Source organism: Hesperophylax consimilis, chromosome 1 (genome assembly GCF_061612785.1).
Source record: "Hesperophylax consimilis isolate HC1 chromosome 1, BYU_Hcon_1.0, whole genome shotgun sequence".
NCBI lineage: Eukaryota > Metazoa > Arthropoda > Insecta > Trichoptera > Limnephilidae > Hesperophylax > Hesperophylax consimilis.
Genome location: NC_142836.1, coordinates 45,811,994 through 45,956,172, shown reverse-complemented (window position 1 = coordinate 45,956,172; position 144,179 = coordinate 45,811,994). Strand labels below are relative to the sequence as shown.

Here is a 144,179-nt window from a genome sequence, read left to right as displayed (position 1 = left end):
ATTTTTAGTTAGCGATGTATTTTACGGAGTTTGAATTTTCCTCAGAGATCGGTCGTGTTTTTAGCTGCTTATTTCGTTTTTACTATATATATTGTTTTCACATTTTCGTGTATGTATGCATGCATCATTTTATTAAAGCTGATTTTTTTTTAAACACTTTTTATAAAAAAACCCTAGCATTAAGTGGTTAAAGTCTCGAAACCAGAGATGGTCGGTACCTGAAATAGGTTGTCACTGCGGTTCCATTTATGGGAGACCGATGTGGAACTGGTTCTTTACCCATTCACTTTTGGAACTGGTCTTTCAAAAATAATTAAATCATGGGGTTGTGTAATTCTGAGTAAAATCCTCAAAATTTAAAAATAATTTGTTGTTTTTTATTACAATTTTTATTTTTTATAAGGAACCCAAAGATAATAGAAGAACGAGATGTGCTATGAGCAGTTCATACGGTGTGGAATTGTTTTGCCCAGTGTCGCCGGTTTTGTTCACCAATACTAATGCACACCTTCGCTTACGCTAAGGTATCCGCACTAATACATAGAACAGATTTCTGTGCGTACACGTCCCGATAGTATTCAAAGTACCCTAATTAGGTAGTACTCCGCCTACGGTCCGGCGGCCAACATAGCATATCTCGTTCTTCTAGTATCTTTGAAGGAACCGATTCCAAAAATAACTGGTTTCTCGAAGAAATAATATCTAGGGTTCCAGTTACAGCAAAGGAAACGGTTTCCATTTAACCCGGAAAGGAATATCGACCATCTCTACCCGAAACAAAATCACTTGACAGTCGGCCATTATCTATATGTGTAACGCGCCTGATAATTCTCTGATTGTTTCCGATTATTTTCTACATGAATGTGCTGTTTATTATTATACAATTATTCTCAACACTTTCCCCGTCATATCTCGGCTGTGGTAGTTTGTTAAGTTAAATGAGATTATTTGTCAGACAACCTATCCTTATTGATATATTCATCAATGTACAAGGCAATAATAAACTCGAATCTACATCAATGTTGAAGTAACACAAATATTCCAGGGATTTTTCCCTTTCATTTCGAATACAAGTTTTAATAAATAATAATTTATAGATTAATTACCAACGTACCATAGATAAATCATTTATAAATGCATTCAGAGTGGCTTGACACCACTAATTGTTGATGATTTTTAAAAATGCCACTAAGTTTTATATTCAACCTATCTTTAGATACTGGTGTATTTCCTGATTCTGGAAGTCTCAAAAATTTGTCCCATTTTCAAAAGTGGATCAAAGACATCTGTCGAAAATTTCAGGCCAGTGGCAATACTTTCCGCCCCGGCTAAGTTATTCGAATCGATAATTCATAAACATGTGCTGTTTCAAGTAGAGCCTTTCTTAATATCGGAACAGCATGGGTTTAGAAAAGGTCGATCAACAGATACTAACCTACTGGTACTCACAGATTATGTTTCCAAATCTTTAGATAAGGGCTACCAAGTAGATTGCTCATATAATGATTTCTCGAAGGCATTTGATACCGTAAACCATGACATATTATTGAATAAATTGTCAACTATAGGTTTTTCTTTACGGTTTCTCATATTCTTTGCAAGCTATTTTACTGGAAGAAAGCAATTTGTATCTCATGGAATATTCATGTCAAAATTATTCCTTGTACTCTCAGGCGTTCCACAGGGCTCTAATTTAGGACCGCTCCTCTTTCTAATTTTTATTGACGATATTACAGAAAATATTCTGCATTCCAGGTCATTTCTTTTTGCTGATGACCTAAAACTATTCTTGGAAATTAAAACTTTAGAAGACTGCATTCGACTCCAATCGGACATTAATAGAATTGTTGACTGGAGTAAACGGAATCGGATCGAATTCAATGTTTCTAAATGTTTCATTCTTTCTTTCACAAGGGCACGTCATACTTGGTTTTACCGGTATACCATGAATGCCCGAAGTTTAAAACGTGTCTCCACTATGAAAGATCTTGGCATCATGTTTGATAGTAGGCTGACATTTCATACTCATATCGAAATGACGTGTAGTGCTTCACTGAAAATGCTGGGCTTCGTCCTACGCACTACGATGAATTTTAGAGACACCCGGGTTCTCCAAGTGCTATACATTGCGTTGGTTAGGAGTAGGCTTGAGAGTGGGTCGGTGGTTTGGAGCCCACATCAGGTGAAGTATTCCCTCATGTTGGAGAGAGTGCAGAAGAAATTTCTGAGATTCCTCTACCTGAGGGAGTATGGCTACTACCCGTGGCTCTATCCTACTGACTTTCTCTTGGGCATGCTCGGTATGAACCATCTACGGGTCAGAAGAGATGTGCATATTGTATCACACTTCTTCAAACTGATTCGTGGATGGTTAGTAAATCCGACTATCATGGAGAGTATTAGTCTCTATGTTCCTGATGGTTATCTCCGTCACCGACAGCATAGACTGTTTTATCTCCCGGCCTGCAGGACCAACTTGCCAATGGTCATGCCGGTGGGGAGAGCAGTCTTGCTGTTGAACAGAATTAATTCGGATATCGACATATTTAGCATCGGTGAAGCTGCCTTTAAAAGGCAAGCTCTATTGATGCTGGTATAGTTTATACACCACTTATTATGTAATACCATTTTACAAATGTACTTAAAAACGAAATAAAATGTAATTTTGTAATGTTTTTAAAGGAATAAACTAATTGAATTGAATTGAATTGAATTGACACGTATTGCCGTAAATTCAAATCTCCAGGTCGAAAATAAACTTCAAGCTATGTCAAGACTTTCTAACCAATCACTGCTCTACCCCCTCGATGAGCAAACCTTGTAAAGTATATATTTTCCACGAACCTTGATTATCGGGTACAAAAATCTTAATTTACCTACTTACATAAAAGTACCTACTAAAATCTTTTAATTTCTTCAAATGTATGTTTAAAAATAGAACACTTCGGTAGTGGTGGGTATATTTATCTAAAGCACCGTATCCACCACAAACAAAACGAGCTAAGATAAGCTAGTATGTGTATCCACCGAAAACGAAATACTATGAATTCTTCCATGACAAACGACCAATCTCTACAAGTTATGTAACAACACTACTGTTTGAACAATGAGTATGCGTTTCGAGGGGAATGCGGGAGGCAGTGTAGCTGTAATTGATGGGTTAGCTCGCAACGCCTAGCACTATACGCTCGTGGTGCAAACTAAAGTATGAAAAAGACTCGTTACGACGCGAGCTAAGCTAAACTAAGTTAGTACTAGCTTAACTTTGTTCGCTGTGGATATTGCACTTTAAGGTACCCACTTACATAGTCCAACCTATCTACTCAAATAATTTCATTTTCTGTAACAGTTAGGTTACTTTTCCCTATAATATGAAATAAACATAGACAATAATAACAATTACCTCTGCATCGTGCGCCTTAACACTAGTTGTAGGCCTGACAGTATTGCCCGTACTCCATATCTTCATGTAACCATCTCCAGAAACAGATGCGAATGTATTGGGGATGTGTGGAGAGAACATTGCATTATAAACAAGTTGGGAGTGGCCTAAATATGTGTTTAATGAGTTTTGTCGGTTCGGATCCCACTGAAAGATAACAATAATTTTATTAATACAGATGAAAATATAAAAAAAACAGAAAGCAATGACGTTACAATACATAAAGACTTGTTATAGTCTCACAAAATTAAGACAAAATATGGCATGTAAGAAACACTCTTTTTTTGTGGTAAATTTTCTCTCTCAGTTCTTGTATGACAAAGATAGGGTTTCAAAGAATAAGTGCGTAGGAACGAAATAAATGATAGGACCAGGTGGCGCTTTTGTATTCAAAAGTTGCATTAAATACTACATTCAACATCACGAATGTGATTGAGATGGCAAAATACGCATACACTAAGACAAATACTGTACAACGACATCCTTTGTTTTAAGTGCAACCGCACAAGACTCTGAACTGCTCCCAAACGTCTGGAGCCAGCGAGACTATGGCATCCTCAATTGGGGTAAGTTGTGAGGCTGAAGGTAATGGAGAGGTGAAGGAGACGGGAAAGAGATTATATTATATCTATTCAGATCTGGTGACCAAACAAGGTCAGAGCCGTTTCAAGCAACATTTCTTGTCTTACACCAGAGCGATACTGAGAGTATCTTTCACTCTTGGACGGTGCCGCGGATGTACTATATATTATTTTAAATGAGTAAATTGTGAAATAATACAAATTACGACCTCCGGCTTGCTAGTCGAGAGCTTTACCCCTCGACCAGAGGCCATCACCTCTGCTGCTAGTAGGCCAAATATTATTATTAGGTTGTCCTTATACTTAGGTGTTGCCATGTTTAGTACTTAAACTACGAAAAAAAACACAACCACTGTTTGCCACTTTGGGAGCTCTACAACATGTCTACATGTATTGTAAGGTCATTGGCTGAAAGTAAAGAAGTTAACTCTGTGAAGATAGATTACTGCACAATCCTATAATGATATGCAATGCTCTTTGGTTCAACTTAGTTTTCAATGTTATTACATAATACGATAAAATGAACTTATTGAAGACGAAGCGATGATGCATTCAAAAACATGGATATACTCGGTTTTGCTATGTTTTAGCTGTTCATTGTGTGAGCCCGATAGTTTGTTCTAAGAAAAAGGTAGCATTTTGTCTTTTATATTTGTTCGGTATATATAATTGTATTTTGGCGAGAATTTCAGAGTTGTCAATACCATCATTAATAATTTTACAATAGAACAAAGTTAGAGAAAATCTGCCAATCATTTTGACAGAGTAATCAAATTTAGTTGTTTCATCAGAATGATATAATTAATATTTTGAAATGAAATATTCAGCTGAAAATAAACAAAATCTAAGGACTTTGTGCTGTACAATGTAAAATGGGGATCAAATGGGCGAATTATTATAATCTACCTGACTAAAACTGCTTACTAAAGAACAGTGTACAATGTTTTCATGTTATTATCCATGCAATTAAATACATTTACAAAAGTCCACAAACTTTGTGCAATTCTGTATCCCTTTGCAACCGACTTGATGAGCCACACTAGTAAAGTTCTTATGTAGTTATGATCCTATAGGTTGAACGACTTACCGATTGAAACATGTGCGCGTGAAGGTACCATAAATAAACAGCTCCCGCTCGGCACCGTCACCAGTTCCGTTCCCAAAAACAGATATATTTTCTGTCAGGAAATTATCGAAGATAAACTCACGCTCATATGAAGCCGGTTGTAAAGGGATAAGTAATACTTTACGCAATGTGCCGTAGGGAAATAATAATATATTATAAAGTTGAAGCAGGCGAGCGTACCAGCTTCACACTGCAATCCCACGAGGCACTGAGAATGTGTTGTTCCTGGCGTGTTCTGGTCCAGTCCACGGAGTACACCTCCTTCTTGTGTTCCCTCAAGGACAGCGGCGCCACAGAGGGGCGAGACACGTCCCACACCTGCAGCCCCCCATCTCCGGACGCCGACACCACCACGTTACTATCCGTCTCCGACCATACCTACAACAAACAATCATATGTCGTCATAAGTTAATGCTGTTAGACATGCATCAAAATAAGTCATCTGACCTTTGTAAAATAGATTTAAGAAACCTTAAAACAACACTAGAATCGTCATACTGCATCCGATCAATAAACTTCATCATCAGGAAAGCTAATCTTCTCACATTGACTTACAAATAATAATATTTTGTTTACCTTGTTAATAATTTAGAAGAAAACAATACAATGAAAAGACATACCACGTCGAAAAGGCCATCGCTCCACTGGAATGTGTTGATCTCCGTAACGCTCGTGCCGTCAGGAGACAACTCCAGAAGGAAGAGGGTTCCTCCTCCTGCTAGCCCGAAATACTGACTGGTAGCCACCACCAGCCTGTCGGGGTGGAAAGGTGAGAACCTAACACTGTATCCGTGACGGTTTGGTGTTAAAAACGTAGGCATTGTGAGTATCGAGCTGAAAAATCATAATGACAACTGTCATGAGACAAATCTGACAGATCAAAATAAATGAAGAGAAATGCATGAAAACATGGGCTAAACTGTGCAATTTAATGTACCTTTGACACTACGAAATGTTTGTAATTGTTCGCATTATGATAAACTGTACATTTCATCAATACCTCTAGAAAATGACGTATAAAAAGACATGTTAGTCGAAGTACACCAACACGAGACCAGCCATATTTGATTACTTGTCATTCTGTCGAGTTCCAAAGTGTGTACATACACACGTATGAGTTCCCCACACATGTATGAAGTTACCCACACACGGGCATACATACAAAAATGATACGTTTACGAATGAATGTACGGCTTCGCTCGCAAATCAATATCTGATGTTTATGTTCGCAGGGCGACACGTCACATAATCTTATTCTAACGCCCCCACCGAAAATGCAATCCTATTACATGTGTGACGATCGATTCAAATGAATCCGTACAAATATTTCTTCCCTAGGTATATAAGCAAAATTTATTTCCACAATTATCACTTCTGGTGGACTTCAGCGATAAGTACAACACCCCAGGAATAAATAACATCGTTTTTCCACAAAGTTCAATCACTCAAAAGTAAAAATCTAGCAAGATGCTCGCTTTCTTGAGTTTGGTTTTTATCGTCGCGGTGAAGGTGTTCAAGAAAACTACTCCCAATGGAAAAGTGACTGTTTATCTCGGTAAACGAGATTTCGTCGATCATCTGGACTTCTGTGACCCCGTCGATGGAATCATCGTCGTCGACACTGACTACTTGAAGGGAAGAAAAATCTACAGCCAGGTATAAAGTTGTTCCATCTACACAAAAACATAAATTATAAACACGACCTCCGTGCCTGATCAATTTGTTTTTTGTCTGCAGCTTATCACCACGTACAGGTATGGTCGCGAAGAAGATGAGGTCATGGGAGTCAAGTTCTCTAAGGAGATGGTACTCTGCCACGACCAGGTGGTCCCGATGATTAACAGCAAGATGGAAATGACCCCCATTCAGGAAAAACTTTTGAAAAAGTTGGGACCCAACGCGTTTCCGTTCACTTTCACCTTCCCGGAAATGTCTCCTACCTCGGTAAATACTACTTTCATTATTTGTTCATATGAAATACATCATAAAACCAAGTGAGATCTTACTACTTTTATCGTTTGGATAATACATTTTATGGGATAGTTAACAATTTAATGCCCTGAATAGATTGCATAACTCGTAATAAAATATGTTTTCTTCATCTGGACTTTCAGAAAAGTTTCAATATTTATTGGCGTTTATAATATATATCTATAACAATCTTTATCCATAAAATAATTATATGACTTACATAGGTCACCCTGCAACCCGGAGAAGACGATCAGGGAAAGCCCCTAGGAGTGGAGTACAGCGTCAGGACTTACGTGGCCGAGGGAGAAGAAGATAAGGGACACAAGCGTAGTTCAGTCACCCTGACTATTAAGAAGGTACAACAAAACAAACCAAATACGTTATTGATAATATATCATTTCATGAATATACAACACTAAATAGGTAAATCAATTAATAGAAGATGACAACAAAAACAAACAGCAATGCTCATGGATGCAACTTTGCAATAATTCTTCTTAATTTGAGATGGAACTTATAAAACTATGTAATAGTACCTACCTAAAAAAAAACGGCCAACTTTAAACTTAAGTTTTTTCACGTTTTCAGTTATTTTAGTTGATTTGAACCGATGATGTTCAAAATATAAAGTTTTTCTGATTTCTGATGTAGGTAATGCTGTAGTCTTTGTACATTTTTATAATCCTATACGTATGTATCTTGATGAGAAATGGTCCCCTTTAGTTGCAATACGCCCCGGCCACCCGAGGCCGCCGTCTGCCCAGCTCTCTGGTGAGCAAGGGCTTCACCTTCAGCAATGGCAAAATCAACCTGGAGGTTACCCTGGACCGCGAGACTTACTACCACGGGGAGAAGCTTGCTGCCAACGTCATCGTGTCCAACAACTCGAGGAAGTCGGTGCGAGGCATCAAGTGCTACGTCATCCAGCACTGCGAGATCACCATGATTAACTCGCAGTTCAGCAGGCACGTCGCCTCCATGGAGAGCCGCGAGGGTTGCCCCATCACGCCCGGGGCCAGCCTCTCCAAGACCTTCTACCTGGTGCCCCTCGCCCGCACCAACAGGGACAGTCGCGGTAGGTTTACCCACTGTGGTCCTGCCACTGAGAGCTCCGCTGTAACCTTTCTTTCACATAAACATACGTTTTATTAGTATTGTTAAGAAACTGAAAAAGGCTGCAACCCGGCTACCAGCGGTACCTGTGCCTGTACAATTTACTATACCTACTTATCTTAACTTCTTCCTCATCTACGGAGTACCTATGACCTATGTCATATGCAATTAATCCGATTGCAAGATGGGTTTCTGATCTAATAAATTAGATCTCAGTACAATGCAAATACATTTATAAATGTCGTGTATCGCTCAGAGAGAGAAATTGGATCTAATATCTTAGTACCTAGATATTTTATTAAGTATAGATACCCACCCCTACTCGTGTCTCGTGTGCACTAATTTGATTCTGAATTAGTTATTTAACTATCATTGAGTGCAATAAGTTGATGGTGATATTCTGTGCAGGTATCGCTCTGGACGGTCACCTGAAGGAGGATGACGTCAACCTAGCCAGCTCCACCCTGGTGGCCGAGGGCAAGTGCCCCACGGAGGCCATTGGTATCGTCATCTCCTATTCCCTGAGGGTCAAGCTGAACTGCGGAACCCTCGGAGGAGAGCTGGTCACCGATGTGCCCTTCAAGCTACTGCACCCAGCTCCCGGTAAGAAAGCCTCAAATATTACATTACTCTACCTAAAATTTTGCGATGTAAAATAAAATTATCAAACTAATACACCAATTTGGTACGCAACATCTTGCATGAAATATTGAATTTTTAACCAAATCAAACAAACGAAAATTTCACTTTCAATCTACAGTCAAATCAATCACAATTTTATGCCACATTACTCTTACTCTTAGTTTGGTATGGTCTGTTGAATTCAATGCCATTAGTTTATGAACATGTTCTGCTTCGTCATCCCTATAATCTATTTTCATAAATGGGAAGTGATTTGTATAAATAATATAATGTATTTTCCTATTCAGGCACCGTAGAACGTCAGCGTGTCAATGCCATGAAGAAGATGCAGTCCATTGAACGTCACCGCTACGAAAACTCGCTTTACACCAATGAAGATGAGGACAACATTGTCTTCGAAGACTTTGCAAGGCTCCGTCTGAACGAGCCGGAATAAGTACCAACAACAACATATCTACAAGACGACAGGTTTAAACACCTCGCAGATGGCCATTAGTAACAGAATGCTACATAAGTGGGAGATATTGTCGTCCTCGTAGATATAGCAAGGAACCAAAACAAAACCAAAAAAAGAGAAAAAGAGAACTAAAAAAATTTAAAAAAATGAGGACGAAAAAAAACAAGAAACAAGTGCAACAAAAGCAAGTTTAAAACAAGTTTAAGAAAATAATGATCACCAGAAGTGTCATTAATTTCTATTATCATTTAAAAAAATATTTTTTCCAAATATTTATTATTTTATCTATCAGCAATACATCTAATAATTTGATTAATTTGATTGATTTTATTCTTCTAGTATCAGAAACCAAATAATATCATGTATTTATTTCTAAATTCACTCATGAAGGTGTAAACACACTTTCATTTTAAATTGCATCTCTTACTATCGTCATATCTATCTGCAATAATGAAATACGTAGCGATTCGAAAATGGACTTTAATATCTTCATATGATTTGTATGAAAGTTATTGTATACTTCAGAACATGTGTTAATTTCAATAAACTATCGAAAGCAATGTATTTACCTGTTTTAAATGCCCTCCTTTTCCTGGTGAACTGTGTCAATAATGAAAATGTTAAAACACGTAAAAGAAAGCAAATACGTGTTTGCTACTCTTGTATATTTTTTTATAACAAAACAACACAAATTCTTTATTTGGTACTAAGAATATTTCCTTAGATCGATGGTAACTGATCGTCACAGGATCGTAAATGGAACTACTAAAAGCTCCTTCCGGTCTCTGAAGGAAAACACTCCCCTCTCCCTTTTTGCCAAAATATCGTTGTAATTTTGTCTAGTCCTTCCAACGTATAAAACCCAATAAAGTATTTACTTCACACGTAAGTCCGCGGTCCGTTATACAAAACCCTAAAAATAAAAGTAATTATTCATAAAGAAAACACATTCATAAAGGGGCTTAAACGACACATTGCGAGGCCATATCTTTCGTATCAAAAACATTCAGGGTTCATAGGTCTTGTTGATGGTGATCTTGGGTCCACAATAATGACTGTCAATTCAAGAAAGGTCAGTGATTCGTGGTCCCAAAGTAACCACCCGAAATATCATACGACCAGATACAAATCTGTTTACCCACTTCCAGCCAACCATCATAATACGATGGTTACCCTTTAGTTCAAATCACACTTTCCCATCGGTAGAAAACTGGACAGACCACTTTTGGCTATTCCTATTCCAAAAATTCACAATCCTTCCGTGGATGCAAATCTAGTCCTACCGCTAGGCACTGTAAGAACCAAATTTATTTTTTTAACGGAACGTGTCCACCAAGGGATACTTCCTCCCAAAAAAACCAGGTTGACCGGTTTTACTCACAAGGCAATGCGCAGCAGTAATATTGTTCATCCAGTGCATCCCCTTGTACGGCGCGAGGGGAAAATGCAGTTATTACTAGGGGTTGGTCTCGATGTCCTATTCATTATGTAATCCACCCCTTTCGCATTTGACCATTTATTTTGGCAGGAATGAAAACCTGTTTCCGGCTACCTGTTGAACCAATAAGGGTTAGAAGGACGAACTATTGTACTATTGCATTCCTCATTTGCATATGTCCAAATCGCGGCTTCTTTCAACGGTAGGGGCATATTCTAAGCACCTTTAACACTAGTGCGATCATATGTAAAACGATGAATGTTCAACTGTGGGGCTAGAGGCCATATTATTATTCTCGAACCATTGTGTACAATTATATCTAATAATAATAGCATCTTCTATCTCGACGGTTATTTAGAAGGTTTTCATTGTACCAGTTTTTAACAAATTAATTTATTTTAAGATTATTTTATGTTCTTTCTTGCCATTTGCTCGGAGCTGATGTAGGATGTAGGCACTCATGATCAGAGGCAGGGCCGGCCCTGAACCAAATGAGCTAGTGAAAACCTCAAGAGCGCTGTGTTATGTGTTAGGTATTACCAGCGCCTTGGGTCCTTGGCGCCTTTCCAAGTCGGCGCACGGAGCGGATAACTCACATTGCGCTCGCACAGGGCCACCCCTGATCAGAGGAGTGATTCGAAAATATTTGTTGGGACCTTATATTAGTCGTACTACTGTGTTAACAGGATTTAAAATGTCACTACAGTCAACTGTGAAAACTATAATAGTTTTAAATAGAGTCTACGCGGAGTCAGTTGGGAGACACCTCCTTATGGATTGAATTTTTCTGATATACAAAATATCTAGGAACAGTTTCGAGAGCTGAAACTGTAATATGCAGTTTAGTCATTCAATTAGTCTATTAAAGGCCTTTGCAGTAGAGGGATTGGATCAAATAAATTCATGTTTATATCAAGAACGGTTACCATATTATTTAGAACAAATTCATACAAACACAAATATAAATAATATACAATATCAAAAAGATGCACTATTCAGCGTGTTCACTATTCAACGTCATGCCACCTATTTGAAAATGTGTAGAATATTCAAAGTAAATTGTAACTTTGGCTTTTCAAACAATATGAAGAACATTTTCCATCATCCATCGAAACATTCACAAAACGTGAAAGCTAGCCACTTTGGCTATCTTTACCCGCGATAGTTATCATTTTTATTTTTATTCAATTCAATAGCAACATTATATTTAGATTTATTTGGCATTAACATTTTCGTTGTTTTTTTAGTCGTTTCAGTAGATGGGTTGCAGGATGTATTTGCGTCCTGTTGCCTGGTCTACGACCTGTCCGGTGGCTTCGTCCATGTACAGGGCCTGTGCGTATTGCTCCCTTTTCGCCCTGCTCGGCTCTTCCTCTTGGTACTGTTCGTAGTCAGCTACTGCATCACTTCCTTCGTCATTGCTGTCTCCGTGCTTTCCACCATGTCCGCCATGGTTGTAGTCCCAGTAGTGTTCTCCGTGTCCTCCGTGCTTATCTCCCCAACGAACCTACACAATTATTATAACATTAGCATGTCTTAATCAAACTGTATTAATGTGTCAACTCTTATTCAATTAACTTTGTTTTGGATTTTAATATTTGAACCGATAGTACCAAAAATTCAGAAAAGCTATAAAGTACCTATTTAATATCTTAACAGTTAATTATTTTGATTCTGATTGTAAAAAATGTCAAGAAATCAGAATATCCAGTGATTTTTCACAGGTCACACACTACATTGCTTATAAACTTTAGATAAAAGTAACGCGCCCAATCAATGCTACTCAAACAAATTCCCAAAACCGGAAAATTTAACCACGATAATAAAGTAAAACATGTTAAAATCACCAGATGCAATTCACACAACTCCAAAACCGGACAATAACCACTATAAGTCAGGAATTCTTAGATGAATCAATCAAGATTGTTTCCGTACGAAACAACAAATATAGGAATCTCACTAGAAAACGTTTCCGTTTTATCACAACCGCTTCCTGTTCCCGTGCAATGTATAATTGATATCTTGCAATTAAATTTTCAGATTTTTAATTTGATATCAATGTAAAGAAAAGAAAACAAATGTCCTACTTTAGTTTTGAATTGTCCGGCGTGAGGATGGGCCTTCTCGTGTCTTTCGATGAAGTGGTGGTGATTTCCCTTCTTGTGTCCATGTTCGTAGTGGTCCTTATGCGGCACATGGGCGTACCTTCATGGGTTGTGACCAATTTTCGATTTCCAAAACACAATTTTGGTCAAAATGTTACGTTCGTGTTAGTTCCGCAGGATAGAGAGAGAATTAATCGGTTAAAGTCAGAAGAGATCCCAGCAGAAGAATGTGAAGAGGACATATAAAGAAGAAGATAAAACACCCAGTTAAAAATGCTATTAGTTACAAAAGCCAAGCGCGAAAGGATAATCAGTTTACTTAGCACCTTGGTTAGGGACATAAATACATTGGTCAGGATCGTTGTTAGACTGTTATGGATTACTATTGTCCAGAAACACTTGAACCATGAGCAAAGCGTGATGTAAAATCTGGAGATGATTTACTTTTCCTTGATATCTGTTGTCTTTGAAATCTTTCCTTTCGTATCTCTCCTCCCAGTCGTCTGGGTCCTCACACACGTGACCAAACTCTATCTTGTAAGGAGCCAGCTGCGCTGTGAAAAAATCCCTATAAAAAATATTTAAGTATACATATTTAAATATTTTAGAGTGAAATCTGTTTTTTCTCAACGTTTTGAAGTGCGTGGGAACATGGTTAAAAGCTTTACCCTTCAAAGCAAAAGTACTTCACCTAACGATAACACAGGTTGTTGGAGACACAATACAAAAATATCAAACAACTATATCAGTGCAATCAGACACACACTCGCATCTTCTCATTCATTTTTCAACAACTTAACTGAGATAGATTAGTATTAAAGATTACGCACTGGAAGTATTTGGAGTGACCCTGTACTCCTGCGGCGGCTCCGTGGAAGCCAGTGCCCTCGGCCACTGCGTCCTCGCTATAGTCCACCAGGCCCTGGGAGGGCCCCGCCTGCCGCTTTTGGTTTCTGTCAACGCCGATGGCCCCCGTCATCACCACCACGACCAGCACGCCTAACCCCAACTGTCAGATCAGAAAATCATCCACAATTGAAAATCAGAAACAAAACCACCAGTAAGAAAACCAACATCGCCCTATGATGCAGAGCTTTTGGAAACCTTTTACATAACTGAAACATTGATTTAATTCCCTCAACAAATTTAGTCTTATATCTTAATAATAATGAATGCACAAATGAAAATTCTTAATGGAACACTCAATAGTTTCTTTACGGAAAAATAACAAAATCACGGATTTGTTTGGTTTGGCGGACCAATGTGTGTATGGTATGAGACGGAGTTATCATTTATAGTTAATGGAACAAATATATAATACATTTTCACATTAGCAAACACTTTGTGGATGTACATAATTATAATAATTAGAAAAATAATAAAGTGGTATTAAGAACTAAGCTATTTTATTCTAATCATTATAAATATATAATACATAAAATTATAAGAATTTTAAAAAAATCAAATAAGCGCACTTCATAATATTAAATTGACGTAAGAAAACAGAAATATAAATGTGAATGCAAAGTAATGTATTGACCAACGACTTATTTTTTCAGCCAACACGCGTCTACGGCGTAACTTAGAATTTTTCATTCTTTAAAAATACTTCACTGTTGTAAAACGCTATTCACGCAACACACTTATTAGAAACAATTGATTAGAAAGGTTGGTTAAGGTATTCGTAGATAATCAAATAAACCGTCTGACCTGAAGGCACGATATTTGGTTAATCTTCATGTTTGCACTGGAACTACTCAACAACTATTGTATTAGGTAAAGTGAGACCAAACTATTTATACGACAATTTCATTTAATTTCCTAAAATAGCCCACTCCCAGCTTCACTGCCTCGAGATAGTGGAGAGAGATGGAAAAGTTTTTTTTTCCCTTTGCTAAACCTACTTCCGTTCATGCTGGCTGCAGATCAATACGAAATTCTTCAATCAAAAAGTTATCGAGAATGCAAAAAGCGTGAAAACGCAACAGGGAACTGGATATGAAATAAACCGAGCATTACCGTACCTACCAAGTTGGCCGAAATGAACACCTGGTCAATAAAAATATTACGAGAACATGAAATAATTCGGTCACAGGCGACAAACTTACAGTTAAAACCAAATATTGGGGGATTTCAATCAACCTTTTGATAAAAAAACTTCAAATATTTACTTTTATCACTATAAAAAGCTGAAATTCCAATAAAAAGTTTATAAACCCAAAAAAAGAATGGGTACAAAATAACTGTTAGTAGTAACGTTAAATAATTGTAGTAAATGTCACCTAAAAATGTTGTACAAATGGATTTTTATTATAAGAAAATTAATCATAATGTTATTAGATATACCTTAATTCATTATTAAGCATCATAAATAACTAAAATTATGTTCTGAAACTGAGCCTAAAAATGATGTTCTGAAAATGTTCATTGTAAGCGTAGGAAGGGACTACTATTTTACTTGCGTGCAGTCATGAAAGTCATTAGTCGAATAACATACTTATAAATAACTGCTCAGTTAGTACATTCCTTTAACTTTTTAGAAAGATAATACCTTTTGTAATAAAACCCTAAGTAAGTCGCAATAAACCCTTTATCCTTAACCCTTTAAATGCAAGTCTATTGTGTTATACTTACCACCCTACATTTTATTAAGAATCTACTTCACTTAACAAAATAGTGTACGTTGAGCAGAAAAAAATCAATTGTACTGTAATAATATATTAACGATTTACATATTACATTATGTTTATAATAAAACAACTCGTCATATATTCCAAAACGACTAAAGAAATGCAAGTGTCACGACGACTTTCTGACTCGACGTCTGATATATATCTGTTATCGTCATAGTCAATCGTACAAGTAATCGATTCCTAACTATTATAATATTAAAGGGAACAAAAAACCTATTGAATATGATGCCGCATGCCATCAGTAGCATTTTTAACAAACTCAATAGAAATTGTTAGAATTGCTAGTCGCGAATTAATGATCAAAACATTGGACAAAAGTGAAATTGCAAGCCGTTACCCTCACAGACCAGCCGCAGTCAACCGTTTCGATTTGGCTGACGAAGATGGAAAAAACGTACGCTTTATTTGTCCATTTCTCAACGGAACTTAGGACTTTTTGTTGTTTGTTCATTTCCGTTTCCATATTGATCTCAATCGAGAATTTTCTGCTATAAAATGATTTAGCACAGAAATAGTCTACCAGTAACATTATATTTGGATCATTGAAAAGTTGTGCTCAAAGCAGAAAACATTAACAATGGCTTCTTTTGGGATCGTATGTTTAATTCATTTTATTTTTATTTGATTTCTTTTTATGACGAATTTTAATATTGTTATGATATCGTGAGGCTGCAATCATTGCGGTGGACCTACTTAATATCTCGTGTTGAAATGCTTTAGTTCAATTGACCATATTTTGTTAGATTGAATGAATTACAATGCTTTTTAATTTTATTTGCAGTACTCTATTCTCGTGTTGGTATTGATGGCTGTGGTTTCTGAAACGTATGCCGCTGTTTACGCTTTTGATGGTGGTAAGTGTAACAATATGTTTTTTAGGTATTGCATTTATTCTTAACCATACTATACTCCGGAGAGTGTAAACTAACTGGTTGAACTAATATGTTCTAATCTTCTTTCCTCGATCCTTTTTGAGTCCTTATATTTGCTACGTCAATTCATAAATTTTCAAAACCGGCTTAGGTCGTGGATGAATTTTCGATGCAGGAGTGCTGTTACGCTGGGTATTTTATGTTGTACTTTATCTTCGTTTATCTATACCGAGGATTCGTAGTTTCCAGTTATATAATTTTCACTAATACAATAGGTTTCACTTCCCTTTCTCTGCGATTCGAGAACCCATTGAAAAGACTATAATAAAAGCGCAGCTAGCTCATCTGAATACCTTTTTTAGAAATCTACCTCAATGATTTTTTTCAGTTAACTAATGGTTTTTGTCCTTGCAGAAGACGGTATAATGGTAGCCGACAGACTCTTCAGGAGCAGGAGGTCCCCCCACCACACTCCAGGAGTCACCGGACCCGTCCACACCTTCGTCAAGACCGACAAGCACGCCAACTTCAAGTGGGGCGTGCGACACCATGTGGGCAAGAAGTACGCCGGACACTAAACCATCTTCAACTAAACAACTGTTTTACATCTAGTTGAAACGCTGCCCCAGAACTCTTTTCCACACCTTTTCAATATTCACATACAGATGAATCAAATCAAATGTATACAATAGTTCGGAGTGGAATACGAAAAATGATGATTTTCAAACAAAGAAGAACCTTTGCGATATTCTTGAATTTCTATGCCGATCGCATGTTTCCAAAATGTAACAAATCCGATTAATTTACGGTTTTTGTCTGTTATGTTTTATGCTGTGATTAAAATTACTTTTATATTTGAAATACATCCGAAAGTGTTTTGATTTTAAATATGGTGTTTTAATATCACTCTACAACCGGTGACGTAACAAGAAAAAAAAAAATTCCAAAATTAAATTTGTTGGCTTATGCTTATAGAATATATAGGTAGTTTTCATACTAATAATAATTCAGAGTTATTTTTTTTAAATTATGCAGTTGGTTTTAATAAAATGTGTTTTGATGAACAAATGCTAAAGTTTTCATTTCAGGGCTATCGTATCAAAATTATGCCACTTGTTGAATAACATTTTTTAATGAACAAACATGTTCCAATTTAAATTTTCTTTACATAATAGATATTAATAATTCAAATGTACGGCCTTCGGATAACATGAGATATTATGTAAGTATATATTTCCTCCAAGATTATGACCCTCGTACAAATATAATAATTCGAATGAAAGTATGTGACCAGAGGCGGACTAAATACCATGTACTTATTATACAGATAAGATTCAAGCTTTTCAATTCACTATTCAAATTTAATAATGTTAATTTATTAAAAATTTTGTGAAATTATTCGTTTTCTTTTTTTTTAAATGGGCCTATAACCAATAATTTAGATAATTTCATAACAAACTACCAGTAAAGCATGGATATGTTATGAGTTATAAGGAAGTCGGAACACGTGTTCTTCTAAATATTAATAGTTTCACATCTCGTCCATTACATTTATTGGGACGAGGGCACCTTCGTGAACACGCCTTCAGATATATTCTGAATGACTATTATTTAATTGGGAAATGATCATGCAGTCACATTTTAACAGGATTTTGATAAAAAAGCAGTACTCATTTTTCTCCGTGAATATGCAGACGCAATTTAGTACATGTACTCGTAAAATAGGATTTAATAATGGTGTTTGATAAATGACAAAATTCGAGGGGGGGGGAATAAAAAAAAAAAGTTTAATAAAAATAGTTTTTTTACAAAAAAAACTGTCTTACCTCTCCATAGATGGATACTACCGGCTTAGGCCAAGTCTTATTCGAATCAGTAAGAATGAACACATAATAAACGATACCCCACTTGACCTAGTTCGTAAACATGTCCCTCCCCCCTTGCTATGTGGTTCAATTTTATTCGGAGTAGTCCTTTTATCTCTGAAACGCATTGGTATTAGGTATACCTGTATTATTGACTGAGTCCTGTTTAAACTCGACCGTTTAGCGTTTTATATGTCTGAAAATTTATTTTTCATTCCATTTCCGATTTCAAAAATCTGCTGCTTCCACTTTTATTCAAACAAGCCTAGATAGCAAGGATATTCAAGCAAGGCTAGCTAGATATTTTTAGATATTATAAAATATTATATGTTTTATTTCTCAGGCGAAATTACGTAATGATATTTTATGGACATACGTAATAGGTACTACAACTATGTAATAACTAAAAATATCTAATTGTACTGTGTATGTCTTAACAAATAAATAAATAAAATAAAAAATAATAAATGAAGTAAGTAGGTATTTAGTTAGCAACTTATAAATCTTATGAGGAAATTTAGGTTATGATTTATTACATAAGAGAAAATTAGAACACTACACAGAACTAGGTTTATACTAGATATAAAAATGTAAAAAATATTTAAATAAAAACATACAAAAAAAGAATTATCTACTAGTAATATACTATATACCTACTTTATCTTCAAAATCATTTAAAAAAAAATAATATGTCGGTATGTTATTTATTATTTCTCGGGCCCTATTCACTAGTTAGTCCGCCCCTGTATATATAAAATTTAATATAATATCTAAAATAATTGGCTGTCCTTCCCCTTGCTCTACGTAGAAACGAGGATATTAGAAAAGAATGCAAGGTCAAGAAGCATAGTAGATAATATATAGGAAAGGACGATTTTTTTTTATATTACTTCACAGGGACTTCGCCAGCCTCCAAGCTAGGGGGAAAGCTTATTTTTTATAGAGCTTACAGGGAAGAAACAAAGAAGTAGTCAGAACAAACTAGAAATATTTACATACAAGCTTACGTGTACCAGGCGTTGCACGGGGTTATGAACAGGGTTTTAAGCCCTGAAGGGGCTCAAAATATTATTTTGCATTAAAACGGTCAAATTTATTTTTTTATGTCTAGATTACATATTAAGATATTTAAACGACTTATGAATAACGCACATTAGTCTCAATTCGTCCCATTTTTTTCCATGGTTTCTAAAAGAAATTAATAGTGTGTACCCCATTAACTGATAATTATTTTGACCATAAACAGATACAGGGTTGTGCAGTGATATTTAATAAAATCTTCAGAAAAATACAATTTATATATTTACAATCATCAAAATAAAACTTTGTTGTTTTTACCAGTACAGTATTGGAGATTTGAAATACTAGTACCATTTCATAAAATTATTTTGAAAACTGTTTTTTTTCATTTAAAATTTAATTTAATTTCATTCGTTAATTTGGGGGGCGGGTATGGGCGCAGCCACCCGGGGGTGTCATAGGTTACCCCAAGTCCTTCCCTATGTTTGGTAACCTTGCAGGGGTGCCCAGGTTCATAGGGTTAGGTGTATCCAGGTCTTGATGGCGGATGCATCTGCCCACCAGCAGCGTAGAGGACTGGATCGGGAGAGGTCGCTTGAGGGAGACCCTTTGAGCTCTCCAGCCGAACTCTCGCCTACCACCACAGTGGGAGGGATGGATTCATACATTACTGCTGAACAAACCGACTAGCAGATTCCGACCCACCCCTCATACTAAAGTAAGGAATAAGTTCCTTCCCAGAACTTCCCCTCCTTCCTTTACTTAGAAAGACCCTCCATACAAAGGTGGGGATGAAGGGTGAAGGGTGGTGGGTTGAAGGTGCAGTGGTCCACAGTGTCTCTGGGATGCGGTGTTGATTGAAATAATAATATTTCGGACGGGTCCCTCACCTCGCTTATAATAACATGACATACTATTCTACCCCGCATTGCTTCGCTATTGCTATAATATCTTTCTCGGGCATAATAATAAATAATAATAATATTTGGACAATTTGTATAGCGCCGCTTTTGTGAGATATCACCTCAGGGGCACTTGTTCTTCCACCATTCACCACTCTATACCAAAATTTTTCTGTTAACCTTTTTGTTTTACCATATGTATATATATATTTTTTTAAATTTTATGTTTTTACTCCATTTTATTTTTTAAACTGACAAGTCATTTTCAAACTGTCAGTTTTTCAAACTGACAAGACAAGACAAGACAACTGACAACTGAAAGCCGAAACAGCTGTAACAATAACAAAAACCAAAAATACTTGCAGAACTTAATAATTATATCATTAAATTTGATTTTAATAAAATAAAATAAACTTTTTGTTATAATTTTACATTACATCGACTATAATTCGACTCGGCAGGTACCTCATTCCAGTGCGGATGGTTCCATGATAACTCAACACAGTGACAATTCAACACACTTTTAAAAAGTGATATAAAATCATTGGGAACGATAAATATATTTTTTAACCTAACCTAACCTAACCTACTTAACCCAGTTAATAAAGTTTTTGTTTCATCACTTTCCATGACTTTATATAACTTTTTAAAGATGTGATGAATTATCATTGTGATGATCCGGTTTCCATATGTTTTTCACATCTTGTCAACGGGAAAAACATATATTACGTATATTAATAATATACATTGATTCGAATGTGTTATATTATAATAAATTTTATCTAATTACTCTACAATATAAACAAGAATAGCAACAAAAAGATTAGTTAATATGACTCACAAGATGTTTAAAAATATCAATTTTTGTATTAAACTGAATTATTACAAATAAACATTAATATATTATGTACACACACAATAATCATAGAGCAACACGCTTAATTGTATAATTGAGTTATAAAGAGTTGATGTTAGCACAATGCATTTTTATAATAACATGCAAATTGTTTTCTCCGTTATTCAGTGTTGGGAACGCGATTGCACAAATAAATAAAAAAATAACAATCGAGTTGGGAGGTTTGCTTTTAGCAGTTTTGTATCGTTCGTGCATCGTTAGGCAATAATTGATATGTTAATTGGCGTATAATTGATTAGATCACCGATCTGCATTCAGAATATTGAATAAAGAAAGAAAATAGATTTATTAACACCTAAGCATACCATTACCTGTGCAATTTGCATAGTAGAGATATCTGAATAGAGATTTTAATTCGTTTGATTGAATTGGTTGGTGCGATTTGTAGGAATAATCGATTTTTTATGAGTTTTTGAGATATTGACAAATTTTAAGAACTGGACGACGATTTGGATCGTTTTTGTTCGTCGTCAAATCGTCACATCAGTTGGACAGGGTTCTAACATCACAACATTAACTTGTTCTGAGATATCTGGTGTCAAAGTTTGCAAAGACGATTTCTCATTATCTTTTTACGATTTTTGATTTTAAGTATTTTGGTTTAACAAATTTTAAAGGAAAATAATTAATGTGACTTAAACCATTTTAGAAAATAAACGGAGAAAAATGAGTACTGCTAGTTTATTAAGAAACTCTTCAAATTATTCGAAAAATAACGAATGAATTAATAGGATTCCTAGTTAAATTTTAGTAAATGACGAATATATGTATTATCACAATATCGGAGCACGTGTTCATAAAAATCATAATATTTTCGCATTTCGACAATATCAGGACAAATGCACCTGCACGAACACGTGTTCCGATATATTAGGAATTTACTAAAAAAATATCAGGAAACGGCCTGCAATCCCGTTTATAATCGGATTACCTGAAGATTAATTTGAAGAGATTCGCAATACCTAATACCTACTCGTTTTTATCCGGGTACCTAAACATGCTGATAGAACCGTATTCAACCAGCTGGGGCAAAATAATTCATTGCATAAGGTTTTAAGTAAATTTCCCTAACGCCATTCAAATATAGGGCCACGTCCTATTTAAATATTTTTCTTTAAAATACGTTAAATTAAAAAAATGTATACAAGATTGAACTTCAAAATCAGAAATTGTTAAATAGATTATGAGAATTCATCAACTTTGACACCTCAGAACACAGTAAGGCGAAGTTAGAACCCTATCAAACCAAAGTAACGACCCACACTGCACTTTGTAACAACGATCAACTGTCAGATACAAACAAAATAACGATTACAAAAAGTTCAAAGTTATGTAAGAACCTTGTGAAAAAATGGATTCTTTAAAAGCTTCATGTTAGAACTTCGTCATCAAGTATCTATGGAAATAAAACGTCATACAAAGGTAATTTTTGAAAATAAAATCAGAAATTATGCTCCGTCTATAAATACTAGATGTCAACGCATTTTTTCGCTTTATCGCAGCATACACAATTAGCATGTGTCCCTCCCAAATATCAAGGTCATTTCAGAAACTGGTTTTGTTTTGATTATACACGGCAAATTCAGAACATTAGAATTGTGTTTTTTTTTATATAAGTAGGTACTTCTTCAGGTAAGCTCGAAACTTTTTTTTAAAATCACAGTTGGCTAAAATGATAAGTGAGTCCCCGTGAAATGGGGTTGAAGTGTTTGTGGTTCGAAATTGATAACATGTTATTATTAAAAATACTAATTTCGGTTCTGCCTTCATCTGTAACTCGGGTTCAACGAACTTTAGAACTTTTGCGTTGAATTAAATAATTTTCAAAATTGGAAGTTTTGGTTTAGAGAATTTAATAAAGTACCTACCTCTGTTATAATATTGTTAAAAGAAAATTAGTTTAGTTTCCATTTTCTAGCTTTTTTACCTCCAACGAGTGCGATTTGACCTCCACTATCGAATCCGGTCCCCGCAAACTGCTACCCGCTTAACAATAGTGTAACATGTTTCCAAGAGATATATTATCCAATAGCGCCTCCACGACTTTCCCGTGATTTTTCAACCCACAAAAAATTTACTTTCCAGTGTCAGTGTTTTAAGCTCGTCAGTTTTCACTTATTATATGTAATTGCTGAAGTCTCCGGCCACGCCCGGGTTTTATATAGAGCTTTTCGAAATCATATTATGTAGACGGTGACCTTTTTTTGTTTTGATAGTCAAGTGTGTAAAATTTCAACAATCACGGAATAAAACTGTAGATTTGTGTAAAATCAAATCCAACCCTCCCGCTTATACTTTTATTTATAAATATATTTTATTCCCACCACAGCACAGCGGCAAAGCATTTTATGCGATATCCCCCAATCAATCGCCCATACCACGTACCGTACCACGAATTACGGGAAAGCAACAAATCAACTGCTTCGTTTCTTTCCCATAAGTTGAGGTTCAGTTTGGCAGTTCGGCTCGCGGATGTATACGTACCATTATGTACTAGTGAATCCCCCACAATACTTCGATATTGCTAATGTCTTTCTCGGGCATCTTCGAATTCTTTCACCATTCACTACTGTGTACCACAATGTTACTGTTAACAAATATAACAGATTAGAAAACAGTTAGAATTTTACTCAACCATTTGGAATGCATTTTATAATATAAGACGTTGGATATATATATATATAATAAGATGAGAAAAATAAAAAATAAACTTCGTTGAAAAATTTTTTTTACAGCTGTTCCACCAATCGGGTCCAAAATGATCCTATATTTAAGCTGGAACCAAAGATATTAGAAGAACGAGATATGCTATGTTGGCCGCCGGACCGTAGCCGGAGTACTACCTAATTAGGGTACTTTGAACGGTATCGGGACGTGTACGCACAGAAATCTGTTCTATGTATTTATTTATTTATTTATTTATTTATTTATTTAGACGCCGTAAAAGGCTTTTACAATATACATGAGTTATGTTTACAGTGGTTCACAGGAGCGAAACAGTATTATGTTAAACAGAATAATTACTGAGAAATTATGTTGAAAATTAAACAAGAATAACTTCTGGTATACATAGGTACAATAGCATTTTTATTTTCAATCCGTACAGTAGTTTAGTATTGAGGTTATTGTTACCTTCAATATTGGATTTGGTTGAATTTGCTGAGAACTAAGAGTTAGCTCTATTGAAACAGGGCTGTCAGTAAGACATCTCATAACAATTTTGGGAAAAATTATAGTTTTGATTAAGTATATAAAATTATTAGATAACACTCTTCTGTCTGATATCTGATGTAAGTGCATAGTTTAGGTTCTGTGATAACTTATGAATAGAATGGTATTATGCCTAATAACTTTGATAATTACGACAGAGGTATGTTATTATAGCCTTCTTATAACTATATTCCGTGCAGTTGAACACATCTACTACTTCTGAGAAAGCATTGCCAACTGCATGCAATCTAGGTATAAGCGAGTTTCTAAATGACTCAGTCCTGATATTGTTATTGAAATTAAAAAGAATTTTGGATCGAGTGGTTCTAGTGGGTATATGGAAGGTAATTAGGCTTAATATATCAGGGCTGTCTATAATACCATTGACAATTTTAAAAATAAAAGTCAAATCGGAAATAAGTCTTCTATCTGAGAGTTTAAGTAAGTTTAATTCTTTCATCAAGTGATTGTAATTTATTGATTCTATAGGTAGACCGAGTTTATAATTAATGTATCTTAGGAATTTATGCTGAATTTTTTCAATAGAGTCGGAGTGGATTTTAAAGTAAGGACACCAAATAGGAGAATTATATTCGATTTGACTTCGAACAAGTGAGGAATATAAGATTTTTAGTGTTGAAATATTTTTAAAGTCTCTGCCATTTCGGAGAATGAAGCCGAGCATTTTTAGTCCTTTGTTGGTGACTGTTTCTACATGTACATTAGTGCGGATACCTTAGCGCAAGTGAAGGTGTGCAGTAGTATTGGTGAACAAAACCGGCGACACTCGGCAAAACAATTCCACTCAGTACGAACTGCTCATAGCACATCTCGTTCTTCTAATATCTTTGGCTGGAACTAACCATACACATTCACAAATTTAATTGAAATCGGTCGGGCGGTTTTGGAAATTAGCGTGTACGAACCTAGTGACACGTGATTTTTTATATATTAAGATAATTCTACGTATAAACAGGACCAAATTTCCGCGAGCCGAGCCGCGAACAATGGGAAATTTTGTTCTGTTTATACACACTCTAATGCTGCGTATACATTTGCGAGACAAACCTCTCATTATGGGAAAGAAGAGAAGCAACCGCAAACGGCGTTTCGCGCCAGAAATTTGCTGTTGCTTCGTTCCTTTCCCATATTCGCGCCATAATACGAGACTGAGTTGCGCCGGAATCGGACCTCTCGACGTTACAACGGAGTTCGTCTAAATGTTGCACCTTGAATTTCCAATGTAATGCTAATGAAGTTACGTGGCACCGACACAGACAACACAATGCACATCTGCGCACGTGTGTATTAATCAAGACGGCGTACTTTACAATTAGCCCAATTAAAATCATGTTGTCTTGTCACAAACTGTGAGGTAACATTAACTCTATCACACTTATTAAACTAAGTAGGTGTTCATGTAATATTCCAGTAGTAAAAGTCAAAACGCATTAATTTGGTTTAATAAGCGTTTGTTCTGCATGCGTGAAAAATCTAGATTAATTAAATGCAATAATTAAATTAATAACTAACTAATCGTCACGCCGTTTCCCCGAAGGGGTAGGCAGAGAGGAAGGACTGCCAAATAACTCTGTCTTAGCACACACCCCTAAGACAGATTATTATATTACTTGACATGGCCCGACTCAAATATTTGGTTCACTTGATCATGCCGTGGGCATCTTCCTCGACTTCTTCTAACATACACATTAGCGTCATATATTCGCCTTACATCCCTTTCACGTTCATTCGCTCTAAACGCACAATCTTAATAAATTAATTATTAAACTATAGGTAATAAAATAATTATACACGGTGTTCATTAGTAGTACATTAAAACTCACAGTACAAGAGGAAAACTCGTGAATTTACATCGCATTTGGAGTCTATTTTGTGTTAAAACATTTTTTGAATTCAGCTTTCGTTTTAGAGTAAATCCAGTCCGAAGGTGGAATTTTTTAGGTCAAACTTTAAAAAAAATTGGTTGCTAGGGGCTGGGTTTCAACTGTTTAATATATTTAAAATGCAACGAAGTATGGGTAGACCCACTCCAAAAGTTTTTTAAAACCCTTTAGTTGCGAAAAAAATTGAAAAAAAAAAAGAAATGTTCAGATGGATAAAATATTTTTTTTGTGTTAGAATTAAATAAATTATTTTCCATTGATGCCAATCAGTATAAACCCATAAATAACAGTTATTTTCAATTTTTATAAATTATCAAATTACTGTTGACTAAGTAGAATAGCTACTTATTTGTTGTCAGAATAACTAGAATTATATGGTTGAAAGAAATGACAAAAAATTGTAGTGAATAAATTTTAAGTAAATCAATTATCTGTTAAATGAGAACTTTAGTAAGAAATAATATAAATAATAAATAAATCGGTGAAAATACCCGGATCAAAACCAAGATATAAAAAAGACTTCACAAACATCGTCATATAAAAACTATGTCTAAATATGAAGTTTCTCACATTTTACAATCTCGAAATCATTTTGTTTTGTGCATCAATAATTCTTACTTAAAAAAACCCTAAAGCTTTAACGACAATAATATGTCGAAAACCCTTGTGTTTTCATTCTAAGGCCGGGTATATCGGTTGATTTAAGGCTAGGCTTAGTTGGAGTTTCGAGCTTAGCGCGTCTTGGAACATTATCCGTATATAGGTCGGAATCCTAGATATCAGTAATATAACACGTGTTGTCTTTGACTTTGATAGAGGAATGTGATAATTTTTAATGTAAAACCAAATTACTGTGTACGTGAGTGGTACATCTGTGCTCTCTATTGTCATCAGGAGATTGAAAGCTTTCAAATTTCAAATGTTTTCGGCGGGATTAATTAAAGTTTCCTACTTCAATCAGCATGTGAAAACACTGTCAGAATGTTGAAAAATCCCTCTTATAATATCTAGACTATTTCTCTATTTTAGATTGATTATCAATTAATAACATCAACATTCCTCATCGCTCGATGAATATAATAGTCCATACTGATAAAATCAGACATTTTACATGTAATTCGGTGACATGGAAGTACGTAATTAATCACGTGAAAGTCTTATTTGACATTTGTTACTGTTAGCGCCTAAAATAAACGTCTAAAATAAGAACTATTCTGCGGCTTACCAAGGCTTTAGTGGCCAATTTAGCCCCTTTAAATTTGAGTGAGGAATGTGACACATAGCAAGGATATAAACCGATTGACATACCGGGCATAACCCCCCGACTATGCTAGTAGTTAACCTCTTTCACCAACTGAACCACCGTTCAATTAAAAGTTGTCTTCAATGCACAAATATTTTTTTATGGATTAAATCTCTTAAGTTTTTTACTGATCGAGTGCACTAACGGAGAAATAAAAATCGAAATTATATTTACATAAATATACAATAAAAGTAGGTCCTACAGAGAGTAAAGTTAATGAAGGTAAAAATTACTTTTTAGGTTACCTACTAACTTACTCATTTTTTCCTTTATTATGAGACGAAAATGTTGTGTTCTGAAATGGAAATGATTAGTAATTATTCATTTTAAGGTTTTCCAATTAAATAAACCATTATACTTTAGCTCAGTTTTGTTTAGTGAAAGCGACCTTAAACGCCTTAAAGCATGTAGGTATATGTATTATTTCCTGTATACAATTACTGAAACATGTGATATGACATAATAAGTAGGTAGTAACGACAAAGTGTGTATAACCTTGCGAGTTTCCGCTACATTTTTTCAAGTGCCCGTGGTGTCTTGACCTGCCAAGATATTTTATCATAATCAGCAGTGTCTTTAGTAGATTATATATAAACTATAATGTCTGTTATATCATCTGACTGAGAGAAAGAAAAGGAACATGTGTCGCTGATTTCAACAAAGCTGCATGACGTGATAGGTACCGCCAAATTACGCAAATATTTCCCAATGAATTCGAATTCCGCGCATGTACGAATATCTACGTACGAAAACCTCGTATGTGCCTGCGTCTTACAGACCTGCACCACTTAATTAAAATTCTCGGGTGTTTCCTCTTTGTTTTCAGGTAACAATTAACAGTTAGTAGTTTAATATCACGACTGATGTGATCTGACTGACTGTAATTACAGTTCATAAATTGATTGTATGAACAAAATAAAACACTAAATGATCTATATTTTCTTCTTGAGCCGGATCCAGAACAAATGATTGCCTAATAATTAGCAAACAGTATTGCGGATATGCGAACAGACCATTTGAACAATGAGAGAACAGATCTGATAACCTGGATATAATGATCTTTCGCGTTTGTGATTCATGCTTTTGTACGAAATATGGAAGATAAATGCAGTGCCGCATTTAGCGTTGATTGGTTTAAAGTACAGATGTTGTTCTATGATCTGTCGGTGGAAGCTTTGAACATACTCGTATATGGTCAAAAGTCTGCTGTGAAAAGTAGAGGTGTTTTAATTTTTGATCCTCTGATCTGAAAATTACCACACAAGATCGAAGGGATAATCCAAACATGGAACACCACGTAAAATAATCAGCCTCAGACATGAAGACCAGCATTCAGACGATGTTTACTTTTATGGTAGGGAGTCGAATGGAATATGGTTCAAGTAATCATCATAACACTACTTAACTACACGGAGAAAAATGAGTACGACTTTTTAGAAATCAAAATACTGTTAAAATTGTGACTGCGTGACAATTTCATAATAAAATATCAGTCACTCAGAATATATCAACACGTGTTTAAGCAGGTTGCCTTGTCCAAATAAATATAATGGACGATTTTTAAAAATATTATAAATTTTCAGATCACGTGTTTCGACTTCCTCATAACTCATAACATATTAGTGCTTTATTGGTAGTTAACAGGAAAAAAAATTTGACAAGATTTCTAATAATTTGACAATATTTCATATCAGTAAGTTTTCTCCGTGCACGATTAGAATCACTCGCGAAAATACAGGATCAGATCTCAAGGAAAAGGATTTTGATGGAGTAATGTTACGGATATACTGTAGATTATAACACATTGCATAACAATAACGTGAGGTATTTTAGAATTACAGCCATATTTTGGGATAATTACAATGTGGGGTCAATAAGAAACAAAATATGGATAGTGCTTTCACGCAAACGATGTATCGAAAACCATAATTCAAATTGCATAATTATACGAAGCGCATAGTTAATACAAGTACACAAGTAGGTGCACCAACCGCTGCAGGCTAAAATTAGTGAGTGCAAAAGGTTTTGTTGAACATTTTCCATGACAATCTTCCGTCGAAAGCTTGTAAAAATCTCAGAGATTATTACTCTCAACATATCATTGTACCGTGGTAGAATTAAATTATAGTCCTGTGAATAAGGTCAACGAATCACGTAACAATATTTCACCACGCTGATAAATACCAAATCAAAGTTCCGCTCCGGGATCTGTGGCTATACTATAATATTGTTGTTGTTGTTGTTGTTATACGCCCATAGGGGCTTTTACATAGATTATAAATAAGTTTTACATAAGTTATCGAGTTAGAATTTATACTAAGAGTTATAAAAGTGAAGAATTTTAAAAAAATATACAAGTAGTTTTTGAAGAATATGGCGTAAAGAAACATTTTAAACAACATAATATTTAACAATAACAAAGAACAAAATATAATATAAAACATTACAATAACATATCTAATCGTTAAATCTATTACAATAATTTGTATGATTCCACAAAGTGTTGGTTTAATTTGAATTTAAGATTATAAAGGGAATCATGGAATATATCTATAATACCACCAAACTTGTTGCCCAAATCATGCATCCTATTGGTAAGTGAGTTTGACTGATAGTTGGTTTTATATGTGTCGCAAAAGAATGTTGTATTTTGTCTAGTATTTCTTGTCGGTACATAGAGTTTAATAGCAGCAACGATGGCAGGGCTGTCAATAAGGTTGTTCATGACTCTGTATAATAAAATTAGGTCTGAAATGGTTCTTCTGTCAGACAGCGTAATTAAATTAAGTCCATTCATCAAATTTACATAATTAATGTTTTCTATTGGAATTTTAAGCTTGAAATTTAAGTACCTAAGAAATTTGTGTTGAAACCGTTCTAATTTGTTAGAGTGTACTTTATAGAAAGGAGACCAAATAGGTGAATTATATTCCACTTGGCTTCTAACTAGTGAAATGTAGAGTGTTTTCATGCAATCCAATGACTTAAAATCAGTTAGGGTTCTACAAAGGAAGCCAAGAATCTTTAAAGCCTTATTAGTTATATCATCTATATGCGCTGTGAATGTTAAGTTTGATTCGAATATAACTCCCAAGTCACGAATTTGTGATACTGGTGTTAATTTAACATTATTTAAATTATATTCATGTAAGATATGAGAATGAGTTCTGGAAAATCGTATTACTTGACATTTCTCAATGTTCAAAAATAACATATTTTGTTCGCACCATTTAAAAAATTTATCTAAATTAGCTTGTAAAATTAGGCAATCATATATATTTCGTATTCTTTTAAACAATTTTAGATCATCTGCAAAAAGTAGGACTTGTACATCTTTAAATATGTTTACAATGTCATTAATGAATATTAAGAATAATATTGGGCCAAGGTGGGACCCTTGCGGGACACCACTTGTGGCCTCGAATACATAGGATTCTATAAAATTAATCCTGACACAAAGAACTCTATTACTGAGGTAACTAATAATCCATGTCAATAAACTACCTTTGATGCCTAACAGTCGGAGTTTGGATATAAGAATATGATGTCGAACCTTATCAAATGCTTTACTGAAATCGGTGTATATAGAATCCACTTGTTGTTTCAGACTGAGCGATTCAGATATGTAATTATTGTAGATAGTTAAATTACTTAAGGTAGATCGACCTCTGATAAAGCCATGTTGGTTAGGAACAATAATATTGTTGATAGGTTTTACAATGGTATCTAATACTAATGACTCGAAAAGTTTGGGTAAAGCAGACATAATACAAATAGGTCTGTAGTTAGATATATCGCTTTTGTCGCCTTTTTTATGAATGGGCGTTAAATAACTCTTTTTCCACAGAGCCGGAAAACAGCCAGACGCTAAGGATTTGTTAAAAAGTTTATGTAAGGGATATATCAAACTATCAATGCAAGTTATTAAAAATATGGGAGGAATACCATCCGGTCCAGCAGATTTATTACTATCTAGTGCTTTTATGCTTCTTTCTATGGAATCTAATTTTATGAAACATTGACTTAGGTTTAATGACTCTTCCACTGACGTACTGGAGACTGCTTTGATGGGAATATCTTTGTCGTAGACACTTTTAAATGAGTCAGCAAAAAGATTAACTATACCCTCAATACTGTCGGCACATTTTTCTTTAAAGAACATGCTATTAGGATATCCACAGTTGTCTTTTCGTTGAGATTTAGTAAAATTCCAGAATTTTTTCACATTGTGATGATGTACCTCATTTTCAATTACGTTAACATAGTCACTATAGCACTTTATTGATAATTCTTTACATTGTTTTCGTAGTTTAGTAAATGCTATATAATCGTTAGAATTTCTGGTATGTTTATATTTTCTGTGGATACATTTTTTTTTATTAATTAAATTAGTTAGTTCCCTTGTAAACCATTTCGGATAATTAGATGATGTAAAGCTAACCTTGGGAACAAATTGTTCTATAGAGGTATTTAAAATCGAGTAAAAGTATTCTAATTGATCATTTATATTATTTTCCTCATCTAAAAAGGACCAATCTGTTTGGGCAAGGTACTCCGTAATATGATGGTATTCAGCTTTGGAAAAGTTATACGATGGGACACTTGTTTTTTTTGAAGATGTTAAAGGCCTATTTGTTATGATAATGTCCAACGGTGGGTGGTGTTGATCTAATGGTAATAATAATTCGTCGGATAGCTCAACCACTATTTTCGAATCACTTGAAAACACTAAATCCAACATTCGATTGTTAAAGTTGAAAATCTTGTTTGATTGAGTTAGTCCCAAAAATAAAGACATATCACGAATTTCACTACATTTAGCACACTGTAAATCGGCTTGGTTTGTAGCAGGTCCGTTGTCATCTTGGCTGGTCCAGTTAGGAAGGTTATAATCACCAGCAATAATGAATTTTGCTTTAGGATATTTGAATTTGAGTACTTCTATGTCCTCATTGTGATTTTTATACGTTTGCAAATCCGATGCAGGTGGGATATAGACACAGCCAATAATAATTTTTCCATTAGGTATATTGAGCAATACAAAAATTTGTTCAACACTTTTGTGTTTTACCGGTAATTTAGTAGATGATATATTCTTGGATACGCACAGCATCACACCTCCTCCGTTAGACTTTTTGCTCGTAATAGAATTTCGATCAGAACGATATGTGGTATATTGATGTAGGCCTAATTCTGACGAGCTGATATCAGCATTTAACCATGTTTCAGTTAAAAACAGAATATCGTGTGAGAAGATTGGGGAGTTAGTTTTAAGTTGGTGCAATTTTGTACGCATTCCCCGTACATTTTGATAATATCCTGTAAGTCTAGAAAATCTGTTCTGTTTGTTTTTTAGTTTTTTGCTTGGGTTTTGATGATTTTGGGAATTCCGTTGAAATGTTTGATTCGTAAATCGACTTCGCCCTTTTCTTTCCTCTCTTCTAATTCCTTCCAGAGGTCAGTTAAGTGATTTCTTTGTTGTAGTGTCCTGTCAGGTTTGATTATAATTCCATTGGACAGAGTAGTTTTGTTAAAGAGTATTAGTTTCGCCTGTTTGACTTCATCAAATTCTAATTTAATTGGCCTGGTTTTGTTTGGAATTTTACTTCCGAGCCTGTAAATTTTCACATCTTCTAGATTGAACTCGCTATTAATTTCACTAATAGCTGCTAATACCTTTTTTCCATCCTCCAAGACGCTCACTGTAGTTGAGTTCGAATTACACTCGGGGACGTTGAGTAAAATTATGTTCTTCGAGCGGGTCTTGCGTTCCTCTATCTCAGCGAGCATCTCACAAATTGGCGTTGTTTCCTGTGGTAATACTTTCTTTTCAATGATTTTTTCGAATGTCATAACTTTTCCTTCAAGAACTCCAACAGTTACTCCTAGGTCTTGCATAGTTCCAGATAGATTAGAAAGTTTACTGAGTATTTTTGCCATTTGGTCTTTTGTTATTTTTAAGACAGGATCGGTAATGGCATTGTGGATGCTATTAATCTCCTCCTTAGCTTTGTTTAGGAAAGCAATTGCTTCATTATTATTCATTTCGAAAGTTAAATTTAAATTTTTTTTTTTTATAAGAAAATAATATGAGTGACAACCCTGCTCGCAATGTACAGGTAATTAACTCAAGTAGGTAGCGGGAGCGTCCACAAGTGTTATCCAGTAAGTGCGAGGGAGAGAATACCTTATCCTGTTACTTGTTAGAGCGAGACGTAGGGAACACTGTGCACAATTGATTATTAAACAAATTGATTTATAAATTTTATAATAATGGTGAATATTTACGATGATTTCGAAATGATTATTAATAAATAAACGTAGTGCACTAAATTATGTTGCAGTATACTGAAACTTGTTTAAAAACACTGTTTTTTTTTGTTCTATTTATAAGTTTCTAGTAAGACACAGAAAAAACTCGACAGCTGTCAGTGATATTTATTGTTGTATATTATTATATTTGCACATCAGCAGTGGTTGGCCTAGTGGTTCTGCGTCTGTTTGGCGTGACTGTCGGTTTTATCTAAAACAATATCTTAATATATTATATTGCATAAGTGTACGGCATTTGTCAAGTTTCCGGTTTCACTTTGACATAAAGTCATGTTTTTTTTGTCAATTCAGTATCAATCTACATAATAATCAATACCTTTAAGTTTGTTCATTATTGTCTCCATGGCGTTTCTTCAATGCCATCAGCAAGGTGCTACTAAAGCTAATACACACTATGTCAGGAAAAACTCATAGAACAAGCTGGAGACTGATGAATAGCTGATCAAAAAAAAATTGATCTAAGCATTTCAATTTTTTTACTTTTTTTCTATTTTTCGGCATTTAAAGTGTTAAAAAAAACTTTTTAAAATGGAACTAAGCTTCTATCAATCTAAAAGACATTAAAAAGCTGAAATTAACCATCTATCTATCTAAATTCCACTTCTCGATTTGCTCTAAAACTATAGCTTGTCTGATGAAAAGGCAGTCATCATTACGGAAGATAGAGATAAAGTTTCTTCGGCTATAAAAGCTATCGACCCGTCATTAGATCTAATCAACGTCAAAGTATTCCGACTGGGTGCCAAGAAAATTGCCAACAAAAATCGTCCAATAAAATTGGAATTTACAAACAATATCGCACCGAGAACTCTCCTACGTAATAGCACCAAATTTAAAGACGGAATCAAAGCAAGTAATGACTTAACCATCCTCCAAAGGAATCAATTGGTGGAGCTTAGAAAGCAGTTATTGTTCCGTCAAGAGAATGGTGAACCAAACCTTACCATAAAGTACATAAACTCCAAACCAACTATTGTTACAACCCTTCCAAAAAACGACACAATGTAAACAAACTGAAGTGCTATTACCAAAATGTCAGAGGCATGAAAACTAAACTTAAGGACTTTAAAATACATGCCCCAACACTGCCACATGACATCCTCATTCTTACGGAAACCTGGCTGGAACCATCCATCAACTCTGCTGAGCTTGGTCTACCCCACCATCATATTTACCGGTCTGACAGAAGTCAACAAACCAGCGCTAAATCTAGAGGCGGTGGCGTCATGATAGCTGTCAACAAGATACATCCTTCAAAACTTCTGAAAACCAAAAATTCTAATGTGGAACAAGTTTACATTTTACTAAACGGCAAAAATCAAAAAAATATCATAGGCAGTGTTTATATTCCGCCATCATCAGATATAAGTGTATACAAAAGTCATTTCGAGGATATTGAACAACTGTCGTTTAAATTTCCAAATAGTAAAATCACTATCATCGGTGATTACAATTTACCAAAAATCAACTGGGGTACCCGCGACAATTCTACATTATCTCAAAACTCTAGCTTAACTGACACAGAAAAAGAAATAGTTGAATTATGTGATTTCCTTAACCTAGTTCAATTAAACAATGTAAAAAATGACAATAATAGATTACTAGATCTTGTTCTTTGTACCGACTTGTCAACTGCGGTTGGAAAGTCACTCGATTCAGTTCTTCCCCCTGATTCTCATCACCCACCTTTAGATATTACTGTATTGTGTAACCCTATAAAATGCCAAATTAAAAACCAGACACAATATCCTAACTTTAATAAAGCCAATTATGTTGCAATACGCGATTATCTATATAACACTGACTGGTCTATACTAGAAGGAGGTAATCTCGATGAGAATATTAAAGCCTTTTACGATCATCTATATAAAACCATAGAAAACTTTGTCCCAATTAGTTATAAACTATCTTCAAATTTCCCTCGCTGGTTTAGCAAGGACCTCATTAACATAGTAATTGAGAAGAAAAAAGCGCATAAAATTTACAAAGAAACAACAAATCTTTCTGATTTTATAATTTTCAGCAAGCTGCGAAAAGATTGTAATAAATTATCAAACATTTGTTATAATAATTACATTAAGAATGTGGAATTTTCGATTGGTAACAATGTAAAATATTTTTTCAACTATTGTAAAGCTCAAAATAACAACAACCTTGGCATACCTGAAACTATGCACTATAAACTGAAAACTTCCTGTAAAATCAAAGATATTGTCAATTTGTTTGCAGATTTTTTCAAGGATGTATATGAAACAGATATCCCTGATGAAGACATTCCAAACTTTGAGTCCGATATAAATTTACAACTATCTCAGATACATATTGAGATTAAAGAAATTGCAGCATGTATCAAACTACTGGAACCTAAATCGTGCTCAGGGCCAGATAAAATTCCCCCCGTATTTCTAAAAAACTGTGGGAGTAGTGTCTCTTACCCTCTGTACCTACTATTTAATCAATCACTTTTAACAGGCAAGTTCCCACAAATATGGAAAAATAGCTTTCTCACTCCTATATTCAAAAGCGGAGACAAGTCTTTAGTTGAAAATTACAGACCAATATGCATACAATCGTCAATACCAAAAATTTTTGAAAAGTTAATTCTCCAAAAAATATGTTCTTGCATAAAATTTAATATCTCATCATTTCAACATGGTTTTATCTCTGGACGATCTACCTTAACTAACCTTACACTGTATGAACATTTTATCTCTGGTGCTCTTGCTAATAGAGAACAAGTTGATTCAATTTACACGGATTTTAGTAAAGCCTTTGATAAGGTTTGCATTAAAATTCTTATAAATAAATTGTCTAAATTAGGAATAAGTGGTAATTTATTATGTTGGATTAAGAATTATTTATCAAAACGTGTACTAACTGTCTGTATTAAAGAACACTTATCTTACGAATTTGAAGCCACTAGTGGTGTGCCTCAGGGTTCGCACCTTGGTCCAATATTGTTTATACTATTCATAAACGATGTCACTTCCATATTCACTGATGTTAACATATTATTATTTGCCGATGACATGAAAATATATAAAATCATAAAAAATATATACGACTGCTTGTCCCTCCAATCCAATTTTATAAAATTCGTAGAATGGTGTACCATTAACAAACTTACACTTAATATAAAAAAATGTCAAATCATGAGTTTCTTTAGAATTAAAAACCCTATCAAATATAGTTACTCTTTTAACAATCACAGTTTATTGTCAGTACCTGTAATAAGGGACCTTGGAATAACCTTCGACTCTAAACTACTATTTACCAATCACATTGATATAATAACGGGTAAAGCAATGAAAATTCTGGGCTTCATTGTAAGAATTTGTAAAGATTTTAAAAATATCCAAACATTTAAAATACTATATACAACTCTGGTTAGGAGTCATTTAGAATACAATTCCCCCATATGGAACCCTTTCTACAAAAGCCATGAAAACTCCATTGAAAGAATCCAACGCAAATTTCTCAGATCAATTAATTTCAAATTAGGTATTCCTGCGGTTGACATAAACTATGAATCTTTATTACAAAAAATGAGACTCTTATCGTTAAAAGATAGAAGAATACTCAATGATCTTATTTTCTTATTTAAAATAAACAATAACTGGTTTGACTCCCCTGAATTGGTCTCATTAATAAATTACCATGTACCTAGTAGACCGACTCGACTCAAAACACCTTTTCACTGTGACAATACTATGACGAACGCAGAACAAAACTCAACCATCAATCGCTTGCATATTTTAGGCAATGAATATGCTAATATTGATCACGCTGCCGGTAATCTGTCTTCATACAAAAGATGCGTTAAACTAAATTTGTTTGCTAGTACCACGTAAATACATCATGTAAACATAATATGCCTACCAGTACTTCTAAAACTATTAATGCACTTGAAATCATAAGTACTTGTAAAATTTATCATATCGGTTAACATAATCCAGGATTTATTACTTTTATATTTAAATCATTGTCGGTACCTTGAGATAGGTATCTTATTGGTACATTTTATTGTTTTATTTCAATCTTTAAATTTTTATTTTTATTTATACTTTTTCCTAATAAATTATGGTTTGTACTTTAATACTTTATATTTTAAACTATTCACTTTACAATTTACTTTTATACATTATAGTTTTTATACACTACTTATTACCTTACTTTTTACCTATTTTCTTAAATTTTACTAACATTATACTGTTATTCTTCATGTTGTTGTACTATTATAAGTATGTCAATTATGTTAATGGCACGTGTTGTGCCGTATATGTGTAAATAAATAAATAAATAAATACCTCAAATCAAAAAAAGTTGTGCTACAAAATTTACTCCAAATGTGATATGGATTCACCAGTTTCCGGCTTGTGCTACGAATTTCGGCACACCTTGTATTTACACATATACTGCAAAACGCAGATATGTGCTCTTCCACCAGGAACAAATTCCATGTTCGCGCGATAATAAAGGGATATTATTCTCCTAAAACCACTTCCTGCTACACACACAATATTTAGTTTACAAATTTGCAAATTCTCTAGAATCTAGTAACTTGATTCGATCAATAGTATTACTTTACCTAGGCATTATTATATAAGTCAAAGTCTGCTCCCATATCATTTCCTAATCATAATCACTCTCCCCAGCTGCTGGTCATTACATATCGATGCTGACATCGGTCGCCGATATAACTTTGGAAAACTTCGCGTCTGACCTTATTTTTTTTCATTCGTGCGAAATGATTTATTTATATCATAATGAATTTTCTAACAGCCGACACGAAACAAATACATATACGAACATATTTCACTGGGTGACTCAGTGATTCGTCTATCACGAAATACAAAATAAATTAAAATATTGTGACAAATTTTGTAATAGTCTTGCAAACACAATAGAATCTTTCTATGCAGTCAGCTGTGTGTTAGGTATATATTTTTTATGTTTTTATCCGTAAGTATAGCGATCAGAATGTTTTGACATCTCTGTGACCATTTGCACGTAGACATAAACTCGTTTTTTTGGTATAGGCGGTGTGCGGTGCCTGGCTTTATTTTAATAGGAAAATGTACTTATTTGCTAGCTCTATAATCACCCGTACTCATTCCACTGCAGGATGAAGGTCATACCCCGGGATTCTTTCACCTCCCCTGCGTGGCGAGCGTGGGCGTAAGACTCCACACTACCTACGATCATTAATCCTTTCGTATTAATGTTTAAAAAATACAATTTTACACAATAAAATCTCAGCAAAAAATATTTATACATTCGGTCAGAATTTAACCCGAAAGCACCGCACAAAGCCAAGGATCTTTCTCTTTGCTTTGGCATTATACTGTTTTTTTATATTTAGGACGCAATTATACGCATACAACGTCCGAACCTCATGTTCGAAATTATTTCTGTGGCTTTCTTTTAAAAGGGCCCATGCATAGAGATACAATTAGAGGCGCTATTATTCTGCTATCGTGTAGACCGGATTCGATAGTTTTAGTTACAGCAGCGTTGGGAGAGTTGTAGGTCAGTTGAAGCTAAAAAAGCGGAACCTATTTATCGCTTCATGTCTCATCTAAATATAATACATCAACGGGCCTATGTTAGTTTTTAATACAGTCATACAAAATTGGGATCTGAATCGTAAAGCCGATGTTAAACTAGAAAATCGCGTTTCTGAAAATTTTTCATAAAAAAAAGATTACGTATACGTCTCGTAAAATTACTAAACTGAAATTGCCCCCTTAGCATATTACAATCAACTTCAGGTGATGTAAATTGATAACATATATACTGACCCGAGGAATTAAGGAAGCTTTGGCCGACATATTTTAGCAGCAAATGAATATTATTACTGATTCAATCACTTTGAATACTATCATCAATCACATAAATTAGAATTCTTCAAGTTTTATACCTTTGAAATGAACATACATGTGCCCACATTTTACAACTTTTTACTCATTAATTATAACTTAACCTTAACTTAAACTAAGTAACTAACCATCACGACATTTCCGCGGGGTCATACGAAGAAAACCTTTCTGATATAAAATATTGCCAATTTATTAATAATCTGTTCATCATTCATAATCCGGTTAAAACGGGACTGCAGACCCTTAACTAATGAATTGTGGGGTTGACGTCGGAAGGTGCATGAAGATATATTATGAATGTACTAAAAGTTTAACAGAAAACGGCCTGCAATCCCGTTTTTAATAAATCATTACGAAAATTTTTAAAAGATTTTTGATAAATCAGAAATACTATTTTTTCTTCGTTTAGGCAGAGGGGACGAACCGCCAAACAAATCTGTCTCGGCACACAACTCTTGCTTCATTCTTATTCTCATACCGTATCATACATACCCTTATGTTATTCTGACTTGGCATTAACACACACATTCTCTAACTGCTTATTAAATCTTGATCCTTAATAGCGGGTGAACCTTAAATAATGTCAACTTATCTATTATTACAGATTTACATTTGATAGCGAATTCTGAATACCTCTCAGCAACATTATGATTATTAGTAATTAATAAATCTACTTTGGATATTATGATATAGTAAGAAAGTCTGCAGAGTTGATTGGAATGCGGAATGTAGGTAGTGTCAACTAGGCCTAATGGCGACATGAATTCAGATCAATAAGATCAAGTAACAACACTTTAAAATAAACATGCAAATCTCTTTCACCGGCTCTCAACTAGCAATCAGAAGGTCGCAGGTTCAAATCTCGGCGTGCGCAAGTAAGTTTTATTTATTTAATTATTGAAGACAATATTAGCGATTCTTAAACGAAAATTTAATAAACAGAAAAATCAGAGATCTATGATCCTCGCATTGCCTATGTTTTCCTTGTTTCAGATTTTCGTGAATCGCTAATATTGTCTTCAATAAGTAAATATTACAATTTAAGGTTTTTACTCGTTAAGTTATTCAGAAAATAAATAATTTTTATTTGTTTAAATTGTGTTATTTCGCAACTTATTCGTTTAAAATAATATGTAATATTTTTGCGGCGTGTTCCAGAATGGAAGATACTTTCAGTATCGCTCTGGTGTGTAAGACCACCATTCAGTATTGAAACGCTTCTTGAAATGGCTTTAGCCGTGTTTGGTGACCAGATCTGGATAGCCAGCTACTTCCCCACCTTCCTCTTCTCCATCTCACTCTCCAATCCACCACCTTCAGCCCCACAACAAACCCAATTGTGGATGAGTATCACTGGCTCCAGACTCTTGTGCGGTTTTCACATTAATTTATTTTCAAATATATAAATATAATTCAATTAAATATTATTGATTACAATAAAATAATTATTTGAATTAAGAAGTTTTGTACGAAACGCCCACTAAAGACTGATAAATTATTGTATTACAAAACGGACGAACACGTCAATATTATGAGCGATATTGTTGGAAAATAATGTCATCCTGGAATTTTGTGTATTCTTCTTATTTACATCTGAAAAATTAGGAAAATATTATATTATGAGGTTAGATAATACCCTTTTTATAAAAGATTTGTACACATTTCGTTATCCATATGTAAGTTTTTTTTTCTCAAACAAGAGATATAATATTTGTGAATTTAGGTTAATTGAAACATTATAAACATTTGAACTCCTCTAACAAATATAAGCACAATCAAATAGCGAATTTGTATGATATAATTTACTACTCAATAAACACTGATTCCTGAAACATTTTCTTCACATGATGTTTATACGACAAAAAGGGTTATACAGTACATGAAAGATAACACTAATAAACTTAACTTTTGCCATGTTCTAATTACGAGTAACATAATTATTGTCAGGTTCTAATCAACTGAAATATTTCCACGTTCTAATAAACTTAATTTTTTTCATGTTGTAATGAATTAATTATTGTCATGTTCTAATTAACTAAATTATTGTCATTTTCTAATGAACTTAATTATTGCCATGTTCTAATGAGCTAAATTATTGTCATGTTCTAACTAACTAAAATATTGTCATGTTCTAATGAACTTAACTGTTGTTATGTTCTAATGAACTTAATTTTTGCCATGTTCTAATGAACTTATCTGTCGTCATGTTTTAATGAACTTAATTATTGCCTGTTCTAAGTAACTTAATTATTGCCATGTTTTAACGAATTTTAATATTGTCATGCTGTAATGAACTTGTTCTAACCGTTCTAAAGATCCATGTTCTAACTATTTCGAAGTATAAACTAAATTCATTCATTAAACTTTTTACCAATAATTTGATTACGTTGCAGTCTGAATACAATGGCTATTAATTTATTAATTAACCTGGTTCATACCTGAATCATATTTAAAAAAACACGTAAGAAATCATAATATGTATATTACATAATTCTGCTGTTATCACCTACAATGATCACTACCCATGATTGATCTAAATAAGACCCAGATTACCCAGCATTAAAAATGACATTTCGCTTTAAAACTGACATTTTTTCGTCATATAGCCTGAGAACCGTATATCGCGAAACCAGAATTCTGGCATTAAATGAGGCAGTTTTATTTCCTTAGGCGTCCCACCATATGTGCAGAGCACGATCGACGATCGCCCGAACGAAAGTGGACTACTCCGCCTAGTGGGGGTGCTTCTATATAAAACATATGCAAGAAAATACATGGATCAAAGCTCAATCAACGGCCAACTAATCTGTACCTTAGTCCATTCCAAGTGATAGTTAAATACTTCAGAATGAAGGGTGCATTTGTCAGTGTGTTTTTCGTGGCGGGTTTGTCAGCGGTTTTCGCACTCCCCTATCCCCAGCAGGTATAAAACATTACTTTATAAACCGACAGTGATTGTTGAATAGTTAAGGGTTGAAAGTTTAACAAATGCATGGGGTGGAATCAAATGTTAACTGGTGTGTGTGATTCGTTATATATAGTGAAATAAGTGTAAGCGTTTATGGAATAATATTTTAATGCATTGTTTAGCATTAAAGTCAAGGATAAATAATTACACTTGGCATTAAGTTTAAGGATAAATATTCATATTAAGCATTAAATTCAAGAATAAAAAAATCACATTTAGCATTAAATTCAAGGATAAATAATCACATTTAGCATTAAATTCAAGGATAAATAATCACATTTAGCTTCAACCAGAATAACTTTTCAGATGGACGAATTTAAAATAAGATATTATTTGGTAATTTTCAAAAATATGTAACTGCATACGAACATGAATATTGAACAATGAATATAATATGTTAATTGAATTTCATTTATATTGTTTTTTCATGCTTACCGCAATGTTTGAAGCAAACATATTTGTTTTAGCAAAACAGTGTGCCTCAAAATGTTCAAAGCCAAGGTTATTGTGAATAACTCTGCGTTTTTTTATGTAAATACAAATTTTCCTTGTGAAATTAGTAAAAGTTAGCCATCAGAAGGACTTAGTGATCTATTTCAATATAAATATGTATGTGGCGGTCAGGAATCGAGCTCACAACCTCCCGATTCAAAATCAATTGCCTTCACGATAGTATGAAATGTAGTATGAAATATGTAGTATGAAAAATGTATTATCAAAAATTCTTTAAGAAGCATAAAGTCAGAAAATTAATATTTACTGGCAGCAATAATTGGTATCTTTTCGAGGTGATTAACTGCTAAATTTATTGATTTATGTGAATTTATTAATCTAAAAAACATAGATGCCTATGTAAATGGCTCTTATCGAAATCTAAATATCCTTGTATTTCCGTATTTTTGGTTTCTCTGCGTTACTCTTTGGTTGCGTTTTTTTTATTGAATTTAGCAATAATAATGACTGTTTGTTTAGCCCGTGGCCCTCCCCCCACACCTGCTGAGGCAGTATCTCGCACAGAACCAGCAGCAGGACGCGCGAGCGAGACAGGAAGCAACCCCTATCTACGAACAAGATAGCCGCAATAATGCTCAGCCTCAATATGTAGAGGTAATTACTTTTTCGTTATGTAACACCAGACAAGAGCGCCCCTGTCTTTACAATGTAAAGGCATGGGAACTATGTTGGGCAGCGTAGTGAAGAGGGATAAGGTAGGGGCTGTAGTAGGGTTTTTTTAATGCATAGGAAAGTTTGCGTACATAGATATATTTTTTAAAGAAAAAAAAATTCTCAAGTCACAACTAACAATATCTGAATTCCTTCCATTCGCATCATTATTAGCAAAAAGGGTTGTTTGTGCAATTATGCATTTAGCTACCATCTGCGCTTATGACCACTCTACCAATTAAGAAAAATTAGTACTTATGGAGTAAATTCCACAATTTATTATTTTTTAAATATGTGATAGCACTAATAACCGATAACAGCTTCTTTATAGGTAGTTTGCTTTACGTGATATATTTTTTTAAAAGATTTCTGAAAAAAATCTCTTGTTATTTATGATTAGACCATTATCACATGTTTAGAAAACATTATAATTTTTTTTTTAAAATATGTATATGTATACTATTGAACTCAAATATCGATGACGATGACATTGGATGTCACGATGATTGATGAAATTTTGAACATTTTTAAATGCAAATTATCAACTATTTCAAAATAGATATATTGCGATTGTGCCCATCAAGAATTCTAACCGCAAACTTACAAACAACCACTAGCTATAATGAGGGCCGGTGAAATCATGTCAATCAGAAGTGTATAATCTTCTTTGTTTGAACAGAACATTGCACATTTTGAATAAAAATAAATGATTTGCAAAAAGTACCTACCTACCTGAAAAATAAAAAAATTCTGTTTATTTTCAACTTCTTCAAAAAATAAGTAATACATTTTTGAGGCCGCCATCGCGTGTTACGTGAATCATTATTCCCGTTACAATTTAATGAATATTATTAGGTACCTACTATCTTTACTACCCGTCTTCGACCGAGATATCATCACTTTTTCTCGAAATATATTTTTCTAACCGAACAATATGGAACAAAAACATATTGTCAATTTTTGGACAGTGAAATGGATTTCCAAAATAAACCAAAATGCGTTCCAAAAATCAATTAAAAAGAGTGCACTAATTTCATGATGCCAGCGCTAACCGTTAGAGAGATTTTTCTGCGAAAAATCTTTTCGTCTTCCTTGTATAAGATGCGTGTGTAAGAGAGGTAACAACGAAGCTCTCGGTGGCACAAATATGGAACCCGCCCCTCCCTCCCACCCACTATATATTAAGACTATAGTTACACACGTGGTATAATGTTGTATGCTGTTTGTTTGGTATGTTAGAGGGCCCAGTCCCAGCAGCCCCCGCAGTACTCGCAGCAATTCCTGACGCAGCCCCAGAACATCGCCCTGTCGCAGCCCGGGTACAATCCCCGCTCGCAGACCCCTCGCCCTCCAGTGCGCCCCCAGCCCCCCCAGGCCCAATCCGCCCTCGGGGAGTATGTGGACCCCCTCGATGAAGTGAGTTTTTATTATTAACTCAAAGTCATGGGATTGTAAATAAATTGTAATAAAACAAATACTCACAACAAACTGTAATTTACTAATAAGTAGTAGTGATGCAACGATTACGATTTGAATCATCTTTACGATAATCGTGAAATTTACAAAAATAATCTTTACGATAATCGTGAACAATACTTTATATTCTTTAAAACCTTTTAAGTAGAATTCAAATATTAATAAATTAATCAAATTCAAATGTAAATTGTAAACCTCGGTACAATTCTTATTCCTAGTGAGGTTGACTGTTACGTAAAAAAATGCTTTATTTTATGTGAGAAACAATAAATAAATAAGTAAATTAATATATTCATTGTCGAATTTCAGTGATTTTTATTGAATTTAAAGTTTTCAATTAATCATTCTAATCCAAAAAATGTTTTGACCAACTCAGGTGATGATTGGAACCATAGACATATGAATATTAGTAGACCTGCCCTAAGTGATTAAAAGCGTATTATCCCCACTCCCCATACCGGTTCCATTGAGCCGGCTGGGCTCGCGTACGGCCTCAAGTGATATTTGAAAACCTGACGTCATCATTCTTGTGCGAACTATGGTCGAGGCATCATCGGTTCATTTTACGAAATAACACGGCAAAATGTTTACTTGTACTATGAAAACTGGTAAAAATAGATGCGAAAAAAGAGAATAAACCCAATTGTCGTATTACATTCCATATATAAGCATTATTTTATTTTATTTTAAGCATATTCACATCGTATAATATGAATCAGTTGTTACTATCACATCGAGAAACGTCTGGACGCGAAACACAAAGCTGGTTGGTTGCTGGGAAGTAAATTATGAACATTTATAAAAGTGTCTTAACTAAATACTCTGAAACTAACTACGACTCTGAATATAGAAGCTGCCTTACTTTGCCGAATTTGGACTTCGCAAATTTGTTCATAACGTGGCGAGTAATTTGCGCTCCCATGTAAAAATGTCTATTCATTCAAAGCAGATTTTACTTTTAAGAAGTAAATGGTGATATTATAATGCGAGATGCCTATTTACTGTCAGATTGATTTATTGACGAATCACAGTCATCTTCACTCCCTTCGTTCTTCAACAGTTGATTTTACCCCTCGCCTTTATCTTCTCGTCTATTAATTCCTATGTCTGTGATTGGAACCTATTTTTATCCGATGTTGGAAAACTTGAAAAATAGAGCAATAAAATTGTTTTTTTCATTTTTAGCGTTATTTCACAATTTTCGACAGTTTTTTTTTATGTTTGAATCGTTGCGTCTTTAGTTCTTATCATAATAACTGTTGTATATTTTTGAAATTCTTGTCAATATTATAATAATAACCAATAATTATTTGTCCCGTAAGTTTAAAAGTATATCTTTATTCGGTCTCTCTTATTACTGTCTGAAATAACATGAAGTAATAAGTATCAATTGAAACTTTTATTATAAAAATCTGTGAAAAAACATAGCCCACCAATATATTTATAAAAACCAAGCGCAAAGAATATGATAAAATTCAAGTATTTATCTAATATTCTGTTGATAACCATTGCACGTTTTTTTGAAAATTTTAAAATCAAATTGAAATAGTTGTTTCGAGATTTTCACGGCGTAAAGTATTTATAGTGATTTATTTTTTTATGCCGTGTTGTGCTATCACTTTCTTTAGCCAACGCTTTTGACGGCACCACAAATCTACCCTGATGATGGACACTGTGATGGTGTCCGAAAAGTTGTCAAAATAAGAAGGTAGCGCAACACGGCATAATACCCCAACAATAAATCACAATAAAACTAAAACAGTGTTCGTTACCAAAATGATTTGTTCCTTCAATAAATCCTAGCTTCTGGTTTCTAGTGTCCGGCCATTTCCTTGCCGAAATATGTTTATGTGTTGCTAAGCAAAAACTATTCTGACAAGGAAGCTAACGAAAAATTTTTTTGTGATGTTTGATTTAGGCCTAGTAACAAGTTTATTTTTTGTCAAATAATTGAAGGTGGAGGTCGTTGTAGAAAAAGTAAAAAACACTGTACATTGTAGAGCCTAATTTTTATTAACACAAAGCGATTAGTTCGCCAATTGAAACTTGTCCAAAATGAAATCAGTTCCGCAATCTGCGCATAGAAAAACAACACAACATTCTATATTGCACCTAATTACGCCCTCCAATTTACTTGTGTACCTAATTATGCAATTAGACTACAAAATAAACCATTCAACGAACTCGACATCAAGATAGAAATTCAATAATTTATCTCGTTATACCAATTGGTGCAGTGATACGTTGTTGATAGGTACCTACTTTCCTACTAATTATCTGGGCATCTTCCAAGGGAAAACAAAATTTGTGCAATAGTTGATCGCAGTTTCGATTCCAATGTAAGCTTGCTGCTAACTTTATGATTTAACCTAAAACATAAAAAAATAAATAAAAATCACACGTTCAATAATTTTCTCAGATATTCGTAGCTATTGGAAAACAACATTACATTTGTATGGGTTTGTAATGAGTAGTTGTCCACTTATCTGCTTACTATTTATTGCTAGGAAGTGATGTCCTATGCTTAGACCAGTGGTCGGCAAAGTGCGGCTCCGGAGCCGCACGCGGCTCTTTGCCTCCTTGAGTGCGGCTCTGACCCAAATATCCACGGGCCCGTGCAAGTAATTCGCGCCGAACATGCTACTTCGGAGCGACGGTATCACGCGCCACTTCTGGTCGCCGCGCAGAAAAGTCTCTGGAATCATGCCTAAAATTAAAAACAACTACATACAAACCCGACTTACTAAAACTTTCCAAGGAGATGCAAGGAGATTGCTCGCATTAAGTGTTTGTCAGTAATTATCATGATTTAAATTTATGGATACCTTACTTTCATAATATTGTTTATCAATGAATAAATCTTTATTAAGTTTGAAATCAAGTTTTATTCAGTGTACCCGCAATTTAATGAAGGTCTAAAATTATAATAAAGGTTTACTAAATTAAAAATACAGATTTGGCTCTCAGTATTTTTTTGAAACCTTCTAATGTACATATTTGGCTCTTTGGCCAATAAGTTTGCCGACCACTGGCTTAGACTGTAAGCAGATCATGTAAATTAATGGAAAATACGGACATGCGTAGATATTGTATAAGTTACCGCAGATAAAATACATAATTAAACTGATATATTTATCTCTAGCAGGTTGCGTGGGTACCTCAACACTAGGTAGTATAAAACAGGGTTGCCAAAAATAATTACATATTTTCTTCAGTCATAAAATCTTTACTCACATTTGATTAACTTGCAAAAAAATAGTACTTACTCTTTGCTGCTGGGAAAACAAAGATAATATTTGTTTTATCATTAAAACTAAATAATAAATAAATATATGTACACATATTTTTTATGTGACTCCTCACAAGAGCGCCACTGATTGTACAGTGTAAAGGCAGTGGAACTATGTCGCCACCCGGTTGGGCAGCTTTGTGAGACGGGTTAAGATAAGGGCGGATCAAAACGTAGGGAGGGATGTATTAATACGAGTCTTGAAGAGGCCCGGATTATATTAAGTAGGATAAACAGATGCCTGTGACTCGTTTCATATACGACCCGTAGATATAAAAAACACACTCACCTCTTTGTAAACGCACATTAGATATTTATAATTATTATACATCAAATAAACAATCTCTTTAATATATTAACAGGTGAGTGATTGGTGTTGTATTGTATTACCTAATATTGTCAATATTTATTTTTCCTTGGTATTCCGAACCCTGAAATGCCTTCCCACTCTTTATTATTCTTAGTATTTATTTTTCCTTTATTTCTTTGGTCTGGTTTGAGTAAATCTATTGTATTATTATTAACTATTCAAACACTAAGGACGGGTTGTTTCGGAGAATTTGAACAATTCATCAAATTTCAAAGTTGATTTTCAAGTTCTTTGAAGGTTCTATTCAAGTTCGGTTATTTCTTACGTTTCGTGAAACAAATGGTCAATAATTATATAATAACAGAAATTGAATAGAAACATCACAGAACTTTGAAACATTGAAATTTGATTAATTGTTCAAATTCTATGAAATAACCCATCCTAAGTTATTTTAATCATTGAGGAATATAATAATAATAAATCTAAACGAAAATTGAACCAGGACAAACCACAGAAAATAAAAAGGGTAATCGAACTCAGATTTTTGTCGATCTCAAATTTCAAATTCAGTTGCGACCGTTACCTTTTTTGTATTTTCTGTGTCTTGTTCTGTTTCATGTTTCTTTTAGATTTATTGTTATTATCTCCTTCTTCAATTATTAATATCACATTGATGGGTATAACCTTCAAAGTTGTTAAAAAGTTATTCAAATAAAATTATATACCTATATCTGTTTATACGTTGTACCTACTGTAGAAAAATTTGAATTTAACAATAAACAATGGTGTTTTGTTTTTGGTGGAAAAACAAGTTTATACTGCGTATTTCCTTTCCCGTGTTCAATAGAAGGCAGTTTTCTGTCTTGAAACAAGCCCGAATTTGTTACGCTAATTCTTTTTCGACGTGTGCTTCCAATTGAACGAGTTTAGAAAGAGAATTGTGCGAAATTAGCGTGACAAACCCGTGCGTGTTTCGAGGCAGTACTGCCTCCTATTAAACACGGTAAAGGAAATAAGCTACCCGTCGTTCCATTGGCTTAGTAACGGTAAGGAATCGAATCGAGAAAACGGAGACACAGAAAATTTCCACAGTGGCTGCCCTGCAAACCGTAATGAACTTCACTTTTCTGTACAAGGTCTTCGGTGTTTGTCCTTGTCCTTATCCTTACCGAGTCAGTGGGACGACCGGCTTACTTTTATACCTAAGCAATACAGTAGGTCAGTATTTTATTTTCAGTACTTATATATTTGTAATTCTATTGTTATTTTTATAGTCTACTAAAAATACTTCCTATTTTCAACTTCACACTACCTTTAGCTCATTTTCTTCATCCTTATAAAGTACCAGCCCTTACACAGATTCTCGGGCGATGGGCCCGGAAAGTTACCTTTTGTTATACATCATGAAATGCATGTAAATATCCAAAAATCAAATAAAAAATAAATAAAATCTCCAAAAAATAAAAATAAATTGTAAACACAACACATCATTTACGCACTTACCTTAGGTACTCCCCGTATTATCGTAATTTTTTGAATGATTGGATTTATAATAATTGACCCAACGTAAATTACGCAATCAGCAATCTTTTACGTTAAACTAGCAAAATTAAATAAATAACTGCTAATTTTCATACAAATGATTATGATATTTCGCAAGGCCCTGACTGCCGGACACAAGCTTGACCGTTAAAACAGCTTTGTATGCTACTCGTACTTTCTCCGTGACTTGATTTGCGTTCAATGAAACTTAAACTCTACATAATATTACATATTATTACACAACTGCCTTTCTTCGATCTAGACTCTAGACCATGCCTGACTCGTTTGCGTAATTTTCAATAAATTATTCAATCATCGTGCGGCTCGCATTACAAAGTTACCAAACTCTACACCGCGAAAATTGGAACACAAACCTGCCCGCCTCTCATCTCAAATTGGGCATATTGATTGTAACTGCCTTTTGCACATTACTTACGTACCAACGATTTTTTGCCCGAGTTCGCGTTTACATGGATTGCGATTATATGAGAAGTTATCGCACTAGTAGGTATATATCACCTATAACATAAATGTAAGACACTTAATTATGAGGTTAACAAAGGTTACAATCCAGAAATAATACTATTAATAAACTTGAAATAATAATAATTTGTCATCGAATTTCAGAATTTTTCCAAGGTATTTAAAATGTTCTATATTTTTCTTCATTTTGAAGATGTTGTAAAAACAAATACCATTTTAAAAACTAAATAAAATTACTTGTTATATTTTAGTTGGAATATGCTTTCATATTTAAAAAGTGCATTATTTTAATTTCAAACGTGAAAAAGTTGGAAAAAATTGTTATCACAAACGTTTTTGATCAAAATGTCGAAAAATTTCATAGAATTGAAATTCAAAATACACAGTCTTATTATTTAAAGAAAATTGTCACTTCACTTTTTATCTCATTCAAGCAATCAAAAATTACAATAATTCCCATAGGATAACCAAAAGAATCAAACATTTTAGCGATATAAAAGATGATTTTTGAAAATTACATTTATAAAGACATTTTTTATTTGTAATAATCCGAATTAGAAATTGTACAATCTTTGTACAAGGTGTAAAAAAAATTGTGAAGTATTTTTTTATTAGTACCTAAGGCTGTTAGTAGTTGACGTGTATATTTTTAATAACGTAATTAATTATTTTATTTTATTTCTATTAAAGCGAAACTGTACGAAAAGCTTCAATTTATCCATAACATCATTTGTGGTATTCATAACGTAATTTGTAGTAAAGATTCATCGAATATAATAATTTCGCTGATAGCTTCGCCGATGCTCAAGAATATGATTTTTTAATGATTTTATACTTTCTTTATGATCGGAAAGCATAAAAATTTATGGGCTTATTTTCTTGCTACATTCCTGGCCGAGATCCAACAGATTTCTTCCAGTTTTATAAAATTCCACCACCATGAATGAGTGAACTCTCAATAAAACATGACAAAGACACTGAAATATAAAAATATAACGGTCACAACTGGGACTTGGACCCAGATCCTCTAATTTTATGCTACGTATACCCATACGCAAGACGAACTGCCGAGCTGAACCTCAACTTATAGGAAAGGAGCGAAGCAACCGCAAATGGCGCGAAACGCCGCTTGCAGTTGATTCGTTCCTTTCCCGCAATTCGTGGCTCGGTTTGCGTTTCGGTTCTCAATTGTACCATTACAGCGGCCAAAGACTAGAGCAGAGACTCCCAACATTTTTTCCCAATCCTCCCCTACATTATAATATATTACATAAACATAATTTTGTCGCGTTTTCCTAGAAAACGGAACCCTTCAAAATTTCAAAGATTACGCGTACAAAGACAGCCAAGCAAGCGAAATTTTTGACAGGCTCAAGGACAAACGAAAAGTCAGATTCCCCGAGATTTTTTTTCACGAAATCTATCAAATTTGATGAATAGGAAACCTTTAAATTGTATCAAACGTAGAACTCAACAAAAAGCGCTGAATTATACAATTTTTATAATAAAGAAAGTGCAAAAAGTATGACTATCGCTCAAAATCATATATAATCTCTCCCAAAGCAATTGAACCCCTAATCTGCGTAACGCGTAAAATAATGTAACATCAATTAATTTTTAAAATTGTATAAATCACATCAGACACAAGATTAAGTAGGTACCAAAGTTATTTTAATAATTAATAGTTCTTTATTTGAAATGCATGTTTGAGCGATCAATATCTAAATAATTGATAATTTAAAAAGTTTACCAACGGTGTTCATTTGAAAGGCAATTCTCGTCGTTTCTCTGATTATTTGTCAACAACAAAATATATAATTATATTACCAAGAAAATTAGGAATTTTGGTTTTTGATAGGAAATGATCTTAATGCAAGTATTTCATAAATACTTTCAGCTTCACAAATCCTACAATAATTAGGTATAACATCCCGGGATTTTTCACGGATTCGCTCTAGTTTCAAATAAATAGAATCCAAGGACGTAGAAAAATTGACACTATATTTCTATTTTTTATTTCGTACATTGAAAAAGATTTTTGAACAATTTTCCTATTGTGAATTTAATCCTTTTTATAAACATTCACGAGCGGCGAGTATTTATTACAGCGGCGAGTAGCAGGCGTCCCCGGTGCGGGCCAAAACTGTTGGTAAATTTTGCCAACATTCGCGGCCTGCACACAAATTTAAATTCCGTCCATCACCATCTTTTGTCCCAACGTCCCAACCTTCTTTTCCTATCCGAAACTCAGATAGCCGAGCCGCCAGACTCCTCCTATCTGGACTGCCCGGGCTTTACCCTCGCAAGCAAATTCCGACTCAAAGGAGGAGTCTGCCTCCATAGTCGAGCTGACGTTAACTGTGTGCGACTATTGAGTCTGGAAAACTCCAGATTTGACGTAATGTGGGTGCGCGTCAATCTTGCCAGTACGGCAAGATTCTACGCATGTCTATACCGCTCACCGAACCATAGCGAATCAGACACTTCCGAGCTCTTCAAACATTTGAGCGATACTATTGATGATCTCTTGCCCCGCTACCCTTCGGCCGAGTTTGTTGTTCTGGGGGACTTCAACGTTCATAACGAACCATGGTTGAAGTTCTCAGGCCCAACGGACTCGGCTGGCCGACAGGCGGAATCCTTTGCCATTTGCTACGGATTAGAGCAATTGGTTCAGGAGCCTACAAGGGTTCCTGATGTCCAGACTCACCGCTCCAATCTGTTAGACCTATTCTTAACTACTGTGCCACACGGTTATAAGATTGACGTCACAGCGCCTCTGGGATCATCTGACCACTGCCTAGTGACGACATCAATCCCCGTTGGCCTCAGACCAACCAATGAGAGGCTGAGGAGAAAAGTGTGGCACTATAGGTCAGCAGATTGGTTCGGTATGCGGGCCCATTTCAACGCTTTTCCGTGGTCAGCTGTTTGTTTTCGGACTTCGGACCCTTCAAGATGTGCCCAGGAGATTGGTGAAGTCATCAAATCGGCGATGGATGGCTTCATACAATCGACTACTAAAGAAACTGGTGTGGGCTCAAAGCCGTGGTTCAGTCGACAATGCTCCGAAGCAGTCCGACGAAAAAACGCGGCTTACCGAGCCTACAACACATCTCGAACGCCCGAAAGCAGATCAGCATACAACAAATCGGCAAAGGAATGCAAGAGAATCATCAATAGGTCAAAATTCGAACACGACCTGCAGATCAGCAAAAAGCTGGCTGCCTGCCCGCATGGCAGCAGAGCATTCTGGTCGCTTGCGGGCTCAATAGGTCGAAATTTTTGCAAACCCAGTTTGCCACCTCTTACCAGACCTGACGGCTCACTAGCAAACACCGCCACCGAAAAGGCTAACTTATTAGGGAAAATGTTTGCGGAAAACTCGACCCTCGACGACGGGGGTGCTGTTCCGCCGTCGGTTCCTCACTGCGGCTTCTATATGAAAAAGCTGAGGATCCGGCATCGGGATGTACTCCACGTCATACGGGGGCTCGATGTTAACAAAGCTAGTGGACCTGATGGAATACCTGCCCTGGTATTGCAGAGGTGTGCTGCGGAAATAGTTCCAGTTTTGACAAAGCTCTTCAAAATGTCCCTGAAGTGTGGCACTGTGCCCTCTGGTTGGAAAAAAGCGGTAATTCACCCTATTCCCAAGAAAGGTGACCGCTCCAACCCGGCCAACTACCGCCCCATAGCGATCACATCAGTTCTGTCCAAAGTGATGGAACGTGTGATCAACGACAAACTGCTCACATACCTCGAGAAGAACAAAATTATCAACGACCGTCAATACGGATTCCGGCGGAACCGCTCGTGCGGTGATCTTCTCGCGTATATGACGCATGTTTGGGGGCGGTGCCTGGAACGTCACGGTGAGACCCAAACGGTCGCACTAGACATATCCAAGGCCTTTGACCGGGTCTGGCACCGAGGACTTGTCAACAAATTGCATTCTTACGGACTTCCCGCATCCCTGTGTACGTGGATTGCTGACTTTTTAAGGGATAGGTCGATTCAGGCGGTTGCTGACGGTTTCACCTCTTCCTCGCACTCCATAAATGCTGGCGTCCCACAGGGATCGGTTCTGTCTCCGACTTTGTTTTTGTTGCACATCAATGACCTTTTGACATGTGCACCGATTCATTGTTACGCGGATGACAGTACAGTTCATGATAGCTTTTTGTTTGACAAGCCCCCAAAGGGCACACAAACTCCAACGGCTCGGAGGGCTTTGAAGCAGAGAATGGACGGTTATCTCGAGAGTATTTCCTCCTGGGGTAAAAATAATCTCGTCGAATTTAATGTTTCAAAGACCCAATCCTGTCTGATTACGTCTAAAAGGGATCCAAATGATAATCTAGTCTCCTTCAACGGAAGCAATCTTCCGAATAGGCCTTCCATTGATATGCTTGGTGTAACTATAAGTGACCAGCTCAGGTACGGGGGCTCCATCGAAGCCAGAGTAAAGTTGGCCTCTCAGAAGCTGGGCGTACTGTACAGGGCCCGCAGATACTTTAATAGTACACAACTGCTCACCCTGTACAAATCGCAAGTGCGCCCTACTGTCGAATTTGGCAGCCATCTCTGGTCTGGAGCCCCAAAATACCTGAAAAAAACCCTTGACTCTGTGCAGAAACGGGCGGTCCGTTTGATAGATTCCCCAATCTTAACAAACGGACTGCAATCTTTAGAGCACAGGCGTCAGGTAGGTATGCTGTCCTTGTTCTATCGGTATTACAATGGAAGATGCTCTGAGGAACTAGCGTCATTGATCCCTTCGGCACCGGTGCGTAGTCGGGATACACGCCAAACGCGCGCCCAACATTTGTACACAGTTGACACTTGTCACATGAGAACGGGTCGCTTCTACGATTCGTTCTTAAGTTCAACAGCTCGGCTGTGGAACGAACTGCCGGCCTCTGTGTTTCCTCCCTCCTACAACATGGGACTCTTCAAGACCCATGTTCACTCCTTCCTCTCCAAAAAAAGACCCTCCACACAGCATCCCCAAAGATGACATAGGCCCCGAGGGAAATTATTTTCTTCTGGGCCTCCTGTGTGGAGTAAATATAAAAAAAAAAAAAAAAAAAAAAATTCAAATCTTGGAAGCTTAAATTAACCCACTTCTCCACATCCGATGGAGCTGAAACTCAGCAGATGATTTCGTTGTCGATGACAATGCATTCTATCTATTTTTGGTGGTAATCACGTACACTCACGCGAATATGTACGCATTTTTCTGAAATTATGGCATTGCAGCAGTTACTTTACGAAATAGAGAATAGGCGAAGTTGGTAGAGTAGTTGACTTCAGTTCCTGGGTATGAAGGTTCAATCCTCAGTCAAACCAAAATACATTTTAACATATAGAAGTAAAAAAAAAAAATGTTTTTTACAGGTGGATTTTCACTATTTTTTGTGCCCCTTATTTTGGGACTAAAGGAAAAGTTACGTAGTTAAAATATAGTTGCGCCATATCAATTCAGATGCAGGTAAACTCGTATCATATTCTTGTATGCATCCGGTAATGAAAGTTAAGCGATTGCATAACAAACAGTGATCTTGTAGAAGATCAGCCACGATCAAGTTTAGACACAGATGAACTGGTCTGTCGCCAGTAGAAATGTGGTTCCTAACTCATTAGCTTTCCCTCGTACCAACCTGGCTTCCTGTATTCTTCAAGTAGTACCTACTAATGATGACCACGTCGGTTGCGATTAATTCATGTTATCTCACAATTTATTCATTAAAAATAATGTACCTAGTATATTTGCGGCACTTTCCAGATGGGTTGATACTTTCAATAACGCCCTGGTGAAAAACCACCATCCCCTCACTACTACCTTCAGCCTCCCAACATACCCCTATTAGAAATGCTATAGACTCCTTGTTCCAGACGGTTGGGAGCATTTGAGAATCTTTTGCGATACTTGACTTACATTGAAAAGAATAATAAATTATATTATTTTTATCGATTGATCAGAACCAGATTTAGCAAACTGAACTGCCACATTTACTTTTTATACTTCTTATAACGACATCACTTTCTAAAACTACGCACTGATGGACACCATTATGAAATTAGTTGACAGTATGAAATATGATTGAGAAGTCGGCAGATAATAGCAAAATGGTCATTAATTTTAATCTTCGAATAACAATAGCAAACAAAAGGTCACATATTATGCAATAATGTAATTCTTACAACAGAAAACGGCACTTGTATTCTTGTGAAGTTAATTTTCTACCTATAGTTATAAAATAAATCAGTTGTGACACATAAAATGGTTTTAAACCACTTTGTGTTGTAAAAGTTAAGTTCGCTGAAAAATAATTGGTAAATTCTACTACTTATAAACATTGATTTCCTTGTATCAAATTTGCCTACAAAGAAAGAATTTGGACACACGTTTTATAATTGTTTTTTCTGCATTTCATCTAAAGGAAATACTTAACTTGTTCAGTAAATATATTTGAGTCTACTAATCATTTGTCCCGGAACCGGCAGGATTGAGAAGTTTCAGTGGAAAGCCGGATATCGCGGACACCGGACACCGGCCACTGTACAGAAAATAATGATTTCCTGGTTAACCGATCCAGGGCCAGCCCTATGCGGCCGCAATTGGAGCAGTCTCATCGATCCCTCGACCAGTAGAACTGGTCAAATGGCTGGACATGATTACGACAGTAAATTTTCCGAAGAACGAAACCTCATTTTAAGTCAAGTACCAAGTTGGAAAATGCCTATCTATGATAACATTTTGATAATAACGAAGTAGGAAAAGGATCTAGTAAGATAGGGAAAAGTTAATACATAGGAAATCACCGCTAGGTAGCATTATGGCACATACTAATTTCGGTTTTCGGTACATGATTGCGTGATTTGAAATGGTATTCCTGCGCAATGCAAAAATTATTCAAGCTCAATAAGATTTTTAATTTTCAAAATTGGAACTGATTTAATAAATAAGGTAGGTAGGTACAAAAAATTTTTTATCAATTAATAATTCTTTATTTGAAATTTATTTTGTTTAAATTTTAGATAGATGTCGCAATTCCTTTCCTTAAAAAGACCCTCCACACAGCATCCACAAAGATTACACAGGCCCTGAAAGAAATTATTTAAACAAAATAAATTTCAAATAAAGAATTATTAATTGATAAAATTATTTTTTACATTAAAAAGACCCTCCACACAGCATCCACAAAGATTACATAGGCCCGAAAGAAATTATTTTACTCAGGGCCTCCTGTGTGGGGTTAATGTGAAAAATAAAAAGGTGGGTTCTTACCCAGGGCCGGTTTCATACAGCCACAATTGGAGCAGTTCGCTCCGGGTACGAAGGTACCAAGGTACCAAGGTGCCAAGGTACCAAGGAACCAAGGAGCCAAGGAGCCAAAGCGCTGATAATACCCAACGAATAAACAGCGCCCATCATGATTTAAGATTTTCACGGCCCAAAATATTTTAGTTATTTGTTTTTGGGGTGTTATGCCGTGTTGCGCTAACTCCTTCTTTAGCCAACGTTTCGGACAGCATTGCAGTGTCCATCATCAGGGCAGATGTGTTATTTGAGGTTGTATTAGAATGTGATCTTATGTATGAGGTTGTGATACCGTGTTGCCAGCTCCAACCCTCTGAGCTAACATTAACGTATCATTTTTATTTTTTTATTTAACCACTCACAGAAGAAAGCCACTTCAAATATTCGTTAATGAAAATTATTATACTTACCAGTAATACCAATAACGTGAAACTACTGAATTACGAGTATATTCAATACGAACTCAACGTTTGAAACATGCAGTGTTGTGGTATAACTATTAATTTAAACAATCCATCAGAGAATATCTGATAATCTCTGGATAAACAGAATCTGACTATACTCTTTTCCCTCTAGCCCGCAAACAACTACCAGTTCGGTTTTGACGTGAACGACGACCAGTTCACCAACTACCAGAACAGGAAAGAAGAGAGCCAGGACGGCGTCATCAAGGGCAGCTACTCTGTTGTGGACAGCGACGGCTTCATCAGGACAGTCACCTACACTGCAGACCCCAAGGAGGGCTTCAAGGCCGAGGTAAGCCTGATGAAATCATGAAATGTTACTCGTAGATATGGTGGACAGCGACGGCTTCACCAGGACTGTCACCTACACCACAGATCTCCCAAGCTTCAGATCTCTTAAGCCTGATGAAACCATGAGATGTTAGATAGACTGCTCCTTAATAGTGACAGTGACGACTTCATCTTAACCTACACCGCAGAACCCTGAGTGAAGGAGTACCTCACTCAGAGTTTCACTACCGAAGACCCTTTTCATAACCAATATCTTAAATTATAAAGCTGTATTTTGAGATGTCTTACTCCACCTGATCTTCCACCGATAAACCTCAATTTATAATCTTGTATTTGGTGCACTCGTGATATTTTGTTGTTATCAAAAGCCTAAAATGTCGTAAATATTTTGTCCGAGTCTGATTGACATTTTGAAAGCTTCCATGATCGTGAAAGTATATCAACACCTATTAACTTTGAAGGTTTGGCGTGTAGAAAAATATAGGAGACGATGCATAACAATGAACTACTCTAATCATACTATAAAGATGAACTCTTGACAAACATGATGATTTAAAAAAAAATCGGTGGTAAATACTCTCAGCATCGCCCTTGTAAAATAACACCATTCAGACTCAAAATGTTGATCAAAATGACTTTAGTCGTGTTTAGAGACCAGGTCTGATTAGCCAGGTACTTCTCCACCTTCCTCTTCCCCATTTCCTTCCGCTCCCCACTTCCTTCAACCTCACAACACACCCCAATTAGGGACGCTACTGTCCCACAGGTTCTGAGCAGTTCAAAGCCTTGTGTGGTGTTCACATCATTTTGAAAAGGTTAGGTACTGAACTGAGATAAATTTTGAAATGATTTTGCAGGTTGTCCGCAAGCCCACCGACATCGTTGTAAAGGTACCCACCCCCGCCCCAGCTACCGGTAAGGCCCCCTTGCAGCGCCCCCAACAGCCCCAACAGTACGCAGAAGAGCAACAAGCCCCCTCCAGAGGGCAGCAGCAACAATATTATAACAGCAGATACCAATAAATTAATCATTCTTAGCCAAACATAATTTAATATTACAAACCAGCAAAACAAAATCAGTTGCATTTATAAGAAGTGAATGGTGTGCTTTGAGTATTTGAGACAAACCAAAATTGTAATAATTTACTAATTTTCTTTGTTTGTTTTGATGTAATTTTATTTATTATTTATTGTTTAGTAAATGTCTTATTCAATCTGATTAGTGTGTGTTCCGTCTGACTGGTGTTTCGTTTTGTTGATAAATGTTTTAATTTTAATAAATAAATTGTTTTTATTGAATAACTATGTTTTCTTTTTCCTATTCACAAACCCGTACACGCATTTAGCATGATGCACAACCTATGCATCAAGAGCTTGTAAATTTCACTTGTAAAACTTATGTTCCTTTTTTCAAGTCCAACCCTTGACAAAATAATTCCAAGCCGAGTGAAGCATCTAATAAAGATTTGCTCTGGTTTAAGATTTTGCCGTCTGTTTTATCTGTAATACTTAGGACGGGTTGTTTCACAGAATTTGAACAATTCATAAAATTTTATAGCGAATATTCAAGATCTGTAAAAGTCTTAATCAAGTTCTGTTATTATGCAAGTATCTACTGTGAAACAACCGGCCCACGATGAAATAATAACAGAACTTGAATTTAAACTGTGAAATTTGATGAATTGTTCAAACCTGTAAAAAACCTTTCCATAATACATATAGAGCGGAGACGGTATACATAAAGTTCCCGTGAGCACTTAGGCCGTAGGTTCATTATGCTGTTTTCCATAATAAGTATTTTAGTTAGCATACCTTATTCACACAATTTATTGCAAATAGTAGAATTTTTATTGGTCTTTTATTGGAATTTTAACTGTGAAATTTTATGAATTGTTCAAATCTCTGAAACATCTTTTCCATAGTAAGTATTTTAGTTAGCATACTTTATTCGCACAATTGATTGCAAATAAGAGAAATTTTTTATTGCTTTAAATTTATGTATTTTGAGAGCACAATACTCGTTTTTTTCTTAACTGCTCATCACTTTTAATCCTACGTCCAGATATTCTCTGACGTGTTCTTGAGACATTTTAATTGATATTAATATTAAACTTATGTAAAAAAAACTTATGCCATTATATAGTAACGATGGCTGGCATGATATCCAACTATACCAGCGGCAACTGTTGATTCAACCGTTTCAAATTATGTATATGCCATTTTAACCCAATACTTCACAGATAAAAAAATTTGAGATGGTAAAACAAACCACAAATAAATAATATCGCTTTATGTATTTCAATATAATTTATTGTACAAAAATTATTAAGACGGTTGATATTTATAATTTATGTAGATACAAATAATTATCTTATTTATGTATTATAAAATACATCATAACTATGCAATAAAATTTCACATAAACTTCATACCCATACCTTCGTCCAATAATAAATAAAAATTACAAACATTTTCTAATAAATCATAATGGAATGTTAGAGTTTGTTTTTAATTTTTCTTCATAAGGACGATAATTCCCAATAAAAAATATTCAGTCCAATTCATTCGATGTTTACAGATAAAAATAAAATTTATTCATAATTTTGTTCTTAGGACCTATGTAGATAGAGAAGGAAATATATACTAGATTAGTATAATTTTATATTACTGGCTTTTGTTTCTGCTCTAATTTTGTATTGACAAATATTTTATTTTATTTATAAAAACATACATAAATATAAGCAAATGGATAATATTATTCTATTTGTAAGTAAGTACATAACTTAATAAATTTAAATAGTGTAATTTTAACGAGAGAATAGCATTCATAAAGCAATCATACACTTTGAACCATAAATAATGTGACTAAAATAAAAATAAATAAAACATTCATAGAAAATATTCAAACATCTTATTAAATATAACTTACTTGGTCTACACAAATAAATGCAAGAGAGATGAATAAATGAATTATATGAATCAATACATGAAGATTAAAAGTGGATATGAATTCATAATAGTATTATGAATTAATTTTAAAAACAACATGGCTCTCAAATAAATATGGCGATAATTTTGTAGTGCTCCTAATTTTTTTTTCAAATGCTTTTAGGGAGATTAGAATGTGAGACAAGACATAATTTTTCTATAATATTATAATTAACATAATCAGGGAATTGCCGATATGGCGTTTGCTTCCGGTGAGTATTTTGAAGAATATTTTGGTTTACAAACGCATCCTGACTCCACAAGAACATAATCCTGTCCTGTGAGGGTCACGGGACCCAGTGGGATGACCAGAAATAAGTAAGGCACGTAGGTCTGTGTGCAAGACCCCCGAACCACATCACACTCTGAGGACCTAAAACAAGTTTCAAACGTATAAAGCAATGACCAAACCATACATCGAAAATAAAAATAAATCATGCTTAGCGACAACGTTCCATAAGATCTGTACTTATATTTGATCAGATTTTATAAAAGTGATTTAACCAGTTTTACATAGACGTTACAAAAGTTTGTTGTCTTGCGTATCAATAAAAAAAGTGCTGAGAACAGGGGCACCTAGCATTGAAACACCATGCGTTTAAAGCTTTAAAATCTTCAAATAATGCATAGGATAACTTTTCTACCAATGGACAAGTAACACTTTGCTGTGCAAATTTAAACATTAAATTCATGCCATTATAGAAGTGCTTAGTAATAATTTACACTATTCCATTTCTGAAAAGTTATAATAAATAATGATATATATAGAAGAGTTTCCAGTTAAGAAAGTATATTTAATAAGGCAACCTGTATACATATCTAAGTGGAAACCCGAATTTGCAAAATGTTGCGTTTTAAACATAGTATGTACTTGACTGGTAGACATGATTCCATCAAATACCATATTTTCATAGATGAGACTCGTGACGAAAAAGTGGTTCCACTCAGTTGGATGTACTGAACATTCACCACTTTAGTCGACCTACAGTCACTGACTGCGGTTCCACAAGAAAGTGTTATTCATCCCAACCGAAGATTGTGACCTGTTTTTGGGCAACGTTTTGTCTACTATTTTTGTGATAGCTCTTTTTAAGCAGTGTGTAATCACAGTTTGAACTATCAAGTACCTAGATAATATTATGTATTTTTACTTACTCGCAAACTTCAAACACGACCTGCTGCAGCAAATCAGGAAACTTCTGTACTATGGTGACAGGCTGTCCAGAGGTCAGGGAAACTCCGTACATTGGGGCCGTTGTGTTGTACCGAGTGCGGCACATTCGAGCTGGTGCCCCAGAGTCCCGGCACTGCGTGCTGTCAGAATCTGCTGCTCTACCTAAAATATATAACACATAATAAAATCTTAATTATGTATATAATATTTAGACAAAGTTGTGGACTATAGTTTTAAAGTTATCAAAGAAAATCATATGATTCCAAAAAACATGCTAAAAACTGTCAAAAAAATTGCCAAAATTATTATTGTAACACAGTTAAAAACTTTCTATAACTTTATAATAAAACTAAATAGTGATTCAATGTTCAAACTTTTATTGTTTGAACTATTTAGTTTGGTGCCGAATTTTGAATCAGTTGCATAGAAGAAACAGAATCAAGATTGATAGGTATTCTCATATGCTATAAACGTCACATTTTTAGAAAACAAAACAAACAGTAGTTATTCTATTTATATTTAATTTTTTTTCATTAATTTTAATGAATAATAAAACTATCATTCATTTTCAGTCAAAAACAAGATATTTAAAAAAAAATGAAATGTTGATTGGAGCAATAAAATTAAAAAATTAAATAGTGTCATGGTCCATATTTTTTTCTTAAATTAAAAATATCTGTGAAGCTTTCGGACCGTTCTAAAAAAATTACAGTCAGACAAAATGAATACGGTCAAGTTAAAACAGAACTCCGCTATGCTCAGTCAATTAATAAATACGAAAGGACCTAAAATAACCGCGAAAAAAGTTATGGATAGAAAAAAAAGTATAAGGAATGGATAGGAATCTGGGGGTCAGTGTGTTCAGGAGCGACGAGCGTATAAATCCATCCTAGGGTGAAAGGCCGTCGCCCGGACCATACTGGTTGAGAGAGACCTTTCCAACAGGAACCTCTTTCACGGAAGATATTCCGTGAGAGAGGGTAAAAGGAGGAGAGATCAAAAGATTTCCCTCAACTAGTCTCCCAATCCCGCTTGCCACGAAGTTGGTGGGCAGACCCGCCGTCAAGACCCGAACAAATCTTACCCCATTAACCCAGGCACCCCTGCTAAATTACCAAACGTAGCGAACCACTTGAGGTGACGTACGTCATCCATTCAATGGTTTTCGGGGCGTTGGTACCCATACCCGCCTTCCAAATTATAAATGGTTTTATATTTTATTAGTAAGTGTGGGGGAATCTCTTCAGAATAAATCAAAAAAGTATAATATCAGTCCAGATGAGTGGAAATTTTACAAAATACTCGGTGACAGGTATTTAAAGTTTTGACATTAGTTTCATTCAGTATTTTATGACATTCTTCAGCAACGGTCTATGAAAATTTATCATTCGATGGCTTTATGTACTTTAATTTTTAATTACTATTTTAAAAAATACGAAAAAGTATTAAGGATCCATTTCTTTTACTAGTAAGGTGTTTTTTAACATAATAGCAATTATATTTGTAGAAATACTTTCACCGACAACTTAAAATTGTTGTATTATGTAAGTAATATCTAATAATACTCATTGCTATTTAGATAGGTACCTTCTTAAAATTGTTTTCCGAAACCAAAAAAGTGTAAACCGAGTGTAGAGGTTTGACACATGTTAGCCTCTAGCAGCATAACGTAGATGAACGGAAGTTTATCTACACATTCTGACATTGGCCGCATTGGCGCATCAGGGGCACATATATCCGCCATTTTACTTACGAACAATACTTTGCGATCCATGATTGGCCAGTTTATTGTGATTTGAAAAAAATTCTTCATTATTTAGATTTCTCTTCTGACATTCTATTGAGCTCGCAGAAGCATATTAATTTAACCTTCTCGTTGTTTTGACGTTTCTTCCACTGTCAAAACACAATTTTGTTTAAAAATACCATTTTTATTATTTACTTATTAACAAAACAGGTTAATTAACTTCTTTTCAAAGACATGGCGCAAGCCTACGATGAATGTCACATTTTCATAAGAGAAGTTCGACTTCGTCCGTGTTTGTGGGACAGAAATGACCCCGATTATAATAATCGCGAAAAATGTGAAACTGCAGTTGAGGATCTTAGCAAGAAATTTGGAGTTCCAGGTTAGTTTGATTAATCATACATTAAAAAAAAATCAACACTTGATTTCAACTTAAATATCTAATGAAGACAACTATGAATGTCGGGGGTTTAAGTGACAAGCAATAAATAGGTTTTTAGATTGTTAGTTTGGGTTATTTTAATAATTTATGCGTAATTCCTAACCTTCAAACTTAACTTTGATTGAGAAAAAATTGAACTTTAAATGCATTTGTGATAAACTTGTCGAATTCCGCTGCACGCTTAATACGCAAAAAATATATAAATAGCACACGGTTTCAACTTAATTACTACAAAAATAATTATTTATTTGGTGAGAGATGGTAAAAGATGCATTAAAGTTCCATTTTTACCTAAAGTTCAAGTTTGAAGGTTAGGAAATACGCAAACATTATTAAAATAGCCCAAACTAAACCCTAAAAACCTATTTTATGCACATTATGCAAACCCCCGACTTAAATAGTTGTCCCCATTCGATATTTAAGTTAAAATAAAGTGTTGTTTTTTTAAAGAGCCTTTGCACGCAGCGGAATTCAACAAGTTTACCGCATCTTTTACCATCCCCTCGACCTAAATACTTATTTAGTGTATTAATTAAGTTGAAACCAAGTGTTATTTATAATTTTTTGCATATTAAGCGTGAGGCGGATTTCGACAAGTTTATCAAGTATTCAACATACCTCCGCACGGTGACTGAATAAGTCATTCATCCCAAAATAATTATGTAAACGTTGTAAAATTGAAATGTTTTGTTTATATTCTCAAATTAATTATCTGTCTTTGTTTGCAGTTGAAAATGTGAGAAAAAAGTGGTCAACCCTCCGCACTCAATTTCGCAGAGAATTAAAGAAGCAGATAGCGTTGCGCCAGGCTAACCCCATCGCAGTAAATGCCCCAACGCCGTGGAAATATTTCGTCCCCTTGCTGTTCCTGCGCGGTCAGATCCTCAAAAAGAAAACTGTTCTAACAAGCGAGATTTACGACGACCAAGACAACATGGATTTCGAGCTAGAAGATTCACCATACAATGAATACTTGACGGAATTAGATATTTTAGAAACGGCTTATCAAGAGCCGATGGATGCTGAAGTCTCAATGTCAGCTCCATTTCTAATGAACGCAAGCCACATGCAATTTTCCACAGACATATTGTTAGACGCACAACAATCAGATCCTAACAAATCTACCTCCCTCACAGAACTTTTAGAGAACTTTCAAAAGGAAATCATCTCGTTAGAAAGAGACAAAATGAATACTGTTGATCTATCCAAGACTGATGATGACATTTTATTCTTGCACAGCCTTTTACCGTACTTTAAGTCATTAGATAAGGTTAAAAAGTTTGTTTTAAGAACAAGAATACAACAGCTCGTTTGTGATTTCATAGCAAACGAGAAATCAAATTTATCAGACCATTCATATTCAGTTAGAAAATAACCCTAGCATGTATTTTAAGATTCGCAAACATTGTCATTGATAATAACAACAAACCAAATAATTCGATGCATATAACTTTAAATTGAATACATGCTTTTCAACCAGTCTGCAATTATTAGTAAAGTGGCAATGAGTGAACTATAAATAAAGTATTATACCAAGATGTTATATTTGCTTTGTCCGATTGACTGAGGAGGCGAATGAATTGTTGATTCATGCGAGACTTAAACAATGATAGCAAGCTTAAAATATAACTTCAAAGTATTAGAAATAGGAGATTGCTGAAGATATTGTGGATAACACGAAGGAACTAAGGGAGTTATTTATGGAAAGCGAAATAAAGAAAAGTATACAGGAAAAGTTTCTTGAATACTGCTTTTGATCTGAAAATCTGAGATATAAAAGACTTTTGTAGCTTAGAAACATTATCAGTGGATAGGTGTTTGGTGGGGACTGTATTGTCCGAGGACCAGGAGAGAAACAATATTTGAAGAATAGAGTTTCCCCTAGCGAGGAGAAGAACTTATTATATTAGTGTTGCCGTTGCCATAAAATAAAGCCAAGACTTACGTTTTCTGTGTGATTCATCCTCATCTGCATTATTGACCCTGTAGGACTCTAGCAGGGCTCGCTGTGTGAGGGCGGGGTCCATGGTCTTCAGACCGGACCGACCAGTTCTGGACGTCATTCCCCAAGCGCCTCTGAATGTGCGTGCCACTGCTCCTCTGAAAATATAATTATTAATGATAATTAATATTTAAACAGAAAGTGATATGTAAAAATGTATTTTTTCTGGAACTCTGAGAATGTATATTTTGTCAAAATGGCTGTGATGATCAGTTAATAAATATGTTGTTAAAATAATTACAAATACTATTTAATTATTGAGTGCATTAGATTTGTTCTGCCTCCCCATTCTGCCTCACTTTTTGACTTTTTACAAAAAGAAAGTTAACAAGTCCCCGAACTTTTAAAATTTCAAAACTAGGCATAGGTATGTTTCATTGATGTAAGTATTATATTTAGATGAGACATGAATTGAAAAAACAGGTTTCGCTTTTTGACCTCCAACTCTCCCAACGCTCTAACGAAAACTATTGATTCCGGTCTACGCGTACCGCTTATCACGATCTAAGAGAGGAACAAGTTTCATCGAGATATTAGTATGCAGTAGCACCTCTAATTATAGATTTTGTTTTGTAGATACTTAAGTTATTGCTATTACCGCCATGTGGTTGGTTTATGTATGACTGCAATTATTATTGTTGTATTTTATATTATTTAATTTTTTTCTTTTATTTGGTTATTTCGTATTATCTTTTTATTAAATTGTAAAATGGGGGCCTCAGCACGACCAAAGTACCCAGTGAGGCCCACATCATCACACAATGTTTGAAAATAAACAACATTATTGTATCAATAAATAAAAGCCCTGATTACGGACACTGTAATGCTGTTCGAAACGTTGGCTAAAGAAGGAGGTAGCACAACAGGGCATATAACCCAAAAATAAATAGCTATTATATCTACTTTTGGCCGTGAAAATCTCAAATCATATCAAATTCAATGCACAATAATTTCATACCCGAACTTACTTACACACAGCCCATCTTCGGTCAGAGAGCATTGCACACCACAGAGTGTAACAGATTTGATCCAAGTTATCTGGGTTTCCATTGTAGGGTGAAAATTGGTCTGATGTTAGCAGACCTCCAATAAGAGAGGGGCACCAGGACTTTTATAATACCTAAATATCTACTCTAATATGCAGTGGCTGTCCGTGAGCTAGAGTCAAGAATTGAAAAATATCACATTTTGTAGTAGCTGATGTGATGATTTTTGACAGAATCGATTCCTTGTTTGATGGCATTTCAAAACGATTGTCTCGGACTGTGTGATGATTTTTGACAGAATCGATTCCTTGTTTGATGACGTTTCAAAACGAATGTCTCGGACTGTGAAATGATTTTTGACAGAATCGATTTGTCCATTACAATGAATAGAAATATTTCGATAGTTAAAACGATTTGATTAAATCATCGATGATTAATCGATTGTGCCAATCGCTACAACAACATCACTAATGTCGTATTTTTCAATCGTACCACACTAGCTCACGGGCCGCCACTGCTAATTCAATCAATATATAGGTTAGGTACCTACCTAGGTAATTAAATTTTATTTGTATTTATTTTTAAAATAAATAGGTTCCCATTAACTTGGTTTGGTGGGTCTATAGGTATTATTCAACCCACATATTCAGGCTGGAATATATTTTTTTGTTATAATTTACAAAAAAATATGTGAAATAATTTTTTAGAATAGGTACTAATGAAATCATTCCACGTACAATACCGTCTTCACCATAAGGGCACACGGGGCCCGTGCCCAGGGCCCCCATTCTCAGGGGGCCCCGAAGGACTGACAATTTCTCTCGCGAAACGCGATAATGCGGGCGGTGTGTGCGCATGCGCGCGGAAAAATTTTTGAATGCGATTTTGACCCTTCTGTGTACAGAATTTGTGTAAATAACAAGGTCAGAATCGCTTGCGTCAACATCATTGATGATATAGCCCCTAGTTTATTTCACCTGGCAACACCAGAATATTTTTAAATAATTTATCTTTGGAATCAAAATGTCAAATTTGCCGCGATGCAAATCTGATGCGTGATACTTGACGAAAACATCGTAAAACCAATCAATTTATCAAATTAATGTTGTCTTGGTACATATTTTATTGTTCTAGGAATGTGTTTCGGTCAATAAAATATATGATAGCTCAAAATTAATCCACAAAACATTCAATTTAAAATTCAAAGTGGTGCTTTGTTAGGGAAAGGGAAGGGAAGGGGGCCCCATCAGGCCCGACCCATGACAGGTTAAACTTTCAGTCTGATAGGAGTGAGTGGCGTTATTTTATTTCGAAAAAATGGTATTATAATTTGCTTTTTTACTTTCCAAAAGGGCCCCAAATTCTTGTGTGCCCAAGGGCCCCAGCCTAGTTTAAGACGGCACTGTCCACGTAGAATCAATTTTGGTAATTTTAGATAAGCCGGTATATCAGTTTATTTTTAAGACTTGTCTTGGAAGATATTTACGTTCGTAGAGTTGCTAAGCTATCGGTAAGGTTTCTTGACAAGCGCTCGGAAAAGCAACTGAAAGACCGGACGGAATAATTTTGAATTAAATTGAATTCACTGTTATTTTTCTTTCTAAATATTTTGCATGACAGTTTGGTAATGCCGTGAGTGGTTTATTAATGATAATGCCTTTGAAAAACGCAACAGCGGTCAGAGTGATAATAATTAATAAATTTAAAAAAAAAACAGTTTAAACTATTATCATGATTAGAAAGTAGGTACAAATACTTACACGGTACACAGCCATTATTGCTAGCAACAGATGCACCACGGTGGGCTTTATATTTTTTTAAATCACTCAATATCCAATAAATACATACATAGAAATAAAGTTGCGGTTATGCACTAATTTCTGCGAAATGTGACAGTTTGATCGGTGAAAGTAAATTTTTAAGTACTTGCATTAAAATCCTACCAGTAAATGTTTCTAGTTTGCCCAACTATTAATTACCTATGCTATTATCTTTCAATAGGTAAATATTAAATTAGAATAATTACCTCGGATAAGGCAAGCCATTGGGTCCTATGCAATCTGGGGGGTCTGTGAGAGCGTTCCCCCAGAGGTTCTTGAGGTCATGGTTGCCCCCTCGGCAGCGCGGGCCCCCCTGCGCCAGGGCCACGGACAGCCACGCCGCGCACGCTACTGCCGTCAGCACCGAGCACCCCGATAACTGGAAACAAAAACATTTTGGTTAGGTTATTTTCACCAGTTACAACTTACAACCTGTGTTGATGGTCACCCAGGGCCCGTTATATTTTTAGTAGGTACCAAAGACGATTGATACGAAAATTACTTATATTTTACCTTTTCAATGAATTTTTATAATATAATAGCTGTACCCCGCCAAGCGTTGATGTGGCTCAGTCTGCCTGTGCAGATAAAGAAACAATAGCACGTGTTGCTTTTACGTCCAACAGATGGCGCTGTTTAAAAATAAAAATAAAAACATGATTTTACATGTCACATGTGACATCTATATTATAATATATATATATGTTATGGTTAAGGTTTTCACGGGTGTAAGATGTAGAATAATGTTCTCGGTTTACCCGCGTAAAGTAGTCCTTAAAAGGACTTTTTAATTTCTGACGTTTCGGACAGATCTCACTGTCCATCTTCAGAGGCCTTATGCCCTGAATTTTGTCTCAAACTGAACGCTTTCGCGTGTCTGTTCGGTCCAGAAGTCAAGATACAAGTGGGTGCTTATCAATTCTTATGTCTAGGACGAAGTATGCGTGTTGATAGTGATTTGACGGTAGAGGGGGTGGGGGCGGGGTTGGCAATATCAAGCAGTATGCGTGTAGCGACCTGATTGGGTTGCTTTGAACTTGTTGGAAGTGTTTCTGAGAATTTTGGAAATGCCGGTTTTGGGTTATTTTGGTCAATTATAACTTTCCAGGTGTTGGGAATTCTAATTGAGTCATTTCTGGTATTCATATTATTTTTATGTTTATGAATTTCAATTGCTTCGCGGTAAATTCTTTTTGGCTCATTGTATATGCTAGCTATTGTTGTGGTACTATTAAAGTCCATTTTATGACCTTCATTAAGGACATGTTGCACTATGGATGAAGTTAAGCGTTTATTAGTGACATCCACCTTGTGTTCTGCAATTCTACATGATATTTTTCTGTTACACCGTCCAATATACACCTTTTCACATGCCCCACGAGGTATTTTATAAATAACATGAGACTCAAGTGGAATGTGGTCTTTCGGACTTCTTAATAGAGATGAGATTTTATTTTCCGATTTATAAATTGTTTTGATTTTATTGCTTTTGAGGATACGACTAATTTTATCTGTTGAGCCTTTGATGTATGGGAGAATCGCTATAGAAAGGGGGGGTTCTTCTTCCGTTTCAGGATCAGTTTTTTTGCGTCTATTTATGGATTTGTCAATTAAATATTTGGAGAAGCCATTTGCTTGAAGAGCGCTACTAAGAAGATCTAGTTCTTCGTGAATATGATCTTTGTCCGCTAGTCGTTGTGATTCCAAAATTCTCAGAAACACTTCCAACAAGTTCAAAGCAACCCAATCAGGTCGCTACACGCATACTGCTTGATATTGCCAACCCCGCCCCCACCCCCTCTACCGTCAAATCACTATCAACACGCATACTTTTTTTTTTTTTTTTTTTTTTTTTTTTTTAATTGTACAACATAACATTCGTTCCTATTTTTACTTCGTCCTAGACATAAGAATTGATAAGCACCCACTTGTATCTTGACTTCTGGACCGAACAGACACGCGAAAGCGTTCAGTTTGAGACAAAATTCAGGGCATAAGGCCTCTGAAGATGGACAGTGAGATCTGTCCGAAACGTCAGAAATTAAAAAGTCCTTTTAAGGACTACTTTGCGCAGGTAAACCGAGAACATTATTCTACATATATATATATATATGTATATATACACTACTCTTCCAGCCACAAGCGAATGCTTCTATGGAAGAGGGGTCTTGAAATATTTGATCATATATTGTAACAAATAAACAAAAATGTACTTATATAATAATAAATATATAAATGTATGTACTAGAAATGATATACTCGCGCCAGGCGCTGTTTGGCTCAGGGCTGGCCTTGGTAATAGTCAATAATCCCGCAAATACCGCGGGATTGCTAATTTCTATCCAGAATCCCGCGGGATTTTGCTAACCATAGGCACAACCAGTTTGGGACACCAAACCAAATACCTAATTAAAAATGATTAATTATTTTATTCAAATCTTCTGGGAGGTTTGGCAGTATTACGTGACTTGTCGCGCTATTTGCTATCGACACCCGACATATTATTGTATTTTTTTATACACAGGTCCATTTCTAAATTAAGAATAATCCAATAATATTTCAATTAACCTACTCCCGAAAAGCAGAAAATTTTCTTGAGCCTTGTACAACGATTGAGGACTTTGCCTGCAGAGATTGAAACCGCAAAGCCTGGGTGCAGACACTGCAGACCCGACTGCTTGAAGCCGAGCAAGCAAGCACGCAAGCCGATAATGCGTCAATGTCGTGTTATTTTTAATAATTAGACACAACGCTAATTTTGCTTGAAAATGGCATAATTGTTAAACTTAAAACTAATCAGTTTCCTTTTTCAAATTTGTCTGAAGAAAGGATTTGACAGAAAACCAGGCTGGACTGAAAATGAATATTTTTAGGAACCTAAACCTACTGACACCATTACATAGTGTGAAGTTCGTGAAGTTAGTGAGTTAGGAGGATATAAGATATCATAACGTTACTTGAGAGTTGGGAGGAAGTGGTTGGTTTGCCTACATGCCCAAGAATAGGCACAGGCAGTCAGGTGTCAGGTTCCGCAGCCCTGCGCCGTGTGCCAGTTATCCATTACTTTCATCGTTATGCCACATTGTCGTCTGCAGAGACGTGACTTTAATTAATGTAACTAATATGTAGGTATCGTGTGACGTGCACAGTGATTCATTTTCAATTTAATTAGTTCTAATAATGAAAGATAATGAAAATTTAACTCATTTGAATGAATCTCGTACCTTTCGCGATTTTTGTGTAAAATGACAGTGGTTTTCAGAGCGTTTTTACTCGGATATCTACGAGTATGACTCACCTTTACATTGTTACTAGCTCTTGCACGGGCTTTACGCAAGGTTTTTCTAAATCTCATATAGACGATGACCTTCCTTGTATTTTGAGGTCAAGTGTGCAAAATTTCATCAATAATCTGTAGATATGTATAAAAATCAAAATCACACCGCCCGCCCGCCCGCCACAGACACTCTCCGTTATATTATAAATAGATAGATATAAGATAATATCGCACCTCCGGTGCTAAACTGTCACTTATGCAAATAATGTAATTTTTCAGGAGAAGCGTTTGAAAATTCGACATCCTATTATGATGTATAGTTCTTCTTGTCTAAAAAATGAACTGGTAATTATTTAAACTACAACTTTAAACTTCATATCAAAGTAAAAGCAAACGTCTCACAACTTTGTAATAAAAAAATAAAAACATTTTAAATTTACAACCCTCCCAGAAGTGACGTTATGGCACTAGAAAACAATTTATCAGGCAATTGTGTCATAACAATCAAAACACGATATCATACTTTTATAAAGTTTTATTAATTAAAAAATCAAAGCAGTATAACAAACTTTCTTAATTCTACATATAGAACTTTACTATTAATCAGACTTTTTAATCTCAGTCTTCTTACCATTTTACGAACGGTTTTCAGCGACGTTTCATATTAAATCAGTCATTGGTCACGTATTGTACCTATTTAAATACTATAATTACGGAATAATTTCTTTTACTTATTATTATTATTTTAATTAGCATTAATTTTGTACTAATTGGGTACTCTTAAAAAATCAAAAACCTTTAATTTATTGTTACATTCCCAAGAAAATCAGGGAGTCTTTAACACTGCGGTTTCAATAAACTTGTTTTCCTTGCAAGTGGAAATGTGACTTTATAGAATGTTAGAAGTACAAAAAATGAAATGAGATCATTGTAGAAACTTTCATAGTATCTTGGTATGATATTTGCCTCCACTAATTGCAATAAATCACGCTTTTTGCGTTCTCTAATTGGTATTTTTGAAGTATATGCTTGCTTGAAGGGAATTTCATCTATTTTTTGGGCGTTGCCTCTACTTCCGCGTAAATTTTTTCCTCTTGGTTGAATTATAGCTTTTGCTTCCTCCCAGTTTTCAGTTTTGTAAGTTGTTCGATATTGGTAATTTTCACAATTCTTTGTGAATTTAATGCATTTAATATCACCAGTTTTGATTACATCTCCGTTTAAATTTTTTGCTATATTGAACTTCATGTTTTCCTCAAGTGACTTCAAATCAAAGAAATCATCGTAATTCATTTCTTTTACCACAAATGGTTTACCAGTCTTCTTCGCCCCACGAATCAGTAACATGTATTGGTCGGGTAAATTAATAGATCCAGCATTTTTTGCTCTTGTTACAGCTTTTTCAATAACCGAATGCGCTACGTCGCCTTCGTTTTGCGTATGACCTCGAATCAAAAAGTTATGTTGAATGGAATTAATGTCAAACTTACTGACTGCATAATAGTACATCGCAAACACAACCCTGTTCTTTTGTTGGCCACAGCAATTGTCCGAGTAAATAATTATATCGCAGCCATGACTTTCAAGTGCAATCTGCTCCGGGTATACACACACGATCCTATTTCTATGGCTCCTCTATTGCCCAAGCCTTCGTGCCAAAAATAACAGGTTGTTTCTTTCTTTTTTGCATTAGACATTGTTAAATTATAACAATTTAGTCTCGATTTGTAGTAAAAAGAGCTTGATTTGCCAACAGGACAGGGTAACACTGCTTGTAAGTCATAGATGAAAACAATTGTGTTGGTGTCAGGTTCATGACACTTTTCATATCCCTGTCTTTTTCAAGTCTACGTAAATTTTTTTCTTCCTGATGTAACTTGAACCTGTCATGTAACATTGTCACAATTGTTAATCGAACGAAAACTTTATACCATAAAACATAAGGATTAGGGAAACAATGTCACTACGTACACAAGTATCTTTATTATTTCAAGAAAAAAATGTCATAACAAACTTAAGTGTTGTTATTGCTCCAAAATCATAAAAATGAATTGTCACAATTACCTTTGTGGTGTTGTAGCTCCAGGAGACTGCTATTCGTGCGGGGTGCCGCGCGCAACTAACCAATCAAACGTTGTTTCTCCCAGTGGAGGTTAGATTTGCACCAAAACCATAACGACATAACTCCCCTCACGCGGAAATTATACGCACTATACAAGCGACGATGACACACCAAGTAAAGAGGTACATTAGTTATTTTTTCTCATACTCAGATCAATTTTGACAAAATTTGCATAAGTGACAGTTTAGCACCGGAGGTGCGATATGTGGCGAAAATTAGCGTCGTCCGTGTGACTCCAAGTCCATAACTAACCATTTAACTACTTATCTTTATTATTTATTACCAATCCTTTTTCTAAAATTTGTCAGTTCGAAAGAAGAGATAATAAAGAATAGTTAATAAACTACCCAATACTTAGCATTTCCCGGAAGAGACCATTATTTTATTGCCAAGTTAGTTTTTTGTTGTTTTGGATGTTTGCTTAGATGTAGGTACCTATACAAAATTTTCTCACACAACTAGTAGGAAAGAATGTATTTAAAAATACAGATATAAAGGTAATTAAAATAGTTTATTATAGTTCCTCTTTTCTGATAAGGTATACATGACCAATAATGACCTCCAATATAATATTCTGTAAAAATGTATAAGAATAAAATGTAACCATTATTCATTAAATTACAATAAAAAGATAATTTTAAATTACAATAAAAAGATAATTTTAAATTAAAATAATATTCTCGGTAAGTAGGTACGTTTACAAATCGTATTTTTTCACGTATTCGGCACATATCCGACGAAAAGTGCCAATACTTGTGACTTCTGGCTATTTAATTAAATAGTTTTGTCCTCCACGTGCTGCTTTGTGTTTTGGGAAGCCTAAAATATCGACAACTTCTCGTAGGATAATTTTGAACACTTTAATTTCGTCAACATACCCAATATATATTATGTACTTTATCATGTTTGGTACCTTAACTAACTGAACAGTCTCTTCCCACATTTGCTCTCTGTATTTCTCTCTTTCCCCATTTCCCCAGCCAGTGTTTTTGTGTGGTGCAATTAAAAATAATGAAACTTCTATTACCTAGGTAACTAACTCATCACTTTGCCAATTCCAGTAGTCACACACCTGGCAAACTAATGTATTTTTAACGGTCACCATTAATTTACTATGATTATTTTTTTTCTGCTTATATTTCTGACCATTAGAACACAGAATTCAATCCACAGGTCAATGAACCACGATTACCACCGCAGTCGACCGTTATTACCTGTTAGTAACTTGGAGGGAATTACATATAACGACATGTTGCAGCAACACAGGCTAGAAATTTGATACGAACCCAACATTTTCCAATGTGAACGCAAAATATAAGTGTTACCTGTACTTTGTAGGTATGTATTATATTATATTGCATCATTTTTACCAAGACATTCCAGCGAGTTTTGAAGTAGGTACCGAGTAGCCTACTTAAGATTTATGGAAAAAATAATGAGTCGTTTGTAACTGATTAATTTTACAAGACTGATACTTTAAAACGTCCTATACACGAACCGTCATCCGTTTTCTCCAGAAAATCAACTGCATCGACATCCATATGCCAGATGGAATATAGTCATTATCTCTAAATGAATTTACTTACATCGATAATGCGGATCAAGAAAAGAAAAGATATTTTGTAAGTTTTTTTTCATAAAAATTATGATTTTTTGTATCACAACCGCTCTACAATATTTAAATGAAATAAATAATAAATATAAATTATTGTAAGATAAAAAATGCCATTTTCAGTTATTCAATGTGAGATGTGAGTACAACCCGAACTTGAAAACTACACAAGGTCTACCTTTGTTTATAGATCAATACACCCCACTGGCTAGTAAACTATTAGATGTTGAGTATTTAAAGATACTATTTCACTTTGGCTAGACACTATTTTAAGAATTTGAAAATGTTAATGACCATTAGCTGAGGTACCCGGCCTCATTCAGGGAACGTTCCAGACTATTGCCGAACATTCCACAACATTCCAAAATGTTCCGGGATATTCTGGAATGTTGTGGAATGCTCTCGAATGTTCTTCCAGAATGAAAATGAATTAAACTTCCTGCCCCTTTATCTTCAAAAGCACGCCCTTCAGGTAAACACGGGAACCTTCTTCATGGATGGGGGATAGAGGGCTACCACCAAGGGCGGATCCAGCTTTGGCGCCAGGGGGGGGTCACGTAGTCGTGGTCAAGTTTTTTTTTTTTTTTTTTTAAGAAAGACAAACATTCCCGGGTTACGAATAACCCAACAATAACTCCTACCACCACCACAGAAAGCCGAAAATGCTTGCTTGTGTTGTGATGGAGGACTTAGGTCCGGTCAGTTACAGTTACAAGAAGTTATAATTTAATTTTGATAATAATATATACAAGTAAAAAGTAGGTATTGTTGGATATGGTAACACTAGGTATATCATTAAGATTGTCTTTTGCTCCGCAAGCCCGGGCGGCGTAGGCTCGTGTAATGTCAATTGTCAACCAATACAGTACAGATTACAATTATTAATCGTGTTCTTATTTCACCACAATATAACATGGTGTCAGGTGTGTCTTCAACATAGTATTGTGTGTAGGAATCTTGCAACTTTTTGAATTTCCTTTTCCTCGTTGTAGTTATTCGCCATCATATATAAAAGAAATGATTGCTTAAAACGTTTCCACTCGCCAACCATATCCGTAGCATTCTGCATTTGCAGAATTTGACTCGACATTATTATTGTAACACTTTGCTTGTCACGACAAAATAGACAAATAATAATATTAATTAAACAATTATCTATGCGCTTTTGTTCCGTCAAAGGCGACAATTAATTTCGTTTTATCCGAATGACAGCTACCTACCTGACATCTGCTGACGGCAACCGGCTTCGTATTCAAAATTTCAAATACGTAAATGTTAAAAACAGAAACATTAGGATTAGAAAGGATTGGACCGATAATAGGCCACATGCATCACATTTAAAAAAAATCCGGTTTAGGCAAATATTCTAAGACGTTCCGTATTTTTTTTAATCGTATTTTTGAAACCCTGGTGATTTTTTTAAAATTTCAACTCGAAAAATCAGACCATTTTTTATAAACCGGAAAGACGGGACATAATTTTATATGTGCAAAAAAACGGTAATTAACTAGCCGAAAGTCATTTAAAAAAGAACGTTTTCCACACGAATGTCACAAAAATGGCATGAAATTGTACGGAGTTCTGTTCATAACATCTGTCAAAACACCGCCATCTTTAGCAAAAAGCATAAATATACCAAACCACCTACTCATGCAAAAAGTTAAATCAAAGGTTAAGTGGTTAAGTTCGCAGAGAACAAACAATAAATCTAGTGAACGTTAAACGTCAAATTCAAAAATTCGCCGGATATCAAAGTGTTGCCGTATAAAAAAAATAATCAGTGTGGAATTTTACAAAATTAAGGGAACATAATCGGAGACGGAACATTTTCATGTAAATCATTCAAAATCCATCATTAAAAATAATACTATGCATTTCTAAAAAAAATTACTAACGTTTTCGTAATCTTAGTAAAAAAATCTATCCACACTTTTAGCCTTCATTTTAATTGATTCTGAAGAATTTGTTACAAATATTAAAAATGTGTCCACTTCCGAAGTTATTAATTCATCATCTAGAAAAATAAAATCTGGTACTTACCGCTAAGTCCGCTAACTTTATAGTTATACACGGGTTATAAAGTTTTAAAATCGTTGAACGTAAAATATATTAATTGTAAGGTATTGTTTTATTAATCTAAAATATAAATAACTTGCATCCCTCGTGCGGCATAATTTTATTTTTTTTAAATTCAATTATAATTTCGCCGAAATAAATTAAAATGTTAGCCTTGGGCAAAACCTCGATGAACGAGGTTGTGTCTCGCCTTAAGAATTGCTTTAGGAAGTATAGGAAGGCTGGTAATTCGCGCGGGCGCGTTAGACCTGTCCAGACCTGTCAAAAAACTTCCGAAAGAATAAGTTCTGTAACTTACTAAAATTACGTTAAGTGACTTTTGGTGTCGTTTACATTGGGAATTTGGCCAAACTCGCCTTCAAGAGCGATTTACAGGAAAAAAACTTACGAGTCTAACCCCAGCCTTAGAACATTAACAAATAACATTTGAGTTTAAACACACATACACTGGCATAATGAAGAAACTGATTAGATTACTTACCATTTCTTGTAATGAATTGAATTTGCAGCAACAATTTTTAAGAACACTATTACTTATATTGGAACTTATTTTTTTTAACTTAGTAAACAAATAAAAGTAAACACTTTATTAATAAAGTTCAGTCGTTCCGATTGAGGTTAGGTTTTGCTAGACGCTAGACGTTAGTCGAAACAGAGCGCGGGCAAGCGTCACACGTGGTTACACGAAATGTGTCATAATAATATGAAAGGTGGCGGCCGAAGCGCGCGCCGGTGGCGGTGCGCGGTGACGCGGTAACATTCGAATTTTCGATGCGTTCGTTCCCGAATAATGCGTTTGCCGTCAAACAAAGTATTATATTAAATTAATTAAATATTGAAAGTACTTAAATAAAATTTATATTGTGACAAAAAATATAAAAAAACATTATGTTTAACAATTTTAATTAGTGGTCCACCTAGGTCCTGGATGGGCCCAGGACCTAGGTAGTCATGACCCCCCCTGGGCTGGGGCCCAGGGGGGGTCATGACCACCGTGACCCCCCCCCCTGGATCCGCCACTGGCTACCACACCATATAACTACCTTGATCGTACCGGAACTCACGTCTGAGTTTTAGCGGCACGCACATTGCACACTTAATTTTATAATATATATTGATTAGATACCATTTTTGATTGGAAATGTTCTCATTGAATTGTGCAATTGAAATGTCACTAATTTTAATATGCCTACACTTTTAATTCCCACGCCTTTCTGTCCTCAGTGTAGAAAATAAAAGCATCATAATTATTTGTTCAAGGACAATCCAAATTGATGCCTTTTATCGCTCGATACAAAATATAGATAACTCATCTAATTATCGAATGCACCTATTTCTACTCCCCTGCAAGTATCACAAGTGACTAGTAGAACAATTGTGACGGTTGAAGATATTTGCCGAGATATGACCAGAGATGTGCAAAATGGGTACCCAAAACCATTTCAAATGCAAAATGGAAATGGGTCAAAACTTTTCCATTTGAAAATGCAAAATGCAAAATGGTTTTTAGAAAAGCATTTCAAATGCAAAATACCTATTTTCAAAATGCATTGAAAATGCAAAATGGTTTCTCAGGTCAAACAATCAAAATAATTATAGAATTTTTAAACAATTTTGTCATTTAATAATGGACATCAATGTAGAACAAACATATTACATGATGGTAAATCCAAAAACACCACGACTACAGATTATGAAACCACAAAAAAATTTCGCGGGACTAATGTTGCCAACGTAAAAACATAGAAACTGCTATCTAACATTTAAAATTACAGCGTCATGGCCCCATGTTCAGTGTTTGAATCAGTATTTTTTGTAATGGTATCTCTCAATTGCCAGGGCTCCTACCAGGGAGCAACTTGACAAATGTAAATTATCTTATGGCTTATGAAAAAAAGATGAGAGGAGATAGTAGGAAGAATGTTGCAAAAAAGCATTTAAAATGGAAAATGCATTGAGAAAAGCATTTAAAATGCAAAATGCATAATGGTGTTTAGAAAAGCATTTAAAATGCAAAATGGAAAATACCCATTTTGCATTTTGCATTTCCATTTGAAATGGATTTATTTGAAATAAAGCACATCTCTGGATATGACTATAGTCAAGTCGTTTGAAAAGCAGCGCAAATAAAGTACACAGGTAGGTTAGGTACTAATTAATAATAATTATTAACACTGCAAGTTGGAAAACAGGTAGCAGTACATGGGTATTCTGAGAAGTATTACACCTTCTGTCTTCTATCAATACAGGTGCACTCGTTATCTACCTGCAGGTAATGCAGTGTTATCTGCTTGAGCCATCTATTAATAACAGAAGCGTACAGAGAGACAGACCTACTAAATAATGTTAGTTGAGAATCATTTCAATTCCATCGTAGGCTGGTTACTGGAATAAACCGGACAAATTATAATACGCAGGAGTGAACTGGCAGATGTGTTCGGTAACTATCTCTTCTTCGAACCTGAGACAATTGGCCCAGAGTCGCATTGGCCGTTTGTGGCGTTGAAAAAAAAAATGCAAAACTGCGTCAAACTATAATAATAATGCGCAAACATGGTCAAGTTGATTACCAGATACAGACACAATATAGACCCCGTCAACTGAAAATTCGCCGTAATAAATTAAACAAACAATAGTCTTTACTCCGTATGCACTGCCGCATACATGAGAAAATGAAACAAATCTTTGTCACTAGATCTAATTGTAAATTATCAATTCTACTTCGGAAGAGTTCGTTATTTGAGGCGCGCCTCAAACTAAACAACGCGCGACCACGTCAGCTTTCGTTCCATATGACTTCCCCACCCTCTTCCTCTTACATGAAATCAGCAGCTCTCGGAGGCGGGTCCTATCACTGCCTCACTGGAGTATTATTGTGCTGCGTTATGTAGTAGTGGGCAATTTTTAAAATGAAGTAACTTAAAGGCTTAGGTATGTATATAATATATAAATTGAAGTTATATTATATTTTGGATGTAAGGATGGATACGTAAACGTGTATCTTTTTCCCACTTTCTCCACTATTTTTTAGGGAGGCACGTTGTACGAACCTCCACTGCAGAGTTTATAACCAAGGCCGTGTTTAGACATCGAGAGTCATCATGCAGTTAAATTTTATCTAAACGCGGATAAAGGAGAAATCTTGTCAACGAAAGCATGCACGCTACGCTAATCTTTCCGTATTTCCCATATAATTTGTTTTCTGCATCCCCATAGAGTGATAGGTAAATTATATGTTTAAATTATTTTTCGTAATAGTACAAGTTTAACTTCTTTCAATCACCATATTTAGATAAGTAGGCACATCCGGAAAATTAATTTGTGGCAGGTTAGAGGAAAGTGGAACAAAAATACTGACCTCATCAAATGAGTCGAATCATGGCAAATGGCTAGCTATATAATTGGAACATAATACATCATTATACCATCTGAAAAAACATTAACTTTCATTGTTACCTTTTTATGCACGAATTCAGGCTAATGAGGCTACCATACCAAGAGGTTGATATCAAAAATATAATCTATGCGTTCGTATTAATTATTTTATGAAAATACACTTTTTTTCAATGACGCTAATTCCTCGGAGCACCTTCCATTGAAATAACAGTAGAACAATGACAGCATTTCCACCGGATTCCTGTGCTCTAAAGATTGCAATCCGTTTGTGTAAGGAGATTCAAAAAAAAATACTTCGCGTCTTCATTTTTAGGCTGATTCAGGTTTAACATAATAACAATCAATTTTTAATTTTGTTTATGTGACACCTCACAAGAGTGCCCCTGTCTATACAATGTAAAGACTGAGGAACTGTGTCACCACCCGGTTGGGCAACTTTGTGAGGCGGGTTAAGGTAGGGGCTGTAGGAAGGGATTTATTAATGCAGGCCTTGAAGAGGTCCGGATTATATGACCGGGAAAAACAGATGCTGAGCCGAATTATACAAAACGAGTAGAAGAAACGACCCGTTCTCATCAAGCCAAGATCAACTGTGAACGGGTGTTCCGCTCCTGTCCGTTGAGTTTCACCGGTGCACCGTGATCAATGCTGCTGGCTCCTTAGATCAGGGTCCATTAAAATACCCGTAGAACATACTCAGAATGCCTACATTGTGTCTGTGCATTAGATATGGCAATCAGTCCTTTAACAACGGATTGTCACTCAGTCGGACCGCCCACTTTTGGGTTATTCATTAAATTAATCATTATACCCCTAGGGACACAGGTTGAACCGATTGTTAAACTCAAAAAAAAGACGTAAACACACTTTGCGTTAAAAAAAATATTCCGAAATCCCTTCGAAACCCGTTCGATGACAGAACTGTGAACAGGGCAAAGGGTTTCAGTTCATAAAAACATTTTAGTCGTGTCACTAACACATCACAAATAGTCTAAGCTCTAAGCAATCAATGGGATTCGTTATATTATTATTGGGGATAGGTTCTTATTATTGGTTCTAATCCAATACCCAGTAAGTAAAGATCGATTAATGAATATAAAAATAAAAATAAAACAAACAAGAATGCGGTGTTGCATGAAATTAATTTTCCACTCTCCCGACAAACGCGTCGTAAAATACCGTTCAGTAAGAGTTATATGTGCTAATTTATTGCGATATCGAGACTAAAGAGAGTTGTCACACTGCGATCTAGATGGTTAGGCACGAGTTTGAGAGTTTTGCCATAAAAGAAAAATAAAAATGAGATTTCATCGAGCACACCTCGGCACACCGCGGTATTAATTAAAATAGCATATACCTACAATAAATTACGCTCATTTTTAAGTTATTGACATTTTGGTACTGCCAAATAAATAAATAAATCATCGAAAAAGATTATACAAACAAACCTAAACGAAACATGAAAGAAAGCAAGAAACATATATATTAAAAATAACGGTCACAACTAGGAATCGAACCCAGGATTTTTTGTCTTACTGGGATAGCGTCTTAAATCAGATTTGTTTGTGCTTCTCCACCTTCAATGATAAATTACATTGATGGGTAAAACCTTTAAAAAGTTGTTCCAATAAAAATTGAATATTCATTTAGACTTTTACAAAAAGTCAATAGGTATCCCATATAAATAAAAATCGGATATGTTTATCCAAGACACTATCTAGGTTATAAACCAATTCATTAAAAAGGTGTGATCATTTATAAAGGCAGCTGCCAAAAATATGGGAAAAAATTAGTTGCAAGAACATATTGTTAATTCTGAATTTGAAATAAGAGATCGACAAATATGACATTAAAAAACTAGGTCCCAACGGTAGAATGGTTAATACGCTAACCCGGTAAGAAAAGAGATCCTGGGTTCGATTCCGAGTTGTGACCGTTTTTTAAAATTTATTTTAGGTGTCTTGTTCTGTTTCATGTTTCATTTAGATTTGTTAGTATTATCTTCAATGATATATAAAATTAAATAAATAAATAAATGCCCAGTACCTACTCTATTGATGGTATTGTATCTACATCAATGACCTACTCAAGAATATTTCAGGAGACCCTGAGGAAAATAATTTCCCTCAGGGCCTATTTCATTATTGGGGATGCTGAATGGAGGATTTTTAGGGAAATAAAATGATTTTTTTTTAATATTAACTCCACACAGGAGGCCCTGAAGAAAATAATTTCCCTCAGGGCCTATGTCATCTTTGGGGATGCTGTGTGGAGGGTTTTTTTGTGGAGAGGAAGGAGTGAACACGGGTCTTGAAGAGTCCCATGTTGTAGGAGGGAGGAAACACAGAGGCCGGCAGTTCGTTCCACAGCCGAGCTGTTGAACTTAAGAACGAATCGTAGAAGCGACCCGTTCTCATGTGATAAATGTCAACCGTGTACAAATGTTGGGCGCGCGTTTGGCGTGTATCCCGACTACGCACCGGATTGGTCGGTTTGAATGTCCATGAGTAACGAACTTATGAATCCATCTCTACGACAGCGGTGCAAGGCGATGGGTCGAGAGAGAGTCCGGCTGGAGAGGTCAAAGGGCTGACGCATCCGTCGCCAAGACCTAGACAAAACTCACCCCATCCTCGCCCTATGAACCCGGGCACCAAAGTAGCGAATTCCTCTTGTAGATAGTTGATTTATGCCCACTTAGAGTGAGCATGTCAGAAGTGTCGGTTGTCCAACGAATGGTTCCCGCGGCGGCGTTATCCATACCCCAATACCCGCCTCCCAAATTGTATAAAATTGGTAAGTACTGAAGACTAAGTTACTTGCTAACCACATGATTCCAATTTACTTTAATTCAATATCCAATAGGCAATAGGCTTTATTGTAACCTGGGGTTCCAGAAATATATCCAACCCAATTTACAAAAACCTCGCCAACAATAATTGTTATTTTGTATAAATTTGTGTATTTAAACTGTGTGTTTTTTTTTTAATTATTATTATGGAGCTATATTTTTTGTTCCGAAAGTGATTACGTTGACAAAAAAGGGGTAACATGTAAACTATGTAGTTGGTAAGGTAGGTACCAACCAAGATATCATATATTATATTGTTGAATTAATTGAAATAGCGTCCCTGCCCCTGACCGGAACTGTGTCTGCATACCAACCTGACGTAAAAGGAGGTACCTACTTACACACTTCTCACTTTAGAACATTGTCAAACGATTCATGTCCTAGTTTGACCCAGTTTTAACATGGCTGTAAAATGGCCACCGCGACCAGCCATAAACATGTTTTTACTGTTGGAAGTTGGAAGCCAAATAAACACGCCGGTATTATATGAATCACCCGTTGACCCCTACAATGCTGTCTACAAAGCGTTTTTTTGACTTCTTAATATTTTTTTAACCAGGAAGAAAGAAAGAGACAATGCATTCGCTTCATCGCTTTGCCCCTCCAAAATTCTGCCTTTGACCTTGTTTGACCCTGGTGAACGATGAACTTGAATATTATTTAAATTATATTAACATTCGAGAGAAATTCGGTTTTTTATACCATGTACCGTAAAATTACTAAGGCAAACATATTTTTTTATGTTCTAAGGATTTTACAGTAGGAATAACGCAGGTTAAATGGTATCATATAGCTGTAGGTATCAGAATATGATTAAAAATTAGTAGGTAGGTACTTAATCTTTTGATCATTATTCTAACAGTAAAATATCATGATTTGTATTGCCTACAACAATTTATTATAAGTTAGTAAATTAATTCGTTTTCAGGGGAAATTAGTAGTTGTTGTCTTCAGTACAATATAGAAGTTTCCTTTCAATTTTTTCCACAATGTATTATTATGCAATGTCGAGATAATAGGATCAGATAGGATGACAGGATGCTGGATGACGGGATGAGAATCCTGTTCATTTGCATACCATTCATTTTATAAACATTTGTTTGGTTTAGTTAGTGATTATTGCTGTTGATAGTTTAGTGAGGATAATTTGTTTTTTTTTGCATATATACTATAATTTATTTGGATTCTAATATCTTATTTTATTATCTATTTAATATTTACAATTTTGAAACTTTGTAAATATTTTAGCCCACAGGTAATTGACTGGACCCTTAGTTTTTCGTTATAATTAAATATTTATGTGAAAATCTGTCATTATATTTTATTTGTATTGTTAATAATAATTATAATAATTAGCTGTCCATAATATTATAATAATGGTAAAAAATATTCGGTAACTTTTTGAGTAAAGAATAAAATTTGATTTGCTCAGTACCAAAATGTTGTTTAAAAATTTGTTCACGAATATAGCGTTAGCTCAAAAGATTTTAATAACATTTAAAATGAGGTTAGTTCACGTTGACGTATAGACAGACGGATGGCCATACTATCGTAAATAGCACCCTAAATATTATAATACTATTTATAGCCCAATGACACTTTTAACTTCTAACAGTTCTTAGGTAACGAAGGATGAGTGGGCGATGATAAGTTCGACTTTCGAAAATAAAGCGGGAAGTGGGCATTCTGCAAAACTGACACATCGCCTTCCGGATATCCGTACGAGAAAGTGGTTTTTAGCGCGTCATTCAAATAAAGAACAGTTTCATATTTTTTCACTCTGCCCGTTATTCATCAACACAGTAGTGTAGTAACTATTCAAAAGCTGGTAATATGTGTTAGTACTATAATACGAAATACCAAGGAATTTCTCATGAATCCGTGGGAATGGATCCTGAGTGGAATTGATGTCTAGCGGCTCACGTCTCTTCATTAAACGGGAAAATATTTCAGTAGGTACCTGGTACCTATTGTCGAGTAACTGTACCTGGCAAGGCGGTCATTTAACCCAGCCATGGGCCATTTGATACTCGGATAATTTCTGAACTCAGCGCTGCGACTTCTTAGCGAAGCCTCTTCAAAAAGGAATGTTATTGAAAATTTGCGCGTCCGGAATGTCCGGACAACCGTCATTTTTTTTAAACAACGGGATTTTTTACAATGCGATTACCCATTATAAATGCACGGTGACCTCTTTTAATGATGTACGTGGTAATATGCGTAAGACTTAAACGCACATATTACCTATAATAATGATATTCCTCCATAATATTTTTATAACAATTATTTGGAACACCATGTTATTTTATTTTTAACAAAAATGCTGATTACATTTTTAAAAACAGCTTTCGTAAATGCAAAAGCTCGATTTAACAGAAAATATGCAATAAAAAATATTTTATTAATATTATGATGAACTTACCCGTGATAATTGCATTAAATTATAGTTTAATTTCATAGCACAATAAACAGTTATTTATTTATTTTTGGCAAAAGCTGAATTGAACACACTGCAAACACAACTAACTAATAATTGATAGAATAATATTCATTGTCTATTTAAGTTTATTTTCACTTAATTACACCCGCGGCTTTCAGAAAGAAGATGACTTCACTTCGAGACGATATTTTGAATAACTCGGCGACTCGGATTTAGTAAACCTCTTGATAACGGGACATGCGCGATACGCGTTCCGTAGGTAGGTACCAGGTGCAGGTACCTACTTCACACATGACATTCGTCACCGCCGCCAGCGCCATCTACCAACAAGCTATAGTACCAACCAACAGGATTGAAGTTAGAGCAAACATGGCCGCATGGCCGAGTAAAAAGTCAGAGGATTCTACCCAAAAAATCCAAAATAATAGCAATTTATTTTATGTTCCACAATATTTACAAGACTGTATCGAAGATAGTTTAGACCTTTCGGAGTTCCAGAAAGCTTTCGATGAAATTCCCGTTGCCTGTACTTCTGGAGAAAATAGTCTCAAACGAGAGGTGACGTCCGATGAGAAATTGGAAACCGACACGGATTCCGATTTAAACAGCGACGACAAGAAAAAACGAAGGTACGTGGGTCTCCTTGCATAATTCTTTTTTTGCTTTTGTTATTATAAACGAGTTTTAACATCAACATTAGTTTTGACAGCTTGCGGATTTATTCTATAAGCAGTCGTAAATAACATCGCGTCCTCTCTTTCCCACTTATGTTTTTCATATTCTTCACCCTTTTCCACTTTGAATTTCTGATTATAAGTTTTTGTTAAAAATATCTTCTAATGCCCATATTTATCAAGGATTGAATATCATCACTCGAAAAATATTCCAGAAAAATTACAAATAATCTATATTGGTTTTATTTTGTTTACTGGAATGCGATAACGAATCATTTATCAAATTTGTCATAACAATATTGTAAGTATGTAATTAGTATTTTGGCCGTGGCAGTGGCGGTGACGATAAATCCAAAAAGTTCTCTTAAAAATCTGTTGTCCTTGCTTGGCAGACATGCTAAATATCATAAATATAGTACATACCTACTTATGGAAACATTTTAAATATGAGCAATTAGTTAAGGTGTGATTACTATTTTTGTATAGTGGTAATTTATTCAACAACAAACCGTCAATAATACTCATGTTTTCTCCAGCATTTCTTTTATAATTCTTGGTCCTATGCCAATTTGGTTTTTTATACTATACCAATACTAAAATGTTTATTCCTGTAGTGTGATGTCATGCTATTTCTAAATTGGAGCATAAACTAATAGCATTAAAGACAGAACATAACCTCAAACCCTTCGGAGAAGATAACAAGATTCCTATCAGAATACTGCTGGTATGAAACAATTGGTTAAAAGTTTATCGCACTTGTTGCTTTAAGTTTAAGTTTAATATTAAAAAATGTACTTTTCAATAAAAAAAATTAAGAGTGGGGAAAAGCACTAATTACACAAAGCATAATATAAACAAAATACCGCTTTTTTATGAACTGTGGACAGAGGTCACGTATTCTTCTACCTCAAATTGAAGCTATTATATTATTTTATATCCATTTGGATTTTGATTCTACAACAAACTATATTTGTAGGTAGTAGTACCAATAGTTAATAATAAATTTTAATTTAATTGAAACAAACTGTTTTTTGCAATGCTAATCTGTATTTGAAGAAAATTGGCAAATCATTGAAACAATGTCAGTAATGAATTAGTCAATGCAACGTATTCTCATTTTATGGGCAACTCTATGGTTATTAACTCACTCGCTGCCGGCTTTGTACTGTATAAGATTGATGTATGATACTTCTTTGTTTTGTTTTTATCCACTTACTATAGTATAGTGATACCTTTTTGTTGTATTTATCCACTTACTGTAAGCTATATGAACTTATATTCTTAGTAAGTGAATAATATACAACTTATACATTCGCTGTCGGCTTTGCACTGTTCGGTTGACGTATGATACTTTTTGTTGTTTTTATCAATTTACTATAAGCCATATGAATGTACATTAAGGGGATAATATATAACATACACATTCACTGCCGGCTTTGTGCTGTATAAGATTGACATAAATAATAGAAGGTAAATTTTGGGGATTATGATCACAGGGGCAATCTACAAAAACATAGTTTTGAGATAAACCTAAATTAGATTGGAATGCGCATATGCCCACCTGTCTGCCCAACTGTATCTCTTAAACGGCTGTATGTACGAGGTAGAGCTTTGTGTCACTAATAAATATGATTATGGCATTACCGAAAACAATGTTAACTCAAAACACTAGTTTTTGTAGTTAGACCCCTGTGATCCTAACCCTCCGAAATGTAAATGATAATAGCTGTTTGTTCCCAAAACCAAAAAAAATAACTTGATGATTTAACTATGTATTAGAAAATATGTCATACAATTACGCTATACAAATTTTAAAAAATAACCGGTTCGCAGTCGAGTGGACAAATGTTTCGGGTTCTCACCCGGGCTTCGCGGGTTCAATCCTTTGCTAGCTAAATCTTCCAACATCGCACAAGCATCACTTTCCACATAACGAACAATTTATATACATTTACCATATTATTTAATTAATACCATTTCTCAAAATATTAATATGGAAACATGAAACTGCTTACTGAGGTTTAAAGCCAATATATCCACCTAGATTTCATCGTTTATCCCATATTTTTAGGTTCTATAAATTTGGCACATTATGGCAAACGATCGACCAAAAAATGTTCGCAATCTTGGCATAATATGCCACAAATCGCTCAAATGGTTATAATGATGGAAGAAGAAGAATTAAAATATTCTCAGGTCATTTGTAACCCGGGAATGATTAAGTTAAAAACAAAAATTATTATCGGTTTTCCAATCAGTGTTGTGGTGTTGTTTTGCTAGATCACTTCCAAATACAATAATATTCTCTTGAATCAATCATGTTTCCAATTTCAATATTGGTTTTGTTTTGATTAATGCAGGAAGTTAATGATTCCAGAACGCAAGAGCGGCCCATCCAACATGCCGGGGAGATATTCCTATCCATCGACCCGCCCATGTCCGACTCAGCCATGGAGCAGTCCCCTAACCACACCACCATCATCATCAGGACCAAGACGGAGCCCGAGAGTTCCAGCTCAGAGGGCATCGGGCGCTACAGCTGTGATCAGGGGGGCTGTACCAGGACCTACAGCACCCTGGGAAACCTTAGAACGCATATGAAAACTCACAAAGGTATTTGTACATATTTATGTAAATCATTTGCCAAAGTTTTATCAGAAATAGGTTAACTTCTTCTATCCATAGTGTAGTAACTATGAATGTAGGTTGTTTTTCAAGTTGTGCCGAAGGTAGAACTGAATTTAAAATTGTACAAACGCCTGTTCTTTATTAATAGATTTATGTACACATATTGGCTACTTACCTTATAATATATTTAATGAACATCTTATGATTTGCCGTCTGCCTCGGATAGCAGTCTAAGTTAACACACTTCCGGCGGGAAGGGTAGTTCTAACTTTTACACTTGAATGGTCGGAAAGGTATTGCTGTCAGATAGTTTTATATAAATATTTTATATCAATCTCTTTTTAGAGGTTCCGACTATGTGTATTTTAAAAATATGAACCAAGTCTTCCCCATCTTTGACTTTTTTTGTAATGATTTATGCGAAAATGAAAAAAAAAATTTTGTAATATAATAAAATATTTATATTTTTTTTACACATAAAGTATCACTAAATGGCCAAACTCTGACTTTAACTTCAATTTATGGAGTCGTATTACAAAAGTAGTCTTTAATTTAAGACAATAATTTTATAGGGTGAGAACTACTTAAATTTTTTTATTAAAAATAACATATTATTTTTAAAGGTACAATAGCTGTTTAAAAGAAAATCCGTTTTCAAATGGGACCCTTCTTTTCGCCCACTTGAAGTGCATTAAGATGTTCATTATATTATTATAGCGAATATAATCTAGAAATGAAATCATGTAAATTAATAGAAAATTATATTAATGTTAGGGGAGCGGAGCTAAATTTTCGAATATTTAACTTTTTTGATATTTTAGATTGAGTCTTAAAATTTGTGATACTCCATCCAAGAATTTGGTTAGTAGTGTGGAGTGCCATTAAACAGCAAACAATTAATTCTCAATGTTCCATGATGGAACATGATGTCTGGCCACAGCTGGATTCAGATAGCGACTGTGATGAAAGAAAAATGTTTTGCGACAATTACAGACAATTTTTTTTTTTTTAAACTTTGAAACAATTGCCAAGAATTCACTTGCTGGGTTTAAGCCAATAAAAAATACAGATTATTGTTATGGTAAATTGTAACACTTAACTTTTTCAGATTGTGAATTCTAAGGAATCTAATCTATTTAAAAAAATATATACATATTATTCGATTAAGATCTTGTCTACTAAGCCTAACAATTTGTATTATATTGCAGGCTATCTACTGTTAAAAGTTATATGTAGTCACACATGTTTCTTCCTTGTAATCTAGATGTGTATCTGTTTGATATTTGGTAATCTTTTAACAATTTAAGCTTTAGTTAACGTATTATGCTAAATCATAAACCATAAATAACTATGTACATAATAACAAATATTTTATATTATCTTTCATGCTGCCAATACAGGCTATGTTATATAAGGTAAAGTTATGATATTCCTGTATAATTTTATTTATGTTATTTTATAATGTGACCATTCATGAGAGTTAACCTCTAATTCGTTTTTTAAATAATGTTGCAATTTTTCGCATCTCTCAAGTACCCACAAAACTGTGTGATAAATATCAGTCTGCTTGACAAATGAAATCGCTAGTTAAATCCAAGATGAAAATTGATTCTTCATAGCATTCCAACCAGCCCACACTGATAGCCTGCGAATGTTTAATAGTTTATGTAATGTCGACAATCGTTTCCCAGTTTCCCAAGTAAACACACGGCTGAATTCAAAACATCCGTTCTATAAAAACATTTGATAGTTAGCTATAATCTGTGATCGTTTTAATTGTTTTTCAAAATGTGGTTGATGTGATAACTTCTAGAGAGATTGGAAGACGAGGGAGAATATTCTAGATGGTTGGAGATACTGTGGAGCGGGCTCAGAAGTGCGTGTGAGTGGAGAGTAACGCAGGACCCAGGGTCCGTTATTGCGTCTTTATTGGTTTCCAAATCTTTTCACCATTGGCTATATATCGCTACCTTACTATGACAGAACCTAACTGCTAGGAACTAATTCTGAGATATACACAGTTAAAGTTTTGATTCCTACTTTCAATTTTTATTCCTACTTTTAATTTTAATTTCGTACATGGGACCTATTGAATCATATTTTTGTTTCATACAATATATGTAATGGTTTGGTTCTCACGACGGTTAGGATTCTGTCATGGTAAGATTGCAGTACATAATATATGTATATAACCTTTCCAAAGAATAACACTCTGTTTTCGCTGTAAGCCTAAAATAAATAAATTATAAGCTAACATTCTGGTTCCTACTTCTAAAAAATCCTTCCCAGCTACCAAATTACCATGACTAAACTGAGAAAAGTTGCTTTTATACATTACATTTAATGTTTCAGTAAAACAAACATATTTATTTGAAAAATTGTATCAAGTATAATGTTAGGAACTAAGGATACTTTGGAGTAGTCCGATGGCACTTCACTGTTTTTTTTTTTTAACTAAATGTGCATTTTGTACTTTTAATATTGTCACACTGCAGCATGAGTCAGTTAGTGTTTATTTTGAGTAAATGCCATCGTTATAAAGGGCCAAAGATCGAGAGATCTCCCGGTTGGGGGACTAAACTTTGTGTTTCCTGACTGTCGCCAATCAATCAGCCTTTCAAAAGAAAAAATGAAAAGTGGATTCACACTCAAACGCAAGACATTCTATCTCTTTGAAAATGAGGTTTCTATTATTTTTTGTTTTAACTTGACTTAAAACAATTTTAACAATGTCTCTAAAATGTGTATATATCTACATTTTGACATGACATGAGCTTTAATGCGATATTTTTTTGTCTGTAGTAATTTCTTATTCAATTAATTTTGCTCTTCAAGACGTAGTGTGTTCAAATGAAAATCTATTTCATAGTGTCGAGTAAGACATTAAGAGACTTCTGTCAGTTAAAATTTATTGGCTGTCAGTGTAGTTAACTACGTACATTAAATAAATAATTGCATCCTAAGTTTAAACACCGAGTAAAACTAAATAATTTTAATGTTAAACATGATTTAAAAATTATTGGGTTAAATAAGTTTCATCTAAATAGAATTTCCATAAATTAAATCAATTTTATTTGTTTTAATATTAAAAAGAATTTTAAAATTCACTGAAAAATAAATATTTAAATTAATGCATGTTTTTTTTGTTGTTGTTTTATGTTATTACTTTAATTCATCGACATCCAAGTTGATAGACCGGCCAATCAGGGAAAAGTGGCATGACCGTCTCCCTTTCTGTGATTTGTCAATAAATCAATCTGATAGTATACAGGCAACTCGAATTGTAATATCACTATTCAGTCCTCGAAAATAGAACCTGCTTATGAATAAGTAGTTCTTTTTACAACGGCGCACAAATTCGACACTTTTACAAATGTGGTATTATTTGCCCCCTCACTTATTTTTAGGGTCGCTATTCCAGGCGGTTTGTTTAAAAATGAACATTCAAATCCCGCACAGAAAAGTCTCTCAATGTGCTGCGGTGCAAACCTTTGCCTTACTTCACCAAACTTTACTTTTCTGGACAGGGTCTGGTTATTTCAATGTGCAATCTTCAGCAGTCAATGTAAAAACGAAGTCGTAGTTAATTCAAAGCATTCTCAAACTCTCCTGGTGCCAAAAATATGGTCACATGGTTTGCCTCCAGCTCTTTGAAATGATGACCCTGATTTCATCTTATGGCAAGTCTATCAATTTAGATGTCTATGCTTTAATTATATTTTGATATCTGTGTTTCAGGTGAATACAGATTTAAATGTCCGGAGATCACCTGCACCAAGGCATTCCTCACGTCGTACAGCCTAAAGATCCATGTGAGAGTTCACACCAAAGTCAAACCCTTCATCTGTATGCTGGAAGGGTGCTTGAAAGCTTTCAATACCTTGTACCGGTAAGTCACAAACTATTACATAATATGTATTTTGCCTTTGTCTTATCTATATACATATAAAAATGAATGTTTCTTCGTATGGACCGAAAAAGTACTAGACAAATTTCACTGAATATTTCAAAGTTTGTTCTTATCGGTGTCAGGAGTGTTTAGAGAATGGTAGAAGAAGTAGAGGACCGAGTTGAGGCATTATCTCTGCACTGGATTGAGATGGGTGGAATAAAAGTCGATATAATGTAGTTTTTTAATAGTACCAATGTGGTATACAGTAGTAAATGGTGGAAGTCAGGGATGAATTTATGATTTTTGGAAAATCTTCTTAAATTTTTTAACAGGAATAAGACAATATTGAACAGTGTGAAAAAAATTTATGATTTTCTGAGGAAATCTTGATTATGAGGAAAATCTTATTGAATTTTTTAACAAGAATAAGATAATGAGCAGTGTATTTATGATTTTCAGAAAATCTTCATGAATGTCGAACCTTCTATTGAATTTCCAATATAATTTTAAAGCATTGCTACATATCATTGAGTAAATATTTACCTAACCACTTCACTTTTAAAAAATACAGATTATTACACTTCATTTCAACGTACTTACCACAAGAAACAACTATTTATGTCAGGAGAGTTGGTAAAAGGTGCATTAAAATTTCATATTTAAACTAAAAACTTACCTTTTTAAGCTGTCATATCCTTAAATTAAATATACCATTCCTAAGAGAAAGTTCAGTTATAGTCAATTTTCCAATTATGTCCTAAATCCTGTATCTAAATTTCGCTAATAAACAATTAGATAATGTCAATTAAGTGTTAATCTCAAATGACCTACCAGGTAAGTATTGTAATGTATATTATCTCCATAAATAGTTAGTAATAACATAGATCACTGTAGAAATGTATTATAAATTTGTACAGCGCCCTTGAGGTGATTTTGCACAAAAACGGCGCTATACAAGTCATCCAATTATTATTATTATTAAAAGTGCCGCAATTAGGTAAATATTTACCTTTCATGTGGCAAGTTAACTATTTAGTACCACATTTCTATCACAATTATTGAGAAAGTATACAATTTACATAATGAGGGTTATTATTCTCATTATATAAACTGAATGCGTACGTATGAATGCGGCGGAGCCAAGCGTCTACATAACTAAGAATCTTTTTGGATTTTAATTTTTTTTATACAGTTTATCACACGGTTTTTTTAACCCATAGAGGCGTAATACACAATGTAATTGTGAAAGGATCTCCCTCTAATATTATCTTGGCAAAGCAAATGTTAGATGAGCTTGTGGCCGAATGCCAAATCTTGATAGAAGTCATAAACATTTAAGAAAATGAATTATCAATTTATTATTCCAAGTTGCGAGGCAGACGTAAATAACTCGCAGTGTAAGGGACATTTAATCTCATAAATACAAGACACACTTAAGACATCTCTCTGTTCTATAACATACAATGTAACATGTATACACAATACAATACAATACTCTATACAATAAGTACACTTGATAAACCATACTTAAGTACAATTATTGATTCTTTAAATAGAGATCTGTATACATATGTGGATGCACTTAAAATATTTGCAGATGTTCAGAATGAACAGCCGAATGAAGAATACAACATGTTCTAGAAGTTAACCTTTACTTGTATTATATTTCCATTCGTAATGGCTTTGAAGTTTTCCATCAACAACGTTGTATTTGTATTTCTGTTCTTGATGTTAAGACTATCATTGTTATGCTGGTAGCTCACACAAATAGCTCGGCAGACCGTAGCGTGAAGTGTTGATAAATAGAAAAAACAAGTGTATTTGAACTGAATAATTGCTTCAAACTTGTAAATTTACTTGAGTATTTTATGATCGTAAAGAATTATTGCAGTAGAACTTCAAATAACGGGACATCTGGTTATCCAGACTCATTTTTCATTTTTATATTGTTCATCAAATTAGTAGCTCATGGTATATTAAGTATTAGCTGCTAATGAACATGTTGCTTTGGTCAAAAATCTGATTACACCGTTTTACAGCTAAACCACTAGAGGGTTAATATACATGGTTCCATGATAACTCAACACACATTTAAAAAGTGATATAAAGTCATTAGAAACGATGAAAAAAAATAAAATTTGAATCTAACGGAACCTAACCTAACCTACTTAACCCAGTTAACCTGTGATGTGCCAGGAAATTCCAAGCTCAATTTAATTCCAAAATCAAACGTCAAGTATCCACTTAAATTTTTTTTGTGTCGCATTAAATAAGTATATGATAACAATTCTTCCAGATTTCGGTAGTTTATACAACTGTTGTTACTAATTATATTATTTTGTACAAGAAACCTGTAAATAAATAATGCTACAAATATAATTATTCATTATGACGTATTTCTTACGAAGTTAATTTTCATCACTTTTCTTGGGTGAAATATTATAAAAATTACATCAAAATAATGTAGATAAAACTATCTTTCTGATGATACCTCAAATCTATTATTTCCACAATCAATTTATATCAAAAATAATGAAAGAAGACGCTTTGACACTAAAAACGCGGCAAATATTTCGTTGGCATTCCACAGAAAAATTCTTTGTAAAAAATCTGAAAAGCTAGAAGTCATTCCGGTATTTGCTGCGTAAAGAACGAGAATAGCCCAAGCGATTGTGACCTTGTTCTTCATACAAATTCCTTATACATAAGGGTCAAATCGCACATAATTTTTTTTTTTTTTTAAATTCGTAGATAATGTGCAGCACTCACATATGCGGTCCCGGCATATGACGAAAGTTTTTTTTTCATCACTTTCCATGACTTTATATAACTTTTTAAAGATGTGATGAATTATCATTGTGATGATTTATCCGGTCACCAATATATATAGGCTAAATGTCACTTTATTAAGTATTGTATTGCCTAAGTGTTGGCTTTAAAAAAAATAACATTTTATTTACTGAAGTTTCTTGTCAGTCACTAAAGTTTTAAATTTTTTTTTCTTTATTCAGTGCATTGTTTATTACAGCCATTGGGAATTTTTCAACCACCATGCTAGGCACATGCCCATGTTGTGGTGGTCGATTATATTTGAAGTACGTTAAAAGAATATATCAAATATAGAAGAATTTAAAAGAAGTATAGAAAGTATATAAAAAAGTTGCGAAGGCATCTATTCCATGGTTTCTTTTTTGCCCACCCTCTCCCTTCAGTCTCTTAGGGGACCTGGTATTAAACGATAATTTATTTATTTTAGATTGAGGGCCCACCAGAGGTTACACAATGGCAACACCTTTGACTGCTATCAGTACGGATGCACCAAACACTTCACTACACTCAGTGACCTCAAAAAACATATACGAACTCATACTCAAGAGCGCCCATATAAGTAAGACCTTTTTATACATTTTACAGTAGATTTTGGAAATCATTTTCATATTAATCTTAATCTTACCTAAAGGCAGAACTATCTAACTCGTGATAAGACATAATCGATGCATTTGAATAATGAAAATACCCTTTTCCAAAACATTTCAATGATTGAAAAATGATACTTTAAATTAATCGCAACGAAGATGACTACACTTTTGAAATAAAAAAAAAACCTCTGTTAATTCCAGCTGGGTTAATTAACTCGTGATTAGAACCTCAGTTGCATCACATCAAGGTGATTATTTTAAATCAGCATTTGATATTATTGAAATGTTTCTTGTATACAGGTTGTCCTGGTGTAAAGTGCGCTAACTTCGGGAGGTATTTATACATGATGGTAAAAGTAAAAAAGAACTTTTTTTGAAATTTCAATGTTCATTTCCCATACAAAAATATTTTTCCATCGAAGAATATTTATTTTCCCACACAAACAATTCAATGTTCTTAACCTTAAGGGGGGGCTAGGGTTAATTCGTACGAAAAAAGGCATTTTTTTGTGAATTTTTTGTGAAAATTTCTTTATTAAATCTAATATGACAGTAAAGTATGACATTTTAAGAATGTTGTATAAAATTTTCACGGAGAAATATTAAAAAACACGGCAATGGCAGCAATTATTCGGACGTGTCTCAAAAAAAAGTAGAATGGCGGTGCCCCTCATAACTCGGTGCTGGGTCATCTGAAATCAAAAAATCAAAGTTCATTCGTTAGATAATAGTTTTTCCCAGGTAACGCTGGGAGGGTTTTTCGAAATTTTAATTTTTCACTTTTTTGGAACACTTTGAAGGGAAAAACGCTATTTTTAGTGAAAAAAAATCGGCTAATTTGTTATTGTAAAATAATAATTATTAACAAATTTGAAAAAAACTCTCCAGCGTTACCTTGTAAATTATGTACAGAAATAGTTTTCAAAATTTCAAAAGGATCGGTGCAGTAGTTTTGAAGTTATGACGGTCACCGACTTTGAAAACGTGAGTTGTGGGAAAATCGCTATAAAGTTTTGAACACTAAAAAATCTGGTATTAAACGTTTCTAAGCAAATTTTATCGGCTTACCTCACACTGAATCATCAATGCCAGGTCCATAAAGGATGTTGCTATCATCCATGATGTCTAAAGCACCTTTCTGCTCCTGTCTACGACGAATCCTGCCTTCTTTAGTTTGTTTCTCAGCTTCCTGCTCTGCTCGGCTTATACGTATGGTCGGGTAGGGATTAAAATCCGACAGGTATAAAAATACTCGTAACTTCGTCAATTTGGCTCCAATCAACTTGAAATTTGAACACAATATTCTTAACATATTAAGCATTTATTTTTAAAAAAAATTAAGAAATTCAAAAAAAAAATTTTAATACCCTAGCCCCCCCTTAAAACTACTTTAAAACCTTGAAATTTCGAAAAAAGTTATTTATCTTTTTTACTTGTACTAACTATCATTTGGAATCACCCCCCCGAAGATAACTCACTTTACCCCCGGACGGACACCCTGTATATTCCTACATCTGTTGAATTACTAATTAATTTTGAATTAATTTGAATCCATTATTTTTAAATAGATATCTATCTCGATTATGCCCATCGCTAGCTACACTCGACCAAATTTCACAGCACAGCCATTTTTATTTGTTTTTTCTCTGTGTGAAATTATGGTGTTCTACTAATTAGATCTAACAGGGACCAGGGCCTTGATTCTCGACAAAGTCATTCCACTCGAACAACGAGTGGTTCGACCCACTCGTTGTTCGAGTGGAATGGCTTGACGTTTGGCGTATGTAAGTATCTACTTTCAACTAGACTCGATAATAAGAATGTCGACTAATGTACGTACTTCCGACGGTGATTGCGAGCGGCCTGGACTGGAGAATCGATACCCTAAACTAAACAAACGGTGACCGGATAAATCATGAAAATGATAATTCATCACATCTTTAAAAAGTTATATACAGTGGTGCCTCACACAACGAACGCCTCGCACAGCGAATGCTGCACACAACGAACTTCCTTTTCGTTCATTTCACGATTCATACAACGAACTTCGCTTCACACAACGAAGTCGCCCGATCTTCTACGATCACTGCCGATTAATTGCATCCTCCCGCGCAGGCAGTCGTTAGACTCGTTAGTCACTGCGTAGTACGCTTAACTTACGCACGTATCGCAGCAATCGTTCTTCATTACGAATTAAATCGCACACGTATCACGGCAGTCGTCCTTTTAAGATAAACTCAACATTTTTTTTATATGATGGGTTCTAAAAAAAGCAGGAAGGTGATTTCTCTTGAAATGAAACAGGAAATAATTAGAAGGAGTGAATGTGGGGTAAAACAGTGTGACCTCGTCAAAGAGTTTGGCCTCAACAAGACCACCATTTTCACCATTTTGAAAAACAAGGATGCAATAAAATCAGCCAAAGTAGCCAAAGGAGTATCAAAACTATTTAATGAAAAACATAGATCTTCAATCCACGAGGAAATGGAGAGGCTATTAGCGATTTGGATTAAGGACAGGCAGGTGAAAGGTGACGTAACAACCCAAGATATTATCTGTTACAAGGCCAAGATAATTTATGAAGATCTAAAGAAAAACATCCCTGGAAGTAGCAGCAATCAAGATAATAAAGAAGATTTCAAAGCCAGCAGGGGGTGGTTTTTTAGATTTAAGAAAAGGTATGGAATCCACAGCGTTAATATGCATGGTGAGGCTGGCAGTGCTGATAAAAAAGAAGCAGAAAAGTTCTCTATTAATTTTCAAAAATTTATTATGGATGAAGGATACTGCCCACAACAAGTGTTCAATGCCGATGAAACGGGTCTTTTCTGGAAAAGAATGCCGAGCAGAACATTCATTACAAAAGAAGAGAAGAAATTGCCAGGACACAAAGCCATGAAGGACAGACTTACCCTTATGATTTCGTCTAATGCCAGCGGAGACCTCAAGATCAAACCTCTATTGGTTTATCACTCTGAAAATCCAAGAATTTTTAAGAAAAATAACGTTATTAAGTCCAAATTGCCCGTCCATTGGAAGTCCAATCAAAAAGCCTGGGTGACCCAAGTTATCTTCAACGAATGGATTCTGGAAACCTTTGCTCCTGCCGTGAAGAAATTCTTGTTGGAAAAAGAACTGCCGCTCAAAGCCCTTCTGATACTTGACAATGCCCCTTCTCACCCAAAAGACCTAGAAGAAATATTGCAGGAAAATTATCCTTTTATCAAGGTGCAGTATTTGCCACCAAACACCACATCCATTCTCCAGCCAATGGATCAGCAAGTTATTGCGAACTTTAAAAAACTCTACACTAGAGCCCTCTTTAATAAGGTGTTTGAAGAATGCGAGTTTGGTGGAGACAATATGACTATCCGAATGTTTTGGAAGGAGAAATTTGATATCCTTTTGGCAATACGACTTATACAGAAGGCCTGGGAAGAAGTGTCACAAAGGACCCTCATTTCTGCTTGGAAGATGCTTGTGCCTTCGTGGATTCAGGAAGAAGCAGTAGTTGATGACACAGAAGTGGTGAAGGACATCATCACAGTGGCCCAAAGGTTGGAATTAGAGGTAGAGGAAGAGGATGTAGAGGAGCTTATTGAGGAACACAAAGAAGAGCTGACAACTGAAGAGCTCCAAACACTTCTGGCCCAACAACAGGACAATGCTCAAAGGGAAGCGTCATCTGATAACGAGGAGCAACAATCAAACAATCAACCAATTCCAACTGCTGACATCAAGAACATCCTGGTCAAATGGAAAGCAGTTCAGGAGTTTACCAATGCCCACTATCCGGATTCCGCTGAAGCAAACAGGATCAACGACCTGTACTCCGATACTCTTGTCCGTTATTTCCGGCAGATGTTGAAGAAAAGAGAGAAACAAACGACTTTGGACAGGTTTTTCACTGCACCATCGGCGGAAAATGGATGAAGATGTGCAAGATTCGATTATTTCTTAAAATTAAAAAATGTGTGTTTTTTTCATTATGTTTTTAGATGTATCTAAATAAAAATAATAACAAAAAATTTATCTTTTTTTTATGTCATCTTACCATATTTTATGCTACAGAACGAATTATTTTTTTTAACATGTATTGTTATGGGAAAACGCGTTTCACATAACGAACTTTTCGCATAACGAACTTGCTCCTGGAACGAAGTTCGTTGTGTGAGGCACCACTGTATAGTCATGGAAAGTGATGAAACAAAAACTTTATTAACTGGGTTAAGTAGGTTAGGTTAGGTTCCATTAGGTTAAAATTTTTTTTTTTTTCATCGTTTCTAATGACTTTATATCACTTTTTAAAGGTGTGTTGAATAGTCACTGTGTTGAGTTAGCATGGAACCAAACAAACATGTATTATACACGGTGTCCGGAAACTCGTAGTACAAGCGGGAAACTGGAGAATCTACACCACATGGGGAACCCAAAAAAACATAAAGTTTTTTGATTTGAGCATTTTCAAAAAAAAAAAAAAACCAAAAAAAAATTTTTTTCGGCTATTTTAGGGTTAAAGTTTTTTCTGGTGTTTAGGGTTGAATAACAGATGTTTTAACCCTGCAGAGCAGAAATATTTTATGATTAAACCGGGTTAAATGAAGGGTGATTTCAAAATAATGCTTCAAATCCGAGTTTCTTCATTTGTTTTACTTTCAAATAGTTTTAATTAGTTGGGTACTTTGATCTTCAGTAATAATTTATAAGAATTTGATTAAAAAAAAAAAAAAAAAAAAAAAAAAATCAACTTCAAACTCGATTTACTCGATAACGAAAGCTCAAATAAAAAAAAAATATACTACAAAATCGACTCCAAATGTGATGTAGATTCACCAGTTTCCCGCTTGTACTACGAGTTTCCGGACACCCTGTATATTGTATTTTCATCAGTTGACAAATCACCAACAATTTATTTTAATGGGATATGTCGCCAATTAAAAACTATACAAAATGTATTAATTAAATTTTTAAAAAAAATGGTAATAAAGTGACTTTTTGAAGCTAGCTTATAATAAAATGTTCTTAGAAGATAACTTTCTGCGCAATATCATGTGTCGCATAAATAAGACAAAGTAGTAACAAATTAAATAAAAATTATATTTTATGATTTAGAGCAGGGGTTCCCAACCTTTTTGTACTCTAAAGCACATTCTTAAATAACTGTAGGGTGGCGCGGGCACCACCTACTTTTAATCGACAAACTCGGGGCAGCAATCGCAATCAAAATGACAACAACGCGGTTCCAGGCGGGGAATGCTATTTGCACATCACTCTTTGTACATGCCGAAAACCCGAAGTGAGCCGATGATCGCCGAACCGATCGGGACGGTACGAGCACGTGACTACTGTCAGTTTGGCTGTCGGGGCCTTCGGCGTTCATCGGCTCAGTTCGTGGTGTTCGTTCACTTTGGGTTTTCTGCGTGTACAAGGAGTGATGTGCAAATAGAACTCTCCGTTCCAGGCTAGCGTGAAGAATGTAGTCTGGCTCGCCGCTAGATAGGTTGCGACAAGTACTGTCAGCAAAGGAACCACTCATACATACAATATCGCAAACATACGAACGTATTTAATAAACCTAGGCACTAAAAAAAATTAAAACTTTAACAAATAAATAAAAATAATTCACATTTTTAATTAATGTTTACGAAAAAATTATTTCACTGTCGAATAGTGGCGGGCACATACGAATCGTTCACCACCATGGCGCCCGCGGGCACGGGGTTGGGAACCCCTTATTTAGAGGATAATTTTTCATTCATGTGACATAATTAAAAGTGTGGTTAGTGGGTTTAATGATTTATTGATGGATTCTCATTAATATTAATTTTCAGTGAATTTGCTGCCATACAATGATACTTATATCAATTCGTCACTGACACCGGTGTGTTTATCAAAGTTTCTTATCGATGACAGCTGTTCTTGTACTGGATTTATTTTAGGAATTTTAATGACCACATTGTCCTTCGTATTTTATATATTTATGGTACCAGTGGCTTTAACCTCTCAGACAAAGGCATTTGTATGCTATGTGTTCCTTTGCGAACTGTCAAAACGCGGAAATTTTTGTGTTATTCACGACTTTTGCTAAAAGCATCATAACTCACGTCTTGGGAAACGTAGCCTCATTCTAAAAAATGTTTTGGAAAGATTATGAAATTCACTATCGTATTGTTTTGTTATACGTAAATATTTGCGTTTCTAAATATACATTTTCTGAAAACGTCAAAAATATGTAAAAATCGCTGACCATTATTTCAAAGCTGTGAAAAATGTACTTTTTTCTGAGTATCATAAAGAAATAACACTTTATATATTGAAGAAATATAATTAAAAACTATTGGTCACCTCAAAATATTAACCGTCCAAACTAAAATATTTTTAATAAATTATTTAAAAACGCAATAAATTACGAACGAACAAGCTGACAGATTCAATCGACTCAGATAATGCACCTCAAGATTCCATAGATATTTTTGAATGCAGACGCGTAGCGTTATTCATTATCGATACTCTGTTTTTTAAATCATGGCAATCCGTATACTAGTGATGGAAATAAATCAATTTTTGTAAAATCTCGCGCGCTTACGTGAAAAGACGTACTAATGTCTTGACCGCTATTATCATATTTACGTCTTTTGACGTTCTAATGTTCCGAGTGGTTAACTGTTTTGTATTGGAAAACTCGATTTTGTTCAGCAAATTGAATTTTATTTTTTTATTTTTTTTTTATTTATTCACATTTAAACCCGCTAAACTACTTATGTAGTTTGTCAGCAGGGACATAGAGACAACATTTATACATTCATAAGATACAATTTGAACGGTACATAATTACATAAATTGGTTACATTGCAGAAAAGTTTAAATAGTAGCATAAAAGCCTTATATAATAAGCAAGTAAAAATAAATGTATGAACAAATTAGTATTATCAACAAGTACATCAATAGTTTCATAAATAGAGGTAGGTAGTCAGGTATTACAAAATAATTGTTTTTCCATTTTCTAAGAATATGAATTCCATTTCAGGGGCATCAGTATAGATCATTATTATCCAATAACCATTTCCTTAGATTATATTTAACATTAGCAGTATACATGTTATTATTTTTAATTGTCATTGGTAATAAGTTAAACATTTTGGGTACTATATAGTTTAAAGTTCTTTCACCATATTTATTAGTACATTTCGGAACTACCAGTCCTTCATTTTGAGTGAATCTTGTGTTATGTTTATGGCAAACTCTTTCCCTATACAATGAATCAGACAATATAACATGTTGACTTACAATATTATAAAACAATAATCCTCTGACAGGTAAAATATTCAGAGACTTGTACATTAATTTAATGTTACTTCTGTGTTGATTGTCATATTTATGGATTAACAATTTTATAATGGAGTTTTGTAATGTTTGTATATAGCTTACATTAGTTTTACAAGAATGTCCCCAAGAAGTAATTCCATAACGTATAGTGGATTCAGCCAGAGATAAGTAGATTAACTTTAAAGTACTTATAGGCACAAAATATTTTATTTTATAAATCCTACCCACAATAGCTCGTAGACGTTTACAAACATTAGCAATTTGTACATCCCATTTCATGTAGCAGTCAATAGTAACACCCAAATATACATAACTTTTGACAAAATCAATGGTTTCACATGAACAGGGCTGTGCAACATTTTTATGTATGCAGGCAAATGTGTGTGTATATAATGAAGGAATTACATTACATCTGGCGTGTGGAGATCTGATGTGCATAATTTTAGTTTTTTTGGCGTTTATAAAGAGGCCTGCATCATGCGACCATTTCAGTAGGGCAATAAAATCATGTTGCATAAGGTTCATTGCAGTAACCAGATCTTCGTGCGATATTACGAGCGCCGTATCGTCTGCATATACAAAATGTTTAACAAATGAAAACAATTTTCTCATAATTGAGACATAAATAATATAAAGGGTTGGCCCTAGAATTGACCCCTGTGCAACACCTGTTGAGATATATTTTCTTTTGCTAAATTTTTTAAGAATTTTTACTCTTATTTGTCGATCAGTTAGTAAATTTTTTAATAAAACTAGCAGCTTTCCTCTAATTCCTATTGCCTCCAGTGTTTCTAATAGTTTATTTGTATCAATGGTATCAAATGCCTTAGAGTTATCTATGAATAAAACCAAAACTTGTTTTTTTAGATTTAATTCATAATTTATGTGATTTGAAAATTCCTGAAGCAGCATTTCCGTACTTTTTTTCTTTTGAAATCCATATTGGTTGGGATCCAACAAAGAGAAAGATTCTAGATATTTATTAAGTTTTATGGAAATGTATTTTTCAAGTATTTTTTCTAGGGCTGGCAATATGCTTATTGGCCTATAATTTTGAATATCTGTATGTTTGCCCCCTTTGTAAATTGGCCTAATGATGCTACTTTTTAGTTCATCTGGTATTACTGCTTGCGATAAAATTAAATTGATAAAGTGTGTTATAACAGGCCCTAAAATATTAATATGTGTCTTAATGTCAAACATTCGAATGTTGTCAATCCCTGGTGACTTTGAATTGTTTAATTTGCTAACAATAATATTGATTTCTTGGCAGGTAGCTCTGGGTAGGTACATACTATGTTGCACTTCAATTGATGTATGTATTTGTTGATAATCAATTTGAGAATATGTAGTTTGGTGTGTTTCTGCCATGGAAGGAACAGAATGCACTCTACATAAGCAGTTCTTAAATAAATAATACCTTTGGAATAGTTCTGTACCTTCTCGATCAATGTTATCATGCATGTGGTATAATAACCGGTTAGTTGCTGAGTTGGCATTGCTTCTGGGTCCCACCTAGGAATTGTGAGTTCAATTCCTCGACTTGCTAAGCCCTCCAACACGACATAAGCAACATTTTCCGCTTACTGTAGTTGTAGTAGGAGATTTTTAAATATTGTCAGGTTATTCGTGACATGGAAATGTTAGTCTTTATTTAAAAAAATAAAGTTGTTATCTGGAAATTTATTACTAAAAAAGGAATGACTTTTTTCTTCATTGGATTTTTCATAAATTGATATAATGTAACAGTTAGATGATAAAAACCCATTATTCCTCCAAATATAACCAGTCTAATGTTTCAAAGACATTATTAATGAACTACAGTCTGCAACCTGGCAGGCAACGGACGCGTGTAACTGTACGTTAGTCGCACTAACACGTTGAGACCCGAATACAAAACAGGATAAATAAAAACGTTGCGATGGAGGAAGAAGTTGATCCGCATGACTACATATCCAAAGCTAAGAAAGAAATTGCTGAAATGACCGCATTATTCGATGAATCAAGAATCACAAAAGAAACAAAAATAGAAATCTCGAAAAAAATGAGCTCTATTATGGAAAATATTTCGCATATGGCGATAGACCTAGCAAAACTGAAAGAAAAAAATACAATGCTGAAGGAAATGCTAAAAACTAAAAATGAAAGAGTAACGTACGCGTCAGCAGTAAAAACCAACTATCACCAAGAAGAGATTGAAGAAAAAAACTTTCCAATTATAATAACTTCATTAAATACGAACCAAAATCAAGACCAACTTAAGGAAACAATACAAAATAAAATTAAAATATCTGCTCTGGGCATCGGAGTAAACAGCATGAAAAAAATAACTAACAACAGATTAATTATAACTTGCCCTAAAGAAGAAGATGCAACCAAACTGAAAAATGAAATAAACAAAATATCAAAAAAAGACATTACGGCAGAAGAAATACAAAGAAAAAAACCGTGTGTAATATTCAAAGGAATACAAACAAATTACACAAAAGAAGAATTTTTAACAGACTTAAGACTCCAAAATGATGACATTAAAATAATGACAGATCAAAATCCTGATATATTTCAGGTGAAAGCTATCACCGACAACAAAAGAAATAAGTCCCACAATATAATTGTCGAAACAAATGGAAACATGAGAGATTACCTTATAAGAAAAAAACGTGTCAACTTAGGATTCTTGAGGATATATGTTGAAGACTGCTACCCTTTAACGCAATGCTACCATTGTCTAAGATTTGGCCATACTGCACATAAATGCCTAGATAAAATAAAGGATCCAAGATGTATGCACTGCGCCGGGGACCACCAATACCGGGAATGCAAATCTCTGGACTGCCCCCCCAAATGTGCCAACTGCTGGGATTCTAATCAAAAGAAACAAAAAAAATTCCCTACGGATCACCTACCAAATAGTATAGCATGTAAGTTTATAAATTATATGTTAAAAGTTGCCAAACAAAAAATTGATTACAATGCAGAATAAATTAACTATTTTAATTAAAATCAATAATTTAAATATTCAGCCTGACGGCATAGTGTTAAACAAGCCATTTACAAATCATGAGTCACTGCCGATTGCTTATCAACGGCGGCACTCTTATTTTAAATATATTCAGACGACAATAAACAAAAATAATAATAGAGGTGTTGCAGTACTCATTCTGACGAAATTCATTATTGTTAATATTTTAGATTACCCAATAATTCTTACAAACTGCATTAAAATTGAAACAAATATAAAAATGACATATGTAAACCTACCTTTCAATCATTACTCAAATAAATACTTAGGTATAGTAACCAGAGAGGTTGTAATAAATTATCATATTAATAGCACAGAATTTGAACTAATTATTTTATAAAACATTGCTTTAAGTAATTATCTAGAAGAAGATAATGAAGTAGATTTTTTAAGAACTAACGATCTACAACAGTGGATAAATATTAAAAAAAGTGATGTAGGGGAATTAATTTGTATTCATGTAAATATCAGATCATTATGTAAGAATTGGGATGTTTTGCATGTTTATTTAAGAAATTGTTGGGAGCGTATAGATATTTTAATGATTAGCGAAACAAATATACAAGCTGACCAAATTAATATGTATGAGATTCCGGGCTATTCAAATTACAACTATTGTCGTAATAATAAATCAGGTGGGGGCATATCGCTATATATAAGAAACAGTATGGTATTTAAACAATCACCACTAGAATCAAATTATTTTGAAAATGTTTTTGGTATAATTACTCTTCCAAATAAACAAAGTTTGAGTATATTAGCGATATATCGACCACCGAATCTTAACAAACTATCTTTTATCAGGGAAATTGAATCTATTCTGACGGATTTCATAGGCCTTCGAGACAATGTTTTGTTCTTTGGGGACACTAATATAAACTTGATGAATTTTAATGATCCTGTAGTAAACTCATATGAAAATATTCTTGCAAGCAATTATTTGATCAAATGCATAGACGGTGTGACGCGTGAAGCAATTGTTAGCGGGCGCATAACACAATCATGCATAGATCATATATACGTTAGGTACAGTAACGGGCTTAAAAAAGTGGACTCGCTATCAGCGTGTGTATGCGAGATTTCCATAGCAGATCACTATATGACAGCCGTTAATATTAAATATGATGTGCAAAAAGAACCATTAAAAAACATGAAAAAGATAACAATTTTGTCCCAAAAACATATTGATAATCACATCCGAGAAATACATTGGAATTCTTTACTTAATGAACAAGAAAGTACCTTTTTGTATCATCAAATTAAAAATAATTTCATTAATTTATATGAAAAAAGTACTGTGTCATTTTTTGAAAAACCAACCAAAAGACCACATGCAATCAAAAAATGGATAACTACAGATATTTTAGAGTTAATAAAAAAAAGGGATTTATTGTTTCGAAGATGGAAAAATTCTCCTTGTAATAAAACTTATGAAAATGAATACAGGTACATGCGAAATAATGTCAACAAATTAATTACTAAAAGAAAAAATTGTTATTTTAAAGATAAATTCAAACGTAGTTTCAATAATACTAAGCAAACATGGGATGAAATAAATAAATTGTTGGGAAGAAAAACTAAAAGTAATTGTGATGAAGTCATCTCACGATATGTGTTAAAGAAACAAACGGTGGAGAGTGTAACAAACCAATATGTAAATTATTTCTCAGATAGTATAAGCCAAATGTTGCACAGATGTGATTTTAAGGCATCCAATGTTAATCAAATAGAATTACCTCACAGTATGTATTTACCAAAGGCAACTCTCACTGAGATAAAAAATATTGTTAAGAAGATGAAAAATTCAAAATCCTTGGGAATGGACAACATAAGAATGTACGACATAAAAAGACATATAGATATTTTAGGACCTATTATAACGCACTTAGTTAATAGACTTATTATAGAAGCTGAATTGCCAAATGATCTTAAATGTGCTATTATTAGACCTATATACAAAGGAGGAAAGCACTCAGAAATAGGAAACTATCGACCTATCAGTATAATGCCTGCACTTGAAAAAATTTTTGAAAAATATATTTCCTTAAAATTAAATAAATACTTAGAAAAATTTGACATTATAGACCAAAAACAATATGGCTTTCAAAAGAAAAAAAGCACAGAGCATTTATTACAGGATTTTTCAAATTATATTAATAATGAATTAAACCATAAAAGACATGTTTTAGTACTATTTATAGATAACTCCAAAGCGTTTGATACAATTGACCCACAAAAATTATTAAAAATCTTAGAAGCAATTGGAATTAGAGGTAACCTACTTAATTTGTTTAAAAATTATTTATCTAATAGACATATATGTGTAAAAATATTAGAAAAAATGAGTGGGAGGAAAAAAATCTGTGCTGGAGTCCCGCAGGGGTCGATTTTGGGTCCAACCCTTTATATTATATTTGTATCAATAATGAAAAAATTATTTAAATATGTAAGACACTTTGTATATGCTGACGACACTGCTCTTGTCATATCTGATGAACAATTATCCATTGCGATTAAATATATGCAACATGACTTTACGTCCCTGATAAAATGGTCACATGACGCAGGTCTAATCATTAATACCAAGAAAACTAAATTGATGCACATACGGTCTCCACATGCTTCATTTCAGATCATGCCTAAAATAATTTCACATAACTTTATATGTATTCATCAAAACATTTTACAGCCATGTATGTGTGAAAGTATTGAACTGGTAAATGAATACGTTTATTTGGGGGTGACTGTTGATTGTCATTTCAAATGGGATACACAAATAAACAAAACTTGCAAGCGGCTGAGAGCGATAGTGGGTAGGATATACAAACTGAAATGTTTCGTTCCGGTGAATATTTTAAAAATTATTTACCTATCACTCGCAGAATCAACTTTACGGTATGGTTTAACTACTTGGGGTCACTCTTGTAAAACTAATTTAAACCACCTGCAATCAGTACAAAATTCTATGGTGAAGTTATTAGCCCAAAAACATATTTTTTCACAGAGACGAAACATATCATTGTTGTATCGGAATTTAACAATATTACCGGTGCAGGCCTTATTATGGTACAAAATATTGATTCAACATATATCTGAGTCTGATTATAAAAGAAAAGTGGAACATGAATATAATACAAGGTTTACGAAGAATGAAGGAATGCTTGTTCCAAAATATAATAATAAATACGGACGGCGAACCCTAGAATTTAACGTGCCAAAAATGCTTAACATGTTACCCATTAATATAAAAAATTGCGATTCCACAAATAGATTAAGATATATACTGAAACAATGGTTACTAAATAGAGATAGTTTATATTAATTTATGTGTGTTAATTGTATAGTTATAGTAATAATATTATGTGTGTATGTATGTAATTGATCATTAACATCCTGTTGACAAACTGCTTTATTGAAGTTTAACGGGATTGTAACTTGAAAACCAATAAAAAAAAAGGGCCTCAGCACGGGTAAAGGGCCTCAGCACGGGTAAACAACCCAGTGAGGCCAACATTACTGAATTAAAATATGAAATATTGTAAAATAATGTATCAACAATTGTAATCATTATTAACCTAATTACAAATTAGAAAACAAAATCCTAACAGTTGGGTACAGATAATGGAATTAACTGTCCTATAATATGGGAAGTTATCAGAATCTTTGACACAATAGAGACAGAATAGATAATGATTATTATTAACTGCAGTTCGAAGAATCAGAAAACATTGTAGTGAAGTTGCACCTATTTTACAATAATAATTTTTATTTTTTAATTCTAATTTTATTTGGCAATATTTTACAAAATTAATGTGATATGTAGTATGGAATACTGATATTGTTATTTAGTAGTAGTGGAGTAGTTGGTGGAGACCAAATCTCATACAAGTATGACATTAACACATTATTCATTATGATCATAAGCTTTGGAATCAGATAAGACTAAAAAAATATATTTTAAGTACATGTAAATAAAAGAAATGGTTTTGAATGTGAGGAAGGTTGATGAAAACTAATCCTGTCCAGCATTCTTTACACTTTGTTTTTGTTTTATGTTATCTCTGCAATTTCAGATGTGTTGAGGATGGGTGCGGTAAGGCGTTCACGGCATCGCATCACCTGAAGACCCATTCCCGCACGCATACCGGCGAGCGGCCCTACACCTGCGTAGAGACGCACTGCAGCCGTGCCTTCACCACCCCACACAGCCTCAAGAGCCATCAGCGCACGCATCTCAAGGCCCTCAACGCCAACGGTGACGCTAAGGAACTTCAAACTGATGCTGAGAATGCCACGGAAAGCAAAAACAAAGTCAGTTTTTATTATTCTTTTCTGTATATTTATTGTTACAAAATTTTCACTGAATAGATTTGCATTGGTTGATAAATAATTTGTCTTGACGATGTTAGATGACAGGCTTGCAAAAATAATGTGATTTTGATCAAACTGTTAGTGGGAAAATCAATTGTTTGACTGTAGCAAAAAACTTTTAAAACATCCATTATATGAGAAAGTTTTTTGTATAGTCAACTTATTAACTTCTTGATCACCGATGCCAAATTTTCGTTGTGCGCCCGCTGATTCTATTTTCGTAAGAACTTACTTATTTTTTGCAAAATTATGTTTTTGTAACTTCTTACCAGATGTTTATATATATTTATAAAAATAGTATATAATCTATCATAAGTAGTTTCCCCAGAATAGATTCTCTGAGCATTGATTTTTTAATGGTATTCTTAAAGATATTCGCTGGTGAACAAGAGGTTAATTTCTTACATTTTTCAGGTTTCACTGGTCAAATCTGAAATCATGGAAGATAGAGAAGAAGCTGTCTGTGGAAATCCTACAAATGCCACCATACCAATAGAATCGGCAAATGATGGAAGCCTTTCTCCGATGGACATTTCGAAAAATGATTGGGATCTAATCTTCAACAACATGAGTGACATTAACACCGCTTCTCCTAAATCCTTTAATTCTGCCGATAACCAGCTCAGTATTTCACAAGCTTCTGAATCTAATATTGCCAATACTAAAAATGTTCCTAATATGTTCTATAGTGAAGACATTGATACTAATAACTTATTAACCGATGATAATAATAATGCTAAAGACGTGACTATGGATAGGGTCTTTGATGATGCAGCATTTAATAATAAATTTTCCGAATGTGCGAATGAAGCCATTGAGCTGGCCTTGGCTAACGAAATAGAGCTGCATTCCCCCTGGGTGGATGTCAGCGCTTTGGCTGCTTCCATCACTAATCCCTCGGTCAACGTGCGGGAACAGGAACCACTTAACATCTTTCCCGGGGCCACCTTTGTACCCACCCATATCCAAAGTTACATTGATCTCCACGGGAACACGGCTGAGAACATTATGGATACCATGCCCTCGGATGTGTATTCTTACCTACCCGATGTTAGGATTACCCAAGAAGACAAACCTTCATTTTCTGAGGAGGTCATCGACACCATGGGTACAAATACTTTGGTATTTGACGCTAATGATGATCCTGAGATCAATGATGTGTTTAATTCCAGGAGCACCGAACACAGTGAGATTAACAAGCTTTTTGAAAAAGACAGCAGAATTTCCGAAGCTGTCAATGTGTTTGGAATGGAGAATCTTGAAATTAACGCTGCTAACTCAGTACTGTTCAACACAGACTTGAATCTTGAAGACACATTGCTGTTTGATAATGAGCCTCCGTCCGATATGTATGTTGTACAGACAGAAAATATTTTCAAAGTTGTAACTAAAAGAAATATTTTGCAAGATTTGACAGCCGAGGCCGATATTTGTAAATGCGTCGAGTGCAAATGTGATCCATTGAACATGCAATGCCAGTCCGGCTGTGGTTCTTCATCTTCGGATGAAGAATCAGAAACTGAAAAGACTTTGGAAAAATCTGACAAGTGCAACTGTGTGGATTGTAAATGTGATCCATCGACAATGCAGTGTCAGGCGGGCTGTGGGGGACGTCTTGAAAATGATAGTTCCAACTATCTGGAGTACCACAAGAGACATGCTTCAGCCAAACTTGAAGATTACGGTCTGTTTGCTGAATCGGTCACAATGACTGATACTCCCACTCAAATTGGTGGATGTTGTTCCAATAAACAAATCGCTCCCACATCCGTTGGTGGATGTTGTTCCAATAAACAAATCGCTCCCACCTCCGTTGGTGGATGTTGTTCCAAAAAACAAATTACTCCCACTTCAGTTGGCGGATGTTGCTCTACAATACAAGATCCTGAACCATTATCAAATACAGGCTGTTGTGGTGCTGGTCAAACAGGTCATGTTTCAATCGCGACTGAACCTGTTATTCTAACCGCTCCACCATCCAATAATTCTTGCTGTTGTAGTAAGAAATCTGGTGAGGAGCCCTCCAAGATAACAAATAAAGAGAATCGTTTGGATTGTCACAAGCCGAATGAAAGCTCGGCAGCAGTGGACCCTCTCATAGAGCTGATCAGCACAATCGGAAAAGGCAACAAGAACCCCTGCAGCTGCTCCAGTACCTCGGAGGGCCTGAAGAATGGCTGCTGCATTGTGGTTTGCCTGAAGACGATAGAGAGTCTGCGCCAGCTTATTACTTATGGTTACAATTTGAACAATCTGCTAAATGCACAAACACAGAAATGCTCCGATGACTCCCTTAAATTTGTATCAAAACATGTGGGGTGTAACAATATTACTACAATATGATAAATTTAACACCTTTTGCTGTTAAAGTGGCAAAAAGTACATCTCTTATAAAAGACATTCTTCTAAACCAGTGGTTCCCAGAAGGGCGGCACCGCCCATTTGAGGCTCTGCCAGTATATTTGGCCTTAGTTACGTAGGGGATCTAAGTTTGATTCTTAGTCAACTAAAATTTATATATCTGGACTGGTTTTTGGTTTCAACCCTTCGAACCATTGGCTCTTCATTCTTAAGAAATCAAGTCTACTCTACCTCTAGTGATATCAATGGAGTTTCGTCAGAAAAAAGTAGGAACAATACTCGGAATTTATTGATGAGTATCTTGCTTTAGGTCACATGACTGAATGTGAACCTCCAAAACGCAATGAAATTACTTATTATTTACCACATCACGCTGTATTTAAAGAATCAAGCACAACTACTAAAATTCGTTATTTCCCCTTTTTCATCGACGGGCCATGGGCACTGTAGATGAGATTATAGAATCAAAGGGGCAGACTTGCAAAACAGTTTAGGAATCACTGGTGCCTAACTAACCAAACAATTTGATTTAGAACAACTTTTTACATACCTGCTTTTATGAGATGTTTGGATATTTTTGTTTTGTTTGTGTTAAAAATATATGTATGTTTGAGAGATAATGTATTTACAAAAGTATGGGTGCTTAACTGATATAAATATTTACCAATTTTTATTAAGAATGTATATTATAAGTGTTTTAATACAGATTTTCCTACGACCGTTTCATATTTTTGGAATGTGCATGACTGTACATATACGATATGTATTTCAGTATGCAGTTTGTGGCAATAATAACTATAACATGTTTAATATTTCTAATCATATTTATAAACCCACCTATTAAATTATTAATAACTTACTTATGTGATGTCATTGTGATTACCTTCAGAACAAATAACATTACATGTCATAAATTAATATGTCTGTCAAATATTTGTGTAAAAATCACTGCCATCTATTGAAAGCCATGCTAAATAAATTGGTGCTAATACGGACATTGACTGTCTGGGAAAATTTATAATCTTAGAAATTGGAATGTAATTTCTTAATTTTGTTTTGAATAAAAGTTTTCACAGGTATTTACCCTTTATTATTAGAAATTACTGTTAGAAATGAGGCAACAAGTCACCAGTTATTATTGAAGTGATTGTGTTTATATTGTCTTTGTATGTGTTTGAGTTCTTGTATCCCAGGGCAATTTTTTTTAAATAGGCTTCACACCTTTTGAAAAAAATCAGCAATTTTATATGTTAGTTTTTTTAATGAATTCGTTGTCTTTTGAAAAATCTTTTTTGTTGAAATATATGTAACATCTGTGCATGCATGTTTTAAAAATATTATTTAATATATATTCATATGAATGTAAGTACTTATTTAGGTACATGGAATTACTTTCTTTAAATCGAACAAGTCACAAGGACAGTCGCTTAATTTTACTGAAATTTGCTTCTCTCATTATCCATTTATTTATAAGTCGAAATGCCATAAGTGGAGCATCCAAAACACTAAAATTGTGACCTCTCTCTTTTTTTCATAAATAATACATGTGGCAGAAAGAGATGCTACGAAAAAGCTCTCAGCGGCAAGATAATAATATGAATAAAGGTATACTAGTAGATTTTAATATTTATACAAAAAAAAATTTGTCTGTTGCAGAGGCATAGGCTAGGTTATATAATTAAATTTCACATCCCGTTTTGGTGCCCCCCATAGTCCGGCACCCGTGAAATTTGCCCCCCTGAGCCCCCTAGCTAAGTCTCCAGTCTATTATTAGGCTAGTTTTACACTCAGTTAAATTTACAGCTTTAGGTTTTTTTATAAGTTACTTCTCAAGTGCATTTTCATATTGCTTCCAACGGTAATAAGTTTGAATGTTTAACATGTAAGTGCTCACAGAGACCGCTGGACATGCAAGCTTATTTGCGGTAAGATGACTTCCTGTACGTGTTGCTGCTGTCATAATTTATTCTACTTTGTCAACAAAGGCAACAGGGTCCAAAGAAAGTGTCTGTTGGCTCGAGAGAAATTTTTTCCAGATCTGCCGTTTCGTAAACAATAGAATTAAGAATGTCAGACTATAACAGTTCTTTAATTTTATCTGAATCTTCGACCAATGGTAGTTCTTTAATTTTATCTGACTTTGAATTTGAATACTTTATGTTAGAAACAGAAACACTGAGATTAGAAAGGATTGGACCGCTAATCAAAAAGAAGGATTCTCAGTTTCGGAAAGCTTTTTACCACCTGAAAAATAAATGACAACTCTTCGATTTTCCGAATCAGAAATTTTCTTTCTATTTGCATTCATTTTCATGGTCCTAATTTGGGTTTTATCTAGTGTCATTTTTTATATTGTTTTCGGGGGATAATTACATAAGTACTTATCCTAATCAGATTTTAGATCAAATAATAAAAATACTAGTTTTCCTGAGAAAACATATTTTACAAAAACTTGTTTTCATTTTTAGCATATCGCGTCGGCGTTCAGGTACCATTTCTTGCGATAAGCATCTCAACTTATCAAATTGATTTATAAGCTGTGAGAAGGCTGTGAGTTCGCGTGGACAGGATTAAACCTCATAAAAAGTCACGCAAATTACGACTACTGTAATTTGCTGTAAATAAGTACTACTCTAAGTTGCTGTAAGTAACTTAGAATTTCGTTTACATTGGTAATTTTTCCGTAAGTCACTTACGATGTGTGGAAGTGGGATTTTTCTTGTTTTTTTGTATATAATAGATGCGTATTGCATCTGTAGAAACATTGGCAAAGTAAGGTGTAAAATCTTGTAGAGTTACCACTAATAATGTAATGTCTAATAAAAACGGTTACTCAGCTCTCTGGTGAAAGGTTTAGGCATCATGCACCAAGTAAATAATGATTATTAATTTTTAATTATCATCTAATGTAAGGTAAGTAGAGAGAGTTATCCACCCTGCCGCCTGGGTAGTTGCTACCCCACTGTTCTCGAAGCACAGAAGGTTGAACCATCTCGATTCCTGTAAAGCAGTACATATTAAGTTTGTAAAAAATGTTAAAATGATTCCTTTATGCGGTCAAGCATAGTCATGTGTTCAAGAATATTTTGACCGTTGGTATATTTTTTAAGAAAATGAGGAACCTAACTGTCTTTTCTTCAATTCTTTCTTTATATTTGACATAATCACCTAACTCATCAAACCCAGCTAACATTAAAATACACCTGCATGCACGGCCGTTTCTAGGTATTTTGCAGCCCAAGGTGACTGTCTATTTTTGCCTACTGGTAGAAACGGCCCTGCCCACTCGGAATTCATATTTGTAGCAAATACTCGTTGGCCTGAGAATGACATTTGCTCAGTTGAAAACTTACCACATTTTGAGCATTGAGCTTATATGTATGCATCACTTTTCTCAATAGAAAACTTCCCACATATGCATACGACTCATACCGTGAGCTTATCTGGTAATTTATTTACGTGCATCACTTTCTCAACAGAAAACTTGCCACGCTTCGACTAGTGATCTTATCTGGTAATTTATCTGCAATATGCATCACATTATTAGTAGAAAACTTGCCACATTTTGAGCAGTGAGCCTGTCTTATCAATTTTTTTAAACATAATATGCACTTGGAAGCATTTTAATTATATCTATATGACCCATTGTGATTTCATGAACCATGATAAGTTAGCCAGAGAAGTTGTTTTTCCCACCCCTAGTTTTTTTCCGTCTCTGTGTCTGAATGTATATTATAAAGTGAATATGAAATTCACCTTACTTTGTAGCAAATATTCTTAACCCGTCAGCCTGAGAGCGACACTTTATCAATACAAAAGTTGCCACATTTTGAGCAGTGAGCTTGTCTATCAATTTGTTTATACGTAAATGCACTTGGAAGCATTTTAATTCTATGTAAATGACCGATTGTGATTCCATGAGCCTCGATAAGTTTGCCAGAAAAGTTTTTCCCACCCTGATTTTTCCATCTATGTGTGTGAGCTTATATAATGTGAGTAATTCAAGCCATCCTTTTTGTCAAATGTTTCTGTAATTCATTAGAACTTTTTCTTCAGGTCTTCGTTCAGGACTAATGTTTCTGTGCTACCTATATTTAAGAGACTAATACACATTTTTGTGTTGAGCTTTTTAGTGCCTTCTAACACCTCTTATACTCAGTGTGTATCAGAAGATTGACATTGTTCAGTTATTTAGGGAACAAAATATTAAACATAATGCGACGCTCATCGGAGTATCTTGTCTTTTATTGACTTAAAGACATATTATATAATAATTCATTATTTAAAATTGGTCACAAACGTATAGATTATAGATTTCTTTACAAGTTCTACAATTCTTAATAATGTCATTCTGCTAATTTGTTAAAAAAAAATGTGTGCTTAATTTGTTGTACGTATGTCTCGTTGTTTAGTTGCAATATCAACATTTAAAAAAATTATTAACCCCTTGGGTATTTTGAGATTTTGTCATCAAGTCACTTTAAACAACTTATCAGATTATTGATTTATTTAGAAATATTCCCGGTTGCCTTAAAAAATGTTGATTTATTTAACTGTTTTTTTCTTGTAACTTTAAAAATACCACATTATACGAAACTAAAAAACGTTTAATTACAAAAAATGTAATTCTAAGATTATTGCCACTTCACATTGTTCATTTCAAATAAAAATGATTAGTAAAAATTTCACACACTTAGAGAATACTTTCGCAAACTTGCAAGCAATGGCGTTAATGACTTTAAATATTATACAATTATTTGAAAGCGTGTATATACTTATGACCAAGTGTAAACTTTTGAATGTGAATACAAATTGTTATGTTGTCTCATTCTAACACTGCTTAAATCATAAATCTCATCGTATTAAAAAAGGAGATAGAAAGACTTTTATGAGTCCATCTCAGTTTGTGATGAAAAGGGCACAAAATGACTACTGCTATCGATGTACTGTGTACTAAAAGGCATAAAAATACCACAGGGGTTAATTAACTGCAATGCATTTTGTTTTGTTAGCATTTCACAAAGATAGTTGTACAATAAAGAGCTTTTTTTATATTTTTTATCACCTATTGTATGTATATTTTTATTTATACTTTTATGGTAATCCATTGTGATAATAGATTGACGTAATTGAAGAGTTGATAATTAGTACTTAAAAATATGGATGTTTTTTTTCATAACTAACCACAACATGCCATAATTATTTGTGATATTGTTATAAATTGCCAAATACAAATATTCTGTTGAAATATAATATCTATGAATGTTAAATAAAATTTTATGAAAATGAATGTATATTATGTAACATTATTTCAATCCATATTGCAATGTTATTTTTTTATAATTTTGTTTTATTTTAATGCTTATTAAAAATGCTGATTATTACTACATGTTCCTCACTTTTTTATTACTCCACACATGGTGATTATTACTAAATCTTCCTAATTAATGTGAATAGTAGAAGAAGCCATACGCCCGAGAAAGACATGGCACAATCAAGTGAATCAGATACTTGAGTCGGGACACGTTGGAAGTCAGAACAATAGAAGAGTATGTATTAATGTGAATGAGGCAAGGAGTGTGCCAAGTCCGAGTTGTTTGGCGGTCCATCTTCTGTGCCTACCTCTGTGAGAAATGTCGTGATGGTTAGTTTAAAATTTGATGAATTGTTCAAAGTCTGAAATAACCCGATCAATAAAAGAAAATCAAAAACACCTTTTTGGACGCGAGGTCTACTGTTCACAGAACTACTAATGCAGTTTCGAGTTATTATTTTCATGAATTAAAGATATTTTTAGATTTTATGTGTAGTCTCTTTTATACTACAACATGCCCCGGTTGCTAAAAATGTTTGGGTTGTGACAGGTTGTGACTTGACAACCCTTTCGTTTGACCATAGACAAATTGTGTCAATCTGTCAGAAAAGCGTTTCTTATTTCCTCACGGTCATAACGAATTACGATTTTGCGAAAAGTTAATTATTTAGTTGATTATGATAATTGATATTGTGAATTTTGAAGTCGTTATACCAAGAAATTCATACTTATCTTAATTGTCATGGCTGATGAGGAATATGACGGAGAAGAGTAAGTATTTACATTACCTCTCTTTCATAAAATCCTAGGTTATGTTTTTAACCGCGTCCTTTCAATAACAATATTTTACTCGTGTGGATGACAATATTGTAGAATCTTTCCAATGTTAACTTAATTAAAATTCTACCCACAGTTACCCACGAAAGTACACTTTATAATGTCTTTCGATAAACTTATCAAATTTCTAACAGTCCAAGTGTTGTTTTTGAGTATAATTTTCTAAATAATCCTAAATTTACAGAGGAGGAGGCGGTGGCGATTATGAAGACATTGAGGAAGATGAGAATATTGAAGAAGTCGAGGAACAGGAGGTATTTACCACATCTTTGCTTTGTCTTTTGCAAAACAACTATTTGCTAAAAATTGCGATAAACTTGTATAAACAACACTTGGTTTCAACTTACATATCTAATGGAAACAGCTTTTTAAGTCGGGGGTTTTAGTAAACATGCACTAAATAGGTTTTTAAGTTGTTAGTTTGGGTTATTTTAGTAATGTATGCGTATTTCCTAACCCAACTTTTTGAAATTGAGAAATAATGAAATTTTGGTATAAATAGTTAGTTCATGTAGTAATTAAGTTGAAACCATGTGCTTTTTTTAATTTTTTTTGCATATTAAGCTTGCAGCGGAATTCGACAAGTTTATCAAAATGATAATTGTTTACTTAGCTTTGAAGCCATTATGGTAAATGTAAACGAGATACAAGTTCAGAAGTTTTTTTTTTTGATTAACTGTCTCTTCTGAAGCCAATCACTAGATATTTGAATACATTTTATTAACTTCTTCAATAATGGCAAATTCACTTTGTGGCATTATTTAAATTAATATTTTACTAAATGCTTGCATTAATTATCATCTGCTTTTGTTTTATTATCTTTTCGTCTTAACTGTACTTTAACTGTTTATCCTAATATATGCAATTCAAAACTGCTGCCATGGGTTCAACCACAGTATCCTCGTCAAAAATCTCAAGGAAGATGCTGTGTTTTTACTTATGATGGCATAATAAAAACATGTGAACACCTCAGTGCAGGTTCTCCTAATGAGGTGTTCACTAAACACTACTACTAACCCATACAGATACTGATTATTAACATTTTTTTAAATATACCTGTTACTTATTATGTAAACTGTATGTGAGATTAGAAAAAATGAATAAATAAATAAATTAACTTTATTTTGAATTTCGTGATAGAGAAAATGAACATCTTTATCGTTAATCTGTTACATACCGAAACTGTCTTCATGTTGTGTGTACAGCGATGGTAATTCTCTACCAAGTTGGTTTATTGGAGCTAAAGTTCTTTACGGATATTCATTTAATTAGATCTGGACCAAGATAATCAAGGACCAAAATATTAATCCTAAATGGGTTAATAAATAAATCTCAAATTATGTGTAGTTACCTACCACAAAGAAGCATTTCGCAAGCCACATTTTTTTCTTTATTTGGGAAGTTATATTTGCCATTTCTTGGGAGTATGATGATTTATTTCATAACTGTTATTAATAATTCCAGGAAGACGCTGAGCAGGTGCAGTTCCTTGCACCGGGCCAAGCCGGAGGAGGGGTGGAAAAATCCAAGCGCATTACCACAAAATACATGACCAAGTAAGAACATTCATTCATCGTTTCGCATATAAACATAAACTTTCTAAATATAAACCAGCATTATCATTATATGCATTATGCATTTAAGGATCAAGGACAAAATGAAACAGTTATACTATATATTACTAGCTAACGTGTACTCTCCGTTGCTGGGAGTTATCCTTAGGACATAGACACATTACTAGCTGACGTGTACTCGGCATTGCTGGGAGTTATTCTTAGGACATAGACATATACCGTCCGGGACTTTTCTTAAGGCCTTTTTAAGATATACAGTTCCGTAGTACATTATTTTGATGTATCTCATAAGGTTTAGCCAGCGTTGGCAATTAAGCGCCTGAAGATATTTTTTAAGTTAATTTGAATAAACATATTTTATATGTCGGCAACACGGTATCTAAAGATATCAGAGTCTGGGTGGTTGACTTTGCCCTCACAATTTTATGTAAATATGAATTTTATTTAAAAAGGTCGACAAAATTCCGGACACGCGTGATACAATCCGTTGCATAGTTTAACAAACAGATAGACGCAGAAAGTGACTTTATTTTATACTATTTAGAGATAAGCCATATCTTCCTGAAAACTAAGATAAAATTTAAAATCATCGTCATTTTTACACACTATTTATCTTTTTACTGAATTCCTATTATTGTTAATTGAATACGCGATGTGTGCTGCACTTGTTGAGAGTCATATTTTTGTTTACTTTATTTAATTTTTTTTTATTAACAAGAGTTTCACTGCCTACAAACGATCACACCATTGGTGCGCAGTAATTAATCCATTTATAAATGAAAATGTACTACTGTCACACAACCCATTTAGTATGAATATCTAGAATGCAGTGTAAGATAAATAAATTTTGAATATGTAATGTATTTAAAAACATTTGTGAATTTTCAACCTCTGTGTGATCCTTACCATTCTGCCACTGTTGGTGATGAAGTTGTTAAGCTGCCAAGTTGTTAATGAAATCTTCCAAATTTTTTTTTTTCTGTATGACAGATTACACAGGCCTGCAAATTGACACTTTTTGATAGTTTTTTTCACCGTAATGGGTGAATCGTATGTATTTTGGTGCGCTGAGTCCAAATATGCCCTCAGTTTTTCTCCAGCACGTAGGGATTTTCCGCAAAATGAAAATGAAAGTTATGCAAAACCCGCAGTACATATAGGTAAAAATGCATTTTGAAATGAAAAATAAATATATATTACTAGTGGTTTATTTACATTTTTAAATACAATTAGATAAAAATAATATGTATATACAATAAGGATTTATAATTCTTTATAATATCTACATCTTTTTCCCTCAAAACTCCGTTTTGAGCTTTTCCGTTTGTGTGGGATGTCTGGAAGTTCTTTATGGAGCATCCAACAGTAGTCTCCCATCATATTCACATCCCATCGTCCTTGGTACCTCCGTTCCATTTCTTTGATGTCTTGGTGGAACCTCTCGCCCTGCTCTTCACTTACGGCACCAAGGTTTTCTATGAAATAATTCAAATGTGAGTTCAAAAAGTGAAGTTTCAAGCTCATGGAGCACCCCAAGGTTTTAAAACATTTCAACATTTTATTTACAATTTCTTCATAATCCGGGTCCTTATTGTTCCCCAAAAACTTAGTCACAACTTCTTTAAATAATATCCACGTCTCTTTCTCAGCTTTCATCACCATCACAACTGATTGTCTTTCATTAGTTTCCGAATGTCCGGACCAACAAAAACACCCTTCTTTAACTTTGCCTCAGACAGTCCCGGGAATTTCTTTTCAAGGTACTTGAACGTTTCGCCATCTTTTGGCAATGCCTTGACAAACTGCTTCATCAGTCCAAGCTTGATGTGAAGTGGGGGTAAAAGCACTTTTTTGGGATCAACCAAAGACTCAAAGTGAACATTTTTTTCTCCAACCTTCAAAGTTCTCGTTGGCCACACTTTTTGGCTCGAGTGCTGTGCTTTTGCCCGGCTATCCCACTCACATAGGAAACGGGGGAATTTCGTATAGCCACCTTGTTGTCCAAGCACCATAGAGATGACTTTGAGATCACCACAGATAGGCCATCCAAACTCCTTATATTTCAATTTATCAAGTATAAAAGCCATGTTGTCATACTTTTCTTTTAGATGCACAGAGTGCCCCACGGGTACAGAAGCGTATTTATTGCCGTTGTGTAGCAAAACTGCTTTTAAACTTCTATTTGATGAGTCAATAAAAAACCTCTAATCATCTGACACATGTTGAATGTTAAACATTGACATCAACTTGGGAACATCAGAACAATATACAAGTTCGTCATCTTGGGAATAATATGGCTGAAATTGTTTTTCTCTGCTTCTGTACCAAGAGAATGAAGTTCCAAATCTCAACTAATACTGTTAAATATACTAATTTTTATCATATTTCATAGTTTCTGATATAAAACTATAAAAAGCTGAATAGGAAAAACAACTTTTTTCGGCATATTCATAAATATACGCCTTAAGGTAGGCCTTAAGATAGGCAAAAGAAAAATGCATTTTGCGGAAAATGCTTACGTGCTGGAAAAAAACTGGGGGCATTTCTGAACTCAGCGCACTAAAATACATAAGAATCACCCATTATTTTAAAGAAAGCAATTTGGTCGCAGGCCTGTGTTATTTATCCACTTACAGAACAATATTTTTCGGATTTTATTAATGGCATCCAGTATAAATCCCAATTATACTGGATGCCATTAATAAAATCCTATTATCATTTGAGGCAAACTGGAAAAAATTATCATTTCTTTTTCTAATGTCGGAAAATATTTCCGCATGATAGAAAAAAAAAAAATAAACATGCTTTTATAAAATATGGACGCCCGATCATATATGATCCTATGAAGTTATTTCAAGAGTAATTATAATTACATATGTCCACTGTTTAAGAAATTTCATTCAATAACACCATTCCACTTGTCATGCTATGCTGTGCTAGAACATCTGTTCTGCCGTGTAGTATCTTGAACAAGTCGTTGCGAAGACTACCGCTGAAGAATCATTGAACAAGTTATTAATATTTTAATGCTATCTTGGGCTAATTCATAAAAAAACAAATTGAGGTATTCTGAAAAATTATGATAGTATTTATGAGTTAAGTGATTTTGCCTCATTAGCAGCAAACCTCTGTTTGTTAAACATATTACTCATGATTATATGTATTTTCAGGTATGAAAGAGCCAGAGTCCTGGGAACGAGGGCACTGCAGATAGCAATGTGCGCACCGGTTATGGTGGAATTAGAAGGCGAGACAGATCCTCTGCAAATTGCCATGAAAGAATTGAAACAGAGGAAAATTCCCATCATCATTAGAAGGTACCTGCCCGATCACTCGTATGAAGACTGGAATATAGATGAATTAATTATTATCGATCATTAATGGATCACTAGTGTTTATAATTTTACGTATTAAGTTGGCACTGCAGATATAAAAAAATCTCACAGGGAGATTGAATTTCATTCCATTGATAAGTGAAAGGATTTCCGCCTAAGTTTTTGTTTTAAGGGTACAGTTTTCACATTTAAATACCATGTCTTGTTGTCCTTGTTTCTCACACGTTATTGATGATACTTTGTTATGTAATTATCTCAACATGAATGGATTACCATTACTCTAAGGCGGAATTTACAGTTTTTACAGATGCGATGTAATTCAACTCCCAGTGAGCAACGACATTACAATACATCTAGGCATGTGATTGTCTCACAAAATGTGGCAAGCAATGAACACACCTACATTATCAGTAAATTTTTAATTCGAACACTGTACATGTATGACAAAGATAGACATTCTAATAATATTTGGTGTGAACTCTATAGATCAGGACCGGGCAGCGTTTTCGTATTTAAAAGTTGCGTCGAATAGTACATCCTGGTGTGAATGCGATAATTCTACGCTTACTTGCTTACGCTTAAAACATATATACATAGTTGACATTTGTCACGTAAGAATGGGTCGCGTCTACGACTGGTTCCTGAGTGAAACAGCTCGGCTGTGGAACGATTTGTTGGCCTCTGTGTTTCCTCCCTCCTACAACATGGGCCTCTTCAAGACAAATGTTCACTCCTTCCTTTCCTCAAAAACACCCTCCACACAGCATCCCCAAAGATGACATAGGCTTGTTCTCTTGTGTGGAATTAATGTAAAAAAACTAAATAAATATGTAACGCTATATGAGATGACCTTCTGCCGGTAACTTTAACACTTTCTCTAATGGAGCTTAAAATCTACAGGAAACTAACTAAATATTATATTATTTCTAATAAGTAATTTGCATGTATTAAATGCTATTTCTTGACCCTTACTAGTGTTTCCACGCAATTAACAACACTTTCTCATCATACATAAATACTTATAAGGGCGTTTTGGCACTCATGTACACTATTTAGAGATAGCACACAACCTCTCGCAATGCATGACAGTTTAATACTATGCATATAGAAATCGAAAGATCTTTCGCTTGCGACTTTTGAGATCTCTACATGTCTATAGTTTGTAATGTAATTGCCTGTGAGTGGATTCTGTCAGCTGTGTTTGCAATCAAGAAACAGTTTTTATGTAAATAGTTCCATTAGAGTGAACTATTCGGTGCAAAAGTTGACATATGTATGTATAGGTAATATTTATTAAAAAAAAAGTTCTGTTCACATTGACTCTTTGGTTTAATTCTCATTTTCATGATATGTGTAAATTAAACACGAGTTTTGAGGAGACAGAACGAACTGGAACGTTTATTTTAATAACTTTTAAAACCATAGACAAGATAATCATAGACAACAGATCATTTTGATATAAGAAATTAACAATATGAATGAATTATAATTGAATGCGATGCTACAAATCCATTTCCGCAGGGTCCTGCGATGGTCCTTCATCTCTAGAAATATAATCAGATTCTTACAATAAATTTGTTAGGGGAAGGGTTATGAAAATACATAGTATTTCGCCTGGCAAATCTCCCATGTGCTCCGAATGTGTGAAATTGTCACCAATTTTTTTGCTCTAAGAAGATGAGATGTATTTTCACCAATGATAAGCTATTTTTATAAAAAAATATATATGTAAATATAAAAATTAAAATTGGTTTGATTTCTTAATCCACCCACCATCCAATAGCCTTAACCAACACAGCAATATTCTGTATGAAAGCACGTTGGAATATTTGCCTGTTTTTTGGACCTCAGCAAGGCCTTCAATAGAGTTTCTCAACCTTTATTACTCGTGGAACTTGAGAAACGAGGGATTCTGTCAAAGGTCGTACAGATTCTCGACACTTGGCAACTGCAGCAAGAAAACCTTGTAAAATGGAAAGACAGACTGGCTAAACCATTTTACTAAAAAACCTGTGACAGACAGGGAGGATGTATGTCTCCAATACTATTTAACGTATACATAGATTAACTCACTCACAGATTAAACAATGCTGGGGTAGGCTGCCAGTGTGCTAATGATGTGAGTTACGCAGATGACATGATTTTGACAACGCCAACGATAAGCGGGCTACGAATCCTCTTAAAAATATGTGAAGAATTTGCACTAGAAACTAACATGCTGTATAACCAAAAAAAAACAGCACTGTTGGTCATCAGATTTGGTCAGGGTCCGAAAAGCATTCCACCAGCTTTCCTGAACGGTGAGCTTTTAAAAGTAGTAGAAGAAACAAATATCTAGGGCACATCATCAACAGTAAGCTGACGGATGAATGATGATGACATCAACCAGCAAAGACGAGCGCTCGGAATAACATCGAATATGTTCAGTAGGTTCCGGCTTTGCAGCCCACTTATAAAAATAACGCTATTCTTTACGTTTTGCACATCCTTTTATTCGTTCGAGCTTTGGGTCAACTTTAAGAAGAGCAGCATGGAAAGGCTACGCGTGCTGTGTGATATTTGGCCTTCCCGAATACAGCAGTGCTTCCAACATGCTCACGGAAGGGTGAGTACCAGGTTTTGCAGCCCTCATAAAAGCCAGGGTAGCAGAATTAAGGGAGAGGACAAACAAATCCAAAAATGACCTTATCATGGAATCCCGCCAGAGTCCAGACTCAAGCATCGCAGCACACTGGAGAAAATTGTTGGCTCCATCCATTAATGTCTTTTTATTTTACTTTTTGTTCTTATTATTGTAAATTTTATAAATATTACTGTATTATATGCTTTATGTGATGTGTGAGATTTCACAAACCTCCTCACCATATTCCAGAATAAACACCTATTATTATTAGCATTTCCAATTTTGAGAATGGATATAAAGTTCTTCACTGATTGATTTGAAATTGACACAACATTGCATTCGAATACGCGTATGTTTTTATGTACCTATTTTATGTAGATGTCACCTGCGAGAGGTAAAAACATGTTTTTTTTTAAAATCAGTTGAATCTGTTAGACAAACATGCTTTTTTTAAAAAACAGCCCCATCTGTTGGACGTGAAAACGTGCTATTGTTTCTCTATATGCATAGACTGAGCCACAGCTAATACAGGGGTACAGATAGTTTTCTATAAAAGGGTTATCATTACAACTGATATTTCACTTAATTAATTTCGTATGGAAAATACCAGGAGCTCATATATCTGAGGAGGTAAAAACGAAATCTAAATTATAATAAGAAAGTATCTGGCGATTTTTCATTTGAGAGTAGGTATATGCATAATTATTGTATAATGAAAAATCTACCAGGAGCACAATATGAAGAGGACACACTTTTTAATACACGCCTAAAAATGTCGTTTATGCAATCTTTTTAACTGTGGAGTTTTTCAAAACGCTAAATCAAATTCTTTCTTTTCAAACAAACATGCGAGCAGAGTAGTAGAATACGACGTACTGTTACTAGGTCGTCCTTCATACTCTTATGTGTTTCTGCGTTCGCTGTCTCATTTTATTTTATTCGAAAAGCATTGTGAATAATTGTATTTGTTGATATAATAAATGATATTTGAGTACATGCGAATGGAAATAAACTCCATCAGATTTGGTTTTTGCCCATGAATAATTTGTGCACATATCAAAAGCACAGGAAGGCATTTAAAAAAAATAGTCTGGAGCAACCTAGTTCAGTGCAACCACACGCGTTGGCCCAGTAACCTAACTTCCATTTTAATTTATCTAAGCGATTAATATCAGTTTTGTGACGACAGATTATTTTCAATTTTTAATTCGAATACTCTGCCTAATCATAATAACTATACAACAACAAAATAATACAATATGTTCTGCAAAAATATGCGACAATTTTGTTGTGCTTTTGTGGTTTGTTTTGTAGAATAAATCATTGGTAAAGATAAGCTTAGGTTACCAGTAGAACCATTTACTTCCTATTTCGTATATTAACTTATGAAACTACCTCATAATTTTTTCAAATCTATTTTCTAAATAATGTAGGTAAGCAGTCGTGGGATTTCAATCAACAATCTCTATTGATTGATTGGAATTATTGTTGCTCTCTGGTCATAACAACTTAACATTTTCTTTCAAATGGTAACAATAAATGTTACCAACGTTATGAAAATGGAAAACAAACTATTTGCAGAATTATTCAAAATGATGGTAGTAGGAACAATATCTTTCAATTACCATAGGCACCTACTGAAAAATATCTATGACATAAATATTGCCAAGGACGAAGTTGATACATGAGTAATTACATATTGCAAATAAATTGTGGTAGAGGAATGTTTTTGATAGAATAGGTACCTTGTTTTGTAACAATAAATTAAAACAATCTAAATTAACAATTAGTACCTACCTACGAGTACTGTAATGATATTTTTTGCTTTATCGTTTTTAGCCCAACTCATACATTTTGGCGCCATTATCGATGTAAGGACAATTATTGCTTACTTCCGGTGAAATCGATAAAATATTTCTTTTTGAAAAGTTAATCACTAGCCTGTTCGAGGCCTAGGAGTGGAAAGTTCTGTAAATCATCGAAATCTTATCAGTTTTTTATTCCAAATAAGATCACACATTTTTATGGATTTTCTGCTTAGATTACCTATATAATTTTTGAGAGTCACTTCCTTTTCCCGCCAGCGAAAATATTATTTATCCATTACGTCGGTTTCTTGCAACTATATTTGAACAAAACTCGATTTATATTTAGCTAGGTAGGTACCTACGTAAGCACTTCTTGCGACACAAAGATTGGCAGCCTTTGTTTAAGTCCTCCATCGCAACACAAGCATTATTTTCCGCTTAGCGTGGTGGTAGGAGATTCAAAAATATATATTATCCGGTTATTCGTAACCCGGGAGTAAGTGACATTCTTAAAAAAATAAATAATGCATACGAGTATGTAAGTATATTTATTAAAAAAAACTAATCCAATTAATGGTTCCCCGGGCGGTGGGACCCATAGCCACCTCCCAAATTGAAATATATACATTTATTATGGTTTTGGTGCATTGTTATTTTAGCGGTACCTACCTATATTTATAGACCTCTCCTCAAGTAGCGGGTATAATATGGCCAATACTCACTGTAATAAAATAGCGATTGAGAATGTGCAGCAGTAAGTTTAGTGAAGTAGGTGGTTGATTCATATGGCGCAGTAAAGACGTAGTGTGGGGAGCGTTGGCCGAACAAATAAAACCATTGCATGATTGAAAAGCAGCGCGGCCCGGCGTTGCCCGTTGTCTGCGTCCACTGGAAATACTCGCACACCCTCCCCAACTGTTATGGCCGCATATTATGGTAATTTATACGGAAAATACTCGTAAAATTCAATGCGGTCAAGATGGTCGGACATTTCCTAATAGGCACGTTACATAATATACTTGCACATAGCGAATTGTTTTCTTTTATCTTCTGTTTTCTTTTAGCCAGCGATAAAGTGCGATGGGAGATGGGACGGTACCGAATACCGAGTAATCTTACGTGACATTACTTAATGAAATGAGCTCTCTAATAGTCCTTGTAGCTCATTTTCATGTGCGATCTGAGATATTTGTATATTGGGGTTGTGCGCTGGCCGCTGTGTCACAGAGAAACAATTTTATTAACTTTTTTTATAGTCGCAGCAGACATACATCTAAAATCTATAAAAGTATACAAAGGCACGAGCATCGTTTGACAATACGCTAGGTAGGTAGGTACATATATATTCCTACTCTATGGTATATAAGGGGGTAGTTTATTGTAGTACTTACCCCACATTAGCCAGATTAACGAACTGTAGTGAAAGATATTATATAGCTTATATATTCATATAAATCAACAAACTTCTTATATTTTGGTCGGTGGGTTCTGACAGAAAGTGGAGAGCTCCCTCACGGGTGAGTTGAATGCGTACAATTTTGGGCCATGTCGGGCTGCGTGGACTTGCACACGGGTCACCGCTGCGGTATACAAATTATTTCAAACGTATTAATTTTTTTTTAAAATATAATATATATTTATTAAATTAATCAATTTACAGAGTATAATCAATAATGTTAACAAAGATAATTCATACAATTAGTTTTCACTGCTTTTGATTTTTTAATATTCCTCTTCCATAGAAGCTGGCGCTTGTGTCTAGTTAATGTTTTTTGAATTCTTGCCAGGTATTTATTTTGGGATTTGTTCATTTCATTCCGACCGGGTGTGGGAATGGCCTTACTGTTAAACGACAAAATCGACGTAAATATGACGTCACGCGTACCTCACCAGATTTCAATCATTTTGGCGGGCTTTAAAAAAATCGAAAAAACTTTGGAAATTATTTAAAAAATGATTTTTTTTTATTTATTTAAAGATTACCGGCACTTATGTTAGAAGGCGATTATGATCCATAGAAAAAAATGACAGGAATTCCTTATTGAAAATAAAATGCTAGCTACCTACCTTCCTGCTTCTTAGGTACATACAAAAAGAGAGCGGATATTATTACGTGGAGTAGCGCAAAAATCCGCAAGTTCTTTATCTTCATTTTGTCTAACCACAGCAGCGAGACTTTGATCCTCGAAAATCGTTTCTGGCAGAAATAGTTCCCTAGCAAATAACATACAATACTTTGGTAAAAATTTATTCCTCCGAAGAAAATTTGAAATTCAAATTCAGTTAGAGCTGCGGTCAGACGATATTGCAGGTATCTACGGACCTTTTCCGATAATTTAGTGTAAATTACGTATTTTTCTGCCCATCGGTGTACATTTTCTCATGGAAATATAAAATTGGTTCCGTTCGGACGTGTTATTGAAAATTACCATACAAAGTAAATAATACGCGAGAAACGGGTGAATTTCTGTGCGAGGGACGTGAGCCCCCGTATTCATAAGAAAAATTATTCACGACCTTGCCGATGAAATTACATTTAACGAAAACGGGATAAAAAAAATGAGGGTTTCAATTTCGCGAACATGTTCCGTATTTCTTACCATAAGTAGGCACTTACATGGGTACTGGCACCTCCTTAAATAATTCGTAATGTGTACATTTAGCTAAGCTCATTAAATTAAAGGATTAGTTTGCATCTTTTTGACATTTTGAAACGTTGCATTGTCACCATTGCATCGGCGGCATAATGTTTTGTGCCAGCTTTTGTTTGAGTTTTTTGCGACAACTGACAACAATTACGATCTTTTAGCGGTCTTCATTAGCTAAAAAAAATGAACACTGCAATTTACAATCTTCTGGCAATGGTTTTTAACAGCTTTAGCCCGTCGTACCACGGGACGATTAGCAATCGATATAAACCGAATGCGCAACTTAATTTCAACCAAAGATTCACAAAAAAATCATAATTAGAAAACTATTATTCCCCCAATGAGCCGTTATAATCCTGCAAATGTATTCTTCACTTTCGAAACAGGATTCTTTTTTAAAACTATTTTTCTTTTCTGCTACGTTTTTTTCAACATTTTGATTGTTTGTTAGATAGTTTGTCGCTGCTCCATCCTAAGTAATATTAAAAATGCGATTGTGTGTTTGTTTGTTTGTCCCTATTTCACGTCGCAACGGACCAGCGACCGATCGACGTGATTATTTTTAATACAGATAGTTGGAAGACCGAGAAGTGACATTGCCTACTTTTCATCTCGAAAAAACATTAAATTTCCTTGGGAAAATTATTTGTACATTAATTTTTTCCAAATACCAAAAGTTAGTCTCTAATAAAATCAAAATATTGAAATTCGTACACGTCACAAAAAACCGCATAATAACACAGATTACCTGAAAAAAAAATGGGTATTGCTAATTAATCAAGAATCTCTTCAAATTATTGGCAAATTGGCTAAAAACGGGATTGCAGGCCTTGACAAATGAATTAACAGAATGGTTGTATGGTTTTTTGATAAACTTACGAAAATATTATCACGACGTTCATGAAAATTGGAATATTTTCGTATTTCATCATGATATATTATCAAATAAATGCACGTGCATTTACATACCGTGTACGGTGTAGGTAGGTATATATCTTTAATTGATTGCCAAATGTTCGATATTTGAACATCAATTTTGTATTGTTTGATCTTGATCGGACATGGAACTTGAAATGGACAGACACACTAGTAGTAAATAAAGTGGTAGGAACCTGAGAGAAGTTTAATGGCGTATTGTATATAAATCTGTCAGACGTCGTATTAACAGAATTAAGGATGCAAATTCAAAGGAAATATTTCCAAATCAGAGTGCTGTGAGCCGTGAGATGTAATTTAATATAAAACTTTGGAATAAATTGCAGCCGGCTAATGGAATAATCGGCTTCATATTGGTGGATACTGTCTCCAGTCTCCAGGTGGATTCTGTTGGGAAAAGCGACAAAATCCGTAGCATCCATACACGGTGGTTTTGGTTTTATCTCCTTCTATATTAAGGCTTACTGGCGAATCCGTCTAACGAATACGGTTTAAAGCCTAAGTATTTCTTGGATCGGTCGATGGTAGGTTACTAAGATTGTAAACTTATAGGATATGTTAAATTATAAATCGAGTTCTCAGGAAGAGCTATATCCTTTGGGTAGTTTGTAATTATTCATTATTTCGATTTTTCCTGAGAAACTAATAATAAAAAAGGTTCTTACTACCTTTTCGTTTACCTGCAGGTTTCTTAAGTAGAAATATTGCTCACGTAAGTAGAAATGCAATCGTCAATCTTAGAGCGATTAGAAGTTATTTAATAGTTTTAATTTAAATGTTTACGTATCTTGCGTTATTAGTTAGGTTGACAACTGGTAATAAAACAATTATAAGTCATTGATGAATTATATTTAGATGAGACATGAAAGAAAAAATAGATTCCGCTTTTAGTTCAAACAAAATTCTCTAACGATGCCACAGAATCACTCTATGTTCTAAACTTTGAAGGTGATTCTCTGCACTTCTCTAATCTTAGGTAGGTACTGTAGGTAGGTAGCAGAGAGTAGGTATCCCTCCAAGGCAAGGACTCAGGACACTATCCCTCCCGTCTCGGCTCGGAGCAATCCGCCTAATATTATTTACCTTGCCTTCTACGGATGCTGCGAGCCTGTCTTATTCAAATTAATGCATGGAATCGGATTTGGACTTCTTATTTTGGAGTTAAGAGTTTCTTTTCCCTCCAACTTCGGATAGCTCAGGGGGAAGCGGGGAAATAAAGTACCCACCTACCGTAGGCAATGCTTTTTTTTTACCATTACGATGGTTGGAAAAATATGCAAGTGGAAACCTATGAATGGTAAAATTCATGTAACTTGGAAAATACATTTTTTATAATGCAAGCCAGTGGCGGTTCGCGGGGTGGAAAAGTGGGGAGGCACAAACATATTTTTAAAGTAATTATTATACCAACAAACTACACACAGAAAAGAAAAAACACAATGGAACTTTTTCCTACGTCAAACCATAATAATAATAATATTGTGCAAACATGATCAAATTAATTACCAGACACCAACACATTATAACAATCAATCGCAAATACGTCGTATTAACTAAATTAATCCTAGTAGCCGTACCCCGTAGGTATTTATTGCCGAGTATTATCATAAATAATCACAAAACCAAACAAAACTTGGTCACTAGAGCGCTAGAGCTAATCGTTAAGTGATCGGTTCTACTTCGGCTTTAGTTTTTTGAGGCGCGCCTCAAACTAAACAACGCTCGACCATTTCGACTACCTGTCATTTCGATTTCATTTCTGTCAGTGTCCATCATTAGGGCAGATGTGTTATTTGGACTGCAATGCTGTCCGAAACGTTGGCTAAAGAAGGAGTTAGCGCAACACGGCATAACACCCCAAAAACAAATAACAAACATACTTTTGGCCGTGAAAATCTTAAATCATATAAATAGATATGTTTAAGAAATGCTAATCCCATGTCTATTATTATTATTACAGAAAGTTTGAAAATGACAGACTTCGAAAACTTGGATGTAACGGTTGGAAATCATATCGCGAAATAAAATTCAAGCAGAAATTATTTTTTAGGCACTATTTCAGGTCCGTCAATAATGGCAGAGGAAATAATAATTTCTTTCACGTAATAAATCTTAGCTTATTTTAATAATAATAATGATTTATTGTCTTATTTTCTTAGTAACATGTAGAGATAATGATAACCTCACTGGGATATCCCGTGCTGAGGATTTCAGATTTGATTTTTGATTTTCATTTTATTAATGAAATATATTTAGTTTTGTAAATGAAAACGTTACAATACTATTTCACACCATTCAATTTTTCAAATAAAAAAATAATTTTGTAAAATAAATCACTAACCGTAAAAGTAAAGTTGCCTACCACAATTTTTATCGTTCAATTAGATTATATTGTATATTAGTATAAGTGATAATTTTAGCCAAACGATTATTTCTATTTGTGAACTTAAAAAGTGTCCATAGTTTTTGTGGGACTAACGTCGAACCCAAATATCTATAGTTGCACAAATTTTACATTCGTGATATCAAAACCAGCTTCCTAGGTAATATGAAAGCAAAATACACATTAAAAAATGTACCACTGACCTGCAATCCCTTTTTTAACCAATATTCTGAAAGCCGTAAACAGGATAACCGATACTCTGAAAGGTTCTTAATAAATTACCAATACTCATTTCTCCGGGCGTTTTCATAACATAATATTATATTATATAAAGTATGAAAATAATATAATACTATCTAGGTAATACAACAATATTTTTAGCACTTATAAATTTAATAGTGTTTACTAAATGCCTTTACGGAATATTATATTTTCTGTGTACGTTGATTTTAGTTGTTTTTGATTGAATTGAATTGAATTTTATGCTCTGAAATTTGAAAAACTAGTTTCAGTAAAAAAACTATCCGAAAATTTTGAAAATCGTGAAACACTCTTAGATTTGTGTAGGTTGTGGGTATTACAATAATAACGCAATATTTAAATGATGTATTTTCATCGTATCCTACATATTCGTACATATCATAAATAAAATCTACCTAGATAAATGTCTGCCAGCTGTTGAGAAACTTCTCAGAGAAACTTTAAAGTTAATATATTCTAATTTTAAACTGTTAATTGATTTCTTAGAGCACCAAATATTACCAAACAAGAATTTAATTTTATACTGCTTAGTGTTTATTCTAAAATATGTATAGATTGGTTACATAGTGCTTTAACGAATTCCTGCTTTAATTGCTCGCAGTAAACAGAACCCACATTAAAACGTACATGTTAAATAATTTGTTTTTATTCTTCTGGAGTAATAATAATGTTTTAATGTAACAAAAGAAAATGAGTAATGTTTCTCTACCCTGGATATTTTTTGTCGTTTTTATTTGTAGGTACCCACCCGGCAAAAGTTTATATACGGGATGGGATGCTTCTGGCGGGTGGTTGGGAGAAGGCGTGGTCATCGGACGGAACTCGTCTCCCAGGAGTATATACTCCGCAGTATATAGCGCGGGAGGCGGAGCCTGCGAGAGGTATTTTTTCCCATTTTCTCGAGTAACCAGGGAAAACCTTTTCTCCGAACAAATACTCCACTAGCTACCTATATAAATGATAAAAGAGATCGTTTATTTTATAGGTCCCTAGTTGAAAGCGAACTCATTATACGAAGAAAATATAGATTGCTTTTGTGGGATTTTATATATTTAGTTATATAACCCGTAGGGTTCTGAAAATACAAAGAGAAAATTAGTAACAGAGGTCTAGGATTCGACCCTACATTTGGCCAAATATTTTCAAAATTATCTGAAATTTTTTAAAGATTTTTTGTTCATATGAAGTAGCAGAAACTTTGTTATGTCACATTGTAAAATGGGAAATAAAACGATAAAATACATAATGACAGTATTATACCGCCCTGAAGAAGCTACGATTGTACCGAGAACCGGTCGGCAATTCTAAGAAACAACAAAGCATCTATGGAATCAATCTGTTATCTGGTACAAAAATACGTTTAGTTGAAATACTATTTATTACAAATGAACATTAATTTTATTTTATTTTTACGAAATCTAACAAAATTCCATGTTGTTGCATGGAGAAAAATGGGTACTTCTAATTTATTTAAAATCTATTCAAATTATTATTGGTAATCTGGTTAAAAACGAGATTGCATGTCGTTCCCTGATAAACTTTTAGTAAATTCCTAGAACACGTCTTTAAGCACCTGTATTTGCCTTGATAATATATAATATGACAAAATGCAATAATTTTTATAAACACGTATTCAGAAATCCTGATAATATATTAGAAATGTACTAAAAGTTTATTAGAAATCCTGTGAATTCATTAGTTAAAGGCCTGAAATCCCATTTTTAACCGCCTTTTCGATAGTTTTAAGAGATTTTAATAAATAAGCAATATTCATTTTTCTCCATATGAAAATGTTTTATAATTTATTAAGTGAAAAATATTTATAAATTCAATATTGCTTCTTATATCTTAATCTTATAAAGTAAGTTATTATTTTAAAATCATATAAATAGTATATAGTATAGATCGTAAACATGGTTCCTGGAAATCAACTTTGGATACTAAATAGAATTTTCAAGAAAGCTCACTAACACGAATCTATATTATAATATATTTATTTTATACATTTCTGATGCTAAAATCTGTTTTATTTACTGAACATAATAATATTCATTTATGTACGAAATATTTATTCAACATCAAATATCTTTCAGATATAATTATTGTTGTGCTGAAATCTTTGATAGGCTGAAATATACCAAAATTATTTACAATGAATTCATTTCGTTGATTTCAGCTCACTTATTTTGTTGATTCTGTAAATATGAATTTAATATTTAAATAAAAATGTTTCTTAGGTCACTGTAGCAATTGGTCTGATTGAATCGATCTATGTAGCTCGGTGGTTATAGTGTTGTTCTGGTAAAACAGAGGTCCTGGATTCGATCCCCAGATGTGACCCAGTTGTATTTTGGGTAATTATTCGGAATCGCTGGACAAGGGTTATATGAAATATTTATATATAAAACCTTCTGATTTACATTAATTTACTATAAAAGGAATCTGTCTGCATTTGGGATATTTTTAATTTTAGCATTTTAATTTTTAATTACGTAAATCGAAAATTCACTCTCGTTGTATGGGATGACAGCTGGAATGGTTTCTGTTGATAAAATTTTCTTTTGTTTGTATTCCTGATACGAGTGGCTATATTTTTTACCATGTGCAAATACTAGGTAGGTACTATTTTAGCCAAACACGAAAAATAAAATAAATATATTTAGGTATGTTTTATAAAATAGAAAAATTAAAAAAGGTGATGTTATTATAGGTTAGGTTGGATAATTTTAGGTTAGGTTGGTTTATTATTAGGATTTAGGTTAGGATAGATTGGATATTATAGGTAAGGTTGGATTATTGTAGGTTAGGTATGATTATTATTAGGATATAGGTTAGGTTGGATTATTATAGGTTAGGTTAGAATATTGTAGGTTAGGTTCGATTATTATAGGTTAGGTTGGATTATTATTAGGATATAGGTTAGGTTAGGTTAGGTTGGATTAGGTAGAATGAAATCACAAACCAGTCTATACAAACCTAGCGTAGCCCACAAACTACTTGAAAACTGGGATATAACTCTAAAGGGGACGCGAGCAGGCGTTATTAAAGGTTCCCCAACATTTATAGGTTAAGTTAGGTTGGATTATTATAGGTTAGGTTAGGTTGGATTATTATAGGTTAGGTTAGGTTAGGTTGGATTATTATAGGTTAGGTTAGGTTAGGTTGGATTATTTTAGGTTAGGTTAGGTTGGATTATTATAGGTTAGGTTGGATTATTATAGGTTAGGTTGGATTATTATTAGGACATAGGTTAGGTTAGTTTAGGTTGGATTATTATAGGTTAGGTTAGGTTGGATTATTATAGGTTAGGTTAGGTTGGATTATTATAGGTTAGGTTAGGTTGGATTATTATAGGTTAGGTCGGTTTATTATTAGGATTAAGGTTAGGTTAGGTTGGATAATTGTAGGTTAGGTTCGATTATTATAGGTTAGGTTCGATTATTATTAGGATATAGGTTAGGTTAGGTAAGGTTGGATTATTATAGGTTAGGTTAGGTTGGATTATTTTGGGTTAGGTTAGGATATAGGTTAGTTTAGTTTAGGTTTGATTATTATAGGTTAGGTTACTATAGTTTAGGTTAAATAAAACAATAATTATAATAATACCTAAATATAAATAATTTAAGTTTTTTAAGTAACATAAAAATATTTTATTTTTCGAGTTTGGCCAAAACAGTACCTAACTAGAATTTGCATTCTGAAATGATTCAAATTCTAGCTACTCGTATCAGGAATACAAACAAAAGAAAATTTTATCAACAGAAACCATTCCAGCTGTCATTCCATACAACGAAAGTGAATTTTCGATTTACGTAATTAAAAATTAAAATGCTAAAATTAAAAATATCCCAAATGCAGTCAGATTCCTTTTATAGTAAATTAAGGTAAATCAGAAGGTTTTATATATAAATATTTCATATAACCCTTGTCCAGCGATTCCGAATATTTACCGTATTTTGTTTAGATTCATTCGTATTATATGTATCTTCATTCATATTATATATATCATTCATATCTTCTTCTCCAATGACTAAATATTATATTTATATAAGACAAATTAAACCATGTGTTGCTCCGAAATACAACGTTTTATTTTTAGTTTCACATTTAGTAAAATACTAATTAAATTATCGTAACGTTACAAACATTGCCTGGAATACAAAGAAACTACATTTTAAGTTAATTTTTCGATCTTTTTATATTAAATATTTCAATCACTCAAATGTCAGCCACATAGCGAGTAAACAATAATGCTGTTTTATGTGTAACCAAGACAACACATCAATGACATTTGAAAAGCGTATAATATAAAATAAAAATTCGTAATTCAAACACAACGGAATCCTAGGCATTTCTAGGTAGGTACTTATTCCTTTAAATTCATGAAAACTAGATATACGTAAAAGAGCGATTATTAAAACCAGGCTTAGTTGGATAGCTTCGATTTGCAAGGAAATAGGAGTGGAACTACGTTAAACTACGATTGTTTGGTAGTGCAGATCGAAAAAAATCCCCAAAAATTTTTTTAAATTAAAACTTAAAAATTAAAACTGTTTGACTGACAATTGAACCTTCCTACCAGAGTAGAGAACTAGAGTAAAAAACTCTGCCGACCTCGCCGAAAACCGATCGGGTAGACCGATATTTATTTCGTATATTAACTGCTGTAATGTCATCCGATTTCAGAGAAATGCGTTCATGTCCGCGTGTGTGTACGAGATTTCCACCAAACTGATCAAGCTGACATAATGCGATGACATCGATAACGAGTCTATCTCGTGAAGTGGTTTGATTTACGCTTCCAAGATTTGCATTAATTCATTCCCGAATACAAAAGTGAAATAAAAATAGTTGTATTTAAAAAGGTTGATTTTATTTGAATCTCCAGAAGAGATAAATTATTATAACTAAGAATTAAAGATTGGTATTTTAATAATCTCGGGGTGCCCCGAGTAGAAGATATATTCAAGAAAAATGCAATTATCCAAATTTATAAAGATAATATAATCAAAAAATTTGAAACCCACTTATCTAAAAGATATCAATACAATATCAAAATTCCAAAATTTAATACCAAACAAATGCAAAATAACTATAAATATTTAGGAATAAAGTATTTCAACAACCTTCCGATTGAAATAAAGAAATTAAAGGATATTAACATACTTAAACTAAAACTAAAGTTACTCTTTCAGAAAAAATCAACTAAATAATTGCCTGTTTTTCCCTTTATTTATATATATATATATTTTTTTTCGCATTTTGTCATTATGTATTTTTATTTATTTATTTATTTATTTATTCAAAAAACAGTTTTTACACAAAAAACATAGGTACTCTGCACATCTCACTAGGGCATTCCTGTATCAAGATGTGCAGCTTTACAATAATATCATTTAAAAATAATACATATATGTAAACTTAAAATAATAAAAACATTAAATTTAAACCAAAAAAAGAAAAGTTTATGACACGGTCGTTTCGAGACCGGTAGACAAATATAAACAAAAATTTTATTCATTGATATTTATTATCAGTCTATACTCATCTCCACTGTATTTAGATTTTGTCTCTTTATATATTATTCCTATCATATATATACTTACTTATAGCATAATGATTCTATTTTTCTTATAATTAGTGTAACTCTCTCACCAAGCACGAGAACCAGTTTCTTCATTGGTGAGATTGCGAACATAAATATATTTTGTAATGTAGATATATTCTTTATGTAGGGTTGGGCGGGGCTAGTTGAACCAAGGGGCTAGTTGGGCCACGCCAATATCTTCGGAGCCGAAAGACTTACGAAGATTGCTGAACATGTTCTAGCAAGCTGGAAGTGTGGGGACCGCGCTACCAAGCATTCAGTAGGCACATGGCATCCGTAGCGTGTGTGCGGGGATTTTGTGTGATTTTTGCTCCAAAAGTAAAAAAAGACGATCTACTGCTTTTTTGAAAATAGATACCAAGGAAAAAGATACAAAGTCAAGGTAAGACAATTTGAAATTGGTGTTTACTTAACTATATCTTGTCAATTGTAAAATTGTAATACATTCAGTGGTATATGAGTTATCCGATGAAATCTGTAATAAAACATGGGTGGGGCTAATTGAACCATTTGGTTCAACTTGCCCCATTCAGATTCCTTACTGTAATTTTATACGTAGTGCATTCATTTCGCTCATTAATATTACCGATTTTTTTAAACTTTCTAGATGCGTACACGGTATACCTACAACAGGCAAAGAGAATGTTTCTCCCAATATCAACAAAAATACTGTAGCATCTACATCTAGAAGTGGCGTTTACTTTTCACCTGAAACCGTTAGACCATTTCCAAAGGCAGAGCCTAAAAACAGCTGCAAACAGTGAGGAAGAAAAGTAGAGCTGCTATTTTAACAGACACTCCTGAAAAGGATTCTCTTGCCCAAGAGCAATCTAAGAAGCAAAAGACAGGAACAGATAAGGGAAAAAAGAAGGCAACTAAGAAAAAATTTCTTCACATTGTCAGACTCATCATCCGACAATTGTGAAGATAATGCTTGCCTAATTTGTGATGAGATTTATTCAGAGAGCTTTCCAGGAGAAGAGTGGGTTCTGCTCTGGTTCTATTCTGTTCTTGCTCTGGGCACGCCGAAAATGCATATCTGGAACTATTCCAATGTTTATTTACGATTTTATCGATTAAATAATTCTAAGAAAACATACCTCTTTTATTATACTCGTTTTTTAAATAAAATAATCACCTA

At 34.3% G+C, this 144,179-nt stretch overlaps 6 protein-coding genes across 6 annotated transcripts in view; 4 read left to right on the top strand and 2 right to left on the bottom strand.

The window, feature by feature from the left end:
- Nucleotides 1-6,303, bottom strand: part of Pex7 (peroxisomal biogenesis factor 7) — a 10,590-nt gene extending 4,287 nt beyond the window's left edge. The window contains exons 1-4 of the mRNA XM_089639426.1: nucleotides 6,087-6,303; nucleotides 5,770-5,983; nucleotides 5,330-5,527; nucleotides 3,404-3,589 (exon numbers count right to left, since the gene is read on the bottom strand). Coding sequence (XP_089495552.1) covers nucleotides 3,404-3,589; nucleotides 5,330-5,527; nucleotides 5,770-5,970 — 585 coding nt within the window. The 5' untranslated portion in view covers nucleotides 5,971-5,983; nucleotides 6,087-6,303. The remainder of the gene's footprint in view (nucleotides 1-3,403; nucleotides 3,590-5,329; nucleotides 5,528-5,769; nucleotides 5,984-6,086) is intronic.
- Nucleotides 6,304-6,501: 198 nt separating this feature from the next.
- On the top strand, nucleotides 6,502-9,311 carry Arr2 (arrestin 2). The gene is made up of 6 exons (XM_089639415.1): nucleotides 6,502-6,805; nucleotides 6,887-7,093; nucleotides 7,345-7,476; nucleotides 7,844-8,195; nucleotides 8,642-8,836; nucleotides 9,163-9,311. The coding sequence occupies exons 1-6, from the start codon at nucleotides 6,617-6,619 to the stop codon at nucleotides 9,309-9,311; spliced, it is 1,224 nt and encodes a 407-aa protein (XP_089495541.1). The 5' UTR covers nucleotides 6,502-6,616.
- A 52,346-nt stretch (nucleotides 9,312-61,657) lies between these two features.
- LOC149426999 (uncharacterized) lies at nucleotides 61,658-88,250 on the bottom strand. Its single transcript, XM_089634693.1, has 5 exons — nucleotides 88,001-88,250; nucleotides 70,451-70,623; nucleotides 67,382-67,536; nucleotides 63,229-63,409; nucleotides 61,658-62,446 (listed from the first exon to the last, which is right to left on the bottom strand). The coding sequence occupies exons 1-5, from the start codon at nucleotides 88,034-88,036 to the stop codon at nucleotides 62,254-62,256; spliced, it is 738 nt and encodes a 245-aa protein (XP_089490819.1). The 5' UTR covers nucleotides 88,037-88,250; the 3' UTR covers nucleotides 61,658-62,253.
- LOC149427000 (uncharacterized) lies at nucleotides 64,977-67,331 on the top strand. Its single transcript, XM_089634686.1, has 2 exons — nucleotides 64,977-65,376; nucleotides 66,165-67,331. The coding sequence occupies exons 1-2, from the start codon at nucleotides 65,229-65,231 to the stop codon at nucleotides 66,809-66,811; spliced, it is 795 nt and encodes a 264-aa protein (XP_089490812.1). The 5' UTR covers nucleotides 64,977-65,228; the 3' UTR covers nucleotides 66,812-67,331.
- Nucleotides 88,251-88,264: 14 nt separating the features above from the next.
- Nucleotides 88,265-121,089, top strand: MTF-1 (Metal response element-binding Transcription Factor-1). Its single transcript, XM_089634676.1, has 6 exons — nucleotides 88,265-88,647; nucleotides 91,070-91,305; nucleotides 95,059-95,209; nucleotides 98,469-98,600; nucleotides 113,053-113,290; nucleotides 113,765-121,089. The coding sequence occupies exons 1-6, from the start codon at nucleotides 88,310-88,312 to the stop codon at nucleotides 115,691-115,693; spliced, it is 3,024 nt and encodes a 1,007-aa protein (XP_089490802.1). The 5' UTR covers nucleotides 88,265-88,309; the 3' UTR covers nucleotides 115,694-121,089.
- A 539-nt stretch (nucleotides 121,090-121,628) lies between these two features.
- Polr2F (RNA polymerase II subunit RpII18) lies at nucleotides 121,629-127,916 on the top strand. The gene is made up of 4 exons (XM_089639404.1): nucleotides 121,629-121,796; nucleotides 122,047-122,116; nucleotides 123,327-123,418; nucleotides 126,607-127,916. The coding sequence occupies exons 1-4, from the start codon at nucleotides 121,768-121,770 to the stop codon at nucleotides 126,815-126,817; spliced, it is 402 nt and encodes a 133-aa protein (XP_089495530.1). The 5' UTR covers nucleotides 121,629-121,767; the 3' UTR covers nucleotides 126,818-127,916.
- The last annotated feature ends 16,263 nt before the right edge of the window (nucleotides 127,917-144,179 follow it).

Excerpts from the sequence above, each read along its gene's own strand:
- MTF-1 (XM_089634676.1), top strand. The coding sequence starts at position 88,310 with ATGACATTCGTCACCGCCGCCAGCGCCATCTACCAACAAGCTATAGTA. Across the intron at positions 88,648-91,069 it reads GACGACAAGAAAAAACGAAG|AACGCAAGAGCGGCCCATCC; the intron begins GTACGTGGGTCT and ends TAATGATTCCAG. Across the intron at positions 98,601-113,052 it reads ACTCAAGAGCGCCCATATAA|ATGTGTTGAGGATGGGTGCG; the intron begins GTAAGACCTTTT and ends CTGCAATTTCAG.
- LOC149427000 (XM_089634686.1), top strand. The coding sequence starts at position 65,229 with ATGGCGCAAGCCTACGATGAATGTCACATTTTCATAAGAGAAGTTCGA. Across the intron at positions 65,377-66,164 it reads CAAGAAATTTGGAGTTCCAG|TTGAAAATGTGAGAAAAAAG; the intron begins GTTAGTTTGATT and ends CTTTGTTTGCAG.
- Arr2 (XM_089639415.1), top strand. The coding sequence starts at position 6,617 with ATGCTCGCTTTCTTGAGTTTGGTTTTTATCGTCGCGGTGAAGGTGTTC. Across the intron at positions 7,094-7,344 it reads CGGAAATGTCTCCTACCTCG|GTCACCCTGCAACCCGGAGA; the intron begins GTAAATACTACT and ends TGACTTACATAG. Across the intron at positions 8,837-9,162 it reads GCTACTGCACCCAGCTCCCG|GCACCGTAGAACGTCAGCGT; the intron begins GTAAGAAAGCCT and ends TTTCCTATTCAG.
- Polr2F (XM_089639404.1), top strand. The coding sequence starts at position 121,768 with ATGGCTGATGAGGAATATGACGGAGAAGA. Across the intron at positions 121,797-122,046 it reads GAGGAATATGACGGAGAAGA|AGGAGGAGGCGGTGGCGATT; the intron begins GTAAGTATTTAC and ends CTAAATTTACAG. Across the intron at positions 123,419-126,606 it reads ACCACAAAATACATGACCAA|GTATGAAAGAGCCAGAGTCC; the intron begins GTAAGAACATTC and ends ATGTATTTTCAG.
- LOC149426999 (XM_089634693.1), bottom strand. The coding sequence starts at position 88,036 with ATGAAATTAAACTATAATTTAATGCAATTATCACGG. Across the intron at positions 70,624-88,000 it reads ATTTAATGCAATTATCACGG|TTATCGGGGTGCTCGGTGCT; the intron begins GTAAGTTCATCA and ends TTTTGTTTCCAG. Across the intron at positions 62,447-63,228 it reads GTCGTGTTTGAAGTTTGCGA|GTCCTCAGAGTGTGATGTGG; the intron begins GTAAGTAAAAAT and ends AACTTGTTTTAG.